This window comes from Vulpes vulpes, chromosome 13, assembly GCF_048418805.1.
Source record: "Vulpes vulpes isolate BD-2025 chromosome 13, VulVul3, whole genome shotgun sequence".
In the NCBI taxonomy this organism is placed as follows: domain Eukaryota; kingdom Metazoa; phylum Chordata; class Mammalia; order Carnivora; family Canidae; genus Vulpes; species Vulpes vulpes.
This window is the reverse complement of record NC_132792.1, coordinates 78,732,826-78,854,721: the sequence shown is the minus strand read 5'-3', so window position 1 is coordinate 78,854,721 and position 121,896 is coordinate 78,732,826. Positions and strand designations below refer to the sequence as shown.

The 121,896-nt window shown below is 38.5% G+C and overlaps 1 protein-coding gene, 1 long non-coding RNA gene and 1 pseudogene across 5 annotated transcripts; 1 reads left to right on the top strand and 2 right to left on the bottom strand.

Moving 5' to 3' along the window:
- Positions 1–24,325: 24,325 nt before the first annotated feature.
- LOC140595203 (uncharacterized) lies at positions 24,326–27,209 on the bottom strand. 2 transcript variants are annotated; one of them, XR_011996678.1, is made up of 3 exons: positions 26,690–27,209; positions 26,177–26,301; positions 24,326–25,016 (listed from the first exon to the last, which is right to left on the bottom strand). It is a non-coding gene; the product is annotated as an uncharacterized lncRNA (long non-coding RNA). The 2 variants fall into 2 exon arrangements; XR_011996677.1 differs by lacking the exon at positions 26,177–26,301.
- Positions 27,210–27,260: 51 nt separating this feature from the next.
- UBE2V2 (ubiquitin conjugating enzyme E2 V2) lies at positions 27,261–75,804 on the top strand. 3 transcript variants are annotated; one of them, XM_026011068.2, is made up of 4 exons: positions 27,261–27,379; positions 57,262–57,410; positions 62,421–62,546; positions 73,492–75,804. In XM_026011068.2, the coding sequence occupies exons 1-4, from the start codon at positions 27,364–27,366 to the stop codon at positions 73,636–73,638; spliced, it is 438 nt and encodes a 145-aa protein (XP_025866853.1). In that variant the 5' UTR covers positions 27,261–27,363; the 3' UTR covers positions 73,639–75,804. The 3 variants fall into 3 exon arrangements, with proteins under 3 accessions (XP_025866853.1, XP_025866862.1, XP_072590872.1); XM_072734771.1 differs by lacking the exon at positions 27,261–27,379 and adding an exon at positions 27,633–27,732; XM_026011077.2 differs by lacking the exon at positions 62,421–62,546 and having other exon boundaries at positions 27,282–27,379.
- On the bottom strand, positions 39,269–40,042 carry LOC112931692 (cytochrome c oxidase subunit 7B, mitochondrial pseudogene; annotated as a pseudogene).
- Positions 75,805–121,896: the final 46,092 nt, after the last annotated feature.

Genomic DNA, 121,896 nt, shown 5'->3' with positions numbered 1-121,896 from the left:
TCCTGCATCGGGCTCCCTGCATGGAACCTGCTTCTCCCTCTGCCTGTGTCTTTGCCTCACTCTCTCTCCCTCTGTGTCTCATGAGTAAATAAATAAAATCTTTTTTAAAAAATTGATAAAGGAAATAAAGACAGGTTCTTTCTCCAATTCTTAGTCTGCAGTAATGGCTAGAATATTGGAAGCCATATTTGAAAGTGAATGTGTTCTGGTAGTACCTGAAATCGCTTGGGAAGTAATGCATATTCAGAGCTACTGACTTAAGATTCTTCTCCCTTAAGTTTATAATTAGTAATTTTTTTCTAAACCTTTTAATTCAACACCAGGATGGAAATTCTATACAATGAAAATGAAATGTGTAAATGGTTTAGTTTTAAGGGAATTTTAGTTGAAAGAAAATAATATAGCTATCCTGTTATTGGATGGTTCCATCATAGTGAATTTAAGTTTATTTTGGTGAGCTTCTTATTCACATTTATAACTTGCCCAGTGGTCTATAGGTCTCTGAAAGCCGGGATGGTGATAACCTTAGTGCAATGTCTGGCAATAGATGTGTGTTAACATATTTGTAAAGAGAATAATAACCTCCTGGGACGTCTGGGTGGCTCAGCGGTTGAGTGACTGCCTTTGGCTCAGGGTGTGATCCCAAGGTCCTGGGATCGAGTCCCGCATTGGGCTCCCTGCATGCGGAGCCTGCTTCTCCCTCTGCCTGTGTCTCTGCCTCTCTCTGTCTCTCATGCATAAATAAATAAAATCTTTTTTAAAGAAAAAGGCTATTCTCTTCTTTTTTAAGATTTTGACTTGCTAGTTAGAATGGCTTTGATTTATACAAATACACACATGCCATTCCCCTTCCATTATCCATTATAAATACAATCTGTTCTATCCAAAGGAGTCAAAATTAGGAAGAAACAAGAATAAAGAAACAATAATGACATATTTAAGAAGGTGTGATTACTTATTAAATCTAAGGTAATTTCTTAAAATACCTCTAAAATCCATTTTTTAAAGATTTTATTTATTTCAGAGAGAGAGATTGAGACAGCAAGTGGCAAGGAGGGGCAGAGGGAGGGAGAGAGAATCCCAAGCAGACTCCTCACTAAGCAGGGAGCCCCATGTGGGGCTTGATCCCACAACCCCAAGATCATGACCTGAGCCAAAATCAAGAATCCGATGTTTAACTGACTGAGCCACCCAGGTGCCCCAATTTTTAAATCTTCTTGAGATAAATTTCAGATTTACAGAAAAGTAAAAATAATTCACATATATGCTTTACTCAATGTTAACATTTTCTCAAATCTACTTTTATCATTCTCTATAAATTTTTGTAATCATGTGAAAGTTATAGAATGCCCCTTCTAAAAACTTCCTAAAAACTACGTGTATCCTAAAAATAACCACAAGACAATTTCATAACAAAATTTTTTAAATGAATAGTTACCTGATGTACAGATGTTCAAATTTCATCAGTTGTCTCAATCACGTTTTTCATAGTAATATAAAATATCTGTGTGACAAGATCACAAGTTGCATTTCCTTTTCTTTTTTTTTTCTTTTTTTCTTTTTTTTTCTTTTTTGCATTTCCTTTTCATGTCTAGTCTCCTTCAACATGGAACAATCCTAGGTTATTTCTCTTTATGACTGAGACATTTTTAAAGAGTACAGGCCAGTTCTTTCTAAAATGTCCCTCAATTTGGGTTTGTCTTATGTCTTTATGATTAGATTCTGGGTATACATTTTGGCAGGAACCACTGAAGTGAAGCTGTGACCAGTGCATCATATCGAGAGTCAAGAAATCTGACTCTACTGATGGGTTAACCTCAGTCACTTGAGTAAAGTGGTATTTACCAGATTTCATTGTAAATTATTATTTTTTCCCCTGTAAGTCTAAGTATCTTATGAGGAGACTGTCTGGGCTATGTAAATATTGCTTCTCATCAGATTTTGTGAGTAAGCTGCACACATGATCCCATTTACCCTTTAATATTGGAATTGATCTTTTTAAAACAAATCACATTACCATGATTTGGCAATGCCACACAAATTGGCATTACCTCATTTCCTAAAACATTTCAAATGTTCCTTATTCTAATTAAAATAAAAACTCCTAATCATTTATAATTAATACATTACTGGATCTGACCCTCTGCTTCTGGGACCCCATGGCTCATTCAACAATTTATGAAATCTCATGGGTCCCATGTTTATAGCATTATTTACTATAATTTCCATTATAGCCAAGAATGGAAACAACCTGAATGGCTATCAACATATTCAGTGGAATGTTACATAGCCATAAAAATAAATCCCGTTGTTTGCAACAACATAGATGGACCTTGAGGCATCGTGTTAAGTGAGATGGAGAAAAATAGTGTATGATCTCACTTATATGCATAATTTTTAAAGGAAAGAAAACAAAAATCCTTTGAACTCTGTATATTGACCTATTCTGATGATAATGCCTGCATTTTCAGAATAAATTTTTTTAAATATATATATATATGTTTTATTCATCAGCGACAGAGAGGGAGAGTGCAAGAGAAAGAAGGAGAGAGGGAGGCAGAGACAGAAGCAGGCTCTATGCAGGGAGCCTGACGTGGGACTCAATCCTGAGTCTCCAGGATCAGGCCCTGGACTGAAGGCAGCACTAAACCGCTGAGCCACCCGGGCTGCCCTTAAATATACTTTTATGCAACATTTATTTTACCTTATTTTAACATTATTTGAGAAACTGAATATACAAAGGGACAACAGCCAGACTATATATAAAAATAGAACTTTGACCCACAACCTGCAGCAACCTGTGCGGGAAAGCAGCCCTTCATCTACAATAGACGGCTCAGGAAACCAGAGTGCTCTAAGACTTGCGGAATGTCAGATTGCAATCTCTAGTGACAATCTAGGCAGCTAAACAGCAACTCCTTTAACACTCCAAAATGGCCAGGACTTAAGAACTGCCAGTTTTCCTAATATGCGTCCCTCCCTCCAACTGATGATCAACAAGAGGAAGTCAAATATGCCTGCCTAACCCATTAGCCCCACTACGTTTGCTGCACCAACAATCAGGGCACGGGTGAGCCTTCCCTTTTTTCTACTATAAAACTTGCCCACTCCCTTGCCTGCATTTGAGTCTCTGAGAAAATAAAGTCGAAAAGGACAGTGGCTGACTCCCTTGCTATATATACCAAGCTCTGAATAAATAGCCCTTGCTTTTCTCATTTGGGTGGCCTTCATTTGTTTCCATATATTAATTGAAGGCTCATATAATGTGCCCTTTCAAAAAGAGTTAAACTATGCTATTTGTCTCTTACTACATGTGTAATTTTTTTACAACATATATTTAGACTCACACATACATACATTTAACCAGTATACAGATTCATATACATGAATATAATTATTTTGCAGTAATAATGTGTGATTCAAAGATATTTTATAAAACAACTATTTGTAGCTCAAGAGGACAGTGAATCCAGGATCTTTAAAGGGTCAGGCTGCTCCCTCCTGGTCCTTCCCTCTGCAGGGCCCTGAAGCGTGAGTTTGCACACAGTGGCAGGTCATTGTCTGCAATCCCCTGGATACAGGTCACTGCTGCTCCCCCCACTCTGTGGTGCTCCTCTGGGATCCTTGGAGCCCTTTACCCCTGTCGCTTTCCCTCCCATCTCTGCAGGCCTCAAGTACTGTCTCCTCTTGCACTGCAGTGGAATTGCTGGCTGTGCCCTGCCTTTTCTTCTTTACCACCTCCTCATATTAATGACTGCAATAGTGGGCTGATTTCTAAAAAAAGCTCAGAGGCTGTAAGGAAGGCCCCAGACTTACATAGTGTTTGCTGTATTTATCACCTGAGAACAATTAGACTAGATGGGCTCCCTGCTTTGTGCTAATAAAATAGCATCAGCCTTTATATTGAAATTTCTAATTAGAAGAAATTTGTTGCTCATAAAATTCAAGTCTCAGTTTCATCTTCCCTCCTCAGATGCCCTATTACTTCTCCTAGTACAGACCTCTCTGCTCTTTTAATGGGATTTCAAAAGGAAAGTGTGCCATCTGATGTCTTTCAGCACGGTGAACTTTGCACAACCTTAAAAAATTAAAGCAGTCTTTCCTTAGTTGGGAAATTACATTGTAAAGTAACAGTTGATGTAAAAAAAATTTAGGGATGCCTGGGTGGCTCAGGGGTTGAGGTTGAACGTCTGCCTTCAACTCAGGGCGTGATCCCGTGATCCCGCAATCCTGGGATTGAGTTCCACAGGCTCCCAGCATGGAGCCTGCTTCTCCCTCTGCCTGTGTTTCTGCCTCTCTCTCTGTGTCTCTCGTGAATAAATAAATAAAATCTTTTTAAAATTTTTAAATCAGTTTGAAAATTGCATACAGCATCTGTTGTGACAATTTCGATAAGCTATCTGCTGTGATTGTTTAAAACAGGGTTATGCTAAAAGATTTCCCGTACATTATGGTTTACTTTTGGGTTATCAGAGACATTCTGAACATTCGAGAGACCAGAGGATCAGACTTAAGCTCAACAAGGTCGTATTTTAAAGTGTCTTTTCCCCTGAATCATGGAACTTTGGAAAGGGCTAAAAGCTCTAGAGTATTAAATAACTTTTTTTTTTAAGATTTTATTTTTTATTCATGAGAAAGAGACACAGGGAGAGAGAGAGGCAGAGACACAGGCAGAGGGAAAAGCAGGCTCCATGCAGGGAGCCCAACGTGGGACTCGATCCCAGGTCTCCAGGATCACGCCCTGGGTTGAAGGCAGCGCTAAACCGCTGAGCCACCTGGGCTGCCCTTAAATAACTTTTTAATTGGCAAAATGCTCCTCCTCCTCACAACTTTTGGCACTATTACAGCAAAGCAATATTTGACTGAAGAATAACATTTAATGACTATTCTTATGAAACTCCTGGAAATTAAAAAAGGATACAATAATGACAGGCAAAAAAATAAAACTATGGACAATCATAGAGAAGAAAGCTTCATTTAAAAAATATTTATATATTCATGAGACCCAGAGAGAGAGAGAGGCCGAGACACAACGAGCAGAGGGAGAAGCAGGGAGCCCGAAGCAGGACTCAATCCTGGATCCCAGGATCACGCCCTGAGCCAAAGGCAGATGCGCAAATGCTGAGCCACCCAGGCGTCCTGAGAAGAAAGCTTTAGAACTGGATATAGAATGTACTTGTTTGCTTATTCAGTGAATATCTACAAACATTTATAATAATTGTGCATTAAACCAACTCTCTCAGTGGCTTTGTCACAGAACCTAAAATTGCCAAATCATTTGTTCCTGAAGTTTAGCATTGAAGTTTCTGGTCAAAATGCAAAGTATTCCTAAAGAGTTATACATCAAACCACTATCAAATGTGAAATTTTACTTGGAATGAGTTTATAAGTTAGTGAGGCCTCAGAAAAAAAAATGCCAGGGGAGCAAACTTTCAAGTATGTTAAAGAATTTGCCTAATTATTCTCAATATCTGATTTCAAGATTGTAGGTAATCATGTATAAACTCTAGTTCTCATGAATAAAGAACAGACAGAAAAAAAAAAAGACAGTTCAGTGAAACAGTAAATGAATATAGAGTTCCAGGTGCTTTTCAAACTGATATTTACATATTAATGATTCTTTTAGAAAAAGGTTAATGTCATGTTAAACTATTCTATTTCTTAATTAGTAGCTGTTGTTAAAAAAATAGAACTTTGTCAACAGGGAAAGACTAATCCATGGTATTGATAGCATGTTTGATAAAAATAATAATACTTCCCAGGTTCCTGGCTGGTTCAGTTGAGAGGGTACAATTCTTGATCTCAGGACTGTGAGTTCAAGCCCTACTTTGGGTATGGAGCCTTCTTCAAAAAAATACATAAATAAAATAATAATATTTCATCAAATACATGTCAAAAAGAGCAAAACAGAATTTTTTTCAACTTTGTCCAACTCTAGTGCCACTTAGAAACAGAGCTCTGTGCCTCTGAATTGCTAGACCACTCTGGAAGGCAGAAGTAGCAGCTTGGGCAGTGTGAGAGAGGTAAGGCATCCAGGTAGCACTTCCAGGGCTTCCAGGTCAGCTGCACACTCCTTCCCCTAGCTCTGAGGAAGGGGCATTATCCCTGGCCTGCAGACACATCTTTCTGTTCATGTGACTTGCTCACGTACAGTCCCTCAATTCCCACCACCTTGCTAATAAAATCTGAACTCCCTTGGATGGCTGAGGTCTTCATCTGGCTCTTCAACTGCTGTGGTTGGAATGTTTGTATCCTCCTCAAATTCCTGTGATGAAAATGTAATGCCCAAGGTACGTGGGACTTCAGGAGATGATAGTGGAGCCCTCACAAATGGGATTAGTGCCCATAAAAAAGAGACCCCAGAGATCTCTTGCCTCTTTCCACCACGAGGACAGAGTTGGCTATCTGCAACCCAGAGGAGGGCCTTCGCCAGACACCAAACATGCCAGAGCCATGATTCTGGACTTCTCAGCCTTCAAAACTGTGACAAATAAATTTCTGTTGCGTTTAAGCCACCCAGTCTCTGGTGTTTTATTTCCTTAGAGCTGCCAGAAGAACTAACACATCTTCCTGCAGTGCCCCATGCTTGCCACCAGTTGTGTGGCAGTTCCCTAGACTCTCCATGCTCCCTATTACTCTGTGCTTCTGCACAAAATGCCCTTCCTCTCCTCTAAACAACTCCAGCCCTTCTACAAGATGTAGGGCAAGGTGCCCTTGGGACCCTCTCTAGGAGCTCACTCACCCTGCACCTCTCTCTACCATGACCTTTGCTTTATATTATAGTCCTATGCTTACTTACTTCTACGGCTTTCATATTTTCACCCCAGAGCCCAACGAGAGGCCTGAGTCCTTAATAAAAGTAGAGTAAATACATAAATACAACCAGAAGGTACATGTTGTTCCATGAGCTCTAACTTGAAATTCAGCTTAAGGAATATAAATAAAGCTGTTGTTAAAAGGTGATTTTAAAAAGAGAACAGGGGCAGCCCCGGTGGGTCACTGGTTTAGTGCCACCTTCAGCCCAGGGCCTGATCCTGGAGACCCGGGATCGAGTCCCACGTCGGGCTCTCTGCCTCTCTCTCTCTGTGTCTCTCATGGATAAATAAATAAAATCTTTTAAAAAAATAAAAATAAAAAAGAACATAATCAAGAAATTGAAACAGATGTAAAATAAATATATGTTAAAGATTTTAACTCATAAATTAATCAGAGAATCAGTAAGAAATTAGAACTGGTTCATATGAAAAAAAATCAAAGAAATAGTGTCATTAATTTACAAATTGAAGTTAAATGAAATTACACACAGGGAATAATCAACTGCAATCCACTGGACACAATTTATATTTTTATGGACAAGAATCATTGCTACTGTTATCAGCTTTCTACGACTTACAGAGTTGTAAAATAGTTCAAAGACAGCAAAAGAAGCAGCGAACCTACAGAATCCAGTAACCCAGACAATACCTAATTTCCATTATATATGCCCAGTATGATTCTTAGTCCATTTCAAAGTCCCTTACATTTTTTCCTATACTGTTTTAAGCTTGAAGCCATCAGCATTAAACATTTTTAAGTTTATTATAAATGATAACAGCAGGGAGATAGCAATTGAAATACTGATTTCAACCATCAGAGGACACATTGAGTTCTATAAATAGTGTATAAAACAAATATTCTGGGCACCTGGATGGCTCAGTTGGTCAAACATCTGACTCTTGATTTAGGGTCAGATCATGATGTCAAGGTAGTGAGATGGAGTCCCCATGCCAGGCTCCACACCCAGTGGGAAGTCTGCTTGAGATGCTCTCCTTCTCCCTGTGCCCCTCCCCCTGCTCACTCTCTCTCAAATAAATAAAATATTTAAAAATAAACTCATATTCTACTTTAGATCAAGGTGAAAAAGAAAACAAACTGAATTCACTGTATGTACAGATATCTAAAATAATTAGATTCATATGCATATAAATTGGCATGATCAGAATCACTTATGAGTCTAGAAATAATTTAAAATATACTTCATAAATCCTGGTGACATCTCTTCGAGCATAATATTATGTTTGAATGGGTACAAGGAGGTTCTGTGTAAACCATTTTAATGAGTTTTCTTATCTCTGTACATTGAATTTCTTAAATACACAACAGGTAGGATATGTAATTTATGATAAAAGTTAGAACATGGTCTTACTTGGAACATTCACAGCCTCCTGATTACTCAACGAAATAGATTATTTAGTTATTGAGTTATAAATATTCTGATCTGTGGTGGTTTTGTCCTACGTCAACTTGGTTAAGCTGGAACTATGTTTTGTGGAATTCCCTTCCCTACGAGGTCTTGGTTGGGATGGCCACAGGAGAGATTTGCAAGAGATAAGGGTTGTGCAGTACAAAAATAGCCATTCTGTGTATATTTTGTGCTCCTTCCCAGGTTCTCCCTACTTTAGGTGCAGGTGTAAGCACAGCCCAATGACAAGGCATCAGCTTCTCTTCGGTCCTCAAGATTAGAAGACAACACAGACCCCTGTCTGTCCTGACTTTCCCTGGCATTACATGCAGCTCTCCTGCCTGCTGACCTGCAGAAATTTCAGCAGTATTTTCATCTTAGCAATGTTAGGTCATCCAATCCATGAACATGAGATGTCTTTCCATTTACTTAGGTCTTCTTTAATTTCTTTTGGCAAAATTTTATACTTTTCAGTACACAAGGCTTTTTTCCTCCATGGTTAAATTTATTCGTAAGTATCTTTACATGGTATGGTAAATAAAATGGTTTTCTTAATTTCCTTTACAAATTATTCACTGTTAGTGTATAGAAATGCAACTGACGTTCACGTATTTATTTTGTATCCTGCTACCTTGCTAAATTAGTTTCTTAGTTCCAAAAGTTTATTTTTTGGAATCTTTAGGGTTTTCTACATGTAAGATCATGTCATCTGTGAACATAGATAATTTTACCTCCTCTTTTCCAACTTGGATGACTTTTATTCCTTTTTCTTGCTCAATTGTCCTAAAATGTTCAATACTGTATTGACTAGGATCTTATAGCAAAAGCTTTCAGTCTTTCACGACTGAGAGTGATGTTAATTGTGCATTTTTCATATACAGCCTTTATTATCCTTACCAAGTTTCATTCTATTCCCAGTTTGTTGAGTGTTTTATCATGAAAGGATGTCTATTTGTCAACTGCTTTTACTGCATGAATTGAGATAACCATTTGGGTTTTTTCTCCCTTCATTCTATTAATGTGGTATATTATATTGACTGATTTTTCTATGTTCAATAAACTTTGAATTCCTGTAGTAAGAAATTTCAGGGCAGCCCCCCATGGCGCAGCGGTTTAGCGCCGCCTTCAGCCCAGGGTGTGATCCTGGAGAGCCGGGATGGAGTCCCAGGTCGGGCTCCCTGCATGGAGCCTGCTTCTCCCTCTGCCTGTGTCTCTGCCTCTCTCTCTCTCTGTGTGTCTCTCATGAATGAATAAATAAAATCTTTTAAAAAAGTTATTAAAAAAAAGAAATTCTACTGAGTCAGTGTATGATCTTTATTTTTAAGATTTTACTTATTCATTCATGAGAGACACACAAAGAGAGGCAGAGACACAGGCAGAAGGAGAACCAGGCTCCTCACAGGGCGCCCGATGCAGGACTCAATCCTGGACCCTGAGATCATGCCCTGAGCTGAAAGCAGACGCTCAACCACTGAGCTACCCAGGCATCCCTGTATAATCCCTTTAATATGCTGCTGGTTTCAGTTTGCTTCTATTTTGTTCAGAATTTTTGCATCAATATTCATAAAGAATATTGGCCTATAGTTTTCCCTTTGTGTAGTGTGTTTGTGTGGATTTGGTATCAGGGTAATGCTGACTTCAAAGAAAGAATTAGGAAGTATTCCCTTCTCTTCAATCTTTGGGAAGAGTGAGAAAAGGATTGGTACTAATTCTTCTTTAAATGTTTGGTAGAATTTACCAGTGAAGCTATCTGGTCTACAGCCTTTCCTGGGAGACTTTTCATTACTAATGCAATCTCCTTCCTGGTTATAGGAAGAGTAATTTTTAAATTTCTTCATGGTTCAGTTTCAGTAGATTGTGTCTTTCTACGAATTTGTCCATTTCCTCTAAGTTATCTAATTTGTTAGTGTACCATTGTTCATAACATTCTCTTATAATCCTTTTTATTTCTGTGAAATCATTAGTAACGTCCCCATTTTCATTTCTCATTTTAGTAATTTGAGTCTTCTTCCTTTCTCATAGTCAATCTAGCTAAAAATTTGTCAATTTTGTTCATCCTCCAAGAATCAACTTTTGATTTCATTGATCTTAACAGTTTTTTATTCTCTATTTTATTGTTTTTCTATTCGAATCTTTTTTTAAAAAAAATTATTTATTTATTCAGAGAGAGAGAGAGAGGCAGAGACACAGGCAGAGGGAGAAGCAGGCTCCATGCAGGGAGCCCGACGTGGGACTCAATCCCAGGTCTCCAGGATCGCGCCCTGGGCCAAAGCAGGTGCTAAACCGCTGGGCCAGGGGGGGCTGCCCTATTCTAACCTTTATTGATTGGTTTGTTTTGCTTCTGAACATTTTGAGTTTAGTTTGCTTTTTTTCTCATTCATTAAGCTGTAAAGTTAGGTTATTAATTTGAGTTCTTTCTCCTTTTTAATCTACGTGTATACAACAATAAGTTTACAACTCTACACTGCTTTCACTGCATTCCATAAGTTTTTATCTGTTATGTTTTTGTTTTCATTTATCTCACAAAGGGAGTTTTCTAATTTTTCTTGTGATTTCCCTTTTAACAAATTGGTCATTTAAGAATGTGTTGTTTACTTTCTACATATTTGTGAATTTTCCGGTTTTTCCTTCATTCTGTTAATGATTTCAAAGTTTCATTTCATTGCAATCAGAAAAAATGGCTTGTATAATTCCAGTCTGTTAGAACTAATTTAAGAATTATTTTGGGATCTAACAAATGGTCTATCCTGGAGATTATTCCATGTGAACTTGCAAAAAAATATATATCATATTGTTGTTGAGTGGAATGTACTGTTAGATCTGATTCATATTGTTCAAGCCATCTATTCCCTTACTGATCTGCTTTCACTATAAGAGTGGAAGACTGAAGACTTCAACTATTATTGTGACCCATCTATAGGCATACCTTGCTTTACTGTGCTTCACTTTGCAGATATGTTTTTACAAATTGAAGTTTTGCATCAGCCTGTGTTGAGCAAGTCTATCAGTGTTATTTTTCCAATGACATTTGCTCACTTCACGACTCTGTGTCACATTCTAGTAATTCTTGCAATATTTTAAACTTTTTCATTTTCACTGTATTTGTCATAGTGATTTGTGATCTTTTTTCAAAATTTAAGTAATCTGGGCAGCCCCAGTGGCACAGCGGTTTAGCACCGCCTGCAGCCCGGGGTGTGATCCTGGAGACCAGGGATCAAGTCCCACATCGGGCTCCCTACATGGAGCCTGCTTCTCCCTCTGCCTGTGTCTCTGCCTCTCTCTTGCTCTCTCTGAATAAATAAATAAATAAATAAATAAATAAATAAATAAATAAATGAATAAATAAATAAATATTAAAAAAAAACAACAAAAAACAAAACAAAACAAAATTTAAGTGATCTATACACCCAACATGGGGCTCAAACTCATGACCACAAGATCAAGAGTCACATGCTCTACTGACTGAGCCAGCCAAATGCTGTGATCTTTGATGTAACTATTGTAATTATTTTGGGGCACCATGAACTGTTCCCATATAAGATCGTGAACTTAATCAATAAATGTTGTGCTCACTGCTCTACCAAGTGGCTCTTCCCCTATCTCTTTCCTTCTCCTCAGGACTCCCTATTCCCTGAGGCACAAAAATAGTGCAATTAAACCAGTTAACAACCCCACAGTTACCTGTAAGTGTTCAAATGAAAGAAAGTCACACATCTCTCATTTTATTTTTTTTATTTTTTTTATTTTTTAAAAGATTTTATTATTTATTTATTTATTCATGAGAGACACAGAGAGAGGCAGAGACACAGGCAGAGGGAGAAGCAGGCTCCATGAAGGGAGCCTGATGCGGGACTCGATCCTAGGACCCCAGGATCATGCTCTGAGCCTAAGGCAGGCGCTCAACCACTGAGCCACTCAGGCGTCCCAATCTCTCATTTTAAATTAAAAGTAGAAATGAGGGGATCCCTGGGTGGCTCTGGTTTAGTGCCTGCCTTTGGCCCAGGGATGATCCTGGAGTCCTGGGATTGAGTCCTGCATCAGGTTCCCTGAGTAGAGCCTGCTGCTCCCTCTGCCTGTGTCTCTGCCTCTCTCTCTGTCTCTCATGAATAAATAAATAAAGCCTTAAAAAAAAAAGTAGAAAAGATTGGTGTGCCTGAGTAACTCAGTTAAGTAACCAACTCTTGATTTCTGTTCAGGTCACAATCTCAGGGTCATGAGATGAAGCCCTAGACTGGGCGCCACACTGGTTTGCAGCCTGCTTAAAATTCTCTTTCTCCCTCTCCCTCTGTCCCTCCTTCCCCCACTCACAAGTGCACACTCTCTCTCTCTCTGTCTCTCTCTCTCTATATATATATATATACACACACACACACATATATATATGAAAGAAATTATTAAGCTTAATGAGAAAGGCATGTCAAAAGTTAAGATATGCCAAAATCTAAACTTCTTGCACCAGTTAGCCAAGTTGTAAATGCAAAGGAAAAGTTCTGAAAGAAAATCAAATGACACTCCAGTGAATACACAAATGATAAGAAAATGAAACATACTTATTGCTGATATGGAGAAAATTATAATGGTCTAGACTGAAAACCAAATCAGCCACAACATTCCCTTAGGACAAAGTCTAATCCATAGGAAGACCCTAATTCTCTTCAATTCTATGAAGGCTGAAAGAGATTAAGAAGCTACTGAAGAAAGGTATAAAGCTAGCAGAAGGTTCATGAAATTTAAGGAAAGAATTGTCTCCATATTAAAGTGCAAGGTGAAGCATCAAGTGCTGATGTAGAAGCTGCAGCAAGTTATCCAGAAGACCTAGATAAGGTAATTAATGAAGGTGGCTATACTAAAAGATTTCCAATGCAGGTGAAACAGCCTTCTATTGGAAAAAAATGCCATATGGGACTTTCTTATTTGGAGAGGAAAAGCCAATGTCTGGCTTCAAAGCTTTGAAGGACAGGCTGACTCTTTTGTTACCAGATAAGACAGCTGGTAACTTAAAGCTGAAGTCAACACATCTCCATTCAGAAAATCCTAGGGCCTTCAGAATTATGCTAAATCTACTCCACCTTGCTCTCTAAATGGAACAATACAGTCTGGATGATAGCACATCTGTTTACAACCTGGTTTACTGGATATTTTAAGCCCACTTTTGAGAACTACTGCTTAGAAACAGATTCCTTTCAAAATATTACTGGTCAGTGATAATGCAGCTGGCCATCCAAGAGCTCTGATGGAGAGGTACCATGAATGCTTGTTTTCATGCCTGCTAACACATTATCCATTCTGTAGCTAATGGACCAGAGAGTAATTTTGACTTCCAAGTCTTTTTTTTTTTTTTTAATGAGCTTTACACCCAATGGGGGGTTTGAACTCATGACTCTAAGATCAAGAGCCACTGACTAGAGCCAGTCAGGCATCCTGATTTTATTGTTAAGTTTTATTGTTTAAGAAATAATAATGGTATAGATGCCATAGAGAGTGATTCCTCTGGTGAATCTAGGCAAATAAATTAAAAACCTGGAAAGGATTCACCATTCTAGATGCTAATAAGAACATTCATGATTCATGGGAAAAGATCAAAATATCAACATGAACAGGAATTTAGAAGTTGATTCCAACCCTAAGGATGACCTTGATGGGTTCAAGACTTCAGTGATGGAAGTAATTGCAGATGTTGTGGAAAGAACAAGAGAACTAGAATCAGAAGTGAAGACTGAAGGTGTGACCAAATTGCTACAATACCATGATAAAACTTGAACAGATGAAGAGTTGCTTCTCATGGATGAATGAGCAAAGAAAGTGGTTTCTTAGGCAGCCGGGGTGGCTCAGCAGTTTAGCGCCGCCTTCAGCCCAGGGTGTGATACTGGAGACCCCGGATAGGGTCCTGTGCTGGGCTTCCTCCATGGAGCCTGTTTCTCCCTCTGCCTGTGTCTCTGCCTCCCTCTCTCTGTGTCTCTCATGAATAAATAAATAAAATCTTAAAAAAAAAAAAAAGTGGTTTCTTGAGATGGAATATACTTATGGTGAAGATGGTTGAAATAACAACAAAGGATTTAGAATATTACATAGCAGCAGACTGGTTTGAGAGGATTGCCTCCAATTTTGAAAGTTCTGCTGTGGGTGAAATGCTATCAAACAGCATCACATGCTACAGAGAGTTTTTTTTTTTTTTTTACATAATGCTATTGCACACTTCATGGACTATAGTATAATGTAAGCATAACTTTTATATGCACCAGCAAACAAACAAAAAACTATTTGACTTGCTTTATTGTGGTGATCTGGAATCAAGCTTGCAATATTTCTGAGGTATGCCTGTATTTCTGCTTTTAAGATTCTCTCTTTTTTTGTCTATGTCTTTTGACAGTTTTTTCTCTCTTCAGGTCTTTCTTTCTTTCTTTTTTTTTTTTTTAAGATTTACTATTTATTTGAGAGAGAGAGAGAGAGAGAGTACAAGCAGGAGAAGCAGAAGGATAAGGGAGAAGGAGAAAGAATCTCATGCAGACTCTGTGCTGAGTGCAGAGCCCAACACAGGGCTCAATCTCACAGCTCTGAGATCATGACTTGAGCTGAGACCAAGAGCTAGAGAGTCGTATGCTTAATCAACTGACTCACCCAGGTGCCCCACTCTTCAGTTATGTCAGTTTTTGGTTCATGTATTTGTGAGCTTGGTGTTTGGTAAATGCTAGAGACAATGTTTGTGTTCCGCCAAAACTCGCATGTTGAAACCTAATCCCCAATGTGAAATGTATTAGGAACTGGGACATTTGGGACTGGATTAGGTCATGAAGGCAAAGTCCTCATTAATAGGATTAGGGCCCTTATAAAAAATGACCCGAATAGTTCCCTTGACCCTTCTGTCATATGAGGACACAGGAACGAGATAGTCATGTGTGAACCAGGAAGCAAATCTTCACCACACACCAAATTGCCAACACACTGATCTTGGACTCTCCAGCTTCAGAACTCTGAGAAATAAATTTCTCTAATTCATAAGCCATCCAGTCTGTGTTATACTGTTATAGTAGCCTGAAGAAACTAAGACAATGCATATATGTTTGTAATTGTTATTCTTCTTGGTGAATTTACTTTTTTTTTTAATTTTTATTTATTTATGATAGTCACACACACAGAGAGAGAGAGAGGCAGAGACACAGGCAGAGGGAGAAGCAGGCTCCATGCACCGGGAGCCCGATGTGGGATTCGATCCCGGGTCTCCAGGATCACGCCCTGGGCCAAAGGCAGGCGCCAAACCGCTGCGCCACCCAGGGATCCCTGAATTTACCTTTTTAATCGTATATTATATCTGTTGTCTCTTATAACAACTTTTGACTTAAAATCAATTTAGTCTGGGGCACCTGGGTTGCTCAATTAGCTAAGTGTGTGACTCCTGATTTCTGCTCAGGTCACTGATCTCAGGATCATGGGATCAAGCCCCACATTGGGCTCCTCGCTCAGCAAGGAATCTGCTGGAGATTTTCTCTCTCCCCCTCTGCCCCTCCCTTTAATATTCTCTCTCTGTCTCAAATAAATAATAAATCTTTAAAAAAATTTTTTTCTGGTTTAGCTAGTGTAGCTATCCCAGTTCTTTTGGTTACTATTTGCATGGAATATCTTTTTCTATCCTTTTGCTTTCAACTTATTTGTGTATGTATGTATCTATTTATTTAAAAGATTATATTTTTAAGTAATCTCTATGCCCAAAATGGGGTGAAACTCACAACCCTGAAACCAAGAGTCACATGCTTTATTGACTGAGTCAGCCAGGCACCCACCTAAAGTAATTCTTGATGAGGAAGAATTTACTTCTGCCATTTGCTATTTCTTTTTCTTATGTCTTATCATTTTCACCTCTCATTTCTTCTATTACTTCCTTCTTTTGAGTTTAGTTTTCATTCTCATTTTCTTTTGTATATATTTTATTGAAATTTTCTTTGAAGATTATTTATTTATTTATTCATGAGAGACATAGAGAGAGAGAGGCAGAGACACCGGCAGAGATTGAAGCAGGCTCCATGCAGGGAACCTGATGCAGGACTCGATCCCAGGACACTAGGAACACGCCCTGAGGTGTGATACCTCATTGTGGTTTTAGTTTGTGTTTCCTTGATAATTAGTGATGGACATCTTTCATCTGTTTATCTTCTTTGGAGAAATGTCTGTTCATGTTTTCTGCCCATTTATTAATTGGATTATTTGTTTTTTGGGGTGCTGAGTTGTATCAGTTCCTTACATATTTTGGATACTAACATTTATTGGATATATCACTTGCAAATATCTTCAGTAGGTTATCATTTTGTTTTGTTGACTGTTTCCTTTGCTGTGCAGAGCTTTTTATTTGATGTAGTCCCAATAGTTTGTTTTGGGTTTTGTTTCTCTATTCTTAGGAAACATATCAAGAAAAATTTGCTATGACTGATTTCAAAGAAGTGACTACCTGTGCTCTCTTCTAGGATTTTTATGGTTTCAGGTGTTGAACTTATGCCTTTAATTAATTTTGAATTTATTTTTTGTCTTATTTTATTTAATTCAATAACTAACATGTAGTATATCATTAGTTTCAGATGTAGAGTTCAGTTATTCATCAATTGCACATAACCAGTGCTCATTATATCATATGCCCTCCTAAATGCCCATCACCCAGTTACCCCATACCACCACCCCTCACCCCTCCAGCAACCCTCAGTTTATTTCCCATATTTGAGTTTCTTATGGACTGTCTCCCTCTCTGATTTTGTCTTGTTTTATTTTGCCCTCTCTTCCCCTGATACTCTGTTTTGTTTCTTAAATTCCACATATGAGTGAAACAATTTGATAATTGCTTTTCTCTGATTGACCCATTTCACTTAGCACAATAATCCTCCAGTTTCATCTATGTCATTGCAGATGGTAAGATCTCATCTTTATTGAAGGCTGAGTAATGTTCCATTGTATTCCACATCTTTACCCATTCATCTGTTGATTGGTATCTGGGCTCTTTCCATAGCTGGGCTATTGTGGACATTGCTGCTATTGGGGTGCATGCTCTCCTTCAAATCACTGTATTTGTATCCTTTGGATAAATACCCAATAGTGCATTGCTGGATCATATAGTAGCTCTCTTTTCAACTTTTTCAGGACCCTCCATACTGTTTTCCAGAGAGGCTGCACCAGTTTACATTCCCACCAACAGTGTAAGAGGGTTCCCCTTTCTCTGCATCATTACCAACATCTGTTGTTTCCTGACTGTTAATTTTAGCCATTCTGACCTATATGAGGTGGTAACTCATTGTGGTTTTTATTTGTATATCCCTGATGCTGAGTGATGTTGAGCATCTTTGTTATGTATCTGTTGGCCATTTGTATGTCTTCTTTGGAGAAATGTCTGTTCATGTCTTCACCCCCTTTCTTGACTGGGTTATTTATTTTTGGGGTGTTGAGTTTGAAAAGTTATTTATAGATCTTAGATACTAGACCTTTATCTGATAAGACATTTGCAAATATCTTCTCCCATTCTGTAGGATGTCTTTTGGTTTTGTCAACTGCTTCCTTTGCTGTGCAAAAGCTTTTTATCTTGATGAAGTCCCAGTAGTGCATTCTTATCTGTGTTTCCCTTGTCTTTGGAGATATGTCTAGCAAGAAGCTACTGTGGCTGAGGTCACAGAAGTTGCTGCTTGTGGTCTCCTCTAGGATTGTGATGGTTTCCTGTCTCACATTTAGGTCTTTCATCCATTTTGAGTTTATCTTTGTGTATGGTGTAAGAAAGTGGTCCAGTTTCATTCTTTTGCATGTGGCTGTGGCTGTCCAATTTCCCAACACCATTTGTTGAAGAGACTGTCCTTTTTCCATTGGATATTCTTTACTGCTTTGTGGAAAAGTAGTAAAGTAGTTGAGGGTTCATTGCTGGGTTCTTTATTCTTTTCCACTGATCTATGTGTCTGTTTTTATGCCAGTACCACATCGTCTTGATTATCACAGCTCTGTAATATAGGTTGAAGTCTGGAATTTTGATGCCTTCAGCTTTGGTTTTGTTTTCCAACATTCCTCTGGCTATTTGGGGCCTTTTCTGATTCCATACAAATTTTAGGATTATTTATTCCAGGTCAATGAAAAATGTTGATGGTATTTTGATAGAGATTGCATTGAATGTGTAGATTGCTCTGGGTAGCATAGACATTTAAACAATATTTGTTCTCCAATCCATGAGCTGGAATGTTTTTCCATTTCTTTGTGTCTTCCTCAATTTCTTTCATAAGTGTTCTGTAGTTTTCTGAGTACAGATCCTTTACCACTTTGGTTAGGTTTATTCTTAGGTATACTATGAAAATGAAAACACAATAGTTCAGAACTTGTAGGATGCAGCAAAGGCAGTCCTAAGAGGGAAGTATATAGCAATACAGGGCTTTCTCAAGAAACTAGAAAAGTCTCAAAAACACAACCTAACCTTACACCTAAAGTAGCTGGAAAAAAAAAAAAGCAAATAAAACCTAAACCCAGCAAGAGGAGAGAAATAACGATTAGAGCAGGAATCAATGAAATAGAAATCAAAAGAATGATAAAAAAAGATCCCTGAAACTAGGAGTTGGTACTTTGAAAGAATCAATAAGATTGATAAACCCTTAGTGAGACTTATCTAAAAGAAAAGAGAAAGGAGGGCAGCCCCAGTGACTGGGCGGTTTAGCTCTGCCTTCAGCCTAGGGCGTGATCCCGAGTCCCCTGTCAGGCTCCCTGCATGGAGTCTGCTTCTCCCTCTGCCTGTGTCTCTGCCTCTCTCTCTTTCTGTGTGTGTCTCTCATGAATGAATAAATAACATTTAAAAAAAGGATGCAAGTAAGTAAAATCGCAGATAAAAGAGGAGAGATCACAACCCACACTGAAGAAATATAAACATTTATAAGAACATATTATGAGCAGCTTTATGCCAACAAATTAGGTAATCTGGAAGAAATGCATGCATTCCTGGTAACATATAAACAACCAATTCTGAAACAGAAAGAAATAGAAAACCTGAACAAACCCATCACCAGCAAGGAAATTGAAGCAGTAATCAAAAATTTCCCAACAAACAGGAGTCCAGAACCAGATGGCTTCCCAGGGGAATTCTACCAAATATTTATTTTTTTAAAGATTTTATTTATTAATGAGAGGCACACAGAGAGAGGCAGAAGCACAAGCAGAGGAAGAAACAGACTCCCTGCAGGAGGCCGGATGTGGGACTTGATCCCAGGACCCCAGAATCACACCCTGAGCCAAAGGCAGGCGCTCAACCGTGGAGCCACCCAGGCACCCCTCTACCAAATATTTAAAGAAGAATTAATATCAATTTTTCTGAAGCCTTTTCAGAAAAATATAAATGGAAGGAAATCCTCCAAACTTTTCCATGAGGCCAGCATTACCTTGATCTCCAAACCAAAAATCCCACCTAAAAGGAAAATTATAGACCAATATCTCTGATGAACATAGATGCCAGAATTCTCACCAAGATACTAGCCAATGGGATCCCGCAGTACATTAAAAAGTTTATTCACCATGACCAAGTAAAATTTATTCCTGGGTTGCAGGGGTGGTTCAACATCCACACATCAATCAATGGGATGCACCACATTTTTAAAAAAGATTTTATTTATTTATTCATGAGAGACACAGAGAGAGAGGCAGAGACACAGGCAGAGGGAGAAGCAGGCTCCATGCAGGGAGCCTGATGTGGGATTTGATCCCAGGACTCCAGGATCACGCCCTGGGCCAAAGGCAGCCACTAAACCACTGAACCACCCAGGGATCCCTACTTTTTGTTTTTTAATTTTTTATTTAAATTCAATTTAGTAAAAAAAAAAAAAAATTCAATTTAGTTAACATATACTGTATTATTAGTTTTAGGGTAGAATTCAGTGTTTCATCATTTGCATACAACACCCAGTGGTCATTACTTCAAGTACCCTCCTTAATGCCCATCACCCAGTTACCCCCTCCCTGCACTTCCCCTCTAGCAATCTTCAGTTTGTTTCCTATAATTAAGAGTCTCTTATGGTTGGCCTCCCTCTCTGTTTTTATCTTATTTTTCCTTCCCTTCCCCTATATTTCTGTTTCTTAAATTCCACATATGAGTGAAATTCATATGGTATTTGTCTTTCTCTGACTTACTTATTTTGTTTAGCATAGTATTCTCTAATTCCATCCAGGTTGTTACAAATGGCAAGATTTCATTCTTTTTGAAGGCTGAGTACTATATATAAAATGTATATATATATACATAAAGAAGATATGGGGGATACATACATATATATAGAATGTATATATGTATATACATCTTCTTTATCCATTCATATCTTTACCCATTCATCTGTCAATGGATATCTGGTCCCTTTCCATAGTTTGGCTATTGTGGACATTGCTCCTATACACATTGAGGTGCATGTGCTCCTTTTAATCACAATGTTTGTATCTTTGGGATAAACACCTAGTGGTGCAATTGCTGGGTCTTCCATTTTTTAACTTTTTGAGGAACCCCCATACTATTTTCCAAAGTGGCTGCACCAGTTTGCATTCCCAACAACAGTATAAGAGGGTTTCCCTTTCTCCACATCCTCTCCAATATCTGTTGTTTCCGGAGTTGTTAATTTTAGCCATTCTAACTGGTGTGAGGTTTTGTGGTTTTGTATATCCCTGATGTGAGTGATGCTGAACATCTTTTCAGGCCATTTGTATGTTTTTTTTTCGGAGAAATGTCTGTTCATGTCTTCCCCATTTCTTGACCAAAAATGGGGAAAAACTGAGAACTTTTCCACTAAGGTCAAGAACACAACAGGGATGCCCTTGCCTACTTTTTCTAGGTAACTTTGACAATAACAAATTTCTTTCTTCATGACAGTAATTTATCTATGTGTCTTACCATATCTGATTAAAATGAACCCCAAATACCCTTAAAATACCAGAAAAGTGTGGTGAGTTTGAAGCCAAATGAAAAAAATTGGTCCTCAGATAACATAATGGTCAATTATACCACCATCTGTGTGCAGGTCAGGTAGGGTGAGCACTGGGAATTAACCACCAGATTCTATTATTAAACAGCATTTCAATATTGGAAGGCTTTTAATCAGGGAAAAGACAACAATACTGGAGAAAGGTAAGCTTCGAAGCAAAGACTTTAAATGATTGAAATTTGTCCCCCAAAAGAGAAAAAAAACCCAGCTACAAAAGGGCAACAGAGAAGGCAGAATTAAAATTATGAGAAAACAGAAATATTCCAGAATGAATAATGAGGTTTTGTGAGTGTATAGTGCATATTTTTTTTTCTTTTTTTTTTTTGCATAAGAGTATTTCAATCACAGGTACTGAGCTTCCCATTTGTGATAAAATCCGTGAGTGCATTGGTTTTTGAGACCTCACAACTTCCTGGATGACAAGTTTAACTGGTTTCAAATGGATCTAATTTTTATGTTGCAGATAGAACATGTGTGCATTTTCCTGTACTACCTCCTTGGTACAGACTAAAAGAGGTAGAGCAGTTTAAGGAACAGATAAGAACAATTAATCAGGAAAGGATTCAGGAAAGTAGAATTTGAATTTGGCCTGAAGGAAAGACAGGAAATTTAAAGGTAAAGGAGAGGGGAAATCTAAGGAAGAGATACAAGCATGAAAGTGGTAAATAGCAATAGCAATAGCAGTGGTATACGTGAGAGATAAGCTCTAGTAAAGTGTGAGATATCCATTGGAGAGTGACGAGAAATAATACAGGAGAGGTCAGTGGAGGCTGGATTCTGGAAGGTTGTGAAGGCCAGGCAGTGGCATTTGGGCCTCATATCCTTGGCCAGGTTGTTAAGTGGACAGTGTTTGCTGTAATTCCCTACAGCAGACTTTGATGTTTGACGACAGCACTTCTTTTTCTGCTGAGCATGAACATAACCTTAGAATTCTCCAAATAGCTCTTCAGGTACCCATTATGAATTGATTGGTATTGACAATAAATATGAAACTCATTGCAAACCCAGTGGTAGGCAAAAGGGAAGAAGTGTAGGTTTTCTCAATTAGAAAGGAAAGAATAGAGGCAATGTTTAAGAAACATTAGGATATTTCAGATAGTTCAGCTGACAGGCTGTTGCAATCTAGGTATGCAATATAATGTTGAGGCCAGTAGGAACTGAGGAAAAGCTTGGGGAGAGTGTGTTTAATAATTTGATGATACTAGGGTTTTTTTCCCCCAAGGTGATAAGAAATTCTACTTAGGTTATTATGTCAGGTTTCGTTGACAAAAAAAAAAAAAAAGACTCCCTTATTTGCCAAGTCATAGTGACTTTATATAAGGATACGATATTAGTTTTTATTGCTGTATAACCAATTATCACCAACTTGGTAGCTTAAAGAACACATATTTATTTTTTAAATTAATTAATTAGTTAAGTAATTAATTTGAAAGAAAGTGAGAAAGCATGGGGTGGGGGAGCACAGAGGGACTGAGCAGAGAGTCCCAGGATCTTGACTGGAGCCAAAAGCAGATACTTCACCAACTGAGCCACCAAGGAGCCCCCACACACATTTATTTTTCCAACAACATCTGTGAGTCAGGAGTCTGGGGCATGGCTCAACTGGATCCTCTGCAGGGCTTTAATCTGTCAGTTCAGGTCTGTGGTCTCCTTTTAGGGCTTGATTGGGGAGGGAGCTGCTTTCAGGCTCAGGTGTTAGCAGCATTCAGTTTCTTGCATACCATCAGACTGAGGGCCTCGGTTTATTGATGGCTGTAAGCCAGAGGCTGCTCTGTTTTTTGACACAGGGCAGTTTCCAAAGTGAAGCCTGCAACATGGCAGCTTTATCTCTTAAAAACCAGCAAAGGAAAAAGCTTCCTTGTAAGATGATCTTTACAATAGTAGGTATCTTAATTGTACAGGTGACATTCCATCAGTTCACCATATTCTCTAATGATTAAAGACAAAGTTCCAATACAGACACTATGGAAAATAATATGGAGGTTGCTCAAAAAATTAATAATAAAACTACCATATGATCCAGCAATCCCACTTCTGGGTACATATCCGAAGGAAATAAAGTCACCATCTTGAAGAGATAGCTGCACTTCCACATGTTCACTGAAGCATTATTCCCAGTAGCCAATACATGTAAACAATCTAAGTTTTTGGTTTTTTTTTTAAGATTTTATTTATTTATTCATAGAGACAGAGAGAGAGGCAGAGGGAGAAGCAGGCTCCATGCAGGGAGCCCAAGGCGGGACTCGATCCCAGGTCTCCAGGATCACACCCCAGACTGCAGGCGGCGCCAAACCGCTGTGCCACCGGGGCTGCCCCAATCTAAGTGTTTTGTGACAAATAAAGGAAATGAGATGTGCATACCTACAATGGAATATTTATCCTTTTTTTAAAAAGAAGGAAATCCTATTTGTGAATGCTATTGATGAACCTGGAGGACATTATGTTAAGTGAAATAAACTAGACAGAAAAACATTTTGTATGGTCTCAATTATATGTGGAATCTTACAAGAAAAAAAAAAAGTAACAGAGAGTAAATGGTGATTGCCAGGGGGCTGGGATGTAAGGGAAATGGGGGAGATATTCATTAAGTTATAAACTTTCAGTAATAGGATAAATAAGAAATCTAATAGGATCTAGTAATAGGATAAATCTGGAGATCTAATTTAGAGCATGGAGACTATAGTTAATAATAATATATTACATACTTGAAATTTGCTAAAAGAGCAAAATTTTTTGTATATTTTTTTATTGGAGTTCAATTTGCCAACATATAGTATAGCAACCCAGTGCTCATCCTGTCAAGTGCCCCCTCAGTGCCTGTCACCCAGTCATGCCATCCCCCCACCCACCTCCCCTTCCACTACCCCTTGTTCGTTACCCAGATTTAGAGGTCTCTCATGTTTTGTCACCCTCTCTGATATTTCCCACTCATTTTCTCTTTTCCCCTATAATCCCTTTCTCTATTTTTTATATTCCCCATATGAATGATACCATATAATGTTTGTCCTTTTCTGATTGATTTACTTTATTCAGCATAATACCCCCCCGGTTCTATCCACGTCAAAGCAAATGGTGGGTATTCGTCGTTTCTAATGACTGAATAATATTGCATTGTATATATAGACCACATTAAAAGAGCAAATTTTTAAAAAAGATTTTATTTATTTATTTGAGAGAGAGAGAGAAAGAAAGAGCATGAACAGGAGGAGGGGCAAAGGAAGGGGAAGAAGCAGACTCCCCACCAAGCAGGGAGCCAGATGCAGGACTGGATCCCAGGACTCTGGGATCATGATGTGAGCTGAAGGCAGACACTTAACAGACTGAGCCACCCAGGCACCCTAAGAAAGTGAACCTTAAGTATTCTCATCACACATAAAAAATTGGTAATTGAGTTATATAGCTTGTGAATCATTTCACAATGTATAAATATATCAAAACATCACATTGTATATGTTAAATATACACATTTTTAATTTGTCAATAATACCTCAATAAAGCTGGAAAAGAAAAAGAGACAAGCCACCAGTCCTATCCACACTCAGGGGAGGTGATCATCCTAGGACATGAACACCAGAAGGTGGGATCATGGGGTGCCTTAGCCTGCCCACCACAAACACTAGTGAAAAAGAGGGAGGCAGAAACTTCATGGGAGTTGCACTTCTACTTGGAAGAAGAGGAAAAGTTATTTTGGCAACTAGAAGGAGCCAACATGGATCTAAGGACCTGGTTACCTTAAGGTCTTCAAATTGCCATTGAAGGGATTCTGTGACTTTTTTGTGTCTACGCATCTTCTTGTGTGTCATTCTTGTCTTTTTGCTTCCATCTGTATTTTTCTGGACAGATAAGGGAGAGAGAGAGAGAGAGAGAGAGAGAGAGAAACTGATTGATTCACGTTTGAGAAAGGTGTTTGTTGTGGCAGACCTTCACACAGGCTGCTAGTCAGTCTATAGAATGGATGCGCTTGAATTATGTTATTAACTGTGGCTGGCAGGAATTGGTTTCACTATTGCAGCTGGACCACTTTTGTTCAACAGCTTATGGTCTCTTCCACTAGAGCACAGGATAGGGCATTTTTTCTTAAGAAGGGATTAGGAAATGACATATACCAGTTATCCAGTGGTTACATAGAAATGAAAACTTATAAATAGCTGATTTATCACTTATTAATACAGTCCTTTCTAAAAAAATGAAAAGTTACTTTGTGGTAACTTACAGAGATATATTAAATATCACCCTAATGAGCCAAATAAGTGTAAAGTATGATGAGGGAGAAATTAAAAAACGAAGTGATTTGAAGGTTGATGTCAGAACATACATTATTACCATAAACATTTACTAGAGAGGTAGCAGAGATTTGGTTTTGAGTTTCTTCCCAGGCAGAGCCTGAGGAATACAAAATGCCTATAAAAATTATTTGCCTACTAGTAAAAAGAATACTTTTCTCTTCTGGTATAATTATCATAATAATGGCAAGCATTTACTGTACACATTTGATGTGCCAGACACTATATTTAATGTATAAATCCTAAGATTACCCCTATTTCACTGCTGGGAAATTGTAGATTGAAGAGATTAAATGCCTTTTTTAAGGTCACAAGTTGACCAAGTAGCTGGACTTAGATCTTTCTGGTTCAAAATCCAACATTTCTTCATTGCACACTGATGAGCCAAGTAAGCTGTGGTGGAAGGTGATGGGAGGACCTATATCCACGCTCACCTTGGCCTTTCCTGCCTCCCTTAGATTATTTTTTTTAAAGATTTATTTATTTACTCATGAGAGACACAGACACAGAGAGAGAGAGAGAAAGAGGGGCAGAGGGAGAAGCAGGCTCCCTGCAGGGAGGCGGAAGGGGGACTCAATCCCCCCCCCCAGGGATCATGCACTGAGGCACCTGGCGTCCCAAGAATGGAGCCTTTCTTCTTCCAAAGCTTCAGACACATAAAAGAGATGCGGTAAATAAGTGTGGGGATTGGGGATCCCCGGGTGGCTCACCGGTTCAGCGTCACCTTCGGCCCAGGGCGTGATCCTGGAGCCCCGGGATCGAGCCCCACGTCGGGCCCCCTGCATGGAGCCTGCTCCTCCCTCTGCCTGTGTCTCCGCCTCTCTCTATGTCTATCCTGAATAAATAAATAAAATCTTAAAAAAAAAAATCAGTGTGTGGGATGGAAAGAACTAAGAACCACTAAAAGCGAACGCCTGAGGCCCCTGAGCGCTACCGCAGCGGTGTCCGCACGGACTCTCAGCACCAGCAGTACGAGGGCAACCAGGAGCCAGAGCAGCATCGGCTCGGGGGTCAGGATCTCGCCCGACTCCCGGCTCCGCTGCAACCGCTCGCAGAGTGACGCTCCCAGGAACGTGACTCACCTTCTCCCGGGCCTGGCTGTCTCCGTTGTCCGCTGGGGATGAAAGTACCAGACCTCACGGGTGACGTCTAGGGGATGGTTTCGGGACCCTCAGTCCCGCGGTGACGCTCGCGGTTCGAACCCGCGCTCCCTAAGTACTCACCGAGCGCGGCCTCTGCTCGGACCCCGCAGGCCTCGGCCTCACCGTCGCGCGTGCCTCAGAGGCGAGCCGTGAGCGCAGCAGATCCGCTTCCCTCAGGCGGTGCCTCAGATTCCCTGACGCGCTCTGAACCACTTCTGGACGCGGAGCTGCCGGCGCCCCGTTCTGCTGTGACTCCCAGTGAGACGCTTCTCTTGATTCCATTTATCAACATGCCCCAATGATCGACACGAAGCAAGTCCTTAGCGGGGTGGACGCTGGGGCAGGCTCAGGCCCCGCGCCCCGAGCGCCCTCGCGGCCCAGCCCCGGGCACAAGCTCCCAACACTCCCGCCGGCCACACCGGGCACCGCAGCCGCCGCACGAGCCTTTTTTTTTAATTAAGAAAAAAAAAAAAATCCCCCCCCCCCCCCCCGCGCCGCACAGGCCTTCAACAAAATGTCCCCTGTGTATTTCCGCAGGACCCTGCGGTGACTCACTCAGCCGGGGCCGGCGAACTTCTCTGGCTCTTCCCGGGCGCCGACCGCGGGGGCGGGGGACGGGAGTCGGGCCGGGGGCCGCGGGGCGGGCCGTGCTGACGCGCGCCGGGAGGCCGCGCGCCGAGGGGCGGGGCTGCGCGCTCCCGGAAGTGCGCTGACGTCGCTGTGCGTGCGTGCGGCGCGTCGGGCTGCAGGAGAAGATGGCGGTCTCCACAGGTCGGTTCCCGGGCCGGGCTGCTGCCGTCCCGCTGCCCCCCGGCTTTGCCCCTCCGCCGGGGCTGGCGGCCGGGCGCTGACTGTGGGGGGGGACCCGGGCTGTGCCTCGCCGGACGCCGCGCTTCCCGGGGAGCGGAGCCCGGGCGCGGGGAGAGTCCGGCGGGCCGGGCGCCGGCGAGGGCCCGGGGCGGTCGTCGGGGGCGGGGGGTCGTGCCTGCGCGTCGGCCGCGCGCTCGCGGCTGGGGGCGGGGTGGCTCCGGCGCGGGCGCGCTCGCGGGTCTGCGGGTGCGGACCCGGGGGCCGAGCGGAAGACGTGGGAGGGCGCGGAGGAGGCCCGAGGTGGGCGGCCCGAGGTGGGCGGCGGCGGCCTCGCGTCCCCGGGGGTTCGGGGCCGGGGGAGTCCTGGGCGGAGAGGGGCTGGCGTCCCCCGGGACCGGCCTGCATGGTGGCGGGCAGGACCGAGGAGGGGGCCGGCGCTCTCTGGCTCTATGGGAGCGCGGAGACGAGACCATCTCACCTGGCTGCAGACGTACTGCCGCTTCATCCGTTTAAACGACTTTAAATAAGATCTTAGGAAAGACAAATGCCAAACTGCAGTGCAAGTAAAATAAAGACCCAGAGCAGGGAAAGCTGATTGAAGAGGTGGGTTTAGGTGGTAGGGTCGTCAGCTCCTCTCGTGCTGGCCACACTGTCTGTTTTCCTCTGAGCACAGAGGGTTCCTTTTTGTTTGTTTGTTGGTTTTTTTGAGCACAGATTTTTTGAAGTTGATCATTTTTTTTTAATAGATTGATTTTTATTGGTGTTCAATTTACCAACCTACAGAATGACACCCTAATCATTTTTTTTTGAAGTTCATTATTAATGCTGAGATTTTCCAAGCTCGACCGTTTTAAAAAATGTTAAAATGAAAATGTTAAGTTTTATTACATGAACATACGTGTGATCTTTCATTTTTCCTAATCATTATTGAAACCAGGTTATATGGAACAGTGATTTGATACCAAATGCCATCATTGCATAATAAAACGAATTTCTGAATGTCTGTGTGCTGAGAAATGGAAGGTTGCAGTGTATGTTATTGGAACTTTTACTTTCTTTTTAAAAGATTTTATTTATTTATTTTTAAAAAACATACATTTTTTATTTTTTATTTTTTTAATTTTTATTTATTTATGATAGTCACACACAGAGACAGAGAGAGAGGCAGAGACACAGGCAGAGGGAGAAGCAGGCTCCACGCGGGAGCCCGACGTGGGATCCATCCCGGGTCTCCAGGATCACGCCCCGGGCTGCAGGCGGCGCTGAACCGCTGCGCCACCGGGGCTGCCCCTGTTATTGGAACTTTTAAGATACTACGTCAAACTACGTTCAACATAAATTTTAATGAAAAATTATGTTTTAAGGCTCATCTTCATTATTTACAGATATTATAAGTGGTGAAGTCGTTAACAGTTTTAGCGCTGGGAAATATACTTAGGTCAGAGAACTAGTAAAGCAAAGATTATATAAAAAGTGAGATTTTACTGTTACAACTTTACTTGCTATTTGAAGTCCACTGTGCTTGTGAACGGACCGTATCTTTGTAAGAGTTGTGCTTAGTATCTGTGGGTTTTTGAAAATTTAGTAATAGTGCATTTGATGGTTTTCATTTTGTGAATTGCACTGTTTTCCCTTAACATACATATGAGAAAGTGTGGAAATATTTTGAAAAGACCAAATAATAGGTATTAATGGCAGATACTTTTTGTTAACCACTTTTAGTTATTTTTTAAGAAAGTCAAATAAAAATTATAAAGATGTTGCTGATTATTGGCATATTTGCTTATACATTGGATACCTGTATTTTCTGGTTTATATTTCAGCATCACAATTGTTACCTTTCACTCTTGAGATTTATGAACTTTGAAACATTAGCTTAATTAATAATGATGTAATTTAGGGATTTGAGTTTTCTTAAACCACCGCATTTCATTTTGAAACTACTGCTAAAAACTTGCCCTTGTATATTTCAGTATTTATTCATTTTATGTGCCTTACATTATTGACAGTATTGTTGAACTGACGTGGGTATGAGTGCAGAAGCAGCTTTGGACATTTTATTTTGATTTTTAAAAATATTTTATTTATGAGAGAGAGAGAGAGAGGCAGAGACCCAGGCAGAGAGAGAAGCAGGCTCCATGCAGGGAGTCTGATGTGGGACTCGATCCCAGTACTCCGGGATTATGCCCTGAGCCAAAGGCAGACGCTCAACCGGTGAGCCACTCAGGTGTCCCTCCCTAGACTTTTTAAATTGCACTTTCTGTTGGCTGTATTTTTATATTCTTTGCTTCTTAGTGGTATGGAAGGGAAATAGTACCTGTATATTTGTGGAATAAATACGATGTACCTGGAAATTTAAAATGAGATGAGACAGCTGGATGTAATTATGTGTTTTGGGGTGCCTGGCTGGCTCAGTCTAAGGAGCATGGGACTCTTGATCTCAAGGTCATGAGCTTGAGCCAACCACGTTTTGGGTGTAGAGATTACTAAAAAAAAAACCCAAAAAACTGAAAAGAGTCATTTAAAAAATGTACATAGACAAAATAATTTTGGGTAAAAGTTATTTGATAGGCCAAAAAGTACAGACACTTGACAGATACATTTTTTTTTGACAGCTATTTTTTGGTCTTTATTAAGGCATTATATTTTAATGTGCATTATCTAAGTCATATGCTTTTACCCTTCCTTTTACTAGAAGAGAAATTGGGTAGAAGAAGTTCAAATTATGGGACGCCTGGGTGGCTCAGCGGTTGAGCATCTGCCTTTGGCTCAGAGCGTGATCCTGGAGTCCTGGGATCAAGTCCCACATCCGGCTCCCTCATGAAGCCTGCTTCTCCCTCTGCCTGTGTCTCTGCCTCTCCCTGTGTGTCTCATGAATAAATAAATAAAATCTTTAAAAAAAAAAAAAAGTTCAAATTAGAATGGGAACTGTAAGCTGAAACATACTTTGGCATACCATTTGGTCCTCTTATTTTGCGGATGAGAAAACTGACCTAAAGAAATACAAGATTGTACATAGTGATGGATTCAGGATTAGAATTTGAGTGTTCTGTTATGAGGAACTGTGAGTTTGGAATAGTCCTCAGATCACGAATCTTCCTTTTAGGCTGGAGAGTGACTTTCACACTATTCTTTCTAGCAATATCTTTGTTTCAGACTGTTAGATGCTTCTTATGAATGGAAATTGGGGCTGGGGTAGAGACCCACTAGCTAGGATCCCCTTTTCCAAGAGGCAGAGTCACCTCTGGGGGTCAAGAGGATTTCATGGGACATAGCTTAAGAAGCACTACTTTATTTTTTAATTTATTTTTTTTTAAGAAGCACTACTTTAAGGAATAGAACATTTAGTACCTTTGATTCAAAAATTTAATTAGATCCTAGCGCTAAGGGTGCCTGAGTGGCTCAGTTTATTAATCATCTGCCTTCGGCTCAGGTCATGACCTTGGGATCCTTGGGATTGAACCTCACATTGGGCTCCCTGCTCAGGAAGGAGTTTCCTTCTCTCAGCCCCTCCCCCTGCTCATGCGCTCGCATTCTCTCTCTCTCTCAAATTTTTTTAAAAAAGGATCCTAGCACTTATAAAAGACATGTGTCTTATACTTATAAAAAAGTATAAGTACTTTGGGATCCCTGGGTGGCGCAGTGGTTTGGCGCCTGCCTTTGGCCCAGGGCGTGATCCTGGAGACCTGGGATCGAATCCCACGTCAGGCTCCCGGTGCATGGAGCCTGCTTCTCCCTCTGCCTATGTCTCTGCCTCTCTCTCTCTGTGTGACTATCATAAATAAATAAATAAATTTAAAAAAAAAAGAGTTACTTTAAAAAAAAAAGTATAAGTACTTATAAAAAAGTATGTGTAATACTTTTTTAAAACAAATAAGTTTTAAATTTTAGAATAGTTTGTTTTACAGAGAAGTTGTGAAGATAGTATATAGAAGATTGTACATTAGAGTACCTAATATATGTTTTCTATCTCAGAATCCCATTTGGGATACATTGTAATAAACATTTTAAAATTTCTTATCACTTAAGTTACACTACGGTTCTAGGCTCTGAATGCAGATGACTGTAAAATATCTTTAAGTAATGAGAGGCTCAGGAAAAAATGGGAGTATTTTTTCTTTGATAGTGGGTCTGTGTTAGCCATATGGTTGAAAAATGAAACCAAAATAAAACTTACTAATTACCTTTTTAAGAAGTGGGTAGCATTGTGTATATGGGAACAAGAACTAGATTAGCAGTGTTTTAATTCCTCTGCTGCCCTGCATAAATTACTGTGGCATGGTAGGTAGACATATGCCACTGAATCTCTTAAGCCTTGCTTTCCCCATTCCTTATATGAAAAGGTTGGACAACTTGATTTTGTTTTCCCCATCTTCAAGATGAAGATATATGGGTAGAATTTGGGAGTAGTAACAGATGAGATCTGCATGGGAACTAAACGATAGGAGAGCTAAATTGCTGTAGTCCAGTACATTTCCCCCTTGAGACTTTAATAACTGGCCTGATAGATTTTTTTCTGTGTCTGTTAGGAACCTGGATACTCTTGATAGGCCCTTGATCTTGACAGTATTAAATAAAACAACCTTACTGTCCTGTCCAGGCAGTCACCCCTTTGCACAGTACTGTAGAGTGGTAAAATGACCAAACAAACTGTTCAAAGCAAATTTTTTTTAAAGATTCTATTTATCTTTTTTGAGAGAGAAAGCATGAGCAGGGGGAAGGGAGAGGGAGAAGCAGACTTCCTGCTAAGCACAGAGCCCATGGGGCTTGATTCCAGGACCCCCAGATCATGACCTGAGCCAAAGTCAGGTCCCTAACTAACTGAGCCACCCAGGTGCCCCCAAAGCAATTTTATTACTAAGTAAGAACAATTATTACTCTGTGACCTTTGAAAATAATAGCTCAGACATTAAAAACTCTTCCTGTGGTTATCAGTGTATAAGAGAAGAAAAAAATTGTAAAAGTGAGATTTGTTTAGTACTGTAATTTAAACATGATACATTAAGAATTAGAGTGTTTTATTTGTAAACTTCTTGGGAGTAGTTTGAACAATACTTTTTCTTCTCATCCTATAACTTATGATGTGGAGCAAGCATCTATTCTGTGTTTTGGTGAGTTGTCATAGTCCTAAATTGGAATCACTTCCAATATTTTACCCTCTTTGCTTTCAGTATTAGGAAATAATCTGAGACTTTCTTTATTGTGAAGTTTTTCACTTCATCTGGAACACTGTCATATTTTTCTTAAATTACTTTCGTCATTTACACCCATAAGCTCACATTCACAAAGTTCATGTGGCTGCTTATCTAGAGTCTCCAACATTTATGGTTGGGTATTTCTTCTATAACTGTATTTACATTTGATTCACATTTCACTTTCGTGTTACCTGTTTTTCTTTCTTTGCTGCTCTTTCTTTCAGTTTTCATTTCTTTGCTGTAGCCATCTTTGTTGGCTAACTTCCTTTTTTGGCTATTTTTATAGAATGTCACATGGGTTTATGACTGGCAGACAAGGAGGCAGTACTCCTAAAAGCTTTGCTGTCTGTATGTGACTAACAGATGTAGTGACCCATCACCAACAGATTTTAAAAGATGTGAAGTGATTGGCCACTGGTTAGGATGCTCTTCTGTTATTTACATAATGATTTGTGGACTGGGGAACTAGCAGCAAAATTTATACTTTTTTTTTTTTAAGATTTATTTTTATTTATTTATGATAGACACACACAGAGAGAGAAAGGCAGAGACACAGGCAGAGGGAGAAGCAGGCTCCATGCCGGGAGCCCGACGCGGGACTCAATCCCCGGACTCCAGGATCGTGCCCTGGGCCAAAGGCAGGCGCGAAACCGCTGAGCCACCCAGGGATCCCCAGCAAAATTTATACTTAAAGCAGTTACAGTTAGTAGACTGCTAACCGGAGCTTCAACTGTGCTAACTGAAAGTCCTGCAAACAGAAGATTATCCTTAGTGGAAACATCCACTTGACAATTACTTGGGGGGAGCTGTTTGACACAAAATTTCTAAGGAAACATCCACTTGACAATTACTTGGGGGGAGCTGTTTGACACAAAATTTCGAAGTGGATACATGAGGCTTTCAGACTAGAATAAAGAATAAAATTCAGTGTTCAAAGTTTGTTTTAAATGTCGCTGACTTTTTAAAAGAGCTGATGCTTTTATAAATGAATCTTTGAGGTAATACTATAAGGTGGAACTTTAGGACTGGCGTTTGTGAGTGACTTATTTGCAAAGTCTCCACTGATTTGTATAAGAGCAGGTGTTTCATGAATAAATAAATAAAATCTTTTAAAAAAAAAGAGCAGGTGTCATATTCAGTTTAAGTTAGAACTCAGCAATGTTTCAGACCACAGGAGGAAAATCCTTAAGGCCTGTTTATGCCTTTACATATGTTGAAATAGTAGTTCTGATGGAAAGCACCTTATGGGTCATCTGGGCTGTGGGCCAAGTTCTTTTTTTTAATAGATGAGCGATGGAAATCTAGATATGAAATGACTTTCATAAGATTATTTAGCTAGATGTTGAGTCCAGAGCTAGTTTCTTGATTTCAAGTTTTTTTTTATAGTACTTCTGTATTACACTGTATTCTATAAACTTTCTGTTTGCTTTTATTTTGTAGGAACCTAACAATGATTTCATAAATGAATGCAGTTAAAGATTAAGACAAAAACACTTCAGAGAGTGTAATGGCATTATAAGTAATTAAAACTACATGTTTTTTAAGTCTTGATTATGTTGAAAGAATAATAAAAAAATTTAAGACAATTGATATTAATAGCTAAATCTTGTTGCACATTTACACAAATCTTTTGTGAGCACAAATTTGGTATTGCAGGCAAATACACAGTCATTGTTTCTCTTGGTGATTCATTCATTCATTTATTTATTCATGAGAGAAACAGAGGGAGGGGCAGAGAGAGAAGCAGGCTCCAGCAGGGAGCCTGACGTGGGACTCGATCCCGGGTCTCCAGGATCAGGCCCTGGGCTGAAGGTGGCACTAAACTGCTGAGCCGACCAGGCTACCCCTCCCTTGGTGATTCTTATAAAATCTGACATTTTCCCTCCCAGCTTATTTTGGGAATTGGAGGAGAAGTTATTGGGAATGCTATGAGAGATTGATAGGAATTCATCTCTTTCAGAAGTTGGAAGCATAACCTAATGAGTTACCTTAAATGTTGCTCATAAATTGGTGATGTAGAACATTTTTAAAGATTTTATTCATGAGAGAGAGAGAGAGAGAGGCAGAGGCAGAGACACAGGCAGAGGGAGAAGCAGGCTCCATGCAGGGAGCCCCACGTGGGACTCCATCCCGGGCCTCCAGGATCACACCCTGGGCTGCAGGTGGCGCTAAACCGCTGTGCCACCAGGGCTGCCCCGATTTAGAACATTTATTTATTTTTTTTAAATTTTTTTAAATTTTTTAATTTATGATAGTCATACAGAGAGAGAGAGAGGCAGAGACATAGGCAGAGGGAGAAGCAGGCTCCATGCACCGGGAGCCTGATGTGGGATTCGATCCCGTGTCTCCAGGATCGCGCCCTGGGCCAAAGGCAGGCGCCAAACCGCTGCGCCACCCAGGGATCCCCGATTTAGAACATTTAATACTGACTCCACTTTCTCCCATTCTTGCTCTTACCTACTTCTCCAGTTAGGGTGCCTCTGGACAGGATGGTGTATGTTCATCAGGTGAGAAGAACCTACTTCCAAGATTTGTGGGACTTATGACTGCTCAACAGCTATGTAATCTGGGCTCCTTATCCTCCCCAGGGGTTTTGAAATAGTGTCTAAAATCCAGGGTACTAGGTGCTGGGTGGCTCAGTCAGTTAAGAGTCTGCCTCTGGCTCAGGTCATGATCCTGGGGTCCTGGATTCAAGCCCCGGCTCAGGCTCCTTGCTCATGGGGAAGTCTGTTTCTCCTTCTCCCTCTGCCCCTCCCCCCACTCATGCTCTCTGCTTACTCTGTCTCAAATAAGTAAATAAATAATCTTAAAAAAATTTCAGTGTTCTCTGGAAAAAGGCCAGTTTTCCCTATGAAGTCCTTGACTATACCTTTGATTGATTGATCACTGAGAAAGCTGAAGCTTCTGGGAGATGGAACTGTAAATAAATACTGAGTTTAGTCTCAGAAAATTAAATTACTCCTTCTACTTGTTTTTTAAACCTTTGTTGAGTCAGAATTCATGTACCATACTCTTCACCTCTGTGTATATAATTCGTTGTTTTCTGATGTATTTGCAGATGTTTGCAACCATTCGCTACCCTCACCTTAGAACATTTTTATTGCCCCCAAAACCCTATACACTTTAACCCTTACCATACTGTCCCTTCATCATTCCCTTCTAGCCCCTTCAACCACAAATTTATGTTCTGTTTCTGTAGATTTGCCCATTCTGGACTTTTATAGGGTATGTGATCTTTTGTGTCTGACTTCTTTTACTTAGTATAATGTTTTGAAGGTTCATCAATGTAGCATTTATCAATTATTCCTTTTAATGGCTGAATAATAGTATTCTATTTTTATATGTATACTACATTTGATTTATCTATCCATTGCTGATTTGGATTGTTTCCATGTTTTGGCTATTACGAATAATGCTGCTATAAACACATGTGTGCCAGTTTCTGTATGGATATATGTTTTCATTTCTTCTGGGTGTACAATTGCTGGGTAATAGAATGGAAATTCTATTTTTAATTGTTTGAGAAACTGCCATACTGTTTTCCAAATGGAGAACATTTTATATTCTCACCAGTAGTTTATGAGAGTCCTGATTTCTCCACATTACAAACTGCCTGAATTTTCAATTCTAGCCATTCTAGTGGGTGAAATATGATACTTCATTATGGTTTTGATTTGCATTTCCCTCATGACTAATGATGTTGAGCATTTTTTTATGTGCTTCTTGGTCATTTGTATGTTGTCTGGAGAAATGTTCAGATTCTTTGCTCATTTTTAAATTAGGCCATTTTTTTTTTATCACTGACTTAGAATGCTTTATATATTCTATACACAAATTTCTCCCATTTTGTAGGTTATCATTTCACTTTTTTGATGGTGTTCTTCAAAGCCCAAAAGTTTTGTTTTGATTAAGTCCAATTTATATTTCTAGTTTATTAAGATGCAAAGTATGGCTTTTGGTAAGTATTTCATTGTCTAGTTGGTTCTTTAAAAATGTCTTCACTTGGGATCCCTGGGTGGCGCAGCGGTTTGGCGCCTGCCTTTGGCCCAGGGCGCGATCCTGGAGACCCGGGATCGAATCCCACATCGGGCTCCCGGTGCATGGAGCCTGCTTCTCCCTCTGCCTGTGTCTCTGCCTCTCTCTCTCTCTTTCTGTGACTATCATAAAAAAAAAAAAAAAAAAAAAAAATGTCTTCACTTGATTTTAGCCAAAAGGAGGAGAAGCGATGACATAATGTAACTTCTAACTGATCTGGTTATGATTATGTAGGAGTCCATGCTTCCTCTTGCCAGGTATGAGGTTTAACCTTATTAAAAAGTTAAATAGGTAGATAAAAAGCATTCTCTAAGCAGTCTGTGCTTTTATAGGAGGACACAGGAGGAGGGATAAGCAGGCTCCATGCAGGGAGCCTGATATGGGACTCGGTCCCAGAACTCCAGGATCACGCCCTGGGCCAAAGGCAGGCGTTAAACCGCTGAGCCACCCAGGGATCCCTGTGTTCTCATTTCTTTTTTTTCCCTCATTTCTTAATTGAATATTAAGCAATTGTTATAAACTTAATATATTCCAAGGGCACCTGAATGGCTTAGTTGGTTAAGTGCCCGACTCTTGATTTTGGCTCAGGTCATGAATTTTAGGATCCTGAGATTGAGCCCTGCATTAGACTCTGCACTCAGCAGTTTATTCTCCCTCTCTCTCTGCCTGCCCCCTTTGGTGTGTGTGCATGTGCATGTTCTCTCAAATAAAATCTTTAAAAAAATATATTTTAGAGACACCTGGGTGGTTCAGCAGTTGAGCAGCTTCGGCTTAGGGCCTGATCCCAGCATCTGGGATCAAGTCCCACATTGGGCTCCCTGCATGGAGCCTGCTTCTTCCTGTGCCTGTGTGTCTGCCTCTCTCTCTGTGTCTCTCATGAATAAATAAATCTTTAAAAAAATAAAAATAAAAATAAGGGCAGCCCGGGTGGCTCAGTGGTTTAGTGCTGCTTTCAGCCCAGGGCGTGATCCTGGAGATCTGGGATCGAGTCCCACGTCCGGCTCCCTGCATGGAGCCTGCTTCTCCCTCTGCCTGTCTGCCTCTCTCTATCCCTGTGTCTCTTATGAAAAAATGAATAAAATCTTAAAAAATAAAAATAAAAAATATGTACTAGTGAAAAATATTTTTAATCTCATGCAATTTCTTGAGATATTTTAGAGACAAGTTAAAATTGCTGTACATGATAAATCTTCATTTCAGCAAAGGAATATTCTGATTTTTTGTGACTCTTGTAAATGTAGTTTTTATCATTAAATCAGTATTTGTATTATCAGTTCATACTATCTGATGGATATAATTCCATTCTAAAGTTTTTTGTAATGTAAATCATATGCCTTGATGTCAATTCTGTATTGACATTTTTGACATTCTTGATGATAGTATTTATAGTGGGATTATGATTGCTGGTTTTGAAAAAGCTAGTGGGATTATAGGAATTATGGAATGGGTTTTTTTCCTGAGTGAAGAACTGTGAATAAGGATTAATGATTCAGTCATATTTGTTCCTTTGCTGAATGAGTGGTCAGAGCTAATAGGATGATAGGCCTACTCAACTATGAATTCTGCTGATGGTGCATGGAAGACTGAGTGCACATAGTCTAAAAGAGAGGGCAGTAAAGACACAGAATGTCTTCATGTACTTTTCTAAAATATTCTGCTTTTAATAACATATAGGTAAAAAGGCCTAGTGAGTTTAAAGCAACATTTGTTCATATTTTTGGGTTCATATTGATGAACATTTGAAAACTTCTGATAAATACAATCAATGTATATGTGTTGTTATTAGGCCTGTTTTTTTCATTTCTATAATTACTGTAATTCATGTGCTTTATTATCTTATTAAGTTTTTATTTTAATTCCAGTTAGTAAACATACAGTCTTGTGTTAGTGTCAGGTGTACAATATAGTGATTCAGCACTTAATGTATCACCTGGTGCTCATTGCAAGTGCACTCCTTAGACCTCATTACCTTTTTTTTTTTTTAATATTTATTTATTTATTTATCATAGAGAGAGAGAGAGAGAGGCAGAGACACAGGAGGAGGGAGAAGCAGGCTCCATGCCGGGAGCCTGACGTGGGACTCGATCCCAGGACTCCAGGATCGCGCCCTGGGCCAAAGGCAGGCGCCAAACCGCTGAGCCACCCCGGCATCCCCGACCTCATTACCTTTTTAACCACATCCTCCCCACCCATTCCACTTTGGGAACCATCAGTTCTGTGTAAGACTCAAGTTTTCGATTTCTGTCTCTCTTTTTTATTTCCCCTTTCCTCATTTTTTTTTTTTTAAGATTTTATTTATTTATTCATGAGAGACACACAGAGAGAGAGAGAGAGAGAGAGAGGCAGAGACAAAGCAGAGGGAGAGCAGGCTCCATTCAGGGATCCTGATGTGGGACTTGATCCCGGAACTCCAGGGCTAAGGCATGCGCTAAACCAGTGAGCCACCCAGGCTGCCCTGTTCATTTGTTTCTTAAGTTCCATGCATGAATGAAGTCATAGGGTATTTGTCTTTCTCCGACTTATTTTTTTTTTTTTTAAGGTTTCAAATGTATTTATTTCTTAAATCATGCCATATTTTAGTGGGTGCACAGTGCTTTCACTTGGCACTTTGAGTTGGTTTTGAAACAATTCATTGTTACACCAGCTGGGATTACTGATCCCTCCATTCCTTTGGGGTGACTCTGCCAACAGGGGACAGGTTCCATTCTATTCCAATTTGTGTTGCTGTATATGCTCATACAGCAATACAGAAAGTGGCTCCACTAGCTAATACGGCATTACCATATTTATCATGGAAATCAGGGGCCTGTTTCTGGTGACTCTGCCTTGCCATTGTTTGTGGAATGCTTTGAACTCCGAGATGACTTAGAGCGTTCCTGGCCATGGGGAAACATCCTGGAGCTGAAGGCAGAACGGTGTTACTGCTTTGCTACAACTTCGTGCCAAGTACCCTTGCAAAGAGCCCTGAAAAACAAAAATCTCTGACTTTTTTTTTTTTTAATTTTTTTTTTTATTATTATTTATTTATGATAGTCACAGAGAGAGAGAGAGGCAGAGACACAGGCAGAGAGAGAAGCAGGCTCCATGCACCAGGAGCCCGACGTGGGATTCGATCCCGGGTCTCCAGGATCGCGCCCTGGGCCAAAGGCAGGCGCCTAACCGCTGCGCCACCCTGGGATCCCTCTCTGACTTATTTTTGATTAGCATTGTATTCTCTAGCTCCATCCATGTTGCAAATGGCAAGATTTCCTTCTGTTTTATGGCTGTTACACACACACACACACACACACACACACACTCTGTCTTCTTTATCCTTTCATCAGTCATTGGACACTTGACCTGCTTTCATATTGTAGTTATTGTGAATGATGATGGTATAAACATAGGGGTGCATGTATCCCTTTGAATTAGTGTTTATTATTCTTTGGGTAAATAACCAGTATTGCAATTGCTGGATCATAGGATAGTTCTATTTTTAACTTTTTGAGGAACCTTCATACTGGTTTCCACAGTGGCTGCACCAGTTTTTATTCTCATAGGCAGTGCAGGAAGGTTTTTTCCCTCTGCATTCTTAGCAACACCTATTTTTTTGTTATTGTTGATTTTAACCATTTTGACAGGTGTGAGATGACATCTCATTGTATTTCTGATGCTAAGTAATGTTGAGCATGTTTGTTAGCCATCTGTATGTCTTTGGAGAAAGGTCTGTTCATGTCTTCTGCCCATTTTGAAGTTGGATTGTTTGTTTTTTGGATGTTGAGTTCTTTATGTATTTCAGTATTTATCAGATGTCATTTGAAAATACCTTTTCCTATTCCATAGGTTGCCTTTTAGTTTTGATTTTCCTTTGTATGCAGGAAAGTTTATTTTATTGTAGACCCAATAGTTTGTTTTTGCTTTATTTCCTTTGCCTAGACATAGCTAGAAAAAAGTTGGTATGGCTGATATGAAAGAAGTTACTGCCCGTGTTCTCTTAGGATTTTTATGGTTGTAGGTTACACACTTAGGTCTTTAACTCATTTTGGATTTACTTTTGTGTATGGTATAAGAAAGTGGTCCAGTTTCTTTCTTTTGCATATTGATGTCCACTTTTCCCAGCACCATTTGTTGAAAAGCCTTTTTCTCATTGGGTGCTCTTTCCTACTTTGTCAAAGATTATTAATTGACCATATAGGTGTCGGTTTATTTCTGGATTTTCTATTCCATTCCATTGATTTATGTGTCTCTTTCTGTGCCAGTACCATACTGTTTTGGTTACTACAGCTTTGCACTTTAACTTGAAAACTTAATATTGTGATACTTCTGTTTTTTTTTTTTTTTTTTCCCAAAAATGCTTTGGTTATTCAGGATGTTTTATGGTTCCACATAAATTTTAGATGTGGTTGTTCTAATTCTGTGGAAATTGCTCTTGGTATTTTGATAGGGGTTGCATTAAATGTGGAGATTGTTTTTGGTAGTATAGTCATTTTAACAATACTTGTTGGGCAACCCGGTTGGCTCAGCGGTTTAGCGCCGCCTTCAGCCCAGGGCATGATCCTGGAGACCCGGGATCAAGTCCCACGTCGGGCTCTCTGTGTGGAGCCTGCTTCTCCCTCTGCCTGTGTCTCTGTGTTTCTTTCTCTCTCATGAATAGATGATTAACAATACTTGTTTTTTTAATCCATCAGCATGGAATGTTTTTCCATTTTTTTTTTTGTGCCATCTTGAATTTCTTTTATCAGTAGCTTACAGTTTTCAGAGTATGGGTCTTTCACCTTTTTGGCTAGGTTTATTCCTAGGTATCTTATTGTTTTTAGTGCAATTGTAAATGATATTTCTGCGTTATTATTGGTGTGTAGAAATGCAGGCAGCCCGCGTGGCTCAGCAGTTTAGCGCCCGTCTTCAGCCCAGGGTGTGATCCTGGAGACCTGGGATCGAATCCCATGTCAGGCTCCCTGCATGGAGCCTGCTTCTCCCTCTGCCTGTGTCTCTGCCTCTCTCTCTCTCTCTCTCTCTCTCTGTGACTCTCATGAATAAATAAATAAAATCTTAAAAAAAAAAAAAAAAAGCAATAGGTTTCTACACATCGATTTTGTGTCCTGCGACTTTATTGAATTCGTTTATCAGTTCTAGAAGTGTTTTGGTGGGTTCTTTCATGTTTTCTATATAGAGTATCATGTCATATGCAAATAGTGAAAGTTTTGCTTCCTATTTATCAATTTAATTGCCTTTTATTTCTTTTGTAGTCTGTTTGCTATGGCTAGAACTTCCAGTACTGTTAAGTAACTGGTGAGAGTCTTATTCCTGACCTCCTGACCTTAGGGGAAAAGCTCTCAGTTTTTCTTCATTAAGGATGATGTTAGCTGTGGAATACAATTCATGTATTTAATTTAATTTTTTTTAGAGAGATGGGGAGGAAGTGGGAGAGAGAGAGAATCCAATGTGGGGCTGGATCTCATGACCTTGAGATCATGACCTGAACCACAATCAAAGAGTCAGGTGCATAACTTACTGAGCTACCGAGGTGCTCTTAAGTCATGTATTTTAAAGTGATTTTATGTAATGTTTTAAATATATGACATAACTACCTGAATGTATGGCAGTTGGCCTCTAAGTTTTTGCACTGCTAACCATTTTTCTCCAGAGTACTTTTTCACTTGCTCTTCTCACCTTTACCATCTATGACTGTATAGCAAATCACTGTATAAGTTAGTGGCTTCAAATGTGATGATTGGCTGGGCCTATTGTTCAGGTTTCTTGATTCAATTAGGACTGGCCATTGTCTGGCCTGTTTGACTTCTTAACATCCTGGTAGTGTCTTAATTGATGGTTGGCTTCCAAGAGAGCTAAACAGAAGAGAAGCCACCAGGCTTCTGAGAATGCTATTTCCACAACTACACCAGCATCACTTTACCATATTCTGTCAAAATAAGTGGCAAGGCCTTCCAGATTCAAGCAGAGGGGAAATGGCCTCCAGCCCTAATGGCAGGGAGGAGAATTATAGCTGGCTTTGGAAGCAGTCTACACTCCTGTGTTTTGTTCTTGAGGGCAACATAACTTGAAATTTGAAGTTAAAGCATATGAATACAAATTCTTTTTTTTTTTTTTAAGATTTTATTTATTTATTCATGAGAGACACAGAGGCAGAGACACAGGCAGAGGGAGAAGCAGGTTCCATTCAGGGAGCCTGACGCGGGACTCCATCTGGGTCCCCAGGATCAGGCCCTGGGCTGAAGGCGGCGATAAACCGCTGAGCCACCTGGGCTGCCCCTGAGTACAAATTCTTGTTACATTTGTCAAATTACCTCCTTTTAAAAAAATTTTTATTTATTTGTTTATTTGTTTATTATTTATTGTCAAATTACCTCTTAAGGTAGAATTGATTTCCAGTGGTGTAAAGTTATGTGTACTACATATACTTTTCTCACAGTTCTACCAGCAGTGTGTTTAGCATGTTTTAAATTTTATTTTTGGGTGGATGCATAATTTCATCATTCTTTAGTTTGCCAATTTTTTAAAGAATTTTTAAATTTGGTTTATTTTCTTGTATCATTTGTATTTCATGTGTATGAAATACATATTCTTTATTGTTATAGATATTTGTGGCCATTTACTGCTGTTCAGGGAACTGGTTATTGATATTAGGAGATTTTTAAATACTTTAAAGTACTGAAATCAAGCTGAAAATTTTTTTTTTGAAAATTTTTAACATTAATGCTCTTTGCCTTTTTTTTTAAATTTTTTAAATTTTTATTTATTTATGATAGTCACACAGAGAGAGAGAGGCAGAGACACAGGCAGAGGGAGAAGCAGGCTCCATGCACCGGAAGCCCCGATGTGGGATTCGATCCCGGATCTCCAGGATCGGGCCCTGGGCCAAAGGCAGGCGCTAAACCGCTGCACCACCCAGGGATCCCCCTTTTTTTTTTTTTTTTTTTTTTTTAAATAGGATAGGGTCTTGTCCAATGTTCTGAAACAGTCCTCTGGATGAAAATGAAGGAAGGTTAAATGGGAGGAAAATTAGACTACCTCTCAGTGGGAGGAATAGCAGAGAATTTCTGGCTTCCTTTAATGTGCCACAAAATACAATGACTCTTGACTATTTTGTTTGCAAGTTAATAGATAAAAGAATCATGAATCTTTAGAAAGTAAAACTATATATTGCATAACAAAACTGCGTTTGGTCTTTGGTTTAAAGGCAGTTCAGGAATCATATAGGTAAGTTGTTTTGTTTTAAAGTTGATTGGTGATACCTTGCTTTTTCACGGAGATCAAGAATCATAAATTTGGGAATAATGTGGTTCAATAAAGATTTTGAACCAGAAAATGGAGATAAGGGCAGAGAAAAGGCAAAGGATTTCTTTTTCCTGTTGCCTGTTCTTTCTACCCAGTCTGGTGGATTTCCTCCTGTAGTAGGCTTTTATGTGTTGTTGGTTAGTCATTGAGATTTGTTTGGATGGACAAAAGGTTGTACATCACTGATGTGGTTTAGTTCTACATTTCACACTGAAGTGTGCAAAGTGTAAAAGAAAACACTGTTTGCTCAGGGTCATCTGGCTAGTTTCCTATTAATGAAAATATTAAAATGTTATGAAAAATTTGTGTTGTTCCTTCTTGTTTTTAGCACTTCTCATAATCTGATTTCTGTGTCTTGCTCCCCTGTAAAACTATAAGCTGCAAGAGGCCTGGGACCATGGTTGTCAGTGGTAGATCCCAATGGCCTTGCAGAGTTCCTAGCTTGTAGTTGATTTTTATTTTGGTTAATTGGAAGTAAATACAATTACAGAAATACAATATAATGAATCAGTTTTCTTAGTTTAGGCACTTAACTTTTCTTTATCTTTTATCACTACTGATAGTATTTTCCTCTTTCTTCCTTATCATGCTTAATGCCCACCCCTTACCCCACCTCTTGCTGCAGGTAAAGTCTGAGTTTGCAAGTGCACCTTGTCCTTTCTTTGTTGAGCCTCATCTTCCAGGTCATATCTGGCTCTTTGCTCATTTGCCCTCAATTACTGTACCCAAACATTGCCCATCATTCTCTCTCTCATGTTCTGCCACCCCTTTTTTTGTGATGTTCCTCCTTTTAAAAGAAAGATTTTAAACAGCAGAAAAAAATTGGGAATACAGGGCAGTCTGGGTGGCTCAGCGGTTTTGCACCGCCTTCAGGCCCAGGGTATGATCCTGGAGACCCAGGATGGAGTCCCACATCGGGCTCCCTGCATGGAGCCTGCTTCTCCCTCCGCCTCTGTCTCTGCCTCTCTCTCTCTCTTTCTCATGAATGAATAAATTTTAAAAAATCTTTAAAAAAATTGTGAATACACATGTATCAACCCCTAGCTCTCTCAAAATCTAATAAATTATTTTTGCTTCAGATTGTTTTTGAAGAAGTAAAATGTTATCAGTATCCTTCTAAGTACTAGGCCTCTTCCTCTTTGCCCAGAGGTAATTGCTATCCTGATTTTGGAGTATATTGCACAAACATATTTATACTTTTGCTGCATATGTAAGTACTTAGGAACAGTATAAAGATCTATTTATATGCAGCTTTTGAGAGGGTTTATATTTTCTTTTTAATTGTGGTGTAACATATTTACCATCTTATCTATAGTTCAGTAAGGTTAAGTATATTCATGTTGGCAACAATGTCCAGAACTTTTTCAACTTGGAAAACTGAAACTATATGCTATTAGATAATATGTTTTAAGATTTTAGCACTGGTTGATATTTGTAGCTCTAATTCTTTTATTGTAATTGCAGCAGTATTCTGTTGTTGATTATACCTTGATAGGCTTAGGTTGTTTCTATGTTTTCACTATTAGAGATAATACTCAGCAAGCATTCTTATTTCTGTCTTCTTGTGAGCACTCACATGAGTTTCTTCAGCCAAATGCTTGGATCTGAGTGTAAGTTTTTTCAGTTCATTCATCAAAGTAGTTGTACTAGTTTATTCTCATATCCGCAGTGAATGAGATGGAAAGAACCCAGATGTCCATCAGCAAGAAACAAAACAGAGTTGCTTCAGGTGATCTCCTTAATGCCCATCACCCAGTGACCCGAACCCACCACCTTACTCCCCTCTAGCAACCCTAAGTTTCCTATAGTTAAGAGTCTCTCTTGTTTTGCCTATTTTTATTTTTTCTTCTCCTGTTTCTCTGTTTTGTTTCTTAAATTCCACATATGAGTGAAATCATATGGTAGTTATCTTTTTCTGATTAACTTATTTTGCTTAGCATAACATTCTCTAGTTCCATCCAGGCCCTTACAAATGGTGAGATTTCATTCTTTTTGATGGCTGAGTCCTATTGTGTGTGTGTGTGTGTGTGTGTGTGTGTGTGTGTGTATATTACATATTTATCCATTCATCTGTTGATGGACATCTGGGTTCTTTCCATCTCTTAGCTCTTGTGGATATTGCTGCTATAAACTGAGTGCATGTGCCCCTTCAAATCACTGTATCCTTCGAATCACTGTTCGTATTCTTTAGGTAAATACTTAGTAGTGAAATTGCTGGGTCTTAACAGTAGCTCTATTTTTAACTTTTTGAAGACCCTTCACACTGTTTTCCAAAGTGGCTGCACCAGTTTGCATTCCCACCAAGAACGTAAGAGGGTTTCCCTTTTTCCACATCCTCACCAACATCTGTTTGTTGTTTCCTGAGTTGTTCATTTTAGCCATTGTGATTGGTGTGAGGTGGTATCTTATTTTGGTTTTGATTTGTATTTCCCTGATGCTGAGTGATGTTGAGCATCTTTTCATGTATCTGTTGGCCCTTTGTATATCTTCTTTAGAGAAATGTCTGTACATGTTTTCTGCTTGTTTCTTGACTGGATTTTTTTTTTGGGGGGGTGTTAAGTTTGATAAGTTCTTTATAGATTTTGGATACTTAACCCTTTATCTGATGATCTATTTGCAAATATCTTCTCCCATTCTGTAAGTTGCCTTTTAGTTTTGTTAATGTTTCCTTTGTTGTGCAGAAGTTTTTAAAGCTTTTTTTCTTTAAAGATTTTACTGATTTATTCATGAGAGAGACACACAGAGATAGGTAGAGATATAGGCAGAGGGAGAAACAGGGTCTTTGCACGGAGCCTGATGCTGGACTCAATCCCTGGACCCCAGGATCATGCCTTGAGCTGAAGGCAGACGCTTAACCACTGAGCTACCCAGGCGTCCCAAAAGCTTTTTATCTTGATGAAATTTCTATAGTTCAGTTTTGCTTTTGTCTCTATTGCTTTTGGAGGTGTGTCTAGCAAGAAGTTGCTGTGGCCAAGGTCAAAAAAGTTTCTGCCTGTTTTCTAGGATTGGGTGGATGCTTGCCTCACATTTAGGTCTTTCATGCATTTTGAGTTTATTTTTGGATATGGTGTAAGAAAGTGGTCCAGTTTCATTCTTCTGCATATGGCTGTCCAATTTTCCAACACCATTTGTTGAAGAGACTGTCCTTTTTCCATTGGATATTCTTTCCTGCTTTGTGGAAAAGTAGTGGATCATAGAGTTAAGGTTCCATTTCTGAGTTCTCTGTACTGTTTCATTGATCTTTGTGTCTGTTTTTATGCTAATACCACACTATCTTGATGATCACAGCTTTATAATACAGCTTGAAATCCTGGAATTGTGATGCCTCCATCTTTGGTTGGTTTCTTCCCCTCCCTCCCTCCATTCTTCCCTTTCTTCGATTTTATTTATTTGACGGAGAGAGAGCGTGCACATGGGTACACAGCAAGGAGAATGGCAGGGAGAGGGAGACGAAGAAGCAGAAGCAGGCTCCTCACAGATCAAGGAGCCTGGTTGGGGCTGGATCCCAGGAGCTTGGCATCATGACCTGAACCAAAGGCAGAAGCTTAACTAACTGAAGCACCCAAGTACCCTGTCTTTTTTCAGCATTCCTCTGGCTATTCGGGGTCTTTTCTGATTCCATACAAATTTTAGGATTGTGCGTTCCAGCTCTGTGAAAAATGCTGATGGTATTTTGATAGGGATTGCATTGAATGTGTAGGTTTTGGGTAGCATAGATGTTTTAACAATGTTTATTCTTCCCATCCATGAGCATGAATGTTTTTCCATTTGTGTCTTCCTCAATTTATGTCATAAGTGATCTGTAGTTTGCTGAGTACAAATCTTTTATCTTTTTGGTTGGGTTTATTCTTAGGTATCTTACTGTTTTTGGTGCAATTATCAATGGGATCGATTGCTTGATTTCTCTTTTTGCTGCTTAATTGTTAGTGTATAGAAATGCAACGGACTTTTATGCATTGATTTTATATTCTGCGATTTTGCTGAATTCCTTTTATCAGTCTAGCAATTTTTGGGTGGAGTCTTTTGGATTTTATACGTACAGTATCTGTGAAGAGTGAGTTTGACTTCTTTTTTGCTGATTTGGATGTTTTTTATTTCTTTTTATTGTCTGATTGCTGAGGCTAGGATTTTCAGTACTCTTTTGAACAACAGTGGTGAGTGGACATTCCCTTTTGTGTTCCTGACCTTAGAGGGAAAGCTCTCAGTTTTCCCCCATTGTGGATGATAGTTACTGCTCTTATTTCGTGTATAGTCTTTATGATGTTGAGGTATGTTCCCTCTATCCCTACGTTGTGGAGTGTTTTTATCAAGAAAGGATGCTGTATTTTGCCACATGCTTTTTCTGTATCTTCTGGGAGGATCATATGGTTCTTATTGTTTAAAAAATTAATATAGTGTATCACATTGATTGATTTGCAGATATTGAATCACTCCTGCAGCCCAGCAATAAATCCCACTCCTGGTGGTTGTGGTGAATAATCCTTTTGATGTACTGTTGGATTCTATTAGCTAGTATTTTGGTGAGAAATATTTTTTAAAGATTTTATTTATTTATTTACTCATGAGAGAGAGAGAAAGAGGCAGACACACAGAGGGAGAAGCAGGCTCCATGCAGGGAGCCCGATGTGGGACTCAGTCCTGGGCCAAAAGCAGGCGCTAAGCCGCTGAGCTACCCAGGCATCCCCCCACCCCCCTTTTTTTAAGAGGTGAGAATTTTTGCATCTGTGTTTATCAGGGTCTGTACTTCTTTTTGGTGGAGTCTTTGTCTGGTTTGGGGATCAAGATAAAAGAGTTTGGAAGTTTTCTTTCCATTTCAATTTTTTTGGAAGAGTTTGCAAAGAATAGGTATTTTTCTTTATATGTAGAATTCCCCTGGGAAGCTGTCTAGTCCAGTATGTCATTCAAAGCCCTTGTTCCCTTGTTGATATTCTGCTTGGGTGTGCCCATTTCTGTGAGTGTAGTGTTAAAGCCCTCTACTATTATTTAGCCCTGTATTATTGTCAATGAGTTGCTTTAGGTTTCTTATTATTTGATTTATATATTTGGGTGCTCTCATGCTAGGGACATAAATTTTTGTGATTGTTAGGTTTTCTTGTTGATAGATCCCTCACAGGGAGCTCGATGTGGGACTCGATCCCGAATCCCGGGATCATGCCCTGAGCTAAGGGTAGACGCTCAACCGCTGAGCCACACAGGTGTCCGTCTCTTTATCTTTGTATTTTGGTAGTTTCACTATAATATGTCGAGGTGTTAACCTATTTTTGTGGATTTTGAGGGGAGTTCTCTGTGCCTCTTGAACTTGAATGCCAGTTTCCTTCCCCACATTAGGGAAGTTCTCAGCCATAATTTGTTCAGTAAACTTCTGCCCCGTTTTCCCGCTCTTCTTTTGAACTCCTATAATATGTATATTATTTTGCTTTATGAAATCGCCTAGTTGTCTATCTTCTTGATCTAATAGTTTTCTTTCCCTCTTCTTTTTTCAACTTCATTATTTCCTGTAGTTTTATTTTCTCTATTACTGATTCGCTCTTCTCTTCGTTCTTCCTCATTTTTATGGCCTCCCCTGGAGATTGCATCTCGGTTCTTCCATTTATTCAGGCTACGTTTGTAATTTCAGCCTGATTGGATTTTAGTTCTTTTATCGCCACAGTATAGGATTCTCTAGTGTCTTTTACGCATTTTACAAGCCCACCCAGTATCTTTTTTTTTAAAAGCCCACCTAGTATCTTAATATTCGTTTTAAATTGTAGTTCAGACATCTTATATCTGTATTAACTCCCTTGCTGTGAGTACTACGTTCCATTCATTCTTTTAGGGTCATTTTCTCTATCTCATCATGTCTGGGAAAGAAAAGAAGAGAGAAAAAGAATAAAACCATAAATAACACCACTAACAAAAATCCACCCTCCAAACTAGATCTTGAGTGTGTTTTAGTGTGCTTGATAAACTAGATCCCAAAATAAGAAAGAAAAAAAAAGTATATAAAATAAAACAAAATACAATGAAGGGAACCAAAAAAAACTAAAAAAAAAAGTGGTATGTATAAAAATGAAAAGAATTAAAAAAAGAAAAAAGTGAGACAGTATGTGAAGAAGTAGTAGTAAAAGACTAAAGAATAAAAATACAAAGAATGCTCGTTATTGTTTTCCCCTGGAGCTGATGCCTTGCAGCCCCCTCTATCATCAGTAAACTTGGTGTGAGGAGGTTGTTTTCGGTGGTCTTCTGGGGGAGGGGCCTGTTGTGCTGATTCTCGGGTGCAAGTGCGCAGGGAGGCGGGGCTTGGTGTTAGCAGCTCAGGCCTCCACGAGGTGCCTGTTTGGCTCCCTGAAGGCCTCAGCCCCGATGCGGGTGATGAATACGTGGCAGTGCCTTGGCTCTCTGGCCTTGGAGCTCAGAGTTGGGGCCCGCAGTCCTCAGGGAGCCCTCATCGCTTCCTCCCGGGGAGGGCCTTGCCACGCGGCCGCCTTTTGCTGGACCCGACCCAGGAACGTGACAGTGGGGTCATGCGGTGGTTCTGGGTTTACGCAGCAGCAGAAAGCGGCCACCTAGACGTGCTGCTCTCGCCGGCCCCACAGCCCTGCGCCTGGGAACCCCTGGGAACCCCTGGGAACCCAGCGCACGTGCGTGTCCCTCTGCTGTTGGGCCCGGGCCTGGGACCGCTCTGCCCGCTTCTCCGCCGAGTACCTGCAAGCCAGGCGCGTGCCCCGCCGCAGCCACTTCTGCAAGTTCTGATTTTGGACTTGGCTGCTGCTGATGCTTTCTGGGAGCCTCTTTAAGTCGGCTTCGTCCCTCTGCTGTGTCCGCGGGTATTTCACAGGTTCAGGCACCTCCTCCGCACCTCCTGCCTTCCAGTCGGTGGTTGCTTTTCCTCTGGTAGACTCGTGGCATTTGTTTTATCAGACCCGGACTGATTTCTTGGTTGTTGAGCATGATCTGATGACTGTGTAGTTGTATTCCAGGGAGGAGACACACTTCGGGGCTCCCTACTCCTCTGCGGTCTTAACTCCTCCCCCTGCTAATGTGCTTTAAAGCAAAATAACAGTAATTTCTGGTCTGGTACAGGATTCAGGATTGTGTTTGCTCGTCATGTTTGTCCAGTCTCCTTTGATCTGGATTCTTGCTTCCTTTTAATGTGGCCTTTTCTATGTATCTTGTTTCATACATGCATGTATCTGTTTGGGGCTCCTCCGGTTAGTCGTGCTCTTGAGAGCAAAAAAATGTTTTAGTTCTCTTGGTGTCAACCGCGTAGCAGAGTAACTGAATCCAGTAGTAATCAAATGATTGTTGAGTGAAGGAGCGAATGAATATAGTAGTGAGTGGATGATAGAATGTAGGTCTCCTGATAGTTTGCTGTCTTATCTATGGTCTTCTACATCGTGTTTTCGTAATTTTGTTTGTCCTGTTAAGGAAGGTAATAATGTTAAAATCAAACAAATATTTGAGTCTTAAATTACTACAAAATTGTAAAGTATTATTCAGAGAACTTTTATAAATTTATTAATTTTTGATTTTAAGCACTCCAAATCAAATTTCTTGCACTTAAATTTTAACACTTTCTTTACAATATTTTTGTTTATATGACAAATTCCAACAATGAATGATTTTTGGAAAATGCGTATTTTCAGTTGTATGCATTCTGTAATTTCCCTACCCTTTTAAAAAAATTATCTGGATTTTGGGGTACCTGGAGGGCTCAGTTGGTAGAGCATGTGACTCTTGATCTTAGGGTCATGAGTTCAAGCCCAACACTGGGCATAGACTTAAAAAAAAATGAATAAAATTTTCTGGATTTTGAGATGTAGTATACAGTGACAGAATGTTGTACCTGTGTTAGGAAATTTGAATTATTTTGACTCAGCTACTAGCTTGCTGTGGTCTTGAGTTAGTTACTTCATGTCTTTGGTCTTTGTAAATGTAGATATAGCTACCCATCATACCTCAAAAGATTTTTTTAATACACAGTTAGATGGTTGTATGAGAAAATAATTTGAAAAATATAAAATACTATATTATTTCCCCGGGTAGGAGTATTTTGCTTTGAGTGCACCCAGTGTGTGTAACATATAGAAAGGTTCTTTTTAAGTGAGTTCAGAACAGCATTTTGTCAGAGTTGCTTCTCCAGTTGGTCAAGATGTGTCTCTCATCCCCATCAGATTTGCAGGGACTTGGGGACAAGTTAGCAGTAGCGAGGGAAATGAGTTTCACCTGGGACTAGTAGGTTACATGACAAGGCATTGGAGAATAATGGCTAAGAGATTCAACCCTGACTCATTCTCCATGTAGTTAGATTGAATTTTATGAGATTACTCTTTCTGTTAAAAAGATACCTGAAAGCAGCAGTTTCATTTTATAAGGCTCAACCCAATAATTTAAGCCTTAGTTTTTTTGTTTTTTTTTTTTTTATTTAGTGAAATGGTGATATTGTATCAGTTTACAAGGTGAGATTTAATGAAGTACTTTTGTCTTTTTTTAAAATTTTTTTAAAATTTCTATTTATTTATGATAGTCACAGAGAGAGAGAAAGAGAGAGAGGCAGAGACATAGGCAGAGGGAGAAGCAGGCTCCATGCACCGGGAGCCTGATGTGGGATTTGATCCTGGGTCTCCAGGATCACGCCCTGGGCCAAAGGCAGGCGCCAAACCGCTGCGCCACCCAGGGATCCCGTATTTTTGTCTTTAAAGCTTTTAGCATATGTCTGTCTTCTAGGAGGTGCTCAATAAATATTTTATTAAAAATCAAGTCAGCTTGTTGGGTGTTTGAGGAGAACTCAGAACTCCCACAATAGGGCAGAGCCAGACAATTTAAATCACAGGTGGGACTTCTTTTTTTTTTTGTTTGTTTTTTTTAAGATTTTATTTATTTATTTATTCATGAGAGACACAGAGAGCGAGAGGCAGAGACACAGTCAGAGGGAGAAATAGGTTCCATGCAAGGAGCCTGACGTGGGACTCAATCCTGAGACTCCAGGATCATGCCCCAGGCCAAAGGCAGGCACTAAACTGCTGGGCCATCCAGGGATCCCCAGGTGGGACTTCTTAACAGTGTGTCTGTCTGCTCAGGTTTGTTGCAACCCACGCCTAAGAACTCTGCAGGGGGCAGGGAAACAGTCTGACCATATTCCACAGCACACAAGCCCCAGATACTGTCTTCCTTATCTCATAGATACTTTGAGTAGAGGGATGAGGGAAAGGGTCCCATAGCTAATTTGGATGTTCTTGAGGACCAGCTAACAGATGGTTGAAAAGCACATAAGACAGAAAAGATTTATTCCATTCCTACAGGTGTTTTCCTTTAATTTTTGAGTAGGCAACGATTCCCCTGGCCCAGTTTCCCTACCCCTGACCCTCAAGCAAGACTAGTATTATTTATTGGGGCATTTAAAAATGGTACTTGATTATGCCTGCCATAGAAATATGTTCATAACGGGGGGAAAGGAAGTTACAAAACTATGAGTCAAGATCTCATTTGGGGAAAAAAGCATAGGAATCATAGATTGTACATGGGAAATAATCTGAAGAGAAATACACTAAAATGGTAATAATTATTTCTGAATTTTGGGGACTTTTGTATATCTTAGACTGTTTACCATCAGCTGAAACTAGAATCCACACTACTCTATCAAACCATACCACCTTTCAACTTTAATTTAGATGATTAATTGCAAGCTGCTGGTAAGTTTGTTTCCTGTCGTTTCTTATGTTTGTGTGGATAGATTGATAGACTTATTGCTATTCAAGGTCTTATACTATTTTCGCTGTAACTTGAAAAAGGTAAAAACTTAGAGTTGGGATATCTTTTCTTAATATTGCATGACAAGATTTATTCTATTTATTCGGTAATCTTTATGCCCTTATTTTTGGTATCATGGGAATTAAAGGCAAGGGATTTGGAATTTGATATCCTTGAGATTTAAAGCTGGAAACAGCATTCTAGGCATTCACAGTTTTGGTTATGAATTCACAGTTTTGGTTACTGTTTTTGGTATTATTACCTCCAGGAGTGCAGGTTCATTGTAATGGACTAAAGAGGAGACTAGATTAGTGGAGAAGACAGGAAATAGATTTTTGACTTGGTTTCTCAACCAAGTTAAGTGACATTATATAATCTATACCTATATATAGATATAATCACCTAACATTTCCTGGTGATAATTTTCATTAGTCTGAAGTATTAGATTTTGGACTAGATGATCTTTGGCATTCTTTGGTGTTCTTTTGAACCAAAAATTGACAGCATTTTATAAGTTTCAGCTAGAAAGGGGTGGATTTATGGGTTACTTTTTTTTCTTTTAATAAAAAATCCCATCCTAAAGAGGTAAAATATTTAAAACTATTAAAAAAAAATCCAACACACATAGACATATAGGAAAAAGACAAGTAGAACTATAGAAGAAGGTTCATAGATGGCAAGAGATCCAGAGGGCAGCTTATGTACACACTTGAGTTTTCATGGAGCAACATCCCCATCTTGTGGCTTTTTTTTCTTCACAGATCATAGTGATTGGGTGAAATAAAACCAGAGTGCTCTAGTACCGAATTTGAAAATATGGCTTAGTGGCTTTTTTTTTTTTTCTTGTCTTATACTTTAAAAGCAAATAGTCTTAGCTGCTATAACTTTTAAATGTTAGTATTTCAATAATTGATCTATCAGTCTTAGAAGTATTTCCCCAAATGCTATATAAAGGTAAAGGGTGAAAAGTTTAGCAATAACTAGGTTTACCACTTTTATGGCATTTATGTAAAAAGAAACATTAATTTTACATTGTTTACTTTGTAGTTTGGGTGTTTATAAAGGTCACTTGTTGGAATTGTTTGTTAAATAGGCAACAAAATTCAATGCAAATTTACAATAATTCTTAGGGAATGACTCCATAAGTGTAAGGATAATCAAGCTCCTTTAAGATTTCTTTAAAAAGCAGTTCAGTAGCAATGTATTGTAGGTCATGACTATAAATCTATAGGAAAATAGCATAGCATATGTCCCAATGTTAGGTGAATAGAAACTTGTAGCTTAGGATAAAATTTCTAGGGGCCACCCTATAGGATTGGACAAAGAACTTTTCTTCTCACGTAGCTTAGATGCAGGTTAATAGAAGTTTTATGTAATTCTATCTAAAATCAAATACTAGGAGTTCCCTGGGTGGCTCAGCGGTTTAGCACCGCCTTCAGCACCGCCTTCGGCTCAGGGTGTGATCCTGGAGTACCGGGATCCAGTCCTGCATCGGGCTCCCTGCATGGAGCCTGCTTCTCCCTCTGCCTGTGTCTCTGCCTCTCTCTGTCTCGTGAATAAATAAAATCTTTAAAAAGAATAAAATAAAATACTAAAATGATCATCATAGTCAGCATTTATTGAGTTTAAGATGGATTATCTTATTTAATTTTCACAGTGATTCTGTGATGTAAGAACTTCTGTTATCTCACTCTTATAGCTGAGAAGACAGGGCTTGGGGTGGGGGGCACATGTCAAATGGTTAGCTGAACTAGACTTGGGCAGTCTGATTCCTAGATCTCTGCCAGGATATGCTGCCTGTGTAGTTTTTATTGCTGTGCAACTTAATGAGTGAAAGTGGCTTTGGTCTAGAAACTGAGGCTCTATCTTACAGCCGTGTGACTTTGGGTAGGTCACATAACTTCTTCATACCTGAATTCCTACAGGTGTAGAATGGGTGTTTGTAGGGTTAAGTGGGATAAGGTATTTAAAGTAGCATACAATCATAGGAGTTAAAGTAATGGCTACTCTTGTTTCTTGTGATTTATGACAGCTCCGTATTTCTGTGACCCGAGATTTCCAAGCACTTTTTAAAAAATAAAGCCAGCACATAAAATGGCTAGTGTTCTTCCATGTTCCAGTATTTACTGTTTTTTCATTGTACATCCAGAAGGATTACTATGAATTAGTAAGTGAAAGATGTTTTGGTTTTACCAAGAGAGAGAAGTTAACACAAATGATAGTCTCTTTAGAAGAGATGTCACTAAAAATATGTGTGTGTGTGTGTATATGTGTATGTGTGTGTGTGTGTATATATAAATATACATATATAAAAGAGATGTCCTTTCTGCTTCATAGCTGTGTATGTGCATGCTTGAGAGACAGAGCATGCACAAGCACATATGCACAAGCTCAGAGCCAGAGAGAGAGAGGCTTCTGAGGGCATTTACTTAATTTTTTCAGGACTTCTGTGGTGGAGCTAGGGGATGTTTCAAGCTAGATGCTATGGAGAACTTGGGAGACAACAGGGTCCATCCTATGGAGATGCCAAGCCAATAATTTTAGGAAAGGTTGTGGTCAATTAGAGGAATCATGGTTGGATTCTAGGGGTTGGAGGTCACAGTGGTGGCAAAGACCAGGTTAATCGAGAATAAAAGTGAAAACTGTGAATTCTAGGAAATTCTAGGTAGAGAGGAAGACTTCTGTTAAGATTTTAGAAATAGAGGTGATGAGTTCTAAAGAAGGGGAAATGTGAGAAGGGCTAGTGGATCATGAATAATTGGTAAGGTTGGGCCCAGAGGTGAAGGGCGGGTCCTAGGAAACTGTTACATCCATAACGAGAGTTGTTCTCAGATGGAGGAACTGTCCAAGTAATGATTAAGCACCAACATGGGAAAGGTAAGATCCTACTGGTTTGGGATGAGAACAGGAAAGGAGATTGGGGACTATGGGTGGAGCTGCGTCAGCATTCTAGAAAAAAATAGTACCCTCTAGTACTCTTTAAAAGATGGAACAGAATTCTAGTCTTAGAAAAGCAATAGAGTATATATATGAATTTGAGCTTTTATGAACTTTCTGGTCTTTGCCCATTTATTTGTGTGTGTGTGTTTTTTAAAGATTTAATCTATTTATTCATGAGAGAGAGAGAGAGAGAGGGGCAGAGGGGCACAGACACAGGCAGAAGCAGGCTCCATGCAGGGAGCCCGACGTGGGACCAGATCCGATGTCGCCAGGATCACACCCTGGGTTGAAGGCGGGCGCTAAGCCGCTGAGCCACCTGGGCTGCCCTTTGCCCATTTATTCAATGCAGTGTTTTAGGCTTGGAACAGATTCTCAGTTATGGAAAATACTCGTTTTATAATGATTTCCTTATGATTGATTTATGTCAGGATAACATTAATTAGGAATTTATGTAAATGTTCTATATTGCAGTTAATATTTGGTACAGTGCTTTCTTTAGTGTTTTCATTTTGTGCGGTTTTTAGATTGAGCATTTTGGGAAGAATGCTTAAAGGGAATTTTTGTCTTTTTGTCTATAATTTAAAAATTATAAAAATTAATTTGGAAAAAGCTGACTTTGAATATATGCAGCTCTTGTAATTACATTTACATTGACATTCTTTTGTATAGGCGTTAAAGTTCCTCGTAATTTTCGCTTGTTGGAAGAACTTGAAGAAGGACAAAAAGGAGTAGGCGATGGTACGGTTAGCTGGGGCCTTGAAGATGATGAAGATATGACACTTACAAGGTGGACAGGCATGATTATTGGGCCACCAAGGGTCAGTGCTATATATTATATATTTTTTCTATTATTGTCATTTTAGAGTAAGCATTTTACTTTATAGTATTGATATTAAAATTATCACTTCTGACTGAAGCAGTTCCTCCCTCTTAATTCATTTTGTATACATTTATTGATGCTTCCTGTGTGTAGGGTATAATGCTTGATTTGTATGGAGGACTGGGGGGGAAAGATTGTCAAGGTGTTTGCAGTTTAGTAGAGGAGAAAAAATAAATACATATAACAGATTCTAAATATGGCAGAGAAAGTTCACTACGGGACTTTAGAATATGTTTCTTCTAGCTGGAATAATTGAGGAAGGCTGAACAGTGGAGGAAGTTGCCTTTGGAATGAGCCTTAAAGGACTGACTGGTAGGATTTCAGAAGGTGGTGATGGGGATGGAGAACATTCCAGATAGAGAGGAGAAAAGGTGAGGAAATGGAGGGGTTATTTGGGAAGAGAAAACAGTATATTTTGACATAACGTGTTACTAATCTGCTGTATGTGTAATCAAGGGTTTCTGAATTGGTTTCTATTGAGTACACACTAATCTTTGTCCTTTTGACATTTGACTTGCCTTCTAAATGTGATAGGCCTCAATTTCTTCATTAATTAAGTATATAGAAAAGTATGTGGGTTTTTTTTGCATATTTTCTAGTATTGTTGGCAACAGACCTATTGTATTTTATTCTTAGGTCTTAAGTTTATGAAGTTTTATTTTTACTCAAAATCTTTTCTAGACTGGGGAAATATTTTTCTACATTGCATTCCTTACTCAAAGGTCCCATTTACTGCATTCTTGGCAGTGAGTCTTTGAAATATGAATTATGTAGTGTTCTTGACTTGCTGGAAAGAACACCAATTTGAAGGAGTTTTTTTTTTAGTCTTTGGTTTTATATACTATTGACTACCTTATGATGAGAGCATTCCAACTGTTTTTGCTGTTGGATAGAGTTTAGATTTCCTTTTGATGATTACAAAAGAAAAATGGACCCAAGTAATCAGCAGTGTTAATTTTAGTGAGTGAATTAATGTATGTTTTATGTTTTCTGGTATTCCTTTGCAAAATTTGAGCACACTACTACCTAACAAACTCTTTCCTTTCACTGCTTTGATTTTTCCATCAGATATTTGAGGAAGGAAATATAATATTGATGGCTAAGATATTTTTTTTTTAAGTTTTTTTTTTTTTTTTTTTCATGAGAGAGAGAGAGACAGACACGCACAGAGAGAGGCAGAGACACAGGCAGAGGGAGAATCAGACTCCATGCAGGGAGCCCGACGTGGGACTCTATCCCGGTACTCTGAGATCTCACCCTGAGCTGAATCAGGCAGCGCTAAACCGCTGAGCCACCTGGGCTGCCCGATGGTTAAGATTCTTGATGTATTTTATAACTTGGTATTTATAATGAAAACCTTGATTTTCACTGCATGTGAGCATTATTACTATGGTCTGATGGTTTTAAAAAAAGTGCTCTAATTTATGAACATTTTTAATGAGTAGTTTGACGATTTGATGGTCTGAGCTTGGTAGAGTACCAATTTGAAATTATTTAGATTAAGGTTTTCTCCGGGCACTACCTCCAGTGGACTTTAAACTTTAAGAATGTTTTGGAGCTTGTATATGAATTCCACAGTGATTTTTGTGGACTGTCCCATATCATAGTTCCCAAATGTGGAAGAGCTACTTCCACTTTATCTCTTATCTCACACCATGGGGTCACCAGCAGGACTCACCAAACTAGCTGCCTTTCCTGGTGTCACTGGACTGCAGGAAGCCCCTGTATCCAGGCTGTGCTAGTGCATAGTGGAGGCTGTTTTAGCTTGGGGTGGAGTGGGTCTAGCTTGCTCCAAAGGTGCATGTAGATACAGAGCTGCCAGTGGCATGCTGGGCTTCTGTTCATTGGGCCTTCCCCTTTCTGCGGGTGGAGGTCTTGGAGCCTCTTCTCACTTCCTTTGAGTGCCAGGAAGAGACAAGAAGGGAGCACCTTACAAAGGCACAGCATCTTTCCAGCCAGCCAGTGATCACCCACCCTCTCTCTACCTACCTCCCTTACTGGAGCATGTGGGACCCAGTGATGGTGCGTCCTTGTGTACTCATTCAGTTGCCTTTTAATAAAACCTACAGGGGTTGCTGTCTCACCTTAGTTGTTTTTGCTTCAGAAGGTGCCATGTTGAGAGCAGTTAGTTTGTCCTCAGCTTTAGGTATCTACATCTAACCAGGATAATGGGAAAATTTTTATCTCATTATACTGCTACTTGATTAGTGGTTTAAAAATTTTTTTTAATATATTATTAAGATCCCTGTTTTTTTATGTTATTTGTTTGAATTTATATGATCAGTAATTTTATTTTTCCATATATGTTTGTGTCTTAAATTTTCTGAAGCAATATTTTTTTAGCATTAGAGGTTTAGTAACTTTTCCAAGTTTCTTTATATATAAATGGAGATACTATACTCATCTTTAGGTATATGAAGGGGTGCCTGGGTGGCTCAGTCAGTTAAGCGTCTCACTCTTGATTTCAGTTCAGGTCATGATCTCTGGATTGTGGGATTGTGCCCCGTCGGACTTTGTGCTCAGTGCAGAGTCTTCTTGAGATTCTCTGTATCCTTCTACCCTTCACCTTGGTGTCTTTCTCTCTCTCAAGTAATAAATAGTCTTAAAAAAAAAATATGGAGAATTAAATGATGTAATAATTACACAATAGGAAGGGACCTGACTTATAGTATATATTTAGTAAATATTCTCTCTCTCTTTCTCACTTTTGTTTTATTTTTTTACTGTTTTATTAGATAACAGAGAGATGTGGCTGTTTTTTTAAATTTAGAGGTTGTAAAATTAGTCCAAGTTGATCAAAGTTAAGATGATGTTTACTCTAAGCATTGAATTAGATCAAAAGGCTGGCTTAGAGTTTCTTAACTTAAAAAAAAATTGAGGTATAATTTACATATAATAAAATGCACAAATCTTACCATGAGTTTCCACAAATACACATTGTTGCCTATACTCTAGATATACCTCTGCCTCTTCCCACCTCCACCGTAGGTACTACTTCCTGCACCTTGGAGAAGTTTTGCAGTTTGTAGAACTTTGTATAAGTGGAATCATGCAGTGTGTATATTTACTGGTCTGCTTCTTTTGATTCAGCATAGTATCTTAGAGATATAGCTGAGTTCCATATAGTAGGAGTATGTTTCTTCTTACTAGCAGTAGTATTTTACTATATGAATATGTACCGCCATGTGTTTATCAGTTGTGTTTATGGTATTTGGATTTTTATCTACTTTGTGGTTATTAGAAAGAAAGCTGCTATGAGCATTCTTTTAAAAGTCTGGTGAACATGTTTGTTCCCATTTTCTTTTTTAAAATAAAATCCTTAGGAATGGAATTGCTACATCATAGGGTAGGTATACAATTACTTATAAGAAAATGCCAAATTGTTTCCAAAACAGTTTGTTCCCAGCAAAGTGTGAGTGTTTTGGTTGTTTCTACATACTGTGAATATTTTTAACATTGTAGAATTTTTCGGGGCTATTATTATTTTTTTAATATAAGTTTTGTAGTAAAGCTAATATGTATCCAGATTGGAGAACCACAGACTGGATGATTTCTTGGAGATCTCTCTGATTTTAGTCCTTTCTATACATATCCAAAGTGCTGAGCATGTTGTTAATGGATGTGTGCTATTAAACTGGGATGATTTTTATACAGGTATTTCTTTCTAAAGTGTCAAAATATTTAATAATTATATGTACAAGATTGTTGCATACATTTTAAATTACAGTAGGTTAATATCCCAGGTCTGACCTCCACTTGGGAATAGCTCTTACTTAAGGGAAAGGAAGCTGTGGATCAGTTTGGGTAAGTGAAATCTATAGATGGTTAGCTTATTTGTTTTTTTCCAGGTTTATACAGGAACCAACAGGTATTACATTCTCACTTTTATTTATTTTTTACTTTACTATTATTAATTGTACCCTAATAAGTTAACCAAGTGAGCAAAAACCATAAAGATAAAGAGTTAATTATAGCATGAAAATAAGTCTAAATAATCTGGAAGTATTTTAGTGTGGTAGCTTTAAAATGGCTGTTTTATAATACGGTGATATTCAACTTCTTAACAAAATGATATGGAGACATAAAGTTTGCTGTTGTATCTCTGAAAATGGAATTTAATGAATCGTAAAGTTAATGAAGTAGCATAAATATAATTAATAACAGGCATGAAATAATTATGTTTTATTGCTATAAGATGGTATATGTGTTTTCCCTGTGGCTAGAAGTTTTTGATTGCTGTGTAAGTGGGGTAATCGTGTAATTTATTGTCCAGCCAAACCCTTTTGAGAGTGAAGAAATATTGTTAATAATTAAAACTGGGACAGTAGGAAGACTTAGAATTGTTCTGGACAGATGGGAACCTTTATTTTTATTTATTTATTTATTTATTTAAAGATTTTATTTATTTATTCATGAGAAACACAGAGAGAGAGGCAGAGACACAGGCAGAGGGAGAAGCAGGCTCCATGCAGGGAGCCCGATGCGGGACTCGATCCTGGGACTCCAGGCTTACGCCCTGGGCCAAAGGCAGATGCTAAACCGCTGAGCCACCCAGGGATCCCCAGATGGGAACCTTTATATATGTGTGACACAAGTCAAGTAGTCCCTTCTCCTGCAATGTAAACTTTTTAGTACAATCTGAATTTAAGTGGTGTGTTTTTCCCTTTTAATTTTGTTATAGGCATTGTTTGTTCCACAAAAAGCAAATTGTGATCATTTTGATATAACTTTGTAGAATAATTTTTTTTTTTGTAGAGTAATTTTAATATTATAAAATCTTGACTTTTAAGTACACTTGCTGCATTTCTTTCTGGTCATATAAGTTAATAAATTTCAATGTAGGAAAGTAAATTCTTGATCATAAAGTAAGATCAAATATATTCTTATTGTACTTTTTATTAGCACTTGAATATTGTTATTATTACTATTATTATTTTTTGCCTTCCAGACAAATTATGAAAACAGAATATATAGCCTGAAAGTAGAATGTGGACCTAAATACCCAGAAGCTCCTCCATCAGTTAGATTTGTAACCAAAATTAATATGAATGGAATTAATAATTCCAGTGGAATGGTAAGTTAAATTAGTCATTTTATTCTTATAAAATGCATAATATATAGTCAGGAGAAAGTTAAAGAAAGGACCTTTGTTTAGCTAGAAGTCTAAAAGAAATTTATCTTATGTTGTTTTTCTCTTATAAGTCAGCCTATCCTTAAACCTTTATGAACCAACCAGCCTGGATAGATGTGATAATCACAATTCTCTTAGGATTTTATTAATTGCTTGAGTAGTCATATTTTAGTTGAAGCCTTATTTGGTATGAAGATGACCATTATTTCTCTTTGAATGTTATTTTTCTTTAAGGTTCAGTATATTTGGTGAGACTAAAAGGATGAATATTCTTCAAGAGGAGGCTTTTCTTTGAGGAACAAGTTATGTCCATATTAGAACAAAAAGGTTGAGCATTGTTGTCTGTTTAAAGGAAATAAACCAAAATGACATGCTCTACCTGATTCACACAGGGAGTTAGTGGAAAGACTGAAATTCAGTATGAGTAGATTGTTGAGGTTCATGTTAAGACTTAAATCCAGACTCTTGAGATGCCATATTGAGGGCTCGCTCACATGCAAAATACATGTTGTTAGGAAGTATAGCAACAACCTAATAATGAGTATCCTCTATCAACATAATAATGAGTAACATCTAATATTATCAATATCCTTAACTTCTTGTGGCTTCTCCTCATCCCATCCCTATGTTCTTTTCCTCACCAGAGGTAATTAGCATCTTAAAAATGTTATTTTACATATATTCTCTCTTTTTAAAAATTTTACCTAGTATGTCGCATGTGTATTCCTATCCTTAACCTCCTTTTTTTCTTCCTATCTACATACCTACCTCAATATATTATCTATTAAAAGCCATGAGTTTATATGCCAGTACCTTTAATTCTATTCCAACACGATAGGGTTTATTCCATATTTCATCTATTCCACATTTGTAATTCCCTCTGGCAATAAGTTGAGCCCTCAGCATAGAGCTAGCCCCCCAGCCCATAACCCTCAGTCAAATATGCAGGCCCACAGCAAGGCCTCAGAATGGCTGGTGCCTCCCTGCTGGGTGCTCTCAATGAGAGCGTGACCCTGACAGGAGGAAGGTGGGCAGGTCACTGGAAATCTCAAATCGGTACCTGCTGGGTCACTTCCGGAGCTCCCTACCTGGTGTATACCAACTGAAAGCTGAGTTCTGAGAGTCCTTCCTGTCTGTCAATCAATCTTTGTAATTTACTGGGAACATTTAGTCCATTTAATATACAATATATTAATACATTTAGGTTTAATTGTTTTATTTTGTGGTTTCTATTTTTCCATGCGGATTTTGTTTCTCTTCTACTTTTGACATGGTTGTTCTCAAGTTTCTAAATTCTGTTTCTGTTCTTTCAGTGTTTATTCTAGAAATTGCAATGTGCGTGCTTAACTCTTTCTATGTTAGATAATGTTAAGAGATGTGATAGAAGCAGGATTATAAAACATTTTGAGTTTACAGAAAGGATATTGTTCAGGGAATTTCTTTTGTGATGCACAGCATTGCCTTTATGAGGAAGTTGTTTTTGTTGAATATCTCTACCGGGAGTAGCTGTTCTTCTCAACTGCTGATTTGTTTTCATATTATAGACTCTATAAATTAAGTAATTAATGGTGGGTTCTGCATTGTTGTGGGAACTAGGAAATTCAGGATTAAATTTCAAGCATATCTCTAACAAGTTCATCTAACCTCATGGGTGTCTTACCTGTTTTTTGATGTTTTGTCTCCCAGACAGCTTCTCTTCCCTTGCCTATCTACCATTAAGTTCTGTTAGTCTTTGTTGAAAATGTAACTTGAGTCAGGTCTTATTTTTCTGCTTACCTTGCCACTAAGTGAATGTTGACCATCATCTCTTGTCTTGCAGCAGTCTCTGATTCTGCTGTTTTACCTCCTCCAGTCTTTCCAGAGCAAGGATCCAGAAGGATCTTTCTAAAATACAAATTGTGCCGTGTCACTTCTCTGCTTTAATATCCTTTAATGACTTCAGCCATGTTGTACATGCTTTTTGCCTTGGCTCACTGGGACTCACAGGGTACACACTGCTCCACGCACCTTTCATTTTACCTCAGGACCATAGCACTGTCTGTTTCTATCTGGACATGTCCCCCACTCAGGCTAATCCTTTCAGACGCTTCATTTCTCAAAGTAAATGTCACTTCCTCAGAGAAGTCCTTCCTGATTCTCTAATCTGAATTTTGTCCCTTTTTTGACTCTGATGTTTTCCTTTGTAGCAGTTACTATAAATTTATTACCATTTTTCTCTTTGTTTCATTTTTTTTCCCAAGATTTTTTATTTGAGAGAGAGAGAGAGAACGAACACCGGGGAGAGGAACAGGAGAGGGAGAAGCAGACTCTCTGTTGAGCAGGGAGCCGGACATGGGGCTTGATCCCAGGACCCTGGGATCATGACCTGAGGTCAAGGCAGATGCTTAACCAACTGAGCCACCCAGGCGTCCTCATTTTTGGTGTTTTTAAAAGAAATATTTTTAACATAGACAAAGTTTAGAAAATGATATAACTAACATCTCCTATTTTCCCTTGTCAAATCTTAGCATGTTGGTCTTGTTTGTAATGGTCCTAATTTTTTTTTTTAAAGAATAAATGGTTAATCTGTGTACCTTTCCCCAGTTTCCCCTTCCACTTTCCTCAGAGGTAGTCTCATCTTGAATTTGGTGTTTATTATTTCTGAGCATGGTTATTTAACTTTTACTACACATGTGTGTATATACCTCTGTACTGTATCACTTTTATCAGTGATTTTTTAGCTTCATCCATGTTGAGTCATTTAAATTAGATTGTTCCTTTTTATTGTTCAGTATTCTATTTTTCACCTGGTTGGCATTTAGGCTGTTTTCAGTTTTCATTGAAAAGATTTCTACTGTGGACATTCTTATTATACATGTATTTTTTTTTAAGATTTTATTTATTTATTCATGAGAGACACAAGGAGAGAGAGAGAGGCAGAGACATAGGCAGAAGGAGAAGCAGGCTCCATGCAGGGAGCCTGATGTGGGACTTGATCCCGGACCTCAGGATCACACCCTGGGCCGAAGGCTGATGCTCAACCACTGAACCACCCAGGCGTTCCTATACATGTATTCTTTTACTCTGGGGCAGTGCTGCTCAAGACTTGGGTGTTTGTTGGTTAGCTTGTTGTTTCCAATATGTTGTAGATCAGTACTTTAAAAAAATATATATTTTATTTATTTAAGAGAGGGAGCACAAGCAGGGGGAGAGGCAGAGGAAGAAGCAGACTCCCTGCTGATCAAGGAGCCCAGTTCACACTGGCTCCAGCCCAGGCCTCTGGCATCATGATTTTAGCTGAAGGCAATTGCTAAACCAACGGAGCCACCCAGGCACCCTTATTTGTAAATTCAAGTACAATAAAAATTACTAAGAAAATCAAAGAAAAAAGATAAAATACAAACTCAGATTCTTTAAATAAAAATTTCTCTGTCAAATTATCATAGACACTTCTGTGTTTATCTTGTGGCGCACCAGCAAAAAATTAGTTCAAGGCCTAGCTCCACTCCGTGGAACATACTTTGAGGAGCACTGCTCCAGTGCATACACCTTCAAGTGGAATGTCTGCTGAGGTTTGAGGCTTGCCCATAGTTTGATCGAGTATTGCCAGCGTACTCTCCACAGGATTGTATCCATGCCTGTCCTACTAGCTGTGTGTAACAGTATCCTGTGCTCATATACTCTCACCAACACTTCATGTTGTCAGTCTGGAATGGGGATTTTTTTTTTAATTTTTTATTTATTTATGATAGTCACACACACAGAGAGAGGCAGAGACACAGGCAGAGGGAGAAGCAGGCTCCATGCACCAGGAGCCCGATGTGGGATTCGATCCCAGGTCTCCAGGATTGCGCCCTGGGCCAAAGGCAGGCGCCAAACCGCTGCGCCACCCAGGGATCCCTGGAATGGGGATTTGAAAACAGAAAGGGGGCAGCCCCGGTGGCTCAGCGGTTTAGCGCCGTCTGCAGCCCGGGGTGTGATCCTGGAGATCCGGGATCGGGTCCCATGTCAGGCTTCCTGCATGGAGCCTGCTTCTCCCTCTGCCTGTGTCTCTGCCTCTCTCTCGCTCTGAATAAATAAATCTTTAAAGAAAAATGAAAACAGAGAAAGGAATGATACTGATTTTAATGATTAGAGTGTAGATGTGTGAAGTAGGGTGAATATGCTGGACATCAGTTTTTGTCTTGATTGATGTTTAAGAATTTAAAGTATTACTTTCATAGCTGATAGTCAGAATTTCACATTGACCATTGGTGATATGCTAGGATAATTTTATATATTTTGAGGTTATTTAGATACTTGATAAATTATGCCTGTTGCTTTAGTAATTTTGTTTATATTTAATATAGCTAGGCAAAATTACTCCTTGTGGGTGGTTAGCACTGTCAAGTGTCAGTTCTTTATGCTGTGAGGTCTCAAGTTTTGGAGGTTGTTGTATATTATAGAATGATAAGATGCAGATTTGTTCTGACATGATATTTATTTTCCCATGCTCTTTTCTCTCTCCTCTCCTTCATTTTTTTTCCCCAGTTTTTTTTTTTTTTTTTTTTTTTGTGTGTGTGTGTGTACTCTGTTGGTATTTCACAGGATTTGCAATCACTTATGTTTATTTAACTATCGTGTAACTTTATAGCTGGAAGTGTTTGTTTCTGCTTTGGAAAGAGATTGGTATTTTCTCCACTTGTAAACTCTTGTTCACTAATGGAGTCTACTTAAAATAGGCTAAGGGCTTGCTCCTCTGTAAGTTAAAGCATTGAAGTAAGCACTTTAAGTACATCTTAATATTATAATATTCTTATTATTGTTTCATTTACTTGTAAGAGAATTATTTAAAAATTATCTTTTCTATTTTAAGCAGTTTATTGTGATACAGTTTACATACCATACAATTTACATACCAGCTACAGTTCATTCGAAGTGCATATAATTCAGTGTTTTTTAGTATTTACAGGGTTATGGGTACATTACCACAATCTAGTTTTAGAACAGTTTTGTCCCTCTCAAAGGAAATCCCGTACCCGTTAGTTTAGTTGTCCCTTTCTACCCCACCTTCCCATATCCTAAACAACCACTAATCTTTCTGTCCTTATAGATTTGCCTCTTCTGGACTTTTCATTTAAATGGAGTCATATAATATACGATTTTTGGGACTAGCTTTTTTAACTTAATATTTTCAGGGTTCATTCATGTTTTAGCATATATCAGTATTTTATTACTTATTGATGAATAATAATTCCATTACGTGGATATAACATATTTTGTTTATCCATTTATCATTTGACAGACATTTGGGTTTTTCTGCTTTTAGCTTATCATGAATATTGCTACTGTGAACATTTGTGTGCAGGGTTATATGGGCAAATATTTTCATTTCTCTTAGATGTATACCTAGGAGTAGTATTGCTGGGTCATATGGTGACTGACATTCAGTTGTATGTTTAACTTTTTGAGGTATGGCTAGACTTTTTCAAAGTGGACATAACATTTTGCATTTTTTCCAGTAGTATATATATTGAGAGATATTTGGCTTCTTATTATTGAGCTGTAAGAGTTCTTTATATATAGAACAAGAGTCCGTTATCAGATATATGATTTGCAAGTATTTTTTCCCATTCTGTGGATTGTCTGTTTTTTTTTTTTTTTAAGATTTTATTTATTTATTCATGAGAGACACAATGAGAGAGAGAGGCACAGACACAGGCAGAGGGAGAAGCAGGCTCCATGCAGGGAGCCCAACATGGGACTCGATTCCGGGTCTCTAGGATCACACCCTGGGCCGAAGGTGGCACTAAACTGCTGAGCAACCCCGGTTGCCCTTGTCTGTGCTTTCTTGAGCGTGTGATTTGCAATGCAAAATTTTAAGTTTTGGATGTAGGCAACTTATCTACTTTTTATTTTGTTGAATGTACTTTAGGCATTAGATATTTAAGAAATTATTGCCAAATCCCCTGTCATGAAGATTTACTCCTGTTTTCTTAGAGGTTTTTAAAAATAGCTTAAGCTCTTAATTTAGGTCTATGATCCATTTTGAGTTAATCTTCGTGTGTAATGTAAGGACTCAACTTCATTCCTTTGTATGTGGCTATCCAGTTGTCCCAATACCATTTATTGAAGAGATTATCCTTTTCCCATTGTGTGTTTTCCTGGCACCTTTGTCAAAAGATTAGTTGATCACATATGCATGGATTTACTTTTCTGTTCTTAGTTGTAGTCCATTGGTCTGATGTCATCCATCCTTATGTAAGAACCACCCTTCTTGATTACTTACCTTTAGAGTAAGTTTTAAAATTGGAAAAGCTGGGGATCCCTGGGTGGCTCAGCGATTTAACTCCTGCCTTCAGCCCAGGGTGTGATCCTGGAGTCCCGGGATCGAGTCCCACATCAGGCTCCCTGCATGGAGCCTGCTTCTCCCTCTGTCTGTGTCTCTGCTTCTCTCTCTGTCTCTCTCATGAATGAATAAATAAAATCTTAAAAAAAAAAATTGGAAAAGCTTCGTTTTTTTTTCTTTTTTTCTTTCTTTCTTTTTTTTTTTCAGAGACACTATTTATTTTGTTAAAGTCAAGCAGGATGATGTGTTGAGAGGTAAGTGGTTAAGTGTCAAGCATGAAATATGTACACATTTTCCACAGTGGATGGCAGGATAAAAGCCACAGGCAATGCCTCTGACTGAAACCTTGCTATATAGAGCATTCCAGAGCTGAGTTATGACAGAGGAGGGGAGTCAGCCATCACCTAAGAATGCCAAGGGCAGAGCATTAGCACCAGATCATGTCATATGCAATAATATAGCTAAATACAAAGTTATGTACATTGACTCACTGAAATCTTTGGGTCCCCACTAACCAGACGTTTAAGAGGCAAACGGGATGGGCACAAGACACGTATGATGACATGTGCTTTGCTGAAAGGGTACTAGAGCACTATATATTGCTATGTGTAAAGAGAGTCCTCAGAAGACCTCAGAAGGCTGGATCCAGACACATAAATTCTATTATTCACATTTTACATATCGATCATCAAAATGATTCACAATACTGTATTTGAGGGGAAAGAATCACAGATATAAGCTTTGTCTAAATTAAAAGCAAACTACACTCACATTACTATGGTTGTACCCCTAAGGGAGAACGATGGAGGTCTGTGGACAGCCGGCTTCACCTTTCTGAAGTGACCAGTTTTCATAGCAAGGGACTATACCAGGAGGGAAGGAGGACACTTCATTGGCAGGATGGGGTATTTTTCAAGTCAGATAGAAATAGCTTAATTTAAGAGGAATTAAAATTTGTGAAAAGGCATTTATCTTTTTGGCATGGCTGGGTTGCCAATGCAGTGTTTATTGCCTGCATTACTGAAGCTTGCCAGTTGGGACCCCTCTCGGGTGCACAGACATCCATGCTGTGGCTCAGGAGTCCAGCTCACCCTCTCTGGCTCAGGAAATATAGACATTAGTCAGTTAAGACATTCATGTGCGCGTGTGTTTTGGTAAGGCAATGGTCACTGCTGACAAAGGGACATCTCCCTACCTGTTGGAAAACTTTTGTGGGAATAGGGGGAAATGAGCATCTAAACGATCCCTCCATCAAACAAATGTCTGGATAGCAGCTCAATATGAATTCATCCAAGGGGTTCCTCCTGCCATTTACCAGGCATTGAATCAGATGAGCATTTGTGAATGAGCATACATTAGGTCTGCAATGACGTAGATAAAAAATGAGTTACAACCAAGCCACTGGTGGTTGAATCTTCCCACATGCTTGTTTGCCATGCACATATCCTCTTTGCTGAAGTGCCAAGTTAAATCTCTTGCCCATGTTCTAACTGGGCTGTTCTCTTACTGTTGAGTTCTCAAAGTTCTTTATATGTTCTAGATCTAGATCCTTTGTCACATACGTGATTGGCAAATCTTCTCTCCCAGTCTGTGACTTGTCCGCTGGAAACTGACAGCATGACAGTGTTTTCCTACTGCACAGACTCTCTTTAGAATCTTGGAATTTCAACTTCTTGGCAGAAGAAGATCAACTTTAGGGGTTGTCTAGTTCATAGGACCTCTGAAAAGCCAGAGGAAAGGTTCTTAAAAGCAAATGCATGGGACCCTTATAGCATGGTAGCAGATTTAAGGAGGCAAGAAGAGACAAGTAGCCAATTATCGTTAACCATATGGAACAAAGAAGTGTTCTGGGGAAGGGATCCCTGGATGGCTCAGTGGTTTAGCGCCTCCCTTTGGTCCAGGGCCTGATCCTGGAGACCCGGGATTGAGTCCCACATCGGGCTCCCTGCATGGAGCCTGCTTCTCCCTCTGCCTGTGTCTCTGCCTCTCTCTCTGTGTGTGTGTGTCTCTCATGAATAAATAAATAAGATCTTTTTTTTTTTTAAAAAAAAAAGTGTTCTGGGAGAAAAGTAATTTTGGAAACACGTCATTGGTCTCGTGAAACAGTCTAGCAAGCACATAACACTACTGGACCCATGATTAACCAAGTCATTTCCCTCTGCAGGAAAAACATACCTTGAGCCATGATGTCAGTACTAAAGCTGTTTGTTCTGTGGGTGTGTTTTAAAGCATGCATACTGTCTTTCAGTGGCGGTTTTCAATGAGTGACTCCAACATGCAGGTTATTCATTTCACAGCAGGGTTTTTAACTACTCGGAAACTATTCACTTTTCCTAAATGTTAATAAATTATCATCCCATCATCATCATTTTTGCTGCTGGACAATGAATGAGGGACAACAAACACTCCACACCACTGGATGAAGAGGGAAAAAATGTGGCAGCCCATGCTTTGTATGAATCAGAGTAAGATGTGCACTGGGGCTTCCCATCTCACGCACCCCACCCAGCGGGGCTGCTTCCTGAGTGATTGGTTCAGGACGTGAAAATGGGAGGAAGGGCAGACCTAGCAGTGACTATAACCACTCGCATGCATGGCGTGAGCGGAGCTCACAGTCTAGACTGTGGAGAGTCGCCATCCACCAGAGCCCAGTGCCAGCTTTGGTTTTTTTCATACTGTTTTGGCTATTCTGGATTCCTTGTTTCCAAATGAATTTTAGGATAACCTTGTTCATTTCTACAAAAACAAAAAAATGCCAGGCAACTGAAATTTTGATAGGGACTTTATTAAATCTGTAGACCACTTTGAAGGAGTGTTTTCATACTATAATATTGGGTCTTCTAATCTATGTATAGCAGATGTCTTTCCAAAAAAAAAAGTGATGTCTTTCCTTTAATTTTTAAAAAGATTTTATTTATTTATTCTGAGACACACACACACACACACAGGCAGACACAGGCAGAGGGAGAAGCCGGCTCCATGCAGGGAGCCTGACTGACACGGGACTCGATCCTTGGTCTCCAGGATCACACCCTGGGCCGAAGGCAGCGCTAAACCACTGAGCCACCCAGGCTGCCCTCTTTCCATTTATTTAGATCTGAGTTTTCAGTGATATTTTACAGTTTTCCTTAGATCAGTCCTATACTTCTTTTATTAAATTTATACCTATGCATTTTATTCTTAACCAGTTATAAATAGCATTGTTTTCTTAATTTTATTTTCAGATTGTTTATTATAAGTATACAGACAGGGTTTTTATAAATTGATTCTGTATCCTGCAGCTTTACTCTGTTTATTAGCTCTTAAGCTTTTCTATATACAAGATCATGTCATCTGCAAAGGGAGATTGATCTATTCGTTCTTTTTTAGTCTGATGCATCTTATTTCATTTTCTTGCCTGATTGCCTCCAGTAGTGTTGACTAGCAGTGATAATTGAGTATGATATTAGCTGTAGGTTTTTATAGATGCCCCTTATCAGGCTGAGGAAGTTCCCTTCTATACCTTGTTTGTTAAGTGTTTTTTTATCATGAAAAGTTGGGTTTTTATCAAATGCCCTTTTGTGTTGAAATAATTTTGGTTTTATTCTCTATTCTGTTAATATGGTGTATTATAATGACTGACTTTTAAAATGATCCAAACTTACAGTTCTAGGGTAAATTCCACTTGGTTGTAATTTTTTTTATATGTTTCTCAAGGTCAGCCACAAGTGGGAGTTTATCAAGTCTTTTGTGAGCCCTTATATGTATGGTCTTCAAGGTTGCCAGGAATATGTGGAACTTTTCAAAACCCCTGTGGACATCTAATTTCCCAATTTTTCCTCTGAAATATTTTGATCACCTTCCTGTTTGTAATGTCTCTCCAGGCAGCAGAGATGTCCAAACAATTGACACTGATTATTTTTTGACAAATGCCTGGGTGGGTCTGTGTGGGAGGAGGAATAGGTAGTACTCAGTGGGTAAATTTTGAGGTTAAAGAAAAAACCCTGTGAATGGGGTTTTCCAGGAAACTGCCAGACAGGTCAAGTGATAATCAGTTACCTGGGGATAAGGCTTTGAAGGAACTGCAGTCTAATTCTGTCAGTCTTCTACAATGGAAGGTTAGTTTATTATAGTGCAAAGAAGACACTGGCAAGAAGAATCCAAAAGCAGAGATCAGGTTCACAGCTTTTTCCTAAGTCCCATTCAAGATAATTGATCAGATTCTGGGTAGTGGCATTGGAAATGGAGAGGAACTTTCAGACCATATCATCAAGAAGGAATTGGAAAATATATTTACAGTATAGTTATTTAATGTAATGTTTGTTTATTTCTGATGTCCAAAGTTCACTACATGTTTATTAAAAGATACAGAAAAGCACACACACATAAAAGACACAGTTTTAGGAAATACCTGTTACAGAAGGACTCTTTCCTAAGTATGATAGCATTTTTTTGTTTTGTATAGTTTCATAATGTTCTTTTTCGTGAAAGTGGAGCCAGGCTATGAATTTTAAAAGCATTTATTATTAAAGTATGTTTAATAAATTGATGCCATAGTACTTTAAACCTTGTAGTTAATTTTGCTTTTTTCCTCCATTTCAGGTGGATGCACGGAGCATACCAGTGTTAGCTAAATGGCAAAATTCATATAGCATTAAAGTTGTACTTCAAGAGCTAAGACGTCTAATGATGTCCAAAGAAAATATGAAGCTTCCACAGCCACCAGAAGGACAAACATACAACAATTAATTTTAGTGGATCTCAAACTTGTCTTAAATCAACAACCTTCTACTCATGTTAATGTCTTGATTAAATATTACAATGCAGAATACCCACACATTAAGTAAAAGAATTCCAGCTGGTAAACATGACCTGGACATTTGTAGAAATATATTTAATATATGTACACCATTATGTTTTCAGGTTTCAGGAGGAAAAATGCAGCACAATATTTTTTTCTCTTGTTAAGGCACTGTCATTTAAGCATAAACCTGGAGTACTCAAAATAGAATTCAGGTTTACAAGATGAAAGCATGGAGAGAAGAGTCAGATGCTGTGGAAGCATGTGTGTTTCTGAAAAGTTAAAAAAATCTCAAGAAGGAAAAACAGAAATGGCATGCTTTATCCATCTTGCTTAGTGAAAGAGCTTCAGTTGAAATTGTCTAAAGTAGCAGGTACAATGAATATTGTCACAAATTGTGTTAATTTTTGAAGCGGTGTGGGTGCTGACTACTAGTAGTATCAAAAATATGTTCAGGATTGTTTTGATACCTGTATTTATAATAAAAACATGTTGTGGGGAGGTCGATGAATTTCTGTTAAAAGCCGTTCCTGTGTGTTACATGTAACAGACATGGTAAATATTTGTTTACAGTCTTTGTTTGACAAACCATGCATTTAAGTGAAATCAACAAAAAGGAAATAGGTGTATGGATATGTGATTCTGAGATTAAAGTTAGTCTTAAAATGTAAATAAAATGTGGAATGTGTCCTCAGAAACTGTGCCATTTCTATTATATTGATGTGGTATTATGTACACTACCTTGCTGAGGTAGCAAAAATTGGAATTATTATAGCTATTCATCTGTAAACACCTTTTATTATTATCCTGTTTTGTATACTTCTTGTGAATTGGAATTTGCCGAGTATTTCAGAGAACAAATTACTTAAGTAGTTTAATTTGTTCTTTGGAGAAAGAGGAATCCCAGGTATTGTATTTTGAATTTGAGTTTACAAGAAATACTAAAAAATGTGTGAATTCTAGCAGATTTTGTAGAATTATCAATTGCAAATTATCCAAATACACATTCCATTTTTTTCTTTGTAACCTTTTTCTTCTTTAGTTTCTGTGACATTTCTTCCCCTTATGCTTCTTATACTTACTAATTGGGATTAATTTTATCCAGTTTCAGTAATTCCGAATTGAAAGCTCATTTATGTTTGCCTTAACCAAAAATGACTCAAGGCTTTAAATTGCAGTTTTTCATTTCAAAGCACTGGGTATACTACTTTGTTAAAAATACTCTTTTATGAATTCATTGAAGAAAATAGAAAGGTGGTTAGGTAACAAGGACGAATTTCTCAGATGCCCTGACATTTTATATCAAGTCATTCACAGTTAAAGCTCTGAGCTGCTTTTTCTTGGTCAGTAATACATGAAAGTCAGTGATAGTTGTCTAAATTTACTAATTTCAACATGGCTATTTTTAATTTTCAAAGATGTTTAAAATGCTTTCAAATGACATGTAGAAAATATACACAAATTAGTGCATGTGTAATTTATTAAAGTAGGTTCTTAAAATTTTTAAATGGTTGAGGATTAATTTGAATTACAATGACTTCATAGGTAAGACCATTACTGGTCTAAATCAGTCTAACAATTTCTTTTCCACTTTGGAAGTGTGTCTTGTCATACACTGTAGCTAATAACCATTTGAATGTTAAATTATATTGGTGAGCTGAGAATCTGGCTACCTTGATCTTTTGTCCTCTTTCCTTTACCGGTGTCCACTATTGTGAAGGGTTTTTTCCCCCCAAGCATATATTGTTGGCCTGAGGATGTTTATTCTCCGTTTGGTTTTTGGGACTATGTATCTCTGCAGAAATCTGCATGCCAATTAGACAGTATCCAAAGCAGAATCCATTTTGCATGTCACAATCAAGATCTACATGGCAATCTAAGACATACTGGTTGATTATAGAAGGAGCTAATGTAAAGCCGCTCTTACTTATAGTAACATTTCTAAGACCGCATTTTTGAAGCAGTTTTTCCTTTGTTTTCTAAAATGGCTAAGGTTATAGGTGTGTGTGGTATTAAATGAACTGTAAAATTGCCTTTGAAATTTGTTTAAAAGGCTAGCAGTTGCGACCCTAGGGGATGATCAACAAATTTAATAAAGATTACAAAAAATGAAATTCTTGTCCTACTAGGTCAATGTTCTGCTTTAATTAAAACTTTTAGTTACTAGTTTTCAGAATTGCTGATTTTACCATATTTTTTCTAATATTTTTAAATGATGGCATTTTATGGGTCAAGTGTTACTTTTCAGAATTTTGGAACATAAACATTTGTAAGGATAGTGGTATAGGAGTCTTGTGGGTGTAATACAGATGAAATTTTAATTTCAGATTATCTTTTTAAAAGAATTTATCACTTCAATTTGAATAAGTGCTTGGAGAATACATTAGTTTTATAGTGGTTTATTAGTCTGGATTATTTAATGCCAATTCATTGATTTAAATGTTTCACACTATATTTTTATTGGTATATACATGTGAAATTAATATTGTTTTGAAAATTAGGAGACAGCTGGAAAATACTAGTACATTATCCTTAATAGATTTGGTGTGTATGGCTTTGGGCGGTTCTGGTAGGTACAGCATATGATTACAGACTTTGGTCAAAACTATGTTAACCCTTTTAATGAGCACATGACTGTGTTCTTACTTGCAGTTTAAAGAATATAAGTACTAATTATGAAGTCTAGTATAATGAATAATGGGATTTGGGAGGTATTTAAGGAATGTTTTACCCTGATTTCATTTTAGAAGTATATTTTTTAGACTTTGTGTAGAATCATGGTATTGTCTATTACTGGGAAGGATCTAGAAGGCACAGATTTTACTTTTCCAATAAGTATCAATGTAATTTCCAGTATCAGTTTGATTAATTTTTCATTATTTTCACAAAAAGATTTCAGTTCTCACTATTTTGGAAAGTATATGTATTTTGTATATAAAATAGAAACATTTTAGAAAGGAATGGATGCAGTGTATTAGAGAATTGTTAAGAGCATTGGCAGTTTATTCCCACCCAGTACTGTGTTTACTAAAAAGCAGGAAATGTATGGAAATATCTTTTATGCTAAAGATAATATGCCTTATAAAAGTTACATTAAGAGTGGATGGAAATCTTACCATAGTTGACACTGAAAATGTTATTTTAAAAGTATATTGGAACATTGAAAAGATATATGCATTTTCTGAAGAGAAAATTTTGGAGGTATTTAGTGATACAGAAAATGACATCAAAACCATCATTTTGTAGAATAAGGGAGTTTTGGGGAACACATGGAATACGTGATTAAAGAAAAAAATCAGTGGATGTGAAGAGATTGCTGTGGTATTTACATCCGTGATTGGATATTCTCATCAAAAAGAGTTAATTTGCCATGTAGTTTATGAAAGACTGACCCATGAGTTTTTAGGCAAGTTCATTAAGAAAAGAACAATCAAAGCCAGATAGATCTCACTTAACACAGATTCCAGGAATCCTTTTGTCTAAGATGAATAACTGACCAAATACCACGTAAGGTTTGTACAGTGATCCATTTGCTGTCGAATGTAGACTTAATGTGAATTCTTTTATCTTATCCATGTTCAGTAACGAGCAGCTGTTTATCTGGAAGTTTTTGCAGTGAAGAAATATGAAAATGAAGTTAATATTTTATTCCCAAAGGAAAGACTAATAGTTGGCACTAAGAATTCAATAGTAATGAGAGACCTATACTCAGTAAAGAAGCAAATCACTGAGTTGAGAGTAAAAGTTTAGTTTTTTTGTTCAGTGCAGTAGTTGGATAATTTTAAAAAATACTTTGTTCAAAGATTATTAGGAAGCACTAACAATTGAGTGTATATTCTTCATGTAGTTTAATTGCTTTTCTTTTCTTTTTTTTTAAACAATAGATAACAGTAACCTGGAGAAATTACAATATAATGTGAAGTAAGATTTTAACAGGATATCCTCATATTAAAATATAGTAAAATTTGTTATGATAATTAATGTTTTTTTTTTTTGGGTCCAAGGACGTCTCCTCTTACAGTCAACAAGCATGGTAATTGTAATTGCTTTATTATACAAAGGTGGGATGAATTGTAGTTTAGCAGCCTTTAGGAGACGAAAAATAGTAGATTTTCTTCAGAGTTGATAACTGACTAAATGTTTTACTCCTTTTCAAGCCATGTTGGCCAAGTAATGATTGTCAGATGTCTAGATTATTATCATAAATTATCTTTCTATTGCTATAATTTTAAAAAGCCAGGTAATTTAAAGTGGGTGATAGACAAATTTAAAGTGAGTGATAGACTTTTCTTCATTAATTACAATACTCAAGTGAAAATAATCGAGTACACAAGAAAAGTAAAATGCCTAAATGCCTACATTTCTTAATCTTGAGTAATGTATGGTCTTCTCTAAGGAGAAAAATAGTACTTGTGGACTCACTGTTTTGAATTATATTTGTTAAAACATTGTTTAATGCATAAAACTGTACTAATGTTGTATAAACTTATGCTCTTGGGCCTTTATAAAATTATAAAGTAAATTACATTCAACTACAGAGTAATTAAAATGTAAAATAATTTAGAATTGAGGATGTTTTATTTAATCTGCTTGAAATGTAAATGTTGATGTTGTCTCTTTTGGCTTTTTTTCCCCTGTCTGTACTGTGGTGTGCTACTGGATCTCACATTTTCTAACCTTTTTTCTCCTGACAGACTGCTACAGAAACATAGTTGCTATGTTATCTGACCTTTGGTGTAAATATAAGTCTTTATTAAGTCCATTACTGTTATTTTCTATTAGCCAGATGGATCTCGCAAAGAACTAAAACTCCCGAGTCTTTGTTCCGCTTTGAGACCACAATTGTCTTAAACCCTTGATTATAAGAAGTACAGTGGTACTCACTTTGCTGTCATTGTGGTCCTGAATAGGAATAAAAATTATTTACAATTAGTGATGATAGGTAACTTGATATATTGATAACATTTTAATTTAGGGTAACAGTTTTTCCTTTTATAAAATTTTAAATTTAAGTAAGTTAACATATAGTATTAGTTTCTAGGGTAACACATTTTAACCAATGAAGTTAAGCTAAATGATGCGATCCCCAAGCTCAGTGGTAAGGGGTGCTAAATACATTTATTGGTTTAGAATATAAACAGCAGTAAAATGCAGTTTTACTCCTCTCTGTTTTGACTACTGTGCCATTATTCCCTGATGAATCTCCCTTTCCATCACCCATGGTCACCTCTCTTCTTGTGACCAGTTCTCTTCTGTTGAGTGGATTTTCCTTTTAACTCCTTCAGGCACTTTTAATTTTCTTCTCTCCATCACTCTGGATGTGATTCCCCTCCATCCTCTTGCTTTGACATCAACATTAACCATGAATTTGAAGAATACTCTTGGGAGGTTGCTTCACCAGCTTGAATCACTTGGTATGCTCTGATTCCTTCCTGCCACATGCAAAGTGTTCCTCCTCTGTTAATATTTGTAATCCTGTTTCCTTCCTAACTTCTTTACAACTCTGATTGTAGATCTTTTTATCAACCTGTCGCTTTTGTCCTTGGCCTCGTGTTGATGTTTTGGCTTTAACTGCTGAGAGTTGATGTTCAAGTAGCTAATTACGGTGGTCATGATCATCACAATAAAAGTTGTAAAGTTACTTATAAATGGATTTTAATAATTATTTGAACTTTAAAACATACTTCCAAAGTATATTTTTTGAAATGAAAAATAAAAAATTGGATGTTTTCTTAATTGAGATGCTTTAAGATTATTAAAAATACCACCTTTTGAAAACAAGTGTATTTGGCTACAAAGAAATGTCAGAATTATTTATTTGGATTAAAAATTGTTGGAATCATGACTACCAGAAATGAGGTAACTTTTTGTCATGAAAACTTTACTGAGTTGTGTTTGCTAAACACATTGGGATACTTGTTTTTAAGACCTCTCTGTTAAATCCTTGTGAAGTTATAATAAGTTATAGAATATAGATGATAATTTTGAGGTTATATATAAATATAAGTTATGGTCAATTCTTGGTTATTGAATGCGTGAACATGTTAGGAAGAAGGGCACTCCTTTAGAGAGCCTAAGCGCCCATGAGCAATAAGGTTCTTTTTTTTTTTTTTTTTTAAGATTTTATTTTATTTATTCATGAGAGACACAGAGAGAGGAGAGGCAGAGAAACAGGCAGAGGAAGAAGCAGGCTCCATGCAGGGAGCCCGACGGGACTTGATCCCTGGTCTCCAGGATCACACCCCAGGCTGAAGGCGGAGCTAAACCGCTGAGCCACTGGCGCTGCCCGAGCAATAAGGTTCTAAGGTGAACAGGATAGTAATATTGAGAAATGAAGTAGAGCAGCGGTAGAGAGGAAGCTTGTGCAAATCCTGGAGCAAATACTATTTTGCCACATGCCCTATGACTTTGGGCCAGTTAGCTTCTGTAATCTTCACTTCCTTCTGTAAGGTCCGTGTTTACCCAGAGTTGTGGTTTCATGAAATATTGTTTTTAGTTACAGTCTGATACAGAGTGATCAGTAAATGGTAGCATTTAAAAATGTTATTAATCTAAGCATTAAATCTTATGTTAATATGCATTTATATCAAGTCTGTACTGTGGAAAGTGTAAGCTGATTTTTTAAGAGGTTATATGAGGTTATGTAGGCTTCATTAACCTACTTGTGCATTCTAGATGAATTTAATTTCTGCTCGGTTGAAGGTAACAGATGGGCTTCTGGATATTAGTCCTGGCATGCCTGATACCCCGACATTGGCCAGAGGATCCCTTCCTCCTGTCCCGTAGCTGGTTGGGGTGGGCTGGCCTGGTTGTGATCCACCTTTAGATATAGGCACAATTGTTTTGACACCAGCAGCAGGTCTTTACAATGATTCCATTGGAAAGAGTTAACTTGTGCAAAAGAAAGCTTGGCGTAACTTGGTGAGAAGGCCCCACTATTCAACTACATTCCAATAGAAAATTTCATATATGCAACATACGTAAAGTGAATGGATATGCTGAGAAACATGATTAAAGGAAAAGGAGATTACATTTCAAACCTGCCTCTTCACTAATGATCTTCACTCTTGAATGTAGTCACATTGAAGTCACCTGAGTTATAGAACCTCCTCCCCCTGCAAAAAAGGCTACATGTAGTAAATGTCAATATGTGGTTCCTCCAAGGACATCTTTTCCTCTTACTCATCTTGCCTTACTGGAATTGTATAATGTAATTCCCAGGTAGGTTAAGGTCTCAGTAAATGTTTATTCATTTTTTAAAAATACTTTATTTATTCATGAGAGACACACAGAGAAAGAGGCAGAGACACAGGCAGAGGGAGAAGCAGGCTCCATGCAGGGAACCCGACGTGGGACTCAGTTCTGGGTCTCCAGGATCACGCCCTGGGCCGAAGGCAGCCCCAAACCGCTGAGCCACCCGGGCTGCCCTGTTTAGTCAATTGGTTTTTATCTAGTCAAAGTTAAAATGTGGATTAGGTTAATAATATCTGCTCCTAATTCCCCTGCCAGGTGTTAAAAGACTGACTTTTAATACTGTCTTTACCACTAGCAATCATCTGGTTTTGGTTAATTGATTTTATTTGGTTATATTAATTCATTAATTCAGCAAAAGCATATTAGGTCCATGCAGTTCACCAGCCATGTGTATACAGTGATGTCACACAGTGATGTCACAAAGCATCTTACAGTCTACTGGGGCTTAGAGATAGGCAAATAGGCAATTTATTTAGTGACAAATACCAAGAGGTGAAGTGTTGGCCTTTGGGGGACATTAATCAGGAACATCTGTCTTGGGACTGAATTTCTAAGATTCTTGAACAGCTGCACATACTAGATTGATAGCATGTCTTAAGGAGAATTAGACGATACATACATAATGATTTGCTTATCCTGGTCTTTGGTAAACTGAATTTTCAAGGGTTATATTGTCATTTAAGAATAACTTAGATTTTAGATAGCCCATGTATTCTCTGGAGTCCTTTCCTTACCCATGAAAAGGAAGTTGGAGTAAACAAGTTCTGAGATGCCCTCAGTGCCAAACGTGTTGATTTTTCAGTCATTTACAGTGTGTGCTTGAAGCCTTGCTGTCTTTGAGGGCACACAGAATCATGGTTTTATTTGCATGTAGTGTGCAGTCTGGAAAGAATTTAATATTAGTGGTATAGAACAGTGCTTCTCAAATTTTAATGTCATTTTGGGGGGTGTTGTTAAAATGCAGATTTAAATTATGTCTGGGATAGGCCCTAAGGTTCAATATTTCTTAAATTCCCAGTGATGTCTCCTGGTTGGTGGACCACACTTTCAGTATCAAAAGGTCTAATAAGCACTATCTTAAAGGGGGAAAGTAATGGAAGTGTATCTAGCACATAGCAGACACCATTGAGTAGACCATGTTTTGGGTGCGTAAGCTTATTCATTCTGTACAGAGGAGGAGCAAGGGCAGTTGCACTGAGGAGCCCTCATGTGTGCTGATTGTCTTTCCAAATTCTCCGTTATTACTTTTCTGGCCCTCTGCTCTTAATTCCTCTGGTGTCCTTCACCAGCCCTGTTCTTGAGATGTGCTGTCAAATCTGTGTGTGTGTGTATGGAGGGGCATAGGGTGATTCTACCCCAGATACCTGAATTTAACATTGCTATATCATGAAGGCTAATTCTGTTTCAAATGTTCCTATCCAGACTGTATATAAATTAGGTTTTATTTTATTTATTTATTTATTTATTTATTTATTTATTTATTTAAAATATTTATTTATTTATTCAGAGCGAGACAGAGGCAGAGACACAGGCAGAGGGAGAAGCAGACTCCATGCAGGAGGCCCGACGTGGGACTGGATCCTGGATCTCCAGGATCACACCCCGGACTGCAGGCGGTGCTAAACCGCTGCGCCACCGGGGCTGCCCTATTTCTTTATTTTTAAAGATTTATTTATTCATGAGAGACACAGAGAGGCAGGCTCCATGTAGGGAGCCCGACGTGGGACTCGATCCTGGGACTCCAGGCCCACGCCCTGGGCCAAAGGCAGACGCTCAACCGGTGAACCACCCAGGGTGGTTTTTTTAAAAAACCTAAGTTAGGGATCCTAAATTAGGTTTTTAAAAAAGATTTTATTTATTTATTCATGAGACACACAGAAAGAGGCAGAGACACAGGTACACAGGTAGAGGGAGAAGCAGGCTCCCTGTGGGAGCCCGATGTGGGACTCAAACCCAGGATCCTGGGATCACAACCTGAGCTGAAGGCAGATGCTCTACCACTGAGCCACCCAGGTGCCCCCTATATAAATTAGTTTTACTGTGACTGCTGTTTTTGGCATTTCCTGTGCAGACAGGTTTGCCTTCTTTTTCTGTCCTAAGTTATAAATTGAACTGGTATTGCTGTTGTAGTTCATAGATGCATTCATCCAGCACAAGTATTGACCCACCTGAATACAGACTTTTGACCTAAATCTCAAAGTCACTACTTAGTGGTTGGACATACAGAAGAAACCAGTCTGCCTCTGAGCTAACGTGGTTTGGAATGCTGCCCAGTAATGCTCCCTGTTAGAGTATGCTCACCGACTACCTGGTCAGGTCCTCTCCTAGGCATGATTGGTTCATGCACCTCAAGCAGGTGCTTCCGCTGCTCTACTAGGCCCACTCCATTCCAGCCCTGAGAGTGCTAGGCCTGAGGCCAGGATAGCTGGGAGTGACATCATCTCTACATTTCCTGAGCTTTTCATTTCTATTTCTTTTTAAGTTGAGCTATAAATTACCATATAATTCATCATTTAGCAGTGTACAATTCAGTGTTTTTAAATATATCCTCAAGATTATGCAACTGTTACCACTATTTAATTCCAGAACATTTCCAGAATGATGGGCATTTGAGCTGTTTCCATTTTTTGACTATAACACTATTTAAACATTTGTGTATAGCTGTTTTTTGGACAAATGTTTTAATTTCTCTTGGGTAGACACCTAGGAGTAGAATTGTCCAGTCATATGGTAGCTCTGTTGTATCATTTTGAGGAACTGCCTGGATGCTTTAAGAAGTGGCTATGTCGTTTTACATTCCAACCAGCAGTGTATGGGGGTTCTAATTTCTCTACGTCCTTGCCAACACTTACTCTTTGTTTTCGATTTTTAGCAATACTAATGGCTATAAAGTGGTATTTCGTTGTGGTTTTTACTAATCACTAATGATGCTGAACATTTTTTTTTTTTTACAATATTTCTCTTTTCTTTAAAGAAAGGTCTATTCACATCCTTTGCCCCTGTTAAAATTGGGTTCTTTGTTGTTTTGTTATTGAGTTGTAAGAGTTCTTATATATTTTGGATACTAGACCCTTACCAATACATGATTTGCAACCTATTCTTTGTATTATCTTTTCACTCTTTTGATAGTATTTTTGGTGCACAAAGTTTTTAATTTTTATGCAGTCCAGTTTTTGTTTTTTTGTTTTTTTCCTTTGACAGCTTGTACTTGATGCATCTAAGAAATCATTGCCTAGTCCAAGGTTGTCATGATGGTTAGTTTTATGTGTCAAGTTGGCTAGGCCATAGTACCATTTGTCAGTGACTAATTTGGGTGTTCCTCTTAAGATATTTCATAGATGTAGAGACAGATACAGACAACATCTACAATCAGCTGAGTTTAAGTAAAGGGGGCCACCATCAATAATGGGAGTAGGCTTCTTCCAGTCAAAGACCTTAAGAGAAACAACTGAGGTTTCTTGGAGGAGAATAAATTCTGCGTTAAGTCCTGCCTGAATTTCCAGCATGTCCTACACATTTCAGACTGACCAGCCCCCACAGTTGCTTGAGCCAGTTCCTTACAATAAATCTACCTCTGTGTTGTGTCTATCTACCTAGATCTATTGATCAATCTATCAATTTATCTATTTATCATTTATTCGTCTTGACTGATACAGTAACAGATTTACATCTATATTTTCTTTAAATTTTTAAAAATATTTTATTTATTCATGAGAGAAACAGAGAGAGAGAGGCAGAGACATAGGCAGAGGGAGAAGCAGGCTGCCTGCCGGGAGCCCCATGTGGGACTGGATCCCGGAAATCCAGGATCACGACCTGAGTGAAAGGCAGACGCTTAACCGCTGAGCCACCCAGGCGTCCCATCTATGTTTTCTTCTACAATTTTTTTTAGCTTTCACAGGTGTTTGGTTTGAGTTAATTTTTGAATATATTGTGAAGGAGGGGGTCCAAATTCATTCTTTTGCATGGTGATATCCAACTATCTTGGCACCATTTGTTGAATGGTCTTGTCAAAAATCAGTTTACCATGTATGTGTAGATTTATTTCTGGACTTCCAGTTCTATTCCATCAATCTGTAAATCTAGCTTTAATACCAATACTGTCTTGATTGCTGTAACACTGCAGTAAGTTTTGAAATCAAGGATTTGAATCCTCCTTTGTTCTTTTCAAGATTGGGCCATTTGGGGTCCTTTGCATTTCCATATGACTTTTAACACCAGCTTGTTCATCCTTGTGGGGAACAAAAGTTGAAGTTTTGATAGCGATTTCATAGACTCTGTACATTGCTTTGGGAAGTATTTCCATTTTAACGATATTAAATCTTCCAATCCATAAACATGGGATGACTTTGTCTATCTACATTTTCTTTAATTTCTTTCAACATTGTTTCATAGTTGTCTTTCCTTACAGTACACAAGTCTTGCACTTTATACCTATGTATGTTACTATTTTTGATGCTACGGTGAATGGAATTGTTCTTTTAATTTCATTTTCAGATGATTGCTACAACTGTTTTTTGTACATTGGTCATGTGTCTGCAATATTTTTTTCCTCTGCTCTCGGCTCCCTGAAGAGAAGTTATGTGTACTTTGTCTAGCCTATTTGTATCTTAATTAGATTGATTTTATATCCCTACGAATCTAAGCCCTTAACTACTTTTCATTAGCCTTACATTATTCCCAAGTAATGACCAGCACTGTTAGCCACAATAGCTTATCAAGTCTGTGATGAAACGAGTTAGTTGTTAGGCATTAACTGAAGTCTAATTCCTCTCTCCCAAATATTGATCTTTGCTTCCTTGTTTGTTAGATATGTGCTTAGAACAAAGGATGTTTATTACTGTACAGAGGATATAATTCCAATGTAGGGTATGAAAATGAAGCACATGCAATAAAGACAACAGTATGAAAATCAACATTCCATGTTGCCTGAGTTGTGATTACTCTGGAATAACTTGTTATAATTTCAGATCTTCTAAACCCTTGTCTATAGTGATTCTGAACATTGGTATAACAAACCTAAAGACTTCTCTAAAATTGTATTAGGGGGTCACATAAAGTTGATATTTAAATTAGAGAAATTTTTATCATTGTGTGTAGGGGAAGGAGTGCTTATAAGCACTCTTGAGGCCTCTTGAGATTAAAGCTTCTGTGTCCATGCATCTTTTTGTTCAGGAAAGATTAATTCTTGACACTGGAGCATGATTTTTGAAACTTGAACCATTTATACTTATATTTTTACAATTGTTTTTGCAACTGACCCTGATCTTTTTCAAAACTATATTGATTTTAAAAATACAGACATTCTAACATTTACCTCTTTTTTTTTTTTTTTTAATTTTTTTAAAATTTATTTATGATAGTCACACAGAGAGAGAGAGAGGCAGAGACACAGGCAGAGGGAGAAGCAGGCTCCATGCACCGGGAGCCCGATGTGGGATTCGATCCCGGGTCTCCAGGATCGCGCCCTGGGCCAAAGACAGGCGCTAAACCACTGCGCCACCCAGGGATCCCTTTTTTTTTTTTTTTTTTTTTTTTTTTTAAATAACATTTACCTCTTAATACTTCTTGAAAATAACATGGATCCTACATAGCCATTATCAACTAACAATAATCTTTAATAATTGTGATATAATTGATGTTACATATTAGTTTCAGATGTACAGTGTAATGATTCAGTATATGTATGTATATACTGTGAAGTGATCACAGTAAGTCTAGTTAATACCTGTCACCATACGTAATTACAAAACACTCTTTTCCTTGTGGGAAATTTCAAGATCTACTCTTTTAGGAGCACTCAAATATACAATACAGTATTATTTAGTCACCATTGTATGTTACATCCCCACGATTTATTTTGTAACCAAAAAATTGTACTTTTAAAATCATCTTTACCCTGTTTCTGCAAACCATCAACCTCTTCTCTATATATAAAGGGTTTTTTTCTTTGATTCCACAAAAAGTGAGATCATAGGGTACGTCTTTGACTTAGCTCACTTAGCAAATAACCTTCTAAGTCTATTCGTGTTGTTGGAAACGGCAGGATTTCCTTATTCTGGCTGAATAATATTCCACTATATGTATATGAATATATGTATTTTCTCCTACATTTTAGTAATTCATTGACTGATGGTACTTAGGTTGTTCCTGTGTCTTGGATTATTATAAATAATGCTGCAATGAGCATGGGGGTGAAGGTATCTTTTTGAGTTCATGTTTTTGTTTCCTTTGCATATCCAGAAGTGCAATTCCTGGGTCATTTGGTAATTCTATTTTTTACTTTTTTTGAGGAACCTCTATGCTGTTTTTCATAGTGGCTGCACCAGTTTGCATTCCCACCAATAGTTCATGAAGGTTCCTTGTTCTTCACATTCTCCCCAACACTTGTTTTCTCTTGTCTTCTGAATGATAATCATGTTAACAGGAATGAAGTGTTAATACTGGTTTTGATTTTCATTTCCCTGATAATTAAGTGATATTGAGCATCTTTTCATGTGTCTGTTGGCTATCTGTATGTGTTCTTTGGGAAAATTTCCATTCAGGTCCTCTGTCCATTTCTAGCTGGATGTTTTTATTATTATTTTTGGTGTTGAGTTGTATGAATTGTGTATATATTTAGGATGTTAACCTCTTACTAGATAATATGATTTGCAAATATTTTCTCCTGTTCCATAGGTTACTTTTTATTTTGTTGGTGGGTCCCTTTGCTGTGCAGAGGCTTTTTAGTGTGATGTCTCACTTGTTTGTTTTACCTTCGTTGTCTTACCTTTTGGAGCCAAATACAAAAAAATCATTGCTGACACAATGTTGAGATTACCACCTATGTTTTCTTTTAGGGATTTTATGGTGTCAGATAAAATGTTCAAATCTTTAATCCACTAAAATAAATATATTTTAATTAATTTTAATTGAGGTAATATTATATTAGTTTCGGGTGTGTGATGTAGTAACAAAATACTCACCAAGGGATACCTGGGTGGCTCAGTGGTTGAGTGTCTGCCTTTGGCTCAGATTGTGATCCTGGAGTCCTGGGATCGGGTTGGCATTGGGCTCCCTGCAGGGAGCCTGCTTCTCCCTCTGCCTATCTCTCTGCCTCTGTGTCTCTCATGAATAAATAAATAAAATCTTTAAAAACAAAATAAAACAAAACCCCACAAAATACCACAATAAGCATAGTTACCATCTGTCACCATGCAAAGTTATTACAAGTATTGACTATAATCCCTGTGCTGTACATTTCATCCACAGGACTTATTTTATAACTAGACATTTGTACCTCTTTTTAAAAAATTTTTTATTTATTTATGATAGTCACAGAGAGAGAGAGAGGCAGAGACACAGGCAGAGGGAGAAGCAGGCTCCATGCACCGGGAGCCCGACGTGGGACTCGATCCCAGGTCTCCAGGATTGCACCCCGGGCCAAAGGCAGGCGCTAAACTGCTGAGCCACCCAGGGATCCCGACATTTGTACCTCTTAATCCCCTTCACCTATTTCACCCATCTCTCTCACTCTCTCCTTTCTGGAAAACACTAGTTTGTTCTCTGTATTTATGAGTCTGTTTCTATTGTTTGTTTTGTGTTTTGGATTCCACATAAACATGAAATCATGATATTTGTCTTTGTATGATTTATTTCACTTAGTATTAATACCTCCTTGTGAGTGGCAAGATTTTACTCTTTTTTTTTTATAACTGAGTAGTATTCCATTGTGTATATATACCACATCTTCTTTATTCATTCATCTATTAATGGACACTGAGGGTGCTTCCATATGTTGGCAATTGTAAGTAATGTTGCAATAAACAGAAGTGCATATCTTTTTCTTTCTTTCTTTTTAATTTGAGGATAGCTGACACACATGCGTATATTTATTTGAATTAGTGTTTTTGTATAAAACAAAATAAAAAATATCATGACCTGAGCTGAAATTAATAGTCAGATGCTTAACTGACTGAGCTACCTAGATGCCATGGGCCATTCTATTTTCAATTTTTTGAGGAACTTCCATACTGTTTTCCATAGTGGCTGCTACACCAATCAACATTCTCACCTACAGTGCATAAGAGTTGCCTTTTCTCTACATTCTCACTACTTGTTCTGCTTGATGATAGCCATTTTAGCAGGTGTGAAGTGATATCTCATTGTAGTTTTGATTTGTATTTCCCTGGTGTTGAACTCCTTTTCATGTGTCTGTTGGCCATTTTTATGTCTTTGGAGAAATGTCTGGTCAGGACCTCTGATCATTTTTAATTGGATTATTTATTTTTGGGGTTTGAGTTGTATGAGTTGTTTATATATCTTGGATATTAACCCCTTATGAGATATATCATTTGCAAATATCTTTTCCTATTCAGTAGGTTACCTTTTTGTATTGTTGATAGTTTCCTTTACTGTGCAAAAACTTTTTGTAGTCCCAATTGTTTATTTTTGCTATGGTTGCCTGAGACAGAGTAAAAAATGTTGCTAAGACTAATGTTCAGGAGTTTACTGCCTACGTTTTCCTTTAGAAATTGTATGGTTTCAGGTCTTACATTTGAGTCTTTAATCCATTTTGGATTTATTTTTGTGTGTGTTGTAAGAAAGTGTTTCCATTTCATTCTTTTGAATGTAGCTCTCCCATTTTTCTCAGCACCCTTTATTGAAGAGTCTGCCCTTTCTCCATTGCAAATTCTTGCCTCCTTTCTTGTAGATTAATTGACTATATAAGCATGAGTTTATTTCTGGGCTCTCTATTCTGTCTCATTGATCTCTCTATTTCTGTGCCAGTACTATACTGATTTGATTAGTATAGCTTTGTAGTACAGTTTGAAATCTGAGACTGTAGAAAAAAGAAATCTGGGAATGTGAAATCTTCAGCTTTGTTCTCTTTTCTCAAGATTGCTTTGGTTATTTGGGTTTTTGTTTGTTTGTTTTCTGTGGTTTGTTTTTCTTTTGTGTGGTTCCACACAAATTTTAGGATTAATTGTTTTAATTCTGTGAAAAAATACCTTTGGTATTTTGATAGGGATTGCATTAAATCTCTAGATTATTTTGGTCAATATGGACATTTTAACACAAATAATTCTTCCCATCCATGAGCATGGTATAGCTTTCCATTGATTTATGTTGTCTTTAATTTCTTTCATGAATGTCTTATAGTTTTCAGTGTACAGGTCTTTCACATCCTTGGCTAAATTTATTCCTAGGTATTTTTTTTTTTTTTTGGATGCAATTGTAAATGGGATCGTTTCTTAATTTCCCTTGCTTCTGCTAGGTTGTTCTTGTACAGAAAAGCAGCAGATTTCTGTGTATTAATTTTGTATCCTGCAATTTTATGAAATCATTGATGAGTTCTAATAGTGTTCTGGTGGAGTTTTAGAGATTTCTGTACATAGTATCATGTCACCTGCAAATAATGTCAGTTTTATTTCTTCCTTACCAATTCAAATAACTTTTATTCCTTTTTTGTTGTCTGATTGTTGTGGTGAGGACTTCCAATACTATGTTGAATAAAACTGGTGAGAGTGGATGTTTTGTCTTGTTCCTGATCTTAGAGGAAAAGTTTTCAGCTTTTCACCATTTAGTATCTTGTTAGCTGTGGGTTGAGGTATAATCATTACCTCTGTATACACTTTATTGAGTCTTGTGTCTTCAATTTTGAGCTTGTTTATTTGCTCTGATAGATTTTTGATATAAATTATTTAGGGTTTTCTGTACATAAAATCATGCCATCTGCAAATAGAGATAATTTTACTCTTTTTCAATGTGGATGGCTTTCATTTCTTTTTCTTGCCTAATTGCTCTTCCATTATATTTTGCAGTCATAATGCAGAAATACCATCAGTATTTCAAGAGTAGTTTTCTTGTTGGAGTTGCTTACCAGGTTGCTGTGTTGCCCAGAGGGTGTAACGTTGAGATTGAAGTAGTAGCTAACCAAGGACCTCTCACAATAGCATGACTATAAGTGGGCCCAGTGTTTTTCATTCTGGAATTTTCATAATCTTGTAAAATTAATATCCAACTTTTTACAATTGATGTTTAAAAGTATAATTTTGGCTAAGATATCTGAAGTTATAGAAATACTATATAACAAAAGAACTGAATGTGAATTGAAGATTAGATGATGAGTCTAGTTACTGTCACCAATTATGTGGGTGATGAGACACTCATTAGATAGTTACTCGAATAAATAAAAGTAAAGAGATATAACATGTAGGAACTAAGATGAATTACTCTTCCTGAGAAATAATAAAGAGCACTCCTAATTCATATATATATAATTATATATTCAGTATAGCTCTGTGAGTTAATGAAACAAGATTAGGCTCTGAAAAATGTTTAGACGCTTTTACATGAAGCAATCAATATAGTGATTAAGGGTTAAGTCTTGTTTCATCATTTACTATCTTTGCAGGCTTGGGATTTCTGCCCTGCTTCCTTACAGATAAAATATGTTCTCTTTTATCTGTAAAATGGAGATATTACTAGTACTTATAAAATGTTGAAAGGATTAAATTAATGTGTATTAGGATAATGTCTGGCACATAGCGATGATGATGGTGGTGATGATGATGATGATGGAGAAGGAGGAAGAAGAGACAGATGCTTTCTCAGGAGTGGAACATTATTCCTCAATAAAAAAGAAATGAGCTATCAAGCCATAAAATGACATAGAGGAGCCTTAAATACATGTTAAGTCAAAGAAGTCAGTTTGAAAAGGCTACATACCACATGACTCCCAACTATATGCTATCTGGACAAGGCAAACAGTAAAATAATTCTTGGTTTCCAGGAGCTTAGGGTGTTGTAGGGAGGTAGGGGAGGGACAAATAGGTGGAGCAAAGGGCATTTGTCGGGCAGTATGATACTGTAATGATAGATACATGCATTATACATTTGTCAAAACCCATAAAGTGTGCAGTACAAAGAGTGAACCCCAATGTAAACTAAAGACTTCAGTTAATGATAATGTGTCAGTGTTGGTTCATCCAGTGTACCACACTAATGCAAGATGCTAATTAGGGAAAGTGTGTGCAGTGGGGAGAGGGAGTTACATGGGTATTCTACCTAAAAATGCCATAAAGTTGTTTTTTTAAGGATTAGAGGGAAAAAAAACCCAAATGTTTATTATAGTAATATATAAATACAAACCCCAATATTTTAAGAAACATCTTCTGGGATTTTTTTTTTAAGATTTTATTTACCCGTGAGTAACAGAGAGGCACAGACATAGGCAGAGGGAGAAGTAGGCTTCCCCTGGGCAGCATGTTGTGGGACTTGATCTCAGGTCCCTGGGATCATGACCCTAGCCAAAGGCAGACGTTCAACCACTGAGCCACCTAGGTGCCCCCTCTTTTGGGATTTTTGTAATATAAGTGGGATTGATGACTAGTATGGGCTGGAGCTTTGCAGGTAAATTAAACAGTAATGGAGACATCTTTTTTGTGTGTACTTCAATTTTCATATTAATGGATTGAATTTTCTAAGTCACAGAGTGGAGCATATCTGCATTTTTGTCCATCTTGGCAATTCCTAGGCAGTGAGCCAGTCATGTTGGCATAATCTGAGGCACAATCCTTGGCAATCTGTCAGGGATGAGAGGTCCTCTATACACTTCCCAAGTCTATGTCACCAACTGGTCCAAGTCAGAAGCTCCATATAAGAACTGACCTTGGTTGGCAGGATGCAAAGTATGAGGTTATTGCTAAAACTGGAGCTGATTGAATTCTGGAATTGGGAAGTGGCAACCTAAAAATTAGGCTAAATAAAATATGAATAAAGCAATGCTTTATAATATTCCATTATTATGGTTAACAGCCTGGACAGTTCCAAGAAAAACAGTATTATTCTGAGTGGAGAATGACTTCGCAGTGCTCAGAATAAAAGATTACTTACAAAAACCCTCTCTCTGTTTCTTCTGTCCTGTTGGCAAAAGTAACGGCTGAAAATGACTAGACTGACTTGAAAATAAGCGGGCTCAGCAGGACACCATCTGGGGAAATGGACCAGGGCTGACACAAGGCTCAGAGAGAAAGGAGTTCGACATAACCCATTTTCATGTATCACATTTTAGAAGAGCTTCCTCTGCCATTTATAGGCAATGTGCTATCTTGGCCCCCTGGCAGCAAAAATATATATATTTAACCAGAAGAGTTTTGCTAGCAGGTTGTTTTCTGAGAGAAACAGGACATTTGTTTATTTGTTTTATTTTTGGCTTAGTTAAATAAAAGCTGAAGTTTTGCAAAGACCAGACCAGAATTGTTTAGTATCAGGCACTTTGTAGATGTAAAAATGTGTAGATGTGTTTTATTGCAATTACCTGTCATTGTGTAAAAATAGATATGAGGGCAGCCCTGAAGTTTGAGTGCTTCATCCAGGAAAGGGAATCTTCATTAGTGAGGTGGATGTGTGCAAAAGAAAACAATGTCCTGCATTTTAGAAGCCAAATTCCTGTCCTTGGATCATTTAGATGATTTTCTTTTTGACTCTTCTGAAAGATTTGTTTTTATATAATGCTGGAAGCACATAAGTGAAACCAAGATATTTCTGAACTTTCTTTTCCTCTCTGCATCCTAACAATGTAGGTTATCATGGCACATTTCCTTTTTTCTGAGTTTGCAGGCAGAAGATCTGAGGTGATGGAGCCAGCCCAGCTGTTGGAGCTGGGGAAGGGATGCTCAGAAATCTAAGAGGGAGCCTCGTCCATACCTTTTACTGAAATAATACTAATGCAACTGTGTTCTGAAGAAACTATAGATGGTGTTTTCTCAATTGATCCTGGCAGTTTTAAAAATAAGACCCACTATAAATGGATTTATCTTTTGATGAACAAAGAATGTACTGAAGAATTCTGGAGAGAAATAGAAAACTGTTGTTTATTGGTAGAATATTAATTGAGAAAACTAAATGCCACCAGGGCTCTTAAATACTTGTTGATTGAACTTCTAGTATTTCTAGTATTGAATTTGAACCATTATTTTCTCTAGGGCCCCAAATTATTATTTTTATTACTTTTGGCACATTATTTAATTATGTCTCAGTATGGACGTATGTATGGTCTTTGCATGTACAGGATTTTTTTAATATATAAAAATAATTTAATCAAATGTGATAAAATGATAATTACGGTAAATTTAATTGCTAGATACCTCATTCATTTGGTAAGGTGACTAGAGATACAGATTAATATGAAGTTTATAAATGTGGCATCTGTAAAATTTCAAGGAAGACATGTTAGAGTCATCATCTTGTTTCAGGTGCTTTAAATAGCTTTATATGACTTCAAGGGCTTGTTTTTGGTAATTTCTGGCTTCTGTGGCAGGAAAAAATACCTCTGAGAGAAGAAAAAGAGAAGGGAGAGAAAGAGGGCGTGGTAGCTAAATTTCTGTTTCTCCTTGCTTGATTGGAATTGGCAGTTTTCTGTTACAGAACAATATTTAAATTTTCTCAGGATTCATTGCATGCTTTGCTAGACAACATGTAACCAATTGCAGATATTGTATTATAGCTTAAATCTGGTGTATTAAGCTCTTCCCTGGACCATTCATTTTTCTGAATCAGAAGACCAGTATTCTCATACTTGCTATCATGTTCAAGCTATTATTTTTATTTAGAAATTTCACACAGGGCATATTTTATTGCATGATTTTATTTAACACAAATTATATTGCAGCCTGTGGCTACAAACGTGACCCCTTTTGTTTTTAGTGTATTTGCCAGTTTAACAACATTTTGCGTATTCTCTCTTGAAATCCTGATTTTCTAATTAAAAAAACCCAGGCACAGGTACTTTCAAGACTGCAAACATTGGACCCCCTTTTGGAAGCTCAGAAATCAGAAAGAACAGTTTTGTCATTGAGAACCTAATGCTAGAATGTGCCCGTTAGTCCCTGGATTGGATCAGCGATGGGCAGTGCATAGAAGAGAGTGCTCAAAGCACTTTGGCTTAGGCTGGTCTTTTTGTCTCTAGCCTTCCTCTCCTGCAAGCAGGTCCCTGGGATATACACTCTGAGATGGAGACTTTCGTGTGGGAAGTTTATTGAGAAATGCTCTGAGAATCAATACCTATGGGAGTAAAGCAGTCTTGGCAGAGGAAGAATATGAGCTGTGACAGTTACAACAGAGGCCCCAGCCACTCCAATGGGGGTGTTCTGGAGCTAGGATGGCCATTTAGAGTTGTCCTAATTGGGCAAGAGGACTGGGCCTTTATATTCTTATATTGACAGTCATGTTCCAGGCTGCCCCCAGGATCAGGGCATGAGGCTCCGTGGCAGGAAAGGTGAATTCATCCCCAGAATATGTCTATTAGAGGAAAGATTAAACCATCTTTCTCCAGGATTGGAAGGGTGCAATACACTCAACTTGCCCCCAAAATATCTGGTCAATTTTCTTAGGGATGGTTTTATATCGGAGGCTGTATGGGTTGCTGTCATTGGCATGTTGGACACTCAGCACCAACAACTGACAGACTGGTCTTGATTACCTCCATCCCGACCATCATTGATATTCTCTTTATGTACCCATTGTATCAGCCCTGAGGTGTTGATGGAGACTAGCTGATGCCAGCTTGCTGAGTCATTCTGTCCACTTGGATGTTTGATGTCTCTTTTGTGGTGGATGTTCCTCTGGTGGACATTAACCTCTGATCCAGTGATCTTCACACTTTGTACTCACTCTATAGTTGCATCCACATGCCTCTTCCTCTGACCTCCCACTTGTTTTCCTGCCATACTCCAACCAGCTGAGTGTTTTGTTACCTCCCATGAGTCCATGTACATTCTGACTTTAGGCTTCCTCCTGCCTCACAAAGTGGATGGTGAGGTATGGTGCCAAGGATGTCATGAAAAGGATGTCATTCACTGCTGCCTTTCAGGGCTAAGAAGGGCTGTGATGTGGAAGCAGTTTCTTTTTGGCTTTGTACTGATAAATGAAACTGGCCAATATGCAAACCAGGCTTTTCCTTGTTTCTCAGTAAGCTGGTCTCATATATCCCCTTGACCCCGGTGTGGACTATAGATGTAAGCTGACATGATGTTCAGGTCACTTGCATGTAAACTCTTAAGTTCCCTGTAGCATGCTCATGCCTGATCCCTTAGTACCATTTCCTTTTACAGTAGATTGCTGTTGGATCCACCTGGCCTCATGAGTTGGAAGACATGTGTCTGTCGTAGAAGAGAGGGCTTCGCTTTAGAACCTTGGTAGTATAGTGTGATTCTCCTGTAGAGTCTTGTCGCAAATACCACAGGTGTCTTTTTTATATCCCCTCCACCCTCCCCAATACCTCTAATAGCATAGAGTTTCTTGAGTTGTATAGCCTACCTGGCAGGGCCACTGCACCACAAGGTTGAGCTGGGAGGCAATCACAGCAAAGGCCCCAGCCAATTCCATGGGAACTCCAGAGTGTGAGGCTTCTCCGAGTTGTTGCAAATCAAGGTGAGTGGTTTAGGTCCTTAAATTCTTGCATCAACCAACCATTAAATGTGGGCTGCCTCCAGAGAGGGGGCATAATATCTGCTAAGATGATTCTCATTACCCAGAGTGAGTCTCATCTGAGAATTGTTAGCTGCTTCTTGTACTCTTCCTCCTCTCAATTATTATTTTTTCATTACCAATATTTATAACATTTATGTTATTCTTTAATCACAATTGCTATGTTTGTTTTTAATCCCTGTCCATTCTTTTTTATAATAGATTTTGCTCTTATGTTTGATGGGCTGATATTCATCCTTTGGTGATTTTTAAGGACAGATTCATCAGAAGTAGGAGGCTGAGGCTTTTCAATATTTTGCTTTAGTCCTTGAAAGACAATTTGGCTGTAAAGTACTTGTTCTTTCTTTGAGCACATTTAGGCATTAATTACTGTCTTCTAGCATTAAACCAGGCTGTGGAGAAATTTGAGGTCAGCCTAATAATCTGCTTTCTGATACTTTCACTTATAAGAGACAAACTTTTTATCTGGATATACAAAGATTTTTTAGAATATGCCTTGGTATTAAATGTTTTGTGTGAATTTTTCTTGGGACAGTTGGATACTTTTCAATCTGTAGATTCATGTCTTCTTTATTTCTGTAAAGCTTTCTTTAATTATATCTTTAGCCTGTCCTATTGTTTTTGTTTTCGTATGCATAAGTTGGGCCTCCATTGCCATTCTTCCATAGCAGTTAATTTTTCTCTGATTCTCTTAACATTCTTTATTTCTATTCCCTTTTCCCTGCTTTTCTAATTTTTTTACTCTATATCTCTTAATGTTTTTTGACAATGCATAGTATCCCTTGTGTTGCTTCCAATTTTGCTTTATTTTTATGATTTTTTCTTCTACTTTTCTGAGATCTGCCAGCCCATTAAAATTAAATCTTCTCGTCAAATATTTCCTGTGCACTTGTATTTCTGCTTTTTAGTAGTTTGAATCTCTTGAATCATATTGGCAATTACTTTAAAAACATGAAAAAGTTCATAATGAAATACTTGTTCATAATTTTCATTTGTTCTGAAACAGGATGCCTGCTCTAAGTGAGGATAAACATTCAAAGAATAGTAAAACAAAACAAATAAGAATAGTAAAAAAAAAAAAAAGCATATAATTTTTAGGGATGCCTGGCTGGCTCAGTTGGAATGTGCAACTCTTGATCTTGGGGTTGTGAGTTTGAGTCCCACACTGGGTATAGAGATTATTAAATAAATAAATAAACATTAAAAAAGCATATAGTTTTCTATTTAATGGGGGGAGAAATGGAATTATAAAAAATAATCCAAAAGAAGGCAAGAAGGAAGGGAAAAGGAATATAGAATAGGTAACATAGGAGCTTGGTAAGATGGTAGATCCAAATATAAATATATAGGATTATGTTAAATGTAAATGGTAAAATAATCTAATAAAAAACAAATATTGTCAGATTGGAAACAAAGAAAATGGCTTAACTGTATGATAGTTAACATGATGTATGGCTAAAACATAAGGATACAAATTCCCGTTTATAAAAAATGGGAAAACAAGGACCATATTTACCCTCACTCCTGAAAAAAATAATCCAGACAAAATATATGAAGCCATGGTTCTGAAGCATTGAACATCAGGTAATGGAGACAGGAAACAAGTAAATGGAGCCATCTAATTGCCCCAGCTTACTACCTGGAGAAAGTTTCCTAAGATATAAGGGCAGGTGGGGGAAGTCAGATAGAGCCCAGCAGTCTCCCTGATTTGAGGAAACAGAGCTGGGAACTTCGGGAAGCTGAGATGGCTGGATTTTGCAGGGCAGAGTACTAGAGAGAAGGGAGCCACACAAAAAGAGATTTACAGAGGGTCTCTATTTATTATTTATTTAGCTCAGTATAGATCAGCCTGTGTGTGAGAGAAAAGCACCTGAGGCCAAGGAAAAAGAACTACCTGAAATAATTAGAGGGAAAAATCATGGGGCTTGGGATAGTGGCTGTTCCCGTAAGCAAAGTGGAATACTTCATATTTCACAAGGTATTAGGAAGAATACTCAGGATGGCTTTGCCTCAGTGATGAGAATAAACTAACCCTAGACTAAACACTGTTATGGTCCTAAGGAAATTAATTAATTAACTAACTAATTATAAAAGATTTTATTTATTTACTCATGAGAGACACAGAAAGAGAGGCAGAGATACAGGCAGAGGGAGAAGCAGGCTCCCTGCAGGGACCCTGATGTGGTACTCGATCTCGGGGACTCTGCGATTACACCTTGAGCCAAAGGCAGATGCTCGACTGCTGAGCCACCCAGGCATCCCTAATTAAGGAAATTTAAAAGCAAGATCTAAAGGGATCAAATTATTGTTTTTAGATTTTATTGTTTATTTGACAGATCAAGAGGGCAAGCACAAGCAAGGGGAGCAGTAGACAGATAGAGAAGCAAGATCCCTGATGTGGGAGGGAGCCTGATGTGAGTGTTGATCCCAGGACCCTAGGATCATGACCTGAACCAAAGGTAGACACGTAACCGACTGAGTCACCCAGACACGCCGATCAATCAATTCTAAGAAATTAAACTTTGTAACAAAGCACAAAATATAGGAAAACAAAATGCCTAGCACTCAACAACCACACTGTCTGGCATATGGTCAAAAGTTACCCAGCGCTCAAAGTAGGGTAGGATTCATATTGAGGGGAAAAAAAATCAATCCAATCAATCAATTAAAAGTGATCCAAAAATAACATAGATGATAGAATGAACAAAGAAGAAGGTTAAAATAGTTATGACTGTATTTGATATTTTAAGAATGAAAAGACTGAACATGTTAAGTAGAGACATGAAAGATATGAAAGATACAAAATGAACTTTTAGAAATAAAAACTATAATGTCTGAGATGAAAAATAAGATTGATAGGATTAGTACTAATAGGAATTAATCCTAACCAAATAGGTTTCGTAACGGATTATATTGCAGAATAAGAGAATAGTGGCTTTAAAGACAATAGAAAGTATTCAAAAAGGAACATAAGGAGAAAAAAGGCGAGGGGGAAAAAGGGTTTCTGAAGAGCCAGGGTTTGGCAAGAAATAATGGCTGGATATTTTCCAGGTGTGATGACAGCCATAAACACATACATTCAAAAATATCAATAAACTCTAAGCACAAGAAACTTGAAGAAACTACATTAAGTCTAATCAATTGCTTAAAGCCAGTGATACCTTAAAAGCAGAAAAAAGATGTATCATGTACAAAGAACAATGATAAGGATGATAGTGTATTTCTTGTAGTTCTTGTACTCTTTATGCAAACCACAACAGAGTAGAGCAACAGCTTCAATGTATTGGAAAGGGGAAACAAAACTAGAATTCTTTGCCCATTGAAAACATCTCTAAAAAGCAAAGGTGATATAAGAACATTTTCAAGGATGCCTGGGTGGCTCAATGGTTGAGCATCTGCCTTCAGCTCAGGGTGTAATCCTGGGTTCCTGGGAACCTGCTTCTTCCTCTGTCTGCATCTCTCTCTCTCTCTCTATGTCTCTCATAAATTAATAAATAAAATCTTTAAAAAAATAAATAAAATCTTTAAAAAAAGAACATTTTCAAGCATAATGAAGATAAAAGAATTAGTCACCAGAAGACCTGCAGTATAAGAAGTAAAAAGGAAATTAAACAGAAGGAAGATCATACCAGAAGAAATATGGATCTACACAAAGGAATGAAGAACACTAAAAATGTTATATATAGATACACAATTTTTTCTTATTTAAATCTTAAAAAATATACAGTCTTATAAACAATTTTATATATGGATACACAGTTTTTCTTATTTAAATCTTTATAGACTGTATAAAGCAATAATATTGATGTAGAGTTTATAAAATATTTAGAAGTAAGATGTATGATAATTGCATGAAGTCTTGTAGGAGAGAAATAGGATTTTACTGTTATAATGTTCTTATATGATATGGAAAATGACATATCACTTGAAGATGGATTGTGATGAATATGTAGACTAGATATCTTAAGGCAACTACTAAAATAATATGACAAAGAGTTGCCAATACGCCAATAAAAGGTATAATGGAATAAATAAAAAAATCACCAAATCCAAAAGCAGAAAAAGAGGAAAAGAGAAAAAAATGGACAAATGAAATAGAAAGCAAATAGTAATATCTTAGAGTTATATCCAATATACTAATTATATCACTCATATCAGTTAAATGTAAATGCTCTACACACCTCGATTAAAAGGCAGAGATTATTAGACTGGGTTAAAAAAACTAAACTCAAATATATGCTGTCTATAAGAATTCTAATTTTAATAAAAAGAGCCAAATGGGTTAAAAGTAAAAGAAAGGAAAAAGATACACCATGGAAACTCTAATGAAAAAAAATCTAGAGTAGCCATATTATCAGGCAAAATTGATTTCACAGAAAGGAATATTCTGAAGGATAAAGAGAGTCTTTTAATAGTTATAAAATCATTTCATCATAGGGACATAATGAGCTTAAGCATTTCTTTACCAAATAAAATAGCTTCAAAAATGAAGCAAAAACTGATGGAATTTCAGGGTGCCTAAATGGCTCAGTTGGTTAAGTATCTGACTCTTGATTTCAGCTCAGATCATGATCTCAGAGACCCATGTGGGACTCCATACTCAGTGTGGATCTGCTTGTCCCTCTCCATCTGTCCCTCTCACTGCCCTCTCTGTCTCTCCCTCATTCATAAATAAATAAAATCTTTAAAAAACCTGATGGAACTTCAAGGGGGAAATAGACAAATCCACAAATATAGTCAGCAATTTCAGCAACCTTCTAAATAATTGAATAGGATAAGAAGACAGAAGATCAGTATATAAAAATCTCAAACAGGGGATCCCTGGGTGGCGCAGCGGTTTGGCGCCTGCCTTTGGCCCAGGGCGCGATCCTGGAGACCCGGGATCGAATCCCACATCAGGCTCCCGGTGCATGGAGCCTGCTTCTCCCTCTGCCTGGGTCTCTGCCTCTCTCTCTCTCTCTCTCTCTCTCTGTATGACTATCATAAATAAATAAAAATTAAAAAAAAAAAAGATTCTTTCTCTTTAAAAAAAAAAAAAAATCTCAAACAACACTATCAATGAATTTGAGCTAATTGACATTTATAGAATACTCCATCTAAACCAGACTATACATTTTCCACGTGGAATGTTTATCAAGCTAAACTGTATTGGGTCACAGAACAAATTTAAGATGAATCAATCATGCCTGCATCCATTCTTGATAAAAATGCTCAACAAAGTAGGGATAGATGGAACATACCTCAACATAATAAAGGCCGTATACAAAAGACTCACAGCTAATATCATCCCCAATGAGGAAATACTGACAGCCTTCTCCTATAGTCAAAAACAAGACAAGGATGTTTACTTTCACCATTACTATTTAACGTAGTACTGAAGTCTTAACCTGAGCAATCAGACAACAAAAAGAAATAAAAGGCATCCAAATCAGCAAGCAAAGAGTCAAACTTTCATGTTTAACAAACAACCTGATACTCTAGGTAGAAAACCTGAAAGACTCTACCAAAAACTTGATAGAACTGATACATGAATTCAGCAAAGTCACAAGATACAAAATTAAAATACAGAAATCTGTTACATTTCTACACACCAATAACGAAGCAGTGGAAAAAGAAATCAAGGAATCAATTCCATTTGCAATTGGACCAAAAACAATAAGATACCTAGGAATAAACCTAACCAAGGAGATAAAAGATCTGTACTCTGAAAGCTAGATAACACTGATAAAAGAAATTGAAGAGGACACAAAGAAATGGAAAAGCATTCCATACTCATGGATTGGAAGAACAAGTGTTTATACTACCCAAAGCAATCTCCAGATTTAATGCAATCCCTATCAAAATACCACCAGCATTATTCACAGAACTAGAACAAATAATCCTGAAGTTTGTATGGAACCAGCAAAGACCTGAATAGCCAAAGCAATCTTGAAAAAGGAAAACAAAACTAGAGGCATCACAATTCTGGACTTCACGGTATATATTTCAAAGCTGTAGTCATCAAGACCATGTGGTACTGGCACGAAAATAGACACATAGAAGAAGAATAGAATAGAATAGAATAGAATAGAATAGAATAGAATAGAATAGAATAGAATAGAATAGAAAACCCAGAAATGGGCCCACAACTATATGGTCAACCAATCTTTGCCAAGGTAGAAAATACCAATGGAAAAAGTCTCTTCAATAAATGGTGTTGGGAAAACTGGACAGCAACATGCAAGAGAATGAAGCTGGACCATTTTCCTACACCACATACAAAAATAAATTCAAAACGGATGAAAGACTTAAATGTGATACAGGAAACCATCAAAATCCTCAAGGAAGCACAGGAAGCAACCTCTTTGACCTCAGCCACAGCAAGGTCTTATTAGACACATCTCCAGAGGCTACAGAAACAAAAGCAAAAGTGAACTAGTGGGACTTCATCAAGATAAAGGGCTTCTGCACAGTGAACAGCAAAACTAAAAGGCAGCCTGGGAATGGGAGAAGATACTTGCAAATGACATATCTGATAGAGGGTTAGTATCCAAAATCTATAAAGAACTTACCAAACTCAATACCCAAAAAACAAACATTCCAGTCAAGTAATGGGCAGACGACATGAATACACACGTTTTCAAAGAACACATCCAGATAGTTAACAAACACATGAAAAGATGCTCAGCATCACTCAGCATCAGAGAAATACAAATCAAAACTGCAATGAGATACCACCTCACACCTGTCAGAATGGCTAAAATGAACAACTCAGGAAACAACAGGTGTTGGCGAGGATGCAGAGGAAGGGTAGCCCTCTTACACTGTTGGTGGGAATGCAAACTGGTGCAACCACTCTAGAAAACAATCCTCCAAAGATGTCTACTCTCTAATCCCTAAACTTGTGAAAATATTATGTTTCATGGAAAGGGGGAGTCAAGATTGTAGGTGGAATTAAAATTGCCAATCAGTTGACTTTAAAATAAAGAAATTATACTGGGTTAACAAGGTGGGTCCAATATAATCATAAGTGTCCTTTAAATCTGGAAGGGGGAGGCAGAAGGGTCAGTGTGAGAGTGGGGTAATGTGAGAAAGACTTGAACAACCATTGCTGGTTTTGGGGATGGAGAAGGTGCCATGAGCCAAGGAATGTGGGTAAAAAATGCTGAAAGTTAATCATTTAGGTATCCACTTCAAGAAGTTACAGGGAGGGAGAGGAGTAAGATGGCAGAGGAATAGGGGACTTTGGTTTTGTCTGGCTCCTGGAATTTAGCTAGATGGCTATCAAATCATTCTGAACACCTGCAAACTCAATTAGGGATCTAAGAAAAAAATTGCTTCAATTCCAGAAATAGAAAATCGATCACTTTTGCAAGATAGGGGGTGAGGAGAAGTGAATCTGAGGCAATATATTGGAAGATAAACCTGAGGTGGAGGGGAGGAGAAAGCATCCATAAGCCAGTACCCGAAAGTGCTATAAGCAGCAGAGTGCAAAATTGGAACTTTTAGAAGTCTGCTCTAGGGGGGCACATCCCTGCCTGAAAGGTACTCAGGTGGCAAAGCAAGATGGAATCCCAGGTGGGACAGCATGGTCTCAGGATCCCCGGGGTCACAGAAAAGGAGGAGGATGCCTGAGTGGAGCAGAGTTCCCGAGTATCACAGCATCAGAGCAGGGAAGCTGACTGCAACCAGTGAGCCCAGGAGTGGGCTTCCTGCGCGATGTTGCCACAAACCATGAACCGCTGGCACGGTTGGACAACCACTTTCTAAGTATCAACCCAACAAGAGGCAGATGCATGGCGAGACCCCTCCTCCCTCCCCTGGGAGGAAAAATGGGGTGCATGCTGCTGAAGTCCATAATGTTTGGAGACTCAAAATGGGGCTTCATACCTGGGATAAAAATGCTTGGTCACAGGTAGGGTGAAAACAGAGTGGAGACAGGAACCACAGAGACAAAAGTGATTGCTTTTCCATGAAGGCTCACTGAAGGGTGGTGGGGATGAACTTTCAGCTCTGGGGCTGGAGCTTAGGCCACTGTCATTTTTATTTTCATCCCCCAAAGCAGTCCCGAAAGCCTTAAGGGAACAAAAGCCCCAGAGAGCAATCTGGAGTTTATAGTGAGTCCAGCTCTCTGGCAAGGGCTGGTACAGTACTGCCTGGGCAAGGACACCCCAGAATCAGTGCACATGGGCCCTCTCCCAGAAGACCAGCAGGAACTTCTGGCCAATACTACGTGTACTGAGCATACAGCACTGTACTCTAGGAAAAAATAGTATATAGAATTCATGTTTCTTTTTCCTCATGATTCTTTAGTCTTTCAGTTTAAATCTTTTTTCCTTTTCAGCTGATTTTATCAACTCTTCTGTTAAGTCTTTTAAAATTTTCATTTCTATATTCACATTTTATATATATATATTTTTTCTTTTTGGCTTCCTTTCATTGTATTCATTTTTTAAAAAAGATTTTATTTATTTACTCATGAAAGACAGAGAGAGAGAAGCAGAGGGAAAAGCAGGCTCCATGCAGGGAGCCCGACACGGGACTTGATCCCGGGACTCCAGGATCACACCCCCAGTGGAAGGTAGTGCTAAACGGCTGAGCCACCGGAGCTGCCCTCAATTTTATTTTGCTATATATATTATATATATATATATATTTAAAGTTTTTCTTTATTTACAAATTTGGGACCTAGTCTAGTAACAAACAGACCAAAATATACCCAGGATCTAGTTTACTTTTCTGTTCACCTTCTGCTTGATTTTTCTTTTAAAATTTCATTTACTTATTCATGAGAGACACAGAGAGATAGAGAGGCAGAGACACAGGTAGAGGCAGAAGCAGGCTCCATGCAGGGAGCCCGACATGGGACCCGATCTTGGGTCTCCAGGATCACACCCTGGGTGGAAGGCGGTGCTAAACCACTGAGCCACCTGGGCTGCTCTCTTCTGCTTGGTTTTATTCTCACTTTTTTTTCTTTTTCTTTTCTGGTTTCTGATCTCTTCTGATTTGTTTAGTGTATATTTTTCTGGGATCATTGTTGCTATTTTTGTATTTTGTTCTCTCTTTCATCTATCTTCTCTGGACATATAATGACAAGACAGAAGAACTCACCCCCAAAAAGAGAACAAGAGGCAGTACAGACAGCCAGAGACTTAATCAGTATGGACATAAATAAGATGTCAGAACTAGAATTCAAAACAATGATTATAAAGATACTAGCTGGGCCTGAAAAAAAAAAAGCATAGAAGACAGTAGAGAATCCCTTACTGGAGAAATAAAGGAATTAAAATCTAATCAGGTGGAGATTTAAAAAAGGCTATTACTGGGCTGAAATGAAAAATGGAGGCTATAACTGCTAGGATAAATGAGGTAGATGAGAGAGTAGTGACACAGAAGACAAAATAATGGAGAATAAAGAACTGAGAAAGAGAAAGATAAACAACTACTGGTTAACAAGGAGAGAATTTGAGAAACAAGTGATCACATAAAGTGAAACAATATTAGAATAGTTAAGGTCTCAGGGGAAGAGGAAAGGGGGGAACAGAAGGTTTATTTGAGCAAATTATAGCTGAGATTTCCTCTAATCTGGGGAAGGAAACAGGTATTCAATTTCAGGAGGCATAGAGAACACCCCTCAAAATCAATTAAAAATATTTTTTATATAGGGAAGCTTGCAAAATTCAAAGGAAAAGAGAAAATCCTGAAAGCAGGATTTTTTTTTTAATTTTTTATTTTATTTTATTTATTTATGATAGTCATACAGAGAGAAAGAGAGAGAGGCAGAGACACAGGCAGAGGGAGAAGCAGGCTCCATGCACCGGGAGCCTGATGTGGGATTCGATCCCGGGTCTCCAGGATCGCGCCCTGGGCCAAAGGCAGGCACCAAACCGCTGCGCCACCCAGGGATCCCTGAAAGCAGGATTTTTAAGAGCTCTTAACCTACAAGGGTAGAAACATAAGGGGGGGCAGTAGACCTCTCCACAGAGACCTGGCAGGCCAGAAAAGACTGCCATGATATATTCAGGGTACTAAATGAGAAAAAAAAATTCAGCCACGAATACTTAAGCCAGCAAGGCTGTCATTTAAAATAGAAGGAGAGATAAAGAGCTTTCAGGACAAACAGAAACTAAACGAATTTGTGATCACTAAACCAGCCCTGCAGAAATATTAAAGGGGATCCTTTAAGCAAAGAGAGAGCCCCAAAATAACAAAGACCAGTAAGAAGACCCACTGATATGCTGTCTATAGGAGACTCACTTTAGATCCAAAGACACATCCAGATTGAAAGCGAGAGGGCAGAAAAACATTTATCATGCTAATGGTCATCAGAAAAAAGCTGGGGTGGCAATCTTTTATCAGATAAATTAGATTTTTTTTAAAAAAGATTTTATTTATTTGAGAGAGAGAGAGAGAGAGAGCTAGCAAGAGAGAGCAAGAACAAAGGGGAGAAGGAGAAGCAGGCTCCCCACTGAGCGGGGAGCCTGACCTGGGGCTTGATCCCAGGACCCTGGGGATCATGACCTGAGCTGAAAGCAGAAGTTTAACTGAGTGAGCCACCCAGGCACACTGACAAATTAGATTTTAAACCAAAGATTGTAATAAGAGATGAAGAAGCAGACTTTATCATACTTAAAGGGTCTATCTAACAAGAAGATCTAATAATTGTAAATATTTATGCCCCTAACGTGGGAGTAGCCAAATATATAAAGCAATTAATATAAAAATTAAAGAAACACATTGATAATAATACAATAATAGTAGGGGACTTTGACACCCCACTCACAACAATGGACAGATAAACTAAGCAGAAGATCAACAAGGAAACAAAGACTTTGAATGACACGCTGGACTAGATGGACTTCACAGATATATTCAGAGCATTTCATCCTAAAGAAACAGAATACATATTCATCTCAAGTGCACATGGAACATTTTCTAGGATAGATTACACACTGGGTCACAAATCTGACCTCAACTGGTACCAAAAGATTGGGATCATCCTCTGCATATTTTCAGACAATTCTTTCTTTCTTTTTCTTTCTTTCTTTCTTTCTTTCTTTCTTTCTTTCTTTCTTTCTTTCTTTCTTTCTTTCTTCTTCTTTCTTTCTTTCTTTCATTTTAAATTAATTTTTTTTAGATTTTTATTTATTTAATCATGAGACACACACAAAGAGAGAGAGAGAGAGAGAGAGAGAGAGGCAGAGACGCAGGCAGAGGGAGAAGCAGGTTCCATGCAGGGAGCCCGACGTGGGACTCAATCCCAGGTCTCCAGGATCACACCCTGGGCGGAAGGCAGGCACTCAACCATTGAGCCACCCAGGCATCCCCAGACAATTCTTTAAAGCTCAATCATAAGAGGAAATTTGGAAGAACCACAAAAACATGGAGATTAAGAAGTATCCTACTAAAGAATGAATAGGTCAACCAGGAAATTAAAGAAGAATTAAAAAATTCATCAAAAAAATGAAAATGAAAACACAACTGTTCAAAACCTTTGGGATACAGCAAATGCTGTCTGAAGAGGAAAGTATATAGCAATACAAGCCTTTCTCAGAAATAAAAAAGTCTCCAAAAACACAGCCTAACCTTATACCTAAAGGAGACAAAAAGAACAGCAAATAAAACCTAGATCCAAAGAGAAATAATAAAAATTAGAACAGAATCAGTGAAATACAAACCAAAAGAATAGTAGAACAAATAAATGAAACTAAGAGCTGGTTCTTTGAAAGAATTAATAAGATCAATAAACCCAGCCAGACTTATGAAAAAAAAAGAGAAATGATCCAAATCTATAAAATCATGAATGAAAGGGGAGAAATCACAACCAACACTAAAGAAATACAAACAATTATAAGAAAATATTATGAGAAACTATATGCCAACAAATTAGGTAATCTGGAAGAAATGGTATCATATAAAATACCAAAACTGAAACAGGAGGAAATAGAAAACCAGAACAGACCCACAACCAGCAAGGAAATTGAAACAGTAATCAAAAACCTACCAAAAACAAGAGTCCAGGACTGGATGGTTTCCCCAGGGAATTCTAAACATTTAAAGAAGAATTAATACCTATTCTTCTGAAGCTGTTTCAAAAAATAGAGAGGGAAATAAAACTTCCAAACTATTTCTACGAAGCCAGCATTACCTTGATCTCCAAACCAGATAAAGACCCCACTAAAAAGGAGAATTATAGACCAGTATTTTTGACGAACATGGAGGCAAAAATTCTCACCAACATACTAGCCAATAGGAGTCAACAGTACATTAAAATGATTATTTACCATGACCAAGTGGGATTTACTCCTGGGCTGCAGGGATGGTTCAACATCCTCAAATCAATCACGGTGATACATCACATTAATAAAAGAAAGGACAAGAACCACATGGTCCTTTCAATAGATGCAGAAAAAGCATTTGACAAAGTATAGCATCTTTTCTTGATTAAAACTCTCCACAGTGTAGGGATAGAGGGAACATACCTCAATATAATAAAAGCCATAGACATAAAGCCCACAGCGAATATCATTCTCGCTTTTTTTTAAAAAAGATTTTATTTATTTATTCATGAGAAACACACACACACACACACACACACACACAGAGGCAGAGACAGGCAGAGGGAGAAGCAAGCTCCATGCAGGGAGCCCAATGTGGGACTCCATCCCAGGACTTTGGGATCACACCCTGAGCTGAAGGCAGACACTCAACTGCTGAGCCATCCAGACGTCCTGCAAATATCATTCTCAATGGGGAAAAAGTGAGAGCTTTTCCCCTAAGGTCAGAAACACGATAGGGATATCCTCTTACCACTGTTGGTCTACATACTACTAGAAGTCCTAGCTTCAGCAATCAGACAACAAAAAAAGAATAAAATGCATCCAAATTAGCAAGAAGAAGTCAAACTCTCATTCTTCGCAGATGACATGATACTCTATATGGAAAACCCAAAATACTCTACCCCAAAATTTTTAGAACTCATAGAGGAATTCAGGAAAGTGGCAGGATGTAAAATCAACACACAGAAGTCAGTCACATTTCTATACACTAACGAGTAGGAAGAATGAGAAACCAAGGAATTGATCCTACTACAATTGCACCAAAACCTGTAAGATACCTAGGGATTAACCTAACCAATGAGGTTAAGGATCTGTACTCTGAAAACGATAGAACACATATGACAGAAATTGAGGAAGACACAAAGAAATGGAAAATTATTCCATGCTCATTGATTGGAGGAACAAATATTGTTAAAATTTCTATGCTACCCAGAGCAATCTATACATTCAATGAAATCTCTATCAAAATACCATCAGCATTTTTCACAGAGCTGGAACCAAGAATCTTAAAATTTGTATGGAACCAGCAAAGAACCTGAATAGCCAAAGGAATGTTGAAAAAGAAAACCAAAGCTGGAGGCATCACAATTCCAGACTTCAACCTGTATTACAAAGCTGTGATTATCAAGACAGTGTGGTACAGGCATTAAAAACACACATAGATCAATGGAACAGAATAGAGAACCAAGAAATGCACCCTCAACTCTATAGTCAGCTAATCTTCAACAAAGTGGGAAAGAATATCCAATGGAAAAAGGACAGTCGTTTCAGCAAATGGCATTGGGAAAACTGGAAAGCCACATGCAGAAGAATGAAACTGGACTACTTTCTCACATCATGCACAAAAAAAAAAAAAAAAAACAAAAAACAAAAACTAAAAATGGATGAAAGACCTAAAGGTGAGATAGAAATCCATCAAAATCCTAGTGGATAATACAAGTAGTAGCCTCTTGGACCTTGGCCATGGCAACTTCTTACTAGACATGTCTCCTAAGACAAGGGAAACAAAGCAAAAATGAACTACTGGAACTTCATCAAGATGAAAAGCTTTTGCACAGCAAAGGAAACAGTCAACAAAACTAAAAGGCAACCTACAGAATGGGAAAAGATATTTGCCAATGCCTTATCAGATAAAAGGCTAGTATCCAAAATCTATAAGGAACTTACCAAACTCAACACCCAAAGAACAAAAAATCCAGTCAAGAAATGGTCAGAAGATATGAACAGACATTTCTCCAAAGAAGACATACAAATGGCCAACAGACACATGAAAAGATGCTCAACATTACTTGATATCCGGGAAACACAAATAAAAACCACAATGATATACCACCTCACACCAATCACAATGGCTAAAATCAAGAAGTTAGGAAAAAACAAATGTTGTCAAGGATGTGGAGAAAGGGACCCCCACCTTGTGCTGATGGTGGGAATGTGAACTGGTATAGCCACTCCAGAAAACAGTATGGAGGTTCCTCAAAAAGTTAAAAATAGACTATCCTATGACCCATCATTGTGCTACTTGGTACTTACCCAGAAGATATAAATTTAGTGATCCAAGGGGCACCTGAACCCCAATGTTTATAGCAGTAATGTCCACAATAGCCAAACAATAGAAAGAGCCCAGATGCTCTTCAAGAGATGGATGTATAAAAATAGATGTGGTATCTATTTATATAATGGAATATTATTCAGCTATCAGAAAACAAGAAATCTTACCATTTGCAATGACACGGATGGAGTTAGAGAGTATTATGCTAAGTGAAATAAGTCAGAAAAAGACAAATATATGATTTCACTGATATATGGAAGAAACAAAACAGGATCATAGGGGAAGGGAGGGAAAATTAAAATAAACAAAATAAAATTAAAAGCAGAGAGGGAGGCAAACCATAAGAGACTCTTAACTGTAGGAAACAAACTGAGGGTTGTTGTAGGGGAGATGGATGGAGGGAATAGGGTAATTGGGTGATGGGTGTTAAGGAAAGCATATGATGTAATGAGCACTGTGTGTTATGTACAACATTGAACTCTACTTCGGAAACTAATAATACACTGCGTGTTAATTAATTTAAATAAAATGAAATTTAATTTTAAAAAGAAGTTTTTGTGAGAAAATTAAACTGAAAGACAGTAGAAAGGAGGAAATAACGATAAAAGTAAAGATAAATAAATCAGAAAATAAATGTATAATAGAACAAACAAATATAAATTTGGCTTTTTGTTAAGTTCTCTAAAATTGACAAATCTTCATTAAGGCTTATTAAGAGAAGGCCCACATAATCAGTATTAGTAATAAAAAGGATATTATGGATATTATAATGAAAATAGGACATTATGAAGAACTTTATGACAATAAATTTGAAAACATAAAATGAACAAATTTCTTTTTTAAAAAAAGATTTTATTTATTAGAAACACACACACACAGAAAGAGAGAGACAGGCAGAGGGAGAAGCAGGCTCCATGCAGGGAGCCTAACATGGGACTCGATCCCGGGTCTCCAGGATCACACCCTGGGCTGAAGGTGGCGCTAAACCGTGGAGCCACCCGGGCTGCCCAAAATGAACAAATCTCTAAAAAAAAAAAAAAAAAAAAAAAAAAAAAAAAAAAAGCCTCCACACCTACCTCACACCATACACAAAAATCAATTCCACTAGATTGCAGATATAAATATGAAAGCCAAGCTTAAGGCAGGAAAATATTTCTTAACTTGACAGAAAAAAACTATACCTTAAGGTAAAAAATTAGTAAACTCTTTTCTATTGGGATTTTAATTTATTAAATGATACCATAAGAAAACGAAGAGGCAACCTTTGAGAGTGGATATTTACAATACAAATAATTAGAGGAATTCAAATCTGTAAGTAAAAATTCTATCAATGAGAAGAAAAAGACAGACAACCCAATAGGAAAATGGGCATTAACCAGCATTCAAAGAAGATGATATCCAAATGAACAAAAACCATATGAAAAGGTGCACAGTGAGTTGTCTCTGCTACCTTCCAGAATGGGTAAAATTAAGAAGACTGACAATACCAAACACTGGTGAGAATGTACAGCTGCTCCAGTTCTTATCCACAGTGTACATTGGCATAAACCGTGACTTTGGAGAACTGCTTGGCATCATCTAACAAAATCAAAGATATGCATATCCAATAGCCCAGTCACTCCATTGCCAAAGCTAGCAAGAAACATGCACGAAAGGTATGTATGAGAGCTACACCCTGGAAATAGCCCAGAGGCTTATCAACAGTGGCAAGGTAAACAATTTGTGGTTCTTTCTTTCTTTCAAATATTCCTCAACACATACAACAACAGCTTGGATGAATCTACAACTATGTTGAATAAGAGAAGCAAGACATGGGAACATATATTGTTTGATTCTATTATATTAAGTTCTAAAAATGCAACAAAACTGAGTCATTTTGTTTAAGAATAAAATATATGTTACATAGTAAATGTGAAAGAAAAGCATGAATGTGGTTACCCAGTAGGTCAAGAGATGGTTACTCTCAGCTGAGAGGTGATTACCCAATAAGCTGTAATGTTTGTTTTGTGTACTTTTCTATTTTTAGTATATGTGCTGCCAAAGTGAGTACTGTTTTGTGTACTTTTCTATAGGTGATATTTCTCAACAGAAAAGATTTTGTTTTAAAAAAAAAAAAGGCTTGGGATCCCTGGGTGGTGCAGCGGTTTAGCACCTGCCTGTCACACACTTAGCTAATTGAGCAACCCAGGTGCCCCAGACTAAATTGATTTTAAGTCAAAAGTTGTTATAAGAGACAACAGATATAATATACGATTAAAAAGGTAAATTCAGGGATCCCTGGGTGGCGCAGCGGTTTGGCGCCTGCCTTTGGCCCAGGGCGTGATCCTGGAGACCCGGGATCGAATCCCACGTCGGGCTCCCGGTGCATGGAGCCTGTTACTCCCTCTGCCTGTGTCTCTGCCTCTCTCTCTCTCTCTGTGACTATCATAAAATTAAAAAAAATAAAAAAAAAATAAAAAAAAAGGCTTAAGCGGGGCAAGATGGCAGAAGAATAGGGTCCCCCAAGTCACCTGTCCCCACCAACTTACCTAGGTAACTTTCAAATCATCCTGAAAACCTACGAATTCAGCCTGAGATTTAAAGAGAGAACAGCTGGAATGCTACAGTGAGAAGATTTCGTGCTTCTATCAAGGTAGTAAGATGAAAAAAAAAATAAAATAAAAAAGGCATCCAAGGGGGAGGGGCCCCGCGAGGATTGGGGCTAAGGCCAGGCAGCGAGTGCCTCCAGGACAGGAGAGCCCAGTCCTGGAGAAGCAGGACTTTACCAATCTTCCCGGATGGAAAGGCATTCACAGGGAACTCAGGATCCCAGGAGGCACAGTGAAGGCCCCAGGTTCCCAGGGTCACTAACAGAGGAAGTGTGCCCCGGGGGAAAGTGTGCCACACACCACGGCCGAGTTCCCTGAAGGGCTGGAGTGCGCACTCAGCGGGACCTCGGGAGGAGCTCAGGCAGCGGCTCCGCACGGAGGGGGCTGCACGGCCCCAGGAGCGCAATTCCAGTAGCGCAGGCTCGGAGCCCAAGGCGCCGGGGACACAGACCAGGATCTGGCACTCCCCTTGGGACAGGCAGAGACCGGGAGGACACAGGACAGTGAGGATGCTCCAGACGCTGGGGGCCCCAAGCTGGGCAGATCAGCGCCCCCCATCCCCAGAGTATTCAGGCCTCTGTAGACTGAGAGCTGCAGTAGTTACTGCTGGAGCTGACTCTAGGGCTGGAGAGCTGGCTGCCGCCACTGTTGTTCCTCCTGGTGTCACCTTAGCCTGGGACTGAGCAGGGCTGCCAGGGAGCAGGGGTCTCACAGGATAAACAGCTCCCACTGAGCCATGCACCTGGCAGGGGATGGGGCAGCTCCCCCAGGTGGATATACCTGAGACTCAGCACAGCTGGCCCCTCCCCCAGAAGACCAGCTGGAAGGACAGGGGAAGAGCAAGTTCTTGACCGAGAAGCGCTGGAAAGCTCCAGGGGAAGTCGAGAGATTTAGGGGATATAGAACCAGAGGATACAGCTCCTTGTTTTTTTGTTTTTTTTTTTTTTTTGTTTGTTTGTTTCCATTTTTTTCTCTTTTCTTTCCTTCCTTTTTCCAGTACAACTTGTTTTTAACCACTCTGCACTGAGCAAAATGACTAGAAAGAAGAACTCACCACAAAAGAAAGAATCAGAAACAGTCCTCTCTCCCACTGTTACAGAATTTGGATTAAAATTCGATGTCAGAAACCCAATTCAGAAGCACAAGTATAAAGCTACTGGTGACTCTGGAAAAAAGCATAAAGGATTCAAGAGACCTCATGACTGCAGAATTTAGATCTAATTAGGCAGAAATTAAAAATCAATTAAATGAGATGCAATCCAAACTCAATCTTAACGATGAGGGTTAATGAGGTAGAAGAAAGAGTGAGTGACATAGAAGACAAGTTGATGGCAAGGAAGGAAGCTGAGGAAAAAAGAAAAAAACAATGAAAAGATCATAGGAAAGGTTAAGAGAAACAAATGACATCCTCAGAAGGAAAAAATCTACATTTAATTGGGGTTCCAGAGGGCGCTGAAAGGGACAGAGGACCAGAAAGTGTATTTGAACAAATCATAGCTGAGAACTTCCCTAACTTGGGGAGGGAAACAGGCATTCAGATCCAGGAGATAGAGAGATTCCCCCCCAAATCAATAAAAAACGTTCAACACCCCGACATTTAATAGTCAAACTTGCAAATTCCAAAGATAAAGAGAAGATCCTTAAAGCATCAAGAGACAAGGATCCCTAACCTTTATGGGGAGAAGTATTAGGTTAACAACCCACCTCTGCACAGAGAACTGGCAGGCCAGAAAGGGCTGGCAGGATACATTCAGGGTCCTAAATGAGAAGAACATGCAGCCAAGAATACTCTATCCAGCAAGGCTCTCATTAAGAATAGAAGGAAAGATAAAGAGCTTCCAAGATAGGCAGAAACTGAAGGATACATGTCCACCGAATCAGCTCTGCAAGAAATGTTAAGGGGGACTCTGTAAAAGAAAGAGGAAGTCCAAGGAAACAATCCACAAAAACAGGGACTGAATAGGTATTATGATGACACTAAATTCATATCTTTCAATAGTAACTCAGAACATGAATGGGCTTAATGATTCCATCAAAAGGCACAGGGTTTCAGACTGGATAAAAAAGCAGGACCCATCTATTTGCTGACTACAAGAGACTCATTTTAGACCTAAGGACTCCTACAGCCTGAAAATAAAGGTTGGAGAACCATTTACCATTCAAATGGTCCTCAAAAGAAAGCAGGGGTAGCCATCCTCATATCAGATAAATTAATGTTTATCCCAAAGACTGTAGTAAGAGATGAAGAGGGACACTATATCATACTTAAAGGGTCTATCCAACAAGAGGACCTAACAATCATGAATATTTATGCCCCGAATGTGGGAGCTGCCAAGCATATCAATCAATTAATAACCAAAGTTAAGACATACTTATGATAATACACTGATACTGGGAGACTTGAACATGGCGCTTTCTGCAAATGACAGATCTTCTAAGCACAACACCTCCAAAGAAACAAGAGCTTTAAATGATACACTGGACCAGATGGATTTCACAGATATTTACAGAACTTTACATCCAAACACAACTGAATACACATTCTTCTCAAGTGCACATGGAACTTTCTCCAGAATAGACCACATATTAGGACACGAATCAGGTCTTTACCGATACCAAAGATTGGGATTGTCCCCTGCATATTTTCAGACCATAATATTTTGAAACTAGAACTAAACCACAAAAAGAAGTTTGGAAGGAATTCAAACATGTGGAGGTTAAAGACCATCCTGCTAAAAGATGACAGGATCAACCAGGAAATTAGAGAAGAATTTAAAAGATTCATGGACACGAATGAGAATGAAGATACAACCATTCAAAATCTTTGGGATACAGCAAAAGTAGCCCTGAGGGGGAAACACATCACAATACAAGCATCCTTCAAAAAACTGGAAAAAACTCAAATACACAAGCTAACCTTGCACCTAAAGAAGCTGGAGAAAGAACAGCAAATAGATCCCACACAAAGCAGAAGAAGAGAGTTAATGAAGATTCGAGCAGAACTCAATGAAATAGGGAACAGAAGAACTGTGGAACAGATTAAAAAAAACAGGAGTTGGTTCTTTGAAAGAATTAATAAGATAGATAAACCATTAGCCTTATTAAAAACAGAAGAGAAAAGACTCAAATTAATAAAATCACGAATGAAAAAGGAAAGATCACCACCAATACCAAGGAAATATAAACGATTCTAAAAACTTATTATGAGCAGCTATATGCCAATAAATTAGGCAATCTAGAAGAAATGGACGCATTCCTGGAAAGCCACAAACTACCAAAACTGGAACAGGAAGAAATAGAAAACCTGAACAGGCCGATAACCAGGGAGGAAATTGGAGCAGTCATCAAAAACCTTCCAAGACCTGGAGGGTATTATGCTGAGTGAAATAAGTCAATCGGAGAAGGACAAAGAGTGTATGTTCTCATTCATTTGGGGAATATAAATAATAGTGAAAGGGAATATAAAGGAAGGGAAAAGAAATGTTGGGAAATACCAGGAAGGGAGACAGAACATAAAGACTCCTAACTCTGGGAAACGAACTAGGGGTGGTGGAAGGGGAGGAGGGCGGGTGTTGGAGGGGAATGGGTGATGGGCACTGAGGCGGACACTTGACGGGATGAGCACTGGGTGTTTTTCTGTATGTTGGTAAATTGAACACCAATAAAAATTAATTAAAAAAAAACCTTCCAAGACACAAAAGTCCAGGGCCAGGTGGCTTCCCAGAGGAATTCCATGAAACGTTTAAAGAAGAAACAATACCTGTTCTACAAAAGCTGTTCTGAAAGACAGAAAGAGATGGAATACTTCCAAACTTGTTCTATGAGGCCAGCATCACCTTAATTCCAAAACTAGACAAAGAGCCCACCAAAAAGGTAAATTATAGACCAATATCCCTGATGAACATGGATGCAAAAATTCTCAACAAGATACTAGCCAATAGGATCCAAGAGTACATTAAGAAGCTTATTCACCATGACCACATGGGTTTTATCCCCAGGATGCAAGGCTGCTTCACACTCGTAAAGCAATCAATGTGATAGATCATATCAACAAGAGAAAACACAAGAACCAATATGATCCTCTCAATAGATGCAGGGAAAGTATTTGACAAAATACAGCATCCATTCCTGGTCAAAACTCTTCAGAGTGTAGGGATAGAGGGAACATTCCTCAGCATCTTAAAAGCCATCTACAAAAAGCCCACAACAAATATCATTCTCAATGGGGAAGCACTGGGAGCCTTTCCCCAATGATCAGGAACGTCCACTCTCACCACTGCTATTCAACATAGTACTGGAAGTCCTCGCCTCAGCAATCAGGCAACAAAAAGAAATAAAAGGCATTCAAATTGGCAAAGAAGAAGTCAAACTCTCCCTCTTTGCAGATGACATGATACTCTACATAGAAAACCCAAAAGACTCCACCTCAAGATTGCTAGAACTCATACAGCAATTTGGTAGTGTGGCAGGATACAAAATCAATGCCCAGAAATCAGTGGCATTTCTCTACACTAACAATGAGATTGAAGAAAGAGAAATTAAGGAGTCTATCCCATTTACAATTGCCCCCAAAAGCATAAGATACCTAGGAATAAATGTAACCAAAGAGGTAAAGGATCTATACCCTAAAAACTACAGAACACTTCTGAAAAAAATTGAGGAAGACACAAAGAGATGGAAAATATTCCATGCTCATGGATTGGCAGAATTAATATTGTGAAAATGTCAATGTTACCCAGGACAATGTACACGTTCAATGCAATCCCTATCAAAATACCATGGACTTTCTTCAGAGAGTTAGAACAAATCATCTTAAGATTTGTGCATGGCTCAGTGGGAGCTGTTTATCCTGTGAGACCCCTGCTCCCTGGCAGCCCTGCTCAGTCCCAGGCACAAGGTGACACCTGGAGGAACAACAGTGGCGGCAGCCAGTTCTCCAGCCCTAGAGTCAGCTCCAGAAGTAACTCCCGCAGCTCCTAGTCCTCAGGGGTAGGCCCCGTGGGCGGGGGGCGCTGATCTGCACAGCTCGGGGCTGCCCAGTGACAGGAGCGTCCTCGCTGTCCTGTGTCCTCCCGGCCTCTGCCTGTCCTGGGGGGAGCGCCGGATCCTGGGCTGTACCCCCAGCGCCTTGGGCCTGGGCCGCTGGAATCGCACTGCCGAGCTGCCAGCCCCCTCTGTGTGGAGTCACCACCTGAGCCACCGCCTGAACCCCTCCCTCAGGTTGCTCCTGGGGCCTTCCGGGGGCACGCTCCAGCCCTTTTGGAGCTGGGCCCACGGTGTGTGATGTGCTCTCCCCCGGGGTACACCTCCTCTGTTAGTGGCCCTGGGAGCCTGGGGGCATCACTGCCCCTCCTGGGATCCTGCCTGAATTCCTTGTGAGCGCTTTTCCATCCGGGAGGATTGGAAGATTGGTAAAGTTCCTGCTTCTCCGGAACTGGGCTTTCCTGTCCTGGAGGCTCTCGCCGCCCTCCTTAGCCTGGCTCCTTGTGGGGGCCCTTCCCCATTGGATGCCTTTTTATTTATTTTTTCTGTCTTCCTACCTTGATAGAAGTGGGAACTCTTCTCACTGTAGCATTCCAGCTGTTCTCTCTTTAAATCTCAGGCAGAATTCGTAGGTTTTCAGGATGATTTGAAAGTTGTCTAGGAAAGTTGGTGGGGTGACTTTGGGATCCTACTCTTCTGCCATCTTGCCCTGCCTGTCTTATTATCAATATTGATGGATAAGATGAGCTCTGGGATCTGAGGGAAAGACTGCAGAGAATGTGAGTGGCTGCAGTAGAAACTCATTCTTTTCTGGACCAAACTGATATTCGATGAGCCTCATTTCAGGCTAACCTCATCTGAAGCTGTACATTCATTAATGTCTGAGTTCTGCTCACATTTCTTTCTTGCACTCTATTTTGGTATTATTTCAGATGGTGTACATGTGTATGTGCATGTGTGTGTGTATGAGTATGTATACATATACATGAGCATGGCTGTGAATTTTAACTATAGGTAGTTGTGAAAGTGGCTCCACTGAAGATATTTGCAAATGACATATCAGATAAAGGTCTAGTATCGAAGATCTATAAAGAACTTATTAAACTCAACAGCAAAGAAACAAACAATCCAATCATGAAATGGGAAAAAGACATGAACAGAACTTTCACCAAAGAAGACATACAATTGGCCAACAAGCACATGAGAAAATGCTTCGCATCACTTGCCATCAGGGAAATACAATTCAAAACCACAATGAAATACCACTTTACACAAGCGAGAATGGTGAAAATTAATAAGACAGGAAACAACCAATGTTGGAGAGTATGTGGTGAAAGGGGAACCCTCTTGCACTGTTGGTGGGAATGTGAACTCCGGAAAACTGGGTGGAGGTTCCTCAAAGAGTTAACAATAAAGATACTCTATGACCCAGCAACTGCACTACTGGGGATTTACCCCAAATATACAGATGCAGTGAAAAGCCTAGACACCTGTACCCGAATGTTCACAACAGCAATGTCCACAATAGCCAAACTGTGTAAGGAGCCATGGTGTCCTTTGACAGATGAATGGATAAAGAAGATGTGGTCTATATATACAATGAAATATTATTCAGCCATCAGAAAGGATGAATACCCACCATTTGCTTCGACGTGGATGCAACTGGAGGGTATTATGCTGAGTGAAGTAAGTCAATTGGAGAAGGACAATCATTGTATGGTTTCATTCATATGGCGAATATAAAAAATAGTGAAAGGGATTATAGGGGGAAAAGGGAAAATGCATGGGAAAAATCAGAGAGGGTGACAAAACATGAAAGACTCTTAACTCTGGGAAATGAACAAGGGGTAGTGGAAGGGGAGGTGGGTGGAGGGATGGAGTAACTGGGTGATGGGCACTGAGGGGGGCACATGGCGGGATGAGCACTGAGTGTTATGCTATATGTTGGCAAATTGAACTCCAATAAAAATATACAAAAAAAATTAATTCTAACTCAGAAAAAAAAGAAGCTCCACTGGTATCCATTATTAACTTTTTGTCTGAGTCACCATGGATGGTATGTTCAACTCTTGTCACATGTTTATTATATCCCGTAAATACAGACTACCTCTTCCTTGCATAGGTGCAACTTCAGGAACACACAGTCATGAGGCAAATGCATAAGGCCTTCGTTGCATGGGCCTCTCTTCCTACTAGAAATTATGGGACTGTCCACGTTTCAGGCTCTAAAAGTTTAGTACTCAGATCATTCAGTTGGAGATTGGTTAATGATAGTTAATTGAGGAAAAATGACTTCAATATAAGCTGGTTTGTGTTGCTTACCTATATTTATTAATGATAGTATATATCTTCTTTCATCATTCTGTCTGTTTTAGTGTCTGATCAAATGACAAATATTTATTTTTATCACTTGCTAAGTTTATTTAAACTTGTAGAAATTAAGTTATGCAGGATAGTCTTATAGAGTCAGTTTTAGAGCTACCGGAATGCCATCGAGGGAAAGAAGAGAGTGTAAATCTGTAGAGTGTTCAAGGACAAGCATTTAGTGAGTTTCCATTATGTATACACAGTAGAACCCAAATATTACCTGTGGGCTCCTGACATCTTGAGTTCTGTATAAGATTAAGTCTGGACATGAACAAAATTGAAAAACCTTTAGCTAGATTGACCAAGAAAAATGGAATGAAGATTCAAATTACCAAAATCAGAAATGAAGTCAGGGACATTATTTAGAGAAATGAAATAAAAGGAATTATAAGTGATTACTATGCCAATACATTAGATTGCCTTGACAAATTCTTAGAAAGACTTGAACTACTAAAACAAGAAGAAATGGAAATATAAATAGGCTTATAACAAGCAAAGAGACCAAATTAATGTAAAAAAGACTTCCTAGAAAGAAAAACCTAGACCCAGGTGGCTTCATTGATGAATTCTATTAAACATTTCAGAAGAATTCATACCAGTTCTTCACAAACTCTTACAAAAAATAGAAGAGAACACTTCTCACTCATTTTATGAGGCCAGTATTACCCTGATACCAAAACTAATGACCTAAGAAAACTACAGATCAATATCTCTAATGAATATGATTGAAAAATCTTCAGCAAATTACTGGAAAACCAAATCCAGCCACATATATAAAGGATTATATATCATGATTGAATGATATTTATCCCAGCAAAGCAAGGCCAGTTCAATATAGAAAAATCAATTGAAGTAATACACCATAGTAGTAGAATAGGGGACAAAATTCATAGCCTATCTCAATAGAAGCAGAAACAGCATTTACCAATGCAATGTCTTTTCATAGTAAAAACTCTCAACACATCAGGAACAGAAGGAAACTTCCTCTGCCTGGTAACAGGTGTGTAACGGAGCCTGTAGCTAACATTATACTAACTAGTGAAAGAACGACTGCTTTCTGAGATCAGGAACAAGATAAGGATCTCGGTCCTGGCCACTGCCTTAATCATTGTACTGGAGGATCTAGCCAGGACAGTTAGACAAGAGAAAGAAAAAAAGGCATTGAAATTGGAA

Coding starts and splice junctions, on each gene's coding strand:
- UBE2V2 (XM_026011068.2), top strand. Junction 57,411..62,420: donor TGATTATTGGGCCACCAAGG/GTCAGTGCTATA, acceptor TTTGCCTTCCAG/ACAAATTATGAAAACAGAAT. Junction 62,547..73,491: donor TTAATAATTCCAGTGGAATG/GTAAGTTAAATT, acceptor CCTCCATTTCAG/GTGGATGCACGGAGCATACC.